This window comes from Salmo trutta, chromosome 10 (assembly GCF_901001165.1).
Source record: "Salmo trutta chromosome 10, fSalTru1.1, whole genome shotgun sequence".
Lineage (NCBI taxonomy): Eukaryota > Metazoa > Chordata > Actinopteri > Salmoniformes > Salmonidae > Salmo > Salmo trutta.
The window spans coordinates 14,835,303-14,979,481 of NC_042966.1; the positions used below are offsets into that span (position 1 = coordinate 14,835,303).

A 144,179-nucleotide genomic window follows, 5' to 3' on the forward strand; every position below is an offset into this window, starting at 1 on the left:
CTGGCCACATCCCACTTCCTCACAAGGGAGACGTACACACTCCTCTCACAAAACAAAAAAAATGTTCTGATGACACAAGACCGATATCCGCATGCAATCTCGAAAAATGTTTTGTCTCTTCGAAACTACCTCGAGCGCGACCGTACCGTTGGCTATTTGGGATACACACGCAAACAAGCCCCGTTGTTGTCTGCTTACATTTGCACGTCCCACAATGCTAAAATACAGGCTGCTAGCGGTAACATCACATCTGACACACAGGCTCCTCAACGCGAAATTGTTTCTCAATCAAAAACAAGCATGGGGAAACAATGTAATGACGGACACACTATCGATATCTTTAAATAGTTGCAATGACGTTCACATTCGAACAGTACCCAATGTGGGCGGCTATCAATATGTCATCTTGCTGGCTACCTACCTAACCTACACTTGCGACACTGCCCCTACTGTCGCAATTCTGTCTACTTCTGGCAACAGCTTCAGTGCAGTGGCTTTTCCATCACTGTCGGAAAACAAATTGCCTAAAAATTCTAATGTAGACTACGCCTACATTCTAGATGAAAAAGGTAAAACCATGATTTGATTTAATGTTTTACATTTGCATGAGGTTTATCATCACTGTGCACAAAGGAATTTAATGTAGTTGATGACTTTATAATTCTGAAACTTCAAGTTCTATTCGTCGTATGTACGGACATACGCATGATATACACTCATGGTAAACTAAATGCTTACATGCTGGTTTCTTCTCGGCAATGCAAAAACAAAATAATAAAATATATGAATACGAACATAAAGTAAAAGGAGTCATGGTACGTTATCACTAGTTTTCTTTCCAGCGCTTTGAATAACGTCACATCCTGTAACTAAGACTCAAGAACAAATCACACTGGCCCTATAGTGGTAATTATAGGCCTTATCTGTTATAAAATCTTCGTAATTGAGCCACATCTTGTAAATATGGTTGGTTTCTAAACAAGTTAATTGCATTCGAGATTTCCACTCAACAATCATAACTTTGGAGATAATTAGTATACTGTTTATAGACCCACCCATAATGCATAATAGTCATTTAATTAAATCACAATGTTTAGATTATGTAAGGATTTTAATCAAGTAGGCTGAACAATCCCATCATGGAACAACACAAAATAGACCCCCCCCCCAAAAAAAAAACCAAAACATGAAAACAACATGTAAAGAACAATGTGGTGTCTTGTCCACCAGGTGGCAGAGGAGACCAGGGCAATCTGTATCAATATGGAAGAAACGCTGCATCAATCTCCCAGCCCCCCACTTCTCTCTCCCCCTACCTCTTTGCCTTTTCTCTCTCCCGTTCCCCCTCCTTTTCTCCTCTCTCTTCCCCTCCCTGTGTCCCTCGTTTTGTGTCAACGGTGCAATTGGAATAAAGGTATTTAAAGGTGCGTGCGTGCGTGCGTGCGTGCGTCTGTCGACTTGTGCGTGTGTGTCATCACAGTTATGTGTGCCTGTCATCCTGCTCTTCTAGATCAATGGAACACAGTTGCGTAGCAACCTGGTGATGGGAGGACAAAGAGTAACATAGATTAGATAAAGACCAAGGGAGGAAGGGAGACGGAGAGACTCAGAGGTAGGGAGGGAGACCTTCACAGTGGTCTCTGGAAAAGTAGAAAAAAGGCTGTGAGAGGGGAAGTAGGCGACAAATGTGTTTGTATGCTTGTGTCAGGGTTGGGGTCAATGCCATTTAAATTCCAGTCAATTCAGAAAGTGAACCAAATTCCAATTTTACATTTTCTTCATTTAAAAGCATTTAAGAGAAATGGGATTTCAGTATACTTCCTAAAATGACTGGAATTTAAATGGAATTGAACCCAACCCTGGTGTGTATATGAGAGCAGCCCAGAACTTGGTGCGAACTCGTGATGCTCGGAGCCAAAGCGTCAGACCACTGCGCTTTGACAGTGCACAGTAAGCCGTGAGAATACTTGATGATACTTAATGGCGGGGACACACACCCCAAAAATCTGATGAGTCACAAAGTAGGTGACGGTGGCTTGGGGGTGGAGAATTTGCGTAAATTATGCTTAATTCTATGTCAAATATGTGTCAACTTTTATGCATATCCAAGCATACCTCTTGAGCTGTCTGTATCCTTCTGACTGGTGTTTCTTTTTTAAAGACACTACATATGCTTCTCTGCATTTCTGCTAAAATCTGGGTAACAGACTGAAAGGAATGTCTTATTCAGTACATTTAGTTATTGCTTGCTTTCCTAAAGTCTCCCAACCTTGCCAGCAGGCATGCCAGGTAAGATACACTATATGACCAAGTATATTGACTCCTGCTCGTCGAACATCTCATTCCAAAATGATGGGACATTAATATGGAGTTGGTCCCCCCTTTGCTGTTATAACAGCCTCCACTCTTCTAGGAAGGCTTTCCACTAGTTGTTGGAACATGGCTGCGGGGACTTGCTTCTATTCAGCCACATAAGCATCCGTGAGGTCGGCACTGATGTTGGGCGATTAGGCCTGGCTCGCAGTCGGCGTTCCAATTCATCCCAAAGGTGTTCGATGGGGTTTAGGTCAGGGCTCTGTGCAGGCCAGTCAAGTTCTTCCACAGAATGAATGCCTAAACTGTTAACCTTTGGGTTGTTTCTGTTTTAACACTGTAACCACGCAGAATTAACAATGCAACCATGCAAAATGAATGCATCAAAAATAGATGTTCATTAATAATATGTCACATTTACAGATCTTGTTGATGAGAGATAGGGTACATACTTCTGTGTGTCTTATGTTTTTGGGGTGTCCACACAGCCTTGTAGGTAGAGTGTGAGAGGAAATGATGGTTGCTATGACAACATCTATTAGTCAGAAGGTCACTAAGTGTCCATTCTCTCTCCTCCATAAAGTTTAACAGCCTCTCTGTTCCCTGGTGTTATTGTAACACTAGACACCACACACACATAAACACACACACTCATACATACTCACACACTATCTCTCCCTCACACAGAGATACAGGTGTGTGTGTGTGTGTGTGTGTGTGTGTGTGTGTGTGTGTGTGTGTGTGTGTGAGAGAGAGAGAGTATGCTTTCAGCCACTTTGCTTGGAACAGATAAAGATAATGAAATGAGCAGCTAAACAGAGTGCTGCTGGCGTCACCATGGTAGCACTTTGATCTGCTACGTCTCTGCGATAGTATCATCAACTCATCGGTGTACACACACACACACACACACACACACACACAGAAATAGGGCACTTCCTGTAGATATACTCTTCCCTTTAGCCCAGACAGCCCTTCTCCCTGAAGTGTGCACTTGTTCACTTCCCCCTCGCTGAAGTGTGCAATTATTGAACTGTTGGAAGAAATATGGTTTGAACTCCATCTATTCTACAGTCTACAACAATCCAATGCTTTTACGTTTTTATGTCCTTGAGGGGGAATGAATGAATGCACACTTCAGATAACAGGGGGGAGGTGTTGGATTTGGGCTACAGTGTTTAATTGGCACTGACCTCTAACCTCTAAGCTCTGACTTCCAACATTCATCCCCCCCACATGCACACGCACACGCACACAGTGCCTTGAGAAATAATTCATACCTCTTGACTTATTCCACATTTTGTTGTGTTACAGCCTGATTTTAAAAAAGTCTCAACCATCTACACAAAGTACCCCGTAATGACAAAGTAAAAAACATGTTTTTAGAAATCTTTGATAATTTAATATTCACACCCCTGAGTCAATACTTTGTATAAGCACCTTTTGCAGCAATTACAGCTGTGAGCCTAACTGAGTAAGTCTCTAAGAGCTTTCCACACCTGGATTGTGCAACATTTGCCCATTATCTTTTCAAAATTCTTCAAGCTCTGTCAAGTTGGTTGTTGATGATTGCTAGACAAACATTTTCAGGTCTTGCCATAGATTTTCAAGTAGATTTAAGTCAAAACTGTAACTCGGCCACTCAGGAACATTCATTGTCTTCCAGGTAAGCAACTCCAGTGTAGATTTGGCCTTGTGTTTTAGGTTATTGTCCTGCTGAAAGGTGAATTCCTCTCCCAGTGTCTGGTGGAAAGCAGACTGAACCAGGTTTTCCTCTAGGATTTTGCCTCTGCTTAGCTTCATTCCGTTTATTGTTTATCCTGAAAACTCCCCAGTCCTTAACTATTACAAACATACCCATAACATGATAAAGCCACCACTTATTTTATACATTTTTTATTTCACCATTATTTAACCAGGTAGGCAAGTTGAGAACAAGTTCTCATTTACAACTGCGACCTGGCCAAGATAAAGCATAGCAGTGCGACAAAAACAACAACACAGAGTTACACATGGGATAAACAAACGTATAGTCAATAACACAATAGAAAAATCTGTATACAGTGTGTGCAAATGAAGTAAGGAGGTAAGGCAATAAATAGGCCATAGTGGCAAAGTAATTACAATTTAGCAATTAACACTGGAGTGATAGATGTGCAGATGAGGATTTGCAAGTAGAAATAGTAGAAATACTGGTGTGCAAAAGAGCAGAAAACAAAATCAAATTTGGGGATGAGGTAGGTAGTTGGTTGGATGGGCTATTTACAGATGGGCTGTGTACAGCTGCAGCGAAGCTGATGCTTAAAGTTAGTGAGGGAGATATAAGTCTCCAACTTCAGTGATTTTTGCAATTCGTTCCAGTCATTGGCAGCAGAGAACTGCCGGCCAAAGGCGGCCAAAGTAGGTGTTGGCTTTGGGGATGACCAGTGAAATATACCTGCTGGAGTGCGTACTACGGGTGGGTGTTGCTATGGTGAACAGTGAGCTGAGATAAGGTGGAGCTTTACCTAGCAAAGACTTATAGATGACCTGGAGCCAGTGAGTTTGGCGACGAATATGTAGCGAGGACCAGCCAACGAGAGCATACAGGTCACAGTGATGGGTAGTATATGGGGCTTTGGTGACAAAACGGATGGCACTGTGATAGACTGCATCCAATTTGCTGAGTTATTTTGTAAATTACATCGCCGAAGTTAAGGATCGGTAGGATAGTCAGTTTTACGAGGGTATGTTTGGCAGCATGAGTGAAGGAGGCTTTGTTGCGAAATAGGAAGCCGATTCTAGATTTCATTTTGGATTGGAGATGCTTAATATGAGTCTGGAAGGAGAGTTTACAGTCTAGCCAGACACCTAGGTATTTGTAGTTGTCCACATATTGTAAGTCAAAACCATCCAGAGTAGTGATGCTAGTCGGGCAGGCGGGTGCGGGCGGGCAGCGATCAGTTGAAGAGCATGCATTTCGTCTTACTAGCATTTAAGAGCAGTTGGAAGCCACGGAAGGAGTGTTGTATGTTATTGAAGCTCGTTTGGAGGTTTGTTAACACAGTGTCCAAAGAAGGGCCAGATGTATACAGAATGGTGTCGTCTGCATAGAGGTGGATTAAAGAATCACCCACAGCAAGAGCGACATCATTGATATATACAGAGAAAAGAGTTGGCCCAAGAATTGAACCCTGTGGCACCCCCATAGAGACTGCCAGAGGTCCGGACAACAGGCCCCCAATTTGAGACACTGAACTCTATCTGAGAAGTAGTTGGTGAACCAGGCGAGGCAGTCATTAGAGAAACCAAGGCTGTTGAGTCTGCCGATAAGAATATGGTGATTGACAGAGTCGAAAGCCTTGGCCAGGCCGATGAAGTCGGCTGCACAGTACTGTCTTTTATCCATGGCGGTTATGATATCGTTTAGGACCTTTAGCGTGGCTGAGGTGCACCCATGACCAGCTCGGAAACCGGATTGCATAGCTGAGAAGGTACGGTGGGATTCAAAATGGTCGGTGATCTGTTTGTTCACTTGGCTTTCGAAGACTTTAGAGAGGCAGGGCAGGATGGATATATGTCTGTAACAGTTTGGGTCTAGAGTGTCTCCCCCTTTGAAGAGGGGGATGACCGCGACCGCTTTCCAATCTTTAGGAATCTCAGACGATACGAAAGAGAGGTTGAACAGACTAGTAATAGGGGTTGCAACAATGGCGGCAGATAATTTTAGGAAGAGAGGGTCCAGATTGTCTAGCCCAGCTGATTTGTAGGGATCCAGATTTTGCAGCTCTATCAGAAAATCAGCTGTCTGGATATGGGTGAAGGAGAAGAGGGGGGGCTTGGGCCAGTTGCTGCGGGGGGTACAGAGCTGTTGGCCGTGGTTGGGGTAGCCAGGTGGCCAGCCGTATATGGCCAGCCGTAGAGAAATGCTTATTGAAATTCTCGATTATCATGGATTTATCGGTGGTGACAGTGTTTCCTAGCCTCAGTGCAGTGGGCAGCTGGGAGGAGGTGTTCTTATTCTCCATGGACTTTACAGTGTCCCAAAACGTTTTGAAATTAGTACTGCAGGATGCAAATTTCTGTTTGAAAAAGCCAGCCTTTGCTTTCCTAACTGACTGTGTATGTTGGTTCCTGACTTTCTGAAAAGTTGCATATCGCGGGGACTATTCGATGCTAGTGAAGTACGCCAAAGGATGTTTTTGTGCTAGTCAAGGGCAGTCAAGTCTAGAGTGAACCAAGGGCTATATCTGTACATAGTTCTACATTTTTTGAATGGGGCATGCTTTTTTAAGATGTTGAGGAAAGCACTTTTAAAGAACAACCAGGCATCCTCTACTGACAGGATGAGGTCAATATCCTCCCAGGATACCCGGGCCAGGTCGATTAGAAAGGCCTGCTCGCAGAAATGTTTTAGGGAGTGTTTGATAGTGATGAGGGGTGGTCGTTTGACCGCGGGCCCATTACGGACGCAGGCAATGAGGCAGTGATCACTGAGATCCTGGTTGAAAACAGCAGAGGTGTATTTAGAGGGCAAGTTGGTCAGGATGATATCTATGAGGGTACCCATGTTTACGGATTTGGGGTTGTACCTGATAGGTTCCTTGATAATTTGTGTGAGATTGAGGGCATCTAGTTTAGATTGTAGGACGGCCGGGGTGTTAAGCATATCCCAGTTTTGGTCACCTAACAGATGGGGGGCAATCAATTCACATATGGTGTCCAGGGCACAGCTGGGAGCTGAGGGAGGTCTATAACAAGCGGCGACAGTGAGGGACTTATTTCTGGAGAGATGGATTTTTAAAAGTAGTAGCTCGAACTGTTTGGGCATAGACCTGGATAGTATGACAGAACTCTGCAGGCTATCTCTACAGTAGATTGCAACTCCGCCCCCTTTAGCAGTTCTATCTTGACGTAAAATGTTGTAATTGGGGATGGACATTTCTGAATTTTGGGTGGCCTTCCTAAGCCAGGATTCAGACACAGCTAGGACATCAGGGTTGGCGGAGTGTGCTAAAGCAATGAATACAGCAAACTTAAGGAGGAGGCTTCTGATGTTAACACGCATGAACCCAAGGCTTTTACGGTTACAGAAGTCAACAAATGAGAGCGCCTGGGGACACACAGGGCCTGGGTTAGCCTCTACATCACCAAAGGAATGGAGGAGGAGTAGGATGAGGGTACGTCTAAAGGCTATAAGAACTGGTCGTCTGTGCGTTGGAAACAGAGGAAAAAAAGGAGCAGAATTCTGGGCGTGGTAGGATAGATTCAGGGCATAATGTACAGACAAGGATATGGTAGGTTGCAAGTACAGTGGAGGTAAACCTAGGCATTGAGTGACGATGAGAGAGGTTGCATCTCTGGAGGCACCAGTTAAGCTAGGTGCGGTCTCAGCATGTGTGCGGGGTGGGACAGAGGAGCTATCTGAGGCATGTTGAGCGGGACTAGGGGCTCCGCAGTAAAATAAAACAATCACAGGAGTTGATTGGGAGAGCTAAGACAACAATGGCTAAAGACAACAACGGGTAAACAGCTAAGACAACAACAATGGGTAAATGGCAATGAATGGACAGAGAGGGTCAGTTAGCTACACACAGGGCCTGAGTTCGAGGCTGGGGCCGATAGATAAACAAAATGAAGTATCGTGTTAATGAACAGTCCAGCAGGCATCAGCTGTGAAGCCGAGTGATCATAGGGTCTAATGAGCAGCAATAGATGAAACAGGGAGCCGTTCGGTAGTCGTTACTACGCTAGGCGAGCGGAAGACACGGTGTTCAGGAAACTAGCGTGCCGGGGCTAGCAGAAGGGTCTTCACCGACATCCATAACACATAGGCCAATTGAGAGCACATCGGCCGAATTACGTCAGCAGACCAGTCGTGACAGATCGACGGGGCTCCATGTCGACAATGGGTCCAGGCCAATAGGCAAGATAGGTATTGTAGTTGGTGTACTTCGTTTGCTAGCCGGGAGATTGGCCTAGCTCGAGGCTAGCTGGTGCTTGCTTCTGGGCAAGGGCGTTAGCCACAATAGCCACTCGGTAGCAGCTAGCTAGCTGCGATGATCCGGTGTAATGGTCCAGAGCTTGCGGCAGGAATCCGGTGATGTAGTGGGAAAAAAGCAGTCCGATATGCTCAGGGCTAATATCGCGCTGTGCAGACTGGCAGGTATTATCCAGGCTATCCGGGCTAAAGCGGCTAGTGTCTGAGCTAAAGGTAAAGACCGCTAGCAGTGGCTAACAATGACTAAAAAGCTAGTAGCTAATTAGCTGGCTAGCCTCTGATGGCTACCTTCTGATGGAGGTTCCAGTTATAAAGTATAAAAATAGCAGATCTGTACCACATTGGGTGAGGCGGGTTGCAGGAAGGTATATTTAATTCGTAAATGGAAAAAAGAGATTGAAATATATACAAAATAAATGAAAAAACTGAATATTTACATGGGACAAAGACAAACATCTTACTGCTACGCCATCTTGGAACACTATGCTTGAAAATATGGAGAGTGGTACTCAGTAATGTGTTCTATTGGATTCGCTCCAAACATAAGACTTTATATTCAGGACAAAAAGTGAATTGCTTTGCCACATGTTTTGCAGTATTGCTTTAGTGGCTTATTGCAAACAAGATGCATGTTTTGGTATGTTTTTATTCTTCTTTTCACTCTGTCAATTAGGTTTGTATTGTAGAGTAACTACAAAATTGTTGATCCATCCACAGTTTTCTCCTATCACAGCCATTGAACTCTGTAACTGTTTTAAAGTCACCATTGACCACGGTTCCCTTTCTCTCCGGCAACGGAGTTAGGAAGGACTCGTGTATCTTTGCAGTGACTGGGTGTATTGATACACCATCAAACGTCTAATTAATAACTTCACCATGCTCATAGGGATGTTCAATGTCTGATATTCAATGTCTACCAATAGGTGCCCTTCTTTGCGAGGCATTGGAAAACCTCCTAGGTCTTTGCGGTTTAATCTATGTTGGAAATTCACTGCTCCACTGAGGGACCTTACAGTTAATTGTATATGTGGGGTTGTTATTCAAAAATCATGTTAAACACTATTATTGCACAGAGTGAGTCCATGCAACTTATTATGCACATTTTTACTCCTGGACTTATTTACGCTTGCTATAACATTTCAGCTTTTGATTTTTTATTAATTAGTAAACATTTAAAAAAACATAATTCCACTTTGAAATTATGAGATACTGTGTGTGTGAGTTATAAAAAAAACAAATTTGTATCCATTTTAAATTCAGGCTGTAACAGAACAAAATGCGGAAAAAGTCAAGGGGTGTGAATACTTTCTGAAGGCACTGTATACAGTATATATACAGTCAGGTCCAAAATGATTGGCACCCTTGATAAAGATGAGGAAAAATGACTAATTACTCAAATTACTCAAATAAAAAATTCAAATACTGAGCTATATTGTATGCAATTTACCATTAATGTGTGCTTGGGGTTATTGTTTAGTTGGAAGATCCACTTGCGGCCAAGTTTCAGCCTCCTGGTAGAGGTAACCAGGTTTTTGGCTAAAATGTCCTGGTACTTGTCACAGTATCTAACGAAGGTGGCGCCCCTCCTCGGTCGGGCGGCGCTCGCCGGTCGTCGTCGCCGGCCTATTAGCTGCCACCGATCGTTGTTTCTGTGTCTTTTGGTTTTGTCTGTCTATCCCGCACCTGTTTTGTGTTTGTCATTAGTGGGGGGTTATTTAGTGTGTATTTTCAGTTGGGGTTCTCGTGCGGGATTGTTCATTTGTTCACTCAGGACAGTTGTAATTGTATCCGATTAAGTATACATTATATTGCCTGGCTGCGCCCCGCGCGCTGTTTGTTTTCCAGTGCGCTTATTTTTTGGGGGAAAAGTGTTTTCTCCTGGCGGACTTCGCCACGCGCCCTGTGCCCAACGGCTATTGCATCTTTTATTTATTATTAAAACTCAGTTGCTCCGGCCCTCTGTCTCCTGCTCCTGATTTCACATCTCCACTGGTCCTAGACAATCGTGACAGAATCCCGCACCAAAAATGGAGTCAGCAGGAGCAGAAGCGCCGTCCATGGCTGAGCAGGTCTCTCAACACGCCAGCCGCCTCCACCGCCTAGGCTCGGCCATGGACCAGGTGTTGGCCCGGTTGGAGAACTGGGAGAGAGGTGCTTCCCCAGCTGGACCAGCTCCGGTCCCTCACCCTGCGCCCCTACACACACCCCCTGAAGCGGGCGCCGGTGGTATCCGGATTACTCCTCCCCGGGAGTTCGATGGGACGGCCGCTGGGTGCAAGGGGTTCTTGCTCCAATTGGAACTATACCTGGCGACCGTCCGCCCCCCCCCCCCCCCCCGACGATGAGAGGGTGAGCGTCCTCGTCTCCTGTCTCACGGGTCGAGCCCTAGAATGGGCCAATGCGGTCTGGGATGGCCCAGACTCGGCTCGGGGCGACTACCCTGAGTTCACCCGCCGCTTCCGGGCGGTTTTCGATCATCCCCCGGAGGGCAGGGCGGCGGGTGAGCGGTTATTCCATTTGAGACAGGAGTGGAACGAGCGGGCCTTGATAGACCACTATAGGTGTAGCCTTCGCGAGGACGTCCGCCGGGAGCTGGCCTGTAGGGACAACGCCTCCACCCTAGACCAACTGGTGGACTTGTCCATTAGACTGGACAACCTGCTGGCTTCCCGGGGACGTTCCAGTCGGGGCCTGTTCGTTCCGCCTCCCAGTCCCCCCGCTCCACAGCCCATGGAGATAGGGGGGGCTGCGTCGAGGAGGACCGGAGGGGGGGGGTCTCTCCTGCACCCGATGTGGACGCAGAGGACACACTGTGGACCGGTGCTGGAGTGGTCCCCCCGGGAGTTCGGAGGGCAGGCAGAGCACTACTTCGAACCCCCAGGTGAGTCCGCACCAGCCACACCCAGAGCCCCCTGTCGACCACATGTACACCTCGGTTTGTTTTCCAGATTTTTCCCCTCACTTCCAGTATAAGGCACTAGTCGATTCAGGTGCAGCTGAGAGTTTTATGGACCGTGGGTTAGCGAAGAGGTTAGGGATTCCCCTGGTTCAGCTGGACCACCCCTTCCCCGTGCACGCCCTAGATAGTCGACCGCTAGGGTCAGGCCAAGTAGGGGAGGTCACAGTGCCACTGGTGATGCAGACGTGGGGGGGTCATGAGGAGCGTATCAGCCTGTTCCTCATTGACTCCCCAGCGTTTCCGGTGGTACTGGGAATCCCCTGGCTAGCCACGCACAACCCTCAGATTTCGTGGAGACAGAGGGCTCTTACGGGGTGGTCGAGGGAGTGCTCAGGTAGGTGCATAGGAGTTTCCATCGGTGCGACTACGGTGGAGAGTCCAGACCAAGTCTCCACCGTGCACATTCCCTCAGAGTATGCCGATTTGGCTATCGCCTTCAGTAAGACGAAGGCGACTCTATTACCACCCCATCGACGAGGGGATTGTGCGATAAACCTCCAGGCCGACGCGGTTCTTCCTAGGAGTCACGTGTATCCTCTGTCTCAGGAGGAGACAGTGGCTATGGATACATACGTCACTGAGTCCTTGAGACAGGGATACATTCGGCCATCTAAGTCCCCCGTCTCCTCGAGTTTTTTTTTCGTGAAGAAGAAGGAGGGAGGTCTGCGCCCGTGCATTGACTATAGAGGTCTAAATGCTATCACAGTGGGTTTCAGTTACCCGCTACCTCTCATTGCTACGGCAGTGGAGTCATTTCACGGGGCGTGCTTCTTCACGAAATTAGATCTCAGGAGCGCATATAACCTGGTGCGTATCCGAGATGGAGACGAGTGGAAACCGCATTTAGTACCACATCGGGCCATTATGAGTACCTCGTCATGCCGTATGGGTTAAAGAACGCTCCCGCTGTCTTCCAATCCTTTGTGGACGAGGTCCTTCGGGACATGCTCGGGCAGGGTGTGGTGGTGTACATCGATGACATCCTGATTTGCTCCGCCACATGCGCCGAGCATGTGTCCCTGGTGCGTAAAGTGCTTGGGCGGCTGCTGGAGCATAACCTATACGTCAAGGCGGAGAAATGTGAGTTCTCCAAACGAGCCGTCTCATTTCTAGGATATCGCATTTCCACCTCGGGGGTGGAGGTGGAGTGTGACCGCGTGACGGCTGTGCGTAATTGGCCAACCCCAACCACTGTGAAGGAGGTGCAGCGGTTCTTGGGGTTCGCTAATTATTATCGGAGGTTTATCCGGGGTTTTGGTCAGGTGGCGGCTCCCATTACCTCACTGATGAAGGGGGGGCCGGTGCGGCTACGATGGTCAGCAGAGGCGAACAGAGCCTTCCTTCGTCTGAAGGTTCTGTTTACCAACGCACCTGTCCTGGCGCATCCGGACCCCTCTTTGCCATTCATAGTGGAGGTGGACGCGTCCGAGGCTGGGGTAGGAGCTGTGCTATCGCAGCGCTCGGGCGTTCCTCCGAAGCTCCGCCCACGTGCCTTCTTTTCTAAGAAGCTGAGCCCGGCGGAGCGCAACTATGATGTGGGGGACCGGGAGCTGTTAGCCGTGGTCAGGGCTTTGACGGTGTGGAGACATTGGCTTGAGGGGGCACATCTCCCTTTTCTCATCTGGACCGACCACCGTAACCTGGAGTATATCCGGGCAGCGAGGAGGCTTAATCCCCGTCAGGCAAGGTGGGCCATGTTTTTTACGAGGTTTAACTTCACTCTCTCGTACATTCCAGGTTCCCGGAACCGGAAGGCTGACGCACTGTCACGTCTCTACGACACCGAGGAGCGGACCATCGATCCTACTCCCATACTTCCCGCCCCCTGTCTGGTGGCACCGGTGGTATGGGAGGTGGATGCGGACATCGAGCGGGCGGGTCGGTCAGAACCCACTCCACCGCAGTGTCCCGTGGGCCTGAAATACGTTCCACTTGGTGTTCGCGATCGACTGATCCGATGGTCCCACACTCTACCCTCCTCGGGTCATCCTGGGGTGGAACGGACAGTGCGGGGCCTGAAGGGAAGGTACTGGTGGCCCACCTTGGCTGAGGATGTTCGGCGTTATGTCTCTTCCTGTTCGGTATGCGCTCAGTGCAAGGCTCCTAGGCACCTGCCTCGAGGGAAATTACAGCCCCTCCCTGTTCCGCAGCGGCCTTGGTCTCACCTCTCGGTGGATTTCCTCACGGATCTCCCGCCGTCCCAGGGGAATACGGCGATCCTGGTCGTTGTGGACAGGTTCTCTAAGTCCTGCCGTCTGCTCCCTTTGCCCGGGCCTTCCTACGGCCCTGCAGACCGTGGAGGCCCTGTTCACCCATGTCTTCCGGCACAATGGGGTGCCCGAGGACATCGTATCTGATCGGGGTCCCCAGTTCACGTCCAGGGTGTGGAGATCGTTTATGGAGAGGCTGGGGGTCTCGGTCAGCCTGACCTCGGGTTTCCACCCCGAGAGTAATGGGCAGGTAGAACGCATCAACCAGGATGTGGGCAGGTTTCTGCGGTCATATTGCCAGGACCGGCCAGGGGAGTGGGCGCAGTTCGTGCCATGGGCCGAGATGGCCCAGAACTCTCAGCGCCACTCCTCTACCAACCTGTCACCCTTCCAGGTGGTCTTGGGGTATCAGCCGGTCCTGGTGCCATGGCAACAGAGCCAGACGGAGGCTCCTGCGGTGGAGGCATGGGTGAAGCGCTCTCAGGAGACCTGGAATGGTGTCCAGGAGTGCCTAAGGAGGGCTGGTGAACAACACAAGGAGAGCGCTGACCGCCACCGCAGTGACGCCCCCATGTATAATCCGGGGGACAGAGTCTGGCTCTCGACGCGGAACCTGCCCCTCCGCCTGCCCTGCCGGAAGCTGGGTCCGCGGTTTGTGGGGCCGTTCAAAGTCCTGAGGAGGATAAACGAGGTGTGTTACAGGTTACAACTCCCTTCATATTACCGCATTAACCCCTCGTTTCATGTGTCTCTCCTCAGGCCGGTGGTAGCTGGTCCACTGCAGGACGATGAGGTGCTGGAGGTCCCCCCGCCCCCCCTGGACATCGGGGGGGCCCCGGCGTACACAGTCCGAACCATCCTGGACTCCCGACGTCGGGTAGGGGGCCTGCAGTACCTCGTGGACTGGGAGGGGTACGGTCCGGAGGAGAGGTGCTGGGTTCCGGCGGCGGACATTCTAGATCCACCGATGCTACAAGAATTCCACCGTCGCCGTCCGGATCGGCCGGCGCCTCGCCCTCCGGGCCGTCCCCGAGGCCGGCGTCGGCGCGCGGGTACTGTCACAGTATCTAACGAAGGTGGCGCCCCTCCTCGGTCGGGCGGCGCTCGCCGGTCGTCGTCGCCGGCCTATTAGCTGCCACCGATCGTTGTTTCTGTGTCTTTTGGTTTTGTCTGTCTATCCCGCACCTGTTTTGTGTTTGTCATTTTAGTGGGGGGTTATTTAGTGTGTATTTTCAGTTGGGGTTCTCGTGCGGGATTGTTCATTTGTTCATTCAGGACAGTTGTAATTATATCCGATTAAGTATACATTATATTGCCTGGCTGCGCCCCGCGCGCTGTTTGTTTTCCAGTGCGCTTATTTTTTGGGGAAAAGTGTTTTCTCCTGGCGGACTTCGCCACGCGCCCTGTGCCCAACGGCTATTGCATCTTTTATTTATTATTAAAACTCAGTTGCTCCGGCCCGCTGTCTCCTGCTCCTGATTTCACATCTCCACTGGTCCTAGACAATCGTGACAGTACTGGGTAAAGTTCATGATGCCGTATTAAGGAAAGCCAATGTTCTAAAAGCTTGGCCTAAAATAGTGTATGAGATCATACCAAATATTTTTCTGTGACTCTTATGTGCATGCAACCAATATTTCTTGGTCTGATGTGATTTAATAAGGAGCATCCAGATGCTGCACTTGACTTTTTCCAATTATTAATAAACATGCACCTGCTAAGAAACGGACTGTTAGAAACGGACTGTTAGAACTGTTAAGGCTCCGTGGATTGATGAGGAATTGAAAGAGATGGGGCAAAGGGAGTGGCTAATAAGTCCGGCTGCACATCTGACTGGCTGACTTACTGAAATTGAGAAATTATGTGACTAAACTCAACAAAAAGAAGAAGAAACTGTATTATAAAGCCAAGATCAATAATACATAATTATACATTCGTCGACTATGTTTGAGGCTATCAATATACACTATATATACAAAAGTATATAATTAGTGGATTCAGCTATTAATTAGTGGATTCAGCTATTACAACCACACCTGTTGCTGACGTGTATAAAATCGAGCACACCGCCATGCAATCTCCATAGACAAACATTGGCAGTAGAATAGCCTTACTGAAGAGGTCAGTTACTTTCAACATGGCACCGTCATAGGATGCCACCTTTCCAACAAGTCAGTTTGTCAAATTTCTGCCCTGGTCAACTGTAAGTGCTGTTATTGTGAAATGGAAACATCTAGGAGCAACAACGGCTCAGCCGCAAAGTGGTAGACCACACAAGGTCACAGAATGGTACCGCTCGAGTGCTGAAGCCTAAAACTCACTACCGAGTTCTAAACTGCCTCTGGAAGCAACGTCAACACAATAACTTTGTCGGGAGCTTCATGAAATGAGTTACCATGGCTGAGCAGTCGCACATATTTCACACACGTATTTCCAAGATGGCGTAGCAGTTCAGACGTCCTGTCGTGTCCCGTGTATATATATATATATTTACATATTTTTTCTTCACTTATCTTTTTACATTTTTTTTTCTTCTAAATACTCAACCTCAAAGCACTCTCCTGCAACCCGCCTCATCAATTAAAAAAAAAAAAGAAAGTATTATTTACCTCATCTGAATTCCACGACAGAAGCTAGCCAGAGGTTAGCCATTTTCACTGGCTAACGTTGAAGTTCAGCTAGCTACGGTTAGCTGTCCTCAGCTGTCCATTAGCTCGAAAAACTATCGCCAGTTTTTGTACAGCGCGACTCAGACCAGAGCATATCGGACCTATTCTCTCTCCTTTCCTCGATTTCTACCGCAGGCTCTGGACATTTACACCTGGATCTTGCAGCTAACTAGCTGCTACCTGAGTGACTATTGGCAACGTCGGTCTCGGAATTAACACACACTATTACGGAGCTAGCTAGCTAGCCAGCTGAAGAATTCCGTCAGCCACTCGTGGGCTATTCCTGAGCTAGCCAGCTGAAGTGTCTCCTGGGCTACAACTCACCTATCCTGACCCGTTTTACTGCCGATGCGGAGCCCCATTGGGTCTTCACGACTGGATCACCGACGTTATCTGCCCGAGGGAGTTGTCCAACTGGCCCCTCCGTCGCGACGTAACCTGATCGACCATCTGCGGCCAGCTAATCGTTAGCTGTCTTTTTGGCTGCGATCTGAATAGGTCTGTCGGACACTTTTCTTGGGCCACTATAACTAACTATTTTGCCAACTTGGACAGGTCACCCCTTCCACACGGAACCCCACTAACCCACAGACGGAAACGCACGCTAAAAACAAACCTCCCTCCCATCTTCCACCAGCTTGCTACCTATGGCCCGGCTAGCTGTCTGAATCTCACTGGACCCTCTGATCACTCGGCTAAGCATGCCTCTCCTTAATGTCAATATGCCTTGTCCATTGCTGTTCTGGTTAGTGTTTATTGGCTTATTTCACTGTAGAGCCTCTAGCCCTGCTCATTATACCTTATCCAACCTCTCAGTTCCTCCACCCACACATGCTATGACATCTTCTGGTTTCAATGATATTTCTAGAGACAATATCTCTCTCATAATCACTAAATGCCTAGGTTTACCTCCTCTGTACTCACATCCCACCATACCTTTGTCTGTACATTATACCTTGAAGCTATTTTATCGCCCCCAGATACCTGCTCCTTTTTCTCTCTATTCTGGACGTCACAGACGACCAATTCTTATAGCTTTTAGCCGTACCCTCATACTTATCCTTCTCTGCTCCGCTGGGGATGTAGAGGTGAATCCAGGCCCTGCAGTGCCTGGCTCCACACCTACTCCCCAGGCGCTCTCTTTTGATGACTTCTGTAACCGTAATAGCCTTGGTTTCATGCATGTTAACATTAGAAGCCTCCTCCCTAAGTTTGTTTTATTCACTGCTTTAGCACACTCTGCCAACCCGGATGTCCTAGCTGTGTCTGAATCTTGGCTTAGGAAGTCCACCAAAAACTGTGAAATCTTCATCCCTAACTACAACGTTTTCAGACAAGATAGAACGACCAAAGGGGGCGGTGTTGCAATCTACTGCAGAGATAGCTTGCAGAGTTCTGTCCTGCTATCCAGGTCTGTACCCAAACAATTTGAACTTATACTTTTAAAAATCCACCTCTCCAAAAACAAGTCTCTCACCGTTGCCGCCTGCTATAGACCCCCCTCGGCCCCTAGCTGTGCTCTGGACACCATATGTGAACTGATTGCCCCCCATCTATCTTCAGAGCTCGTGCTACTAGGCGACCTAAACTGGGACATGCTTAACACCCCAGCCATTCTACAATCCAAGCTTGATGCCCTCAATCTCACACAAATTATTAATGAACCCACCAGGTACAACCCCAAAGCCGCAAACACTGGCACCCTCATAGATATCATCCTAACCAATGTGCCCTCTAATTACACCTCTGCTGTTTTCAACCAAGATCTCAGCGATCACTGCCTCATTGCCTGCACCCGTAATGGGTCAGCGGTCAAACGACCTCCACTCATCACTGTCAAACGCTCCCTGAAACATTTCAACGAGCAAGCCTTTCTAATCGACCTGGCCCTGGTATCCTGGAAGGATATTGACCTCATCCCGTCAGTAGAGGATGCCTGGTTATTTTTTAAAAATGCCTTCCTCTCCATCTTAAATAAGCATGCCCCTTTCAAGAAATTTAGAACCAGGAACAGATATAGCCCTTGGTTCTCCCCAGACCTGACTGCCCTTAACCAACACAAAAATATCCTGTGGCGTTCTGCATTAGCATCGAACTGCCCCCGCGATATGCAACTTTTTAGGGAAGTTAGAAACCAATACACACAGGCAGTTAGAAACGCCAAGGCTAGCTTTTTCAAACAGAAATTTGCTTCGTGCAACTCCAACTCTAAAAAGTTCTGGGACATTGTAAAGTCCATGGAGAATAAGAACACCTCCTCCCAACTGCCCACTGCACTGAGGATAGGAAACTCTGTCACCACCGATAAGCCCACTATAATTGAGAATTTCAATAAGCATTTTTCTACGGCTGGCCATGCTTTCCACCTAACTACCCCTACTGCATTCAACAGCACTGCACCCCCCACAGCTACTCGCCCAAGCCTCCCCCATTTCTCCTTCTCCCAAATCCATTCAGCTGATGTTCTGAAAGAGCTGTAAAATCTGGACCCCTACAAATCAGCTGGGCTTGACAATCTGGACCCTTTCTTTCTAAAATTATCTGCCGAAATTATTGCAACCCCTATTACTAGCCTGTTCAACCTCTCTTTCGTGTCGTCTGAGATTCCCACAGATTGGAAAGCAGCTGCTGTCATCCCCCTCTTCAAAGGAGGTGACACTCTTGACCCAAATTGCTACAGACCTATATCCATCCTACCCTGCCTTTCTAAGGTCTTCGAAAGCCAAGTCAACAAACAGATTACCGACTATTTTGAATCCCACCGCACCCTCTCCGCTATGCAATCTGGTTTCAGAGCTGGTCATGGGTGCACCTCAGCCACGCTCAAGGTCCTAAACGACATCGTAACCGCCATCGATAAGAAACATTACTGTGCTGCCGTATTCATTGACCTGGCCAAAGCTTTTGACTCTGTTAATCACCACATCCTCATCGGCAGACTTAGTAGCCTTGGTTTCTCAAACGATTGCGTCGCCTGGTTCACCAACTACTTCTCTGACAGAGTTCAGTGTGTCAAATCGGAGGGCCTACTGTCTGGACCTCTGGCAGTCTCTATGGGGGTACCACAGGGTTCAATTCTTGGGCCAACTCTTTTCTCTGTATACATAAATGATGTCGCTCTTGCTGCTGGTGAATCTCTGATCCACCTCTACGCAGACGACACCATTCTGTATACTTCTGGCCCTTCTTTGGACACTGTGTTAACAACCCTCCAGACGAGCTTCAATGCCATTCAACTCTCCTTCCGTGGTCTCCAACTGCTCCTAAACACAAGTAAAACTAAATGCATGCTCTTCAACCGATCGCTGCCTGCACCTGCCCGCCCATCCAGCATAACTTCTCTGGACGGTTCTAACTTAGAATTTGTGGACAACTACAAATACCTAGGTGTCTGGTTAGACTGTAAACTCTCCTTCCAGACTCACATCAATCATGTCCAATCCAAAGTGAAATCTAGAATTGGCTTCCTATTTCGCAACAAAGCATCCTTCACTCATGCTGCCAAACATACCCTCGTAAAACTGACCAACCTACCAATCCTCGACTTCGGCGATGTCATTTACAAAATAGCCTCCGATACCCTACTCAACAAGCTGGATGCAGTCTATCACAGTGCCATCCGTTTTGTCACCAAAGCCCCATATACAACCCACCACTGCGACCTGTATGCTCTCGTTGGCTGGCCTTCACTTCATCATCGTCGCCAAACACATTGGCTCCAGGTCATCTACAAGACCCTGCTAGGTAAAGTCCCCCCTTATCTCCGCTCACTGGTCACCATAGCAGCACCCACCTGTAGCACGCGCTCCAGCAGGTATATCTCTCTGGTCACCCCTAAAGCCAACTCCTCCTTTGGTCGTCTCTCCTTCCAGTTCTCAGCTGCCAATGACTGGAACGAACTACAAAAATCTCTAAAACTGGAAACACTTATCTCCCTCACTAGCTTTAAGCACCAGCTGTCAGAGCAGCTCACAGATCTCTGCACCTGTACATAGCCCATCTTTAATTGAGCCCAAACTACTACCTTTTCCCCTACTGTATTTATTTATTTTATTTATTTTGCTCCTTTGCACCATATTATTTATATTTTAACTTTTAACTTTCTTCAAACTACAAATCTACCATTCCAGTGTTTTTTCTTGCCATACTTTATTTACTTTGCCACCATGGCATTTTTTTGCCTTTACCTCCATTATCTCACATCATTTGCTCACATTGTATATAGTCTTATTTTTTTCTACTGCATCATTGATTGTATGTTGTTTTACTCCATGTGTAACTCTGTGTTTTTGTATGTTGTCGAACTGCTTTGCTTTATCTTGGCCAGGTCGCAATTGTAAATGAGAACTTGTTCTCAACTTGCCTACCTGGTTAAATAAAGGTGAAAAAAATAAAAAAAAATAAGCCTAAGATCACCATGCGCAATGCCAAGCGTTGGCTGGAGTGGTGTAATGATCGTCGCCATTAGACTCTAGAGCAGTGGAAATGCCTTCTCTGGAGGGATGAACCACGCTTTACCATCTGGCAGTCCGACGGACAAATTTGGGTTTGGCGGATGCCAGGAGAACGCTACCTGCCCCAGTGCCTAGTGCCATCTGTAAAGTTTGGTGGATGAGGAATAAAGGTCTGGGGCTGTTTTTCATGGTTCGGGCTAGGCCCCTTAGTTCCAGTGAAGGGAAATATTAACGCAACAGAATACAATGACACTCTAGATGATACTGTGCTTCCAACTTTGTGGCAACAGTTTGGGGAAGGCCCTTTCCTGTTTCAGCATGACAAGGCCCCCGTGCACAAAGCGAGGTCCATACAGAAATGGTTTGTCAATCGGTGTGAAAGAACTTGTATGGCCTGCACAGAGCCCTGACCTCAACCCCATCGGACACCTTTGGGATGAATTGGAACGCCGACTGCGAGCCAGGCCTAATCTCCCAACATCAGTGCCCAACCTCACTAATAATCTTGTGGCTGAATGGAAGCAAGTCCCTGCATCAATGTTCCAACATCTAGTGGAAAGCCTTCCCAGAAGAGTGGAGGCTGTTATAGCAGAAAACGGGGGACCAACTCCATATTAATGCCCATGATTTTGGAATGAGACGTTCGATGAGCAGGTGTTCACAAGTGTATAAAGAATGATGGCAAAAAAACGTATTTAATTTAAATTATGGGCAGAAAGACATTCAACTCCATCTTTCATCGAATCAGATGGTCTATTCATCACAAAACCATTTCATGTTGCCAATTATTTTAATTATTACTTCATAGGCAAATTAGGTACACTTAGGCAGGAAATGCCAACAACTAACAGTTAGCCATCGTATTCATGCATAGAAAAAACGAATAATGAAAGAAAAGCATTGGAAGTTTGAATTTTGTAAAGTTAGTGTAGCAGAGGTGTAAAAATGATTATTATCGATCAATAATGACAAACCTCCTGGCATTGACAACTTAGATGGAAAGCTACTCAGGATGGTGGCTGACTCTATAGCCACTCCTATATGTGGCATATCTTTCATCTGAGCCTAGAGGAAGGTGTTTGTCCTCAGGTCTGGAGGGAAGCCAAATTCATTCCACTACCCAAGAGTGGTAAAGCGGCATTTACTGGTTCTAACAGCAGACCTATCAGCTTGCTGCCAGCTCTTAGCAGACTGTTGGAAAAAATGGTGTTTGACCAAATACAATGCTATTTCTCTGTAAACAAATAACAACAGACTTTCAGCATGCTTATAGAGAAGGGCACTCAACATGTACCACACTGACACAAATGACTGATGATTGGTTGAAAGAAATTGATAATAAGAAGATTGTGGGAGCTGTACTGTTAGATTTCATTGCAGCCTTTGATATGATTGACCATAACCTGTTGTTGAGAACTTGTGTTTTATGGCTTTTCAACCTCTGCCATATCGTGGATTCAGAGCTATCTATCTTATAGAACTCAAAGTGTTTTCTTTAATGGAAGCTTCTCTAACGTCAAACATGTAAAGTGTTGCGTGCTGCAGGGCAGCTCTCTAGCCCATCTTCTCTTTTCTATTTCTACCAATGAGCTGCCACTGGCATTAACCAAAGCATGTGTGTCCCTGTATGCTGATGATTCAACCCTATACGTGTCAGCAACCACAGCTAATGAAGCCACTGAAACCCTTAACAAAGAGTTGCAGTCGGTTTTGGAATGGGTGGACAGTAATAAACTGGGCCTGAACATTTCTAAAACTAAGAGCATTGTTTTTGGTACAAATCATTCCCTAAGTTCTAGACCTCGGCTGAATCTGGTAATGAATGGTGTGGCTGTCGAGGAGAATAAATGACTTGGGGTTACCTTAGATTGTAAACTGTCATGGTCAAAACATATAGATTCAATGGTTGTAAAGATGGGGAGAGGTCTGTCTATAATAAAGAGATGCTCTGCTTTTTTGACACCACACTTCACAAAGCAACTCCTGCAGGCTCTAGTTTTATCTTATATTGATTATTGTCCAGCCATATAGTCAAGTCCTGTAAAGAAAGACCTAGTTAAGCTGCAGCTGGCACAGAACAGAACGGCACATCTTGCTCTTTGTTGTAATCAGAGGGCTAATATGAATACTATGCATGCCAGTCTCACTTGGCTAAGAGTGGAGGAGAGACTGACTGCATCACTTATTTTTATAAGAAACATTAATGTGTTGGAAATTCTCAATTTTTGCATAATCAATTTACACACAGCACTGACACACAGTAACCCCACCAGCCATGCCACCAGGGGTCTTTTCACAGTCCCCAGGTCCAGAATTGTCACGTTGTATAAAGGATTGGAGACAGGCGCAGGAATACGTAATATGGGGTTTTAATACACCACCCAAAAATACAACATGCCATGAAAAGGCACGGGGACGAAGCCCAAAACAAACACGTAAACAAAAACACAGGGATGTAACCCAAACAAAAGAGCGAGGTTAAACCTCTAATAAATACATGGGACGAGACACGTAATAACAATACACGGGACGAGACCCGTAATAACGAGCACACAATACATGCAGCACGAAAGCCGAAACAACAAAGCACAGGTACTCACAAGACCAACGTACATGGGAACCAGGTGTACGTAATGAAACAGTTCAGTGACACCTAGAGCAGTACCGGGGGAATCCGTGACAAGAACAAATTCAAGGAAACGTACAGTATTATACAGAGCCATGAGTGAATGGAACTCCCTTCCATCTCATATAGTGCAAGTGAACAGAAAACCTGGTTTAAAAAAACGAATAAATCAACACCTCAAGGCACAACGCCTCTCCCCCATGTGACCTACTTGTTGTATGTATGTACTGACATGTATGTGTAACTGATAGATGCACACACACACACACACACTACATGTTTTTAAATGTATGTAAATAAAAAAATATTAGGTTTTGTCTGTAATGTATTTTTCGTTATGTGTCGGACCCCAGGAAGACTAGCTGTCGCCGTTGGTGTCGGCTAATGGGGATCCTAATACAGAAAGGGAAAAAAGTATTTGATCCCCTGCTGATTTTGTACGTTTGCCCACTGACAAAGAAATTATCAGTCTATAATTTTAATGGTAGGTTAATTTGAACAGTGAGAGACAGAATAACAACAAAACAATCCAGTAAAACGCATGTCAAAAATGTTATAAATTGATTTGCATTTTAATGAGGGAAATAAGTATTTGACCCCCTCTCAATCAGAAAGATTTCTGGCTCCCAGGTGTCTTTTATACAGGTAACGAGCTGAGATTAGGAGCACACTCTTAAAGGGAGTGCTCCTAACCACAGCTTGTTACCTGTAAAAAAGACACCTGTCCACAGAAGCAATCAATCAATCAGATTCCAAACTCTCCACCGTGGCCAAGACCAAAGAGCTCTCCAAGGATGTCAGGGACAAGATTGTAGACCTACACAAGGCTGGAATGGGCTACAAGACCATCGCCAAGCAGCTTGGTGAGAAGGTGACAACAGTTGGTGCGATTATTCGCAAATGAAAGAAACATAAAAGAACTGTCAATCTCCCTCGGCCTGGGGCTCCATGCAAGATCTCACCTCGTGGAGTTGCAATGATCATGAGAACGGTGAGGAATCATCCCAGAACTACACGGGAGTATCTTGTCAATGATCTCAAGGCAAGAAAACAATTGGTAACACACTACGCCGTGAAGGACTGAAATCCTGCAGCGTACGCAAGGTCCCCCTGCTCAAGAAAGCACATATACATGCCTGTCTGAAGTTTGCCAATGAACATCTGAATGATTCAGAGGACAACTGGGTGAAAGTGTTGTGGTCAGATGATACCAAAATGAAGCTCTTTGGCATCAACTCAACTCGCCGTGTTTGAAGGAGGAGGAATAATGTCTCTGACCCCAAGAACACCATCCCCACCGTCAAAGATGGAGGTGGAAAAATTATGCTTTGGGGGTGTTTTTCTGCTAAGGGGACAGGACAACTTCACCGCATCAAAGGGACGATGGACGGGGCCATGTACCGTCAAATCTTGGGTGAGAACCTCCTTCCATCAACCAGGGCATTGAAAATGGGTCGTGGATGGGTATTCCAGCATGACAATGACCCAAAAGACACGGCCAAGGGAACAAAGGAGTGGCTCAAGAAGAAGCACATTAAGGTCCTGGAGTGGCCTATCCAGTCTCCAGACCTTAATCCCATAGAAAATCTGTGGAGGGAGCTAAAGGTTCGATTTCCCAAACGTCAGCCTCGAAACCTTAATGACTTGGAGAAGATCTGCAAAGAGGAGTGGGACAAAATCCCTCCTGAGATGTGTGCAAATCTGGTGGCCAACTACAAGGAACATCTGACCTCTGTGATTGCCAACAAGGGTTTTTCCACCAAGTACTAAGTCATGTTTTGCAGAGGGGTCAAATACTTATTTCCCTCATTAAAATGCTAACCAATTTATAACATTTTTGACATGCGTTTTTCTGGATTTTTTGGTTGTTATTCTGTCTCTCACTGTTCAAATAAACCTACCATTAAAATTATAGACTGATCATTTCTTTGTCAGTGGGCAAGCGTACAAAATCAGCAGGGGATCAAATACTTTTTTCCCTCACTGTAAATCAAATCAAATTTACCTGCAGGCGGCTAAGTGGCCTGAGGAAGGTTATAATTAACTACAGATCTATAGTCTTTCCATTAGGATACACCGACACACACACACACACAGGTCTCTCTGCTCTGCTGTCAGTCTCTATCTGTTGGTCAGGTGATCAATACTAATATCTGTAGAAGGTTATAATTAACTATAGATCTATACCTAACATACTGTGTGTGTGTGTGTGTGTGTGTGTGTGTGTGTGTGTGTGTGTGTGTGTGTGTGTGTGTGTGTGTGTGTGTGTGTGTGTGTGTGTGTGTGTGTGTGTGTTGTTGAGCATGTGGGTGTACGCGTTAGAACTTGCAGTCATTCGATAATGTCGCCGATAGTATCATTATAAATGAGAGTTTGGCAGAAGAAGGGTGACCTCCACTACCACACACACAAACACACACACATACACACACACACTCAACACACACGGGTGGACACGTAGCTGTTTGCACTATTGGCAAGTGGAATGAGTGAATATATGAGCTACACAAAAACTCATTACAACACGATTAGAAGCAAACCTCAAATTTAATCTCATTTACAGAGGGCTGTTTGCCTGTCAGACACACACACACACACACACAGGGGCGGACTGGGACCAGAAATCGGCCCATTATTTTCCTTGAGGCCCCCATTATTAGCCAGATAAATGTAATTTTGCGCAAAAATCTAAGTTAGGCCCACTGAGCTAAAAATGGGCCAGCCCATCTGGCATTTGCCCAAAATGCCAGATGGCCAGTCCGCCCTTGCACACACACACACAACACACACCTCCCTCTCTGTCTCTCACTCTCTTTCTCTCTCGCTCTCTCTCCATCTCTTTGTGACCACCCATTGAGTCTCATTGAGAGTGGGAGTATCTGTCTGACCCATATAGACCTGTGCACCGCTAAACACCTGCATATGGCATTTACACACAGACACACACACACACACATACTGGCACTCACTCTGTATGCTGACAGCTGAGGTTTTATTTTTGGCTGTATTTTCTCTCTGCCGGCAATTCACATAAACACACACACGCACATACACACAGACACACACACAATAACACATACACAAACAGTGTGCCCTGACCTTCTCTCTGCTGAGTGGGCAAAGAGTCAGGGGTCACTGCTCACTGTCAGCCTGTCAGAGAGAAGGAGGGAGGGAGGGGATGGAGGGAGAGGAAGAGGGGTGGAGGAAGGGAAGGAGGGAGCGGCAGGGCCAGGGAGAGAGGGGAAGGAGAGGTAGAGAATGTTAAGCCAGTGCAAAGCCGGTGTTGATGCTGAAATGTAGGAGCTTATAAAAGGCTGTGGCCACATAGACATTTAATTACCTGTCAAAACCGCTTTTCCACTTCCTGTCCCACAAGCTTACCGGGAGTTCTCCTATCAAAATGGCCGTAGGGTGATGGCATGCATACAGCATCAATAGGAACACATAATTAGATACTTCCAAGCACAATCAGTCATCGTGTGTGTGCAGCTGTGCATGCAGCTCAAACGAGTGGGCAGCAGCTGGGGTATGGTACCCAGAGAGACCGTTCTGATGGACAACACTCAGCTGGGACTCCCTCTCTGGAACAGATAGGCCTACACAGATTAATCCGAAATACACACCTCACTGTAATAAACAAGTTGGAGATACAGTTGGAGGTGTGTGTGTGTGTGTGTATGTGTGTGTGTGTGTGTGTGTGTGTGTGTGTGTGTGTGTGTGTGTGTGTGTGTGTGTGTGTGTGTGTGTGTGTGTGTGTGTGTGTGTGTGTGTGTGTGTGTGTGTGTGTGTGTGTGTGTGTGTGGAGAAAAATAAGAGAGAGCGAGATAATTGATGGCAGGAGCAGAAGGGAGAACGCCGCTTGAGCGTGACGTGGAAAAACCACTGTTGTTTTTCTCCCGCAGTTTTCTATCTCGAGCCATGAATGTTCTCTCTGTTCAGAAGTCTCTCTTGATCAATCAGTGATTCATTCATGACTAACGATTAATCACCTTAGATTCTCCGCAAATACTTTATCACACCGACAGTCATTATCATAGCAAATTGGGTAATGACTCGGATGTTGCCGCCGTATTCCGTGAGTCCTCTCCGGTATTCAGACAGTGAGTGCGCGCTGTCCAAGGTGCTGCAGCAGAGCGGCCCCGCCCATCCTCTCCTCATCTTCTCTTCCCTTCATCGTCCACGTGATGCACGGAGCAGCAGACTGCACCTTCGCCTCCTCCGTAGAGAGAGAGAGAGAGAGAGATGCGTTTGGTTCCACTGGTCTGTTTGATCGAGAAGAGGCTGTGATTGTTTCGGTAGGCCTATCTAACAGGTATTTACCGGGAAAGGTTTGGTTGCACTCAGTATCTCCCCTCACAACGCGGTGATTGTTATCAGATGACAAGGAGAAAAATCGATGAGTAGCCACAACACCGACCAGAAGATGTGTGTAAGGTAGGCTGAGACATTTTTATCTCGTTGTGTGTGTGCCTGTGTGTGTATTGTATTAGGTCTTTGATGTAGACTATATATACCTATTTAATTAGAATAGCCTTATATGGGCGTTTTCTCGCAGCAGTGTTTTTGGTGTATGGATTCTTTCGCACAGGTGAGGTAGATGCAAACTCGGAGTAACGGGTGAGTTCGAGCTCACAGGAGGAGAGGAATAGCCTACGCACGCACGCACGCACTCACACACACACACACGGAGACTCTTAGGAGGGGGAGAGGAGAGAGGCCGTTGATCGATAATCGATATTTAAACCTGCTCTCATCTCACCGCGTCTTTCAATACTGTGATTTGGAACCCTAATCTGAACCACATCGCTAGAGAGACAGCCGCCGGAGCGGTGTGAGGCGCCTTTTTCCCCATGGTGCGAAAAAGGGGATAATTCGATAAACAAGGGCGCATTTGAGTCATCCTCCGCATCGCACGAGAAACCGTTCTTTGTGGCGCTTCCGAGTCCCTTGCGGAGGCACGAGGTGGTCACGTTGGAATGTCTTTTACCGTCAGTGAGGTAAAACGTAAAGAACGTTGTAGACATTAAGGTAATGAGTCGAGCTGAAATGATCCCGTTCTACCTGACTGACAATAAGTTCTATACAGCACATGAAATGCATCTGAATATTCTGTATCTTTCTGAAAAGACTCACTGGTGTATCACGTGGTGGTGGTGATAGGAGGACTGTCTGGAAAGACTGTGAGAGAGAGAGAGAGAGAGAGAGAGAGCGTTTCCATGCATGTATCTGACCCAGGGTGATAGTGCTGTCTTTTCCCTCTGTAGGTCACTGGAAAGAAAAGAGTGATGACGCGACAGTGAGGGACACACTCACAGTGCTCAACCGACAAGCCCCGCTGATGCTCTGATAGCCCCGCTCTGTTTACGGTGTTTGACAGTGTATGACCATATTCTCCCTCTCTCTGAGGGGAACGGGCACTACCGAAGACACCGACATGGTTCTCACACTGCACCTCTCATTTCTCTAACACACACACACACACCATTGAAGGAAGACAGTGGAGGAGGAACGAGGAGAGACGGGGACGAGAAGATAGAAGAACAAAATTGGGAACACTTGGACCTCTATAAGGAGCCAGCTCCCTCACTTGACTGGCAGACAGAGGAACGCCTATGGAGGGTGTAGGGTGCTACTAACGGGGCTAAGAAGACTGTAGGGTGCTAGTAAGGGCCCTAGGAAGACTGTAGGGTGCTACAAAGGGCCCCAAGAAGATTTAAGGGTGCTCTCAAGGATGTTTGCGCCATGCGCTGTAGAGTAGTTCGTGCCGCCCAGCTCTAGCCTTTGTGTCTGCGTGTGTGTGCGTTGTGTGTATGTGTTTGCGCGTGTGTGTGATGGCGGTGTGTGTGTGGGCCGCGGCCCCTCTGCTGTGTGTCTGGCTGTGCCTCTGTAGCCTTGGGGGATCCAGAGGGGAGGTGCTAGAGTTTGGGGGGGTTTCGGGACAGTGGGGGCGGTTCCCGGTGTGGAACGCGTGCTGCGAGAGCATCCTGTCGTTCAGTGTTCGAACTCACAGTGAGGACGGACTGCTGCTTTACTTTGACGACGAGGGATTCTGCGACTTCCTGGAACTATTGTTGCTACGCGGGAAACTCCGCCTACGATTCTCCATCTTCTGCGCCGAGCCGGCTGAGGTGAGTTCCGGGGTCGCCGTGAGCGACGGACACTGGCATGCGGTTCGTGTGAAACGGGACTGGAGGAACACAAGCCTTGAGGTGGATGGAAGGATGGAGGGATGGGCGGAGGTGAAGAGCAAACGGAGAGACATGACAGTGTTTAGCCACACCTTTATGGGTGGGGTTTCCCCAGAGCTCCACGCCTCCCCTCTCCGCCTCACTTCCCCTGGCGTCAGAGACCACGCCCCCTTTGCTGGCTGGCTCACTGAGGTGACCGTCAATGGATCGGCGGTTGTAATGGAAGGATCGGAGGGCGTTACCGTGGGGGGAGACGGGTGTGGACCGGACCACGTGTGTCAGAATGGAGGGGTGTGTTCTGTCGTTGAGCAGAAGAACGTTTGTGACTGTACCGACACCGGCTACAAAGGCAACGACTGCAGCGAAGGTAAGGCCTTACCCTAACCCTACCTTGAAACATTGTGATTTTATCTCGCACAAACATTTAAAAACACACACACAGGGCCGGCTCTAGCCTTTTGGGGGCCCTAAGCGATATTTGGTTGAGTGGTGCCCTACCAAGTGGCAAACAAAATAATTGTGTCCCCCCTCTTGATGCGAAAAATGTTGCAGTTTTAAAGCAAGTTTTCTGCAGTTCTACACATTTTGCCATGGGACGAAGAGAACATTTAGCAATTCTATAACACATTTCATGCAATTCTACTTATTTTGCCATTGGGCAGAGAGACATTTTTGCTGTTTGAAAGACAATTTTATGCAATTCTACACATTTTGCCATGACTTATGCCATGTAAATGATATCTGAATGAGAGTGACTAACAAAATCAATGGGGGCCCCCTGGAGGTCAGGGTCCCTGGGCAAGTGCCTGACGTGCCTGATCGGTATTCAGACATGATTACTACAAGTTTAGATAACTGACTAGACTAACTTACCAATGTAAAAATTGTTAGCTGACATGGCTAAAAATTGCTGATGCACAACCAAATTTCCAATCTTGTGTATTCTACTATTCTAACTCTCAATAGTAAGTTGAGACCCCGACGGAGGCCCTAAGCGACCGCTTATGTCGCTTATGCCAAGAGCCAGCCCTGTGCACACATACACACAGACCTCCCCACACACAGATTTAAACTACTGGTGTCCTCTGTTATTTGTAGTATTTAGTGTAGAACATTAAAACCCATATCTTTACTATGACTGTTACATAGTGAATCACAGCACCAGCCATTCTCCCTGTCCTATACAGTGGTGGTCAGTAGACCCTAGTGGTGGTTAGTAGATCCTAGTGGTGGTTAGTAGATCCTAGTGGTGGTTAGTAGATCCTAGTGGTGGTCAGTAGATCCTAGTGGTGGTCAGTAGATCCTAGTGGTGGTTAGTAGATCCTAGTGGTGGTCAGTAGATCCTAGTGGTGGTTAGTATATCCTAGTGGTGGTCAGTAGATCCTAGTGGTGGTTAGTAGATCCTAGTGGTGGTTAGTAGATCCTAGTGGTGGTTAGTAGATCCTAGTGGTGGTCAGTAGATCCTAGTGATGGTCAGTAGATCCTAGTGGTGGTCAGTAGATCCTAGTGGTGGTTAGTAGATCCTAGTGGTGGTTAGTAGATCCTAGTGGTGGTCAGTAGATCCTAGTGGTGGTTAGTAGATCCTAGTGGTGGTTAGTAGATCCTAGTGGTGGTTAGTAGATCCTTGTGGTGGTCAGTAGATCCTAGTGGTGGTTAGTAGACCCTAGTGGTGGTCAGTAGATCCTAGTGATGGTCAGTAGATCCTAGTGGTGGTCAGTAGATCCTAGTGGTGGTTAATAGATCCTAGTGGTGGTTAGTAGATCCTAGTGGTGGTCAGTAGATCCTAGTGGTGGTCAGTAGATCCTAGTGGTGGTTAGTAGATCCTAGTGGTGGTCAGTAGATCCTAGTGGTGGTTAGTAGATCCTAGTGGTGGTCAGTAGATCCTTGTGGTGGTCAGTAGATCCTAGTGGTGGTTAGTAGATCCTAGTGGTGGTTAGTAGATCCTAGTGGTGGTCAGTAGATCCTAGTGGTGGTTAGTAGATCCTAGTGGTGGTCAGTAGATCCTAGTGGTGGTTAGTAGATCCTAGTGGTGGTTAGTAGATCCTAGTGGTTGTCAGTAGATCCTAGTGGTGGTCAGTAGATCCTAGTGGTGGTCAGTAGATCCTAGTGGTGGCCAGTAGATCCTAGTGGTGGTTAGTAGATCCTAGTGGTGGTCAGTAGATCCTAGTGGTGGTTAGTAGATCCTAGTGGTGGTTAGTAGATCCTAGTGGTGGTCAGTAGATCCTAGTGGTGGTCAGTAGATCCTAGTGGTGGTTAGTAGATCCTAGTGGTGGTCAGTAGATCCTAGTGGTGGTCAGTAGATCCCAGTGGTGGTTAGTAGATCCTAGTGGTGGTTAGTAGATCCTAGTGGTGGTCAGTAGATCCTTGTGGTGGTCAGTAGATCCTAGTGGTGGTTAGTAGATCCTAGTGGTGGTTAGTAGATCCTAGTGGTGGTCAGTAGATCCTAGTGGTGGTTAGTAGATCCTAGTGGTGGTCAGTAGATCCTAGTGGTGGTCAGTAGATCCTAGTGGTGGTTAGTAGATCCTAGTGGTTGTCAGTAGATCCTAGTGGTGGTCAGTAGATCCTAGTGGTGGTCAGTAGATCCTAGTGGTGGCCAGTAGATCCTAGTGGTGGTTAGTAGATCCTAGTGGTGGTCAGTAGATCCTAGTGGTGGTTAGTAGATCCTAGTGGTGGTTAGTAGATCCTAGTGGTGGTCAGTAGATCCTAGTGGTGGTTAGTAGATCCTGGTGGTGGTTAGTAGATCCTAGTGGTGGTCAGTAGATCATAGTGGTGGTTAGTAGATCCTAGTGGTGGTTAGTAGATCCTAGTGGTGGTTAGTAGATCCTAGTGGTGGTCAGTAGATCCTAGTGGTGGTTAGTAGATCCTTGTGGTGGTTAGTAGATCCTAGTGGTGGTCAGTAGATCCTAGTGGTGGTTAGTAGATCCTAGTGGTGGTCAGTAGATCCTAGTGGTGGTCAGTAGATCCTAGTGGTGGTTAGTAGATCCTAGTGGTGGTCAGTAGATCCTAGTGGTGGTCAGTAGATCCCAGTGGTGGTTAGTAGATCCTAGTGGTGGTTAGTAGATCCTTGTGGTGATGGGTTGTGTTCAGAAACAAGTCTGTTTGTGTTCATCAGCTCCCTGTGTGTTTGTGTGTGTGTTTGTGTGTGTGTGTGCGTGTGCGCGCGTGCGTCTTTAGTCTGAGATCTAGGCCCCTCCTTTGTCTCCATAGCAACCCTGTCCCCTTTCTGCTGAACAAGTTACCATGGAGACAGCAGGGCTCTGAAAGAGAGACTCAGTTACATATGCTGCCCTATGCCTCCATCCCGCTACCTATTTACCTATCACACCCTCGATTTATCCCTCTTTACAGTTTCATCCTTCTCTAATAGGTTGGTCAATCGATCAAAAAATTGTTGATTCATTTGGATTAATTGGTTGGTAAATCTCTTGGAAACGTGGTATGTTGTTGTGTCATAAGAACATTAAATATGTGGCGAGTGTAGTGTGTTGATTAGTGTGTTGGGTGTTGGAAAGAAGGCAAGTGACATATGTTGGCGCGCCAATTGTTTTGACAGTGCTGCAGCACGGAGCACATTTTCGAACACCGGGACTGAAGGTGAAATTGATGTTACATTGCTTAAACCTATCCAATTAATTCAGATCAACGGGTAGGCACTGCTACCAGGCCTTTAATTAGTGAAAACCAAGCTATTAGCCTTTTCTTTTCACTAATTAAAGGCACAGCGCAGTCAAAAACGTGTTTTTTTCCTGTGTTATATACATATTTCCACAGTATGAGGTTGGAAGAATATTGTGAAAGTGTGAAAATTATGATCATTCCGTTTTAGTGTAAAAGCTGTTTGAAAAGACCGCCTGAAATGTCATCTTGTTTTGGTGGGATGGAGTTTTGACCTGCCTGGTGACATCACCAGTTAATAGTTCTAAACCTCTCTGCCAATAACAGCTAGTTTTCAGTTTTCCCCTCCCCCCACTCCCAGACAGTCCTAGCAAAATTATTGCTTGAGAAAATACTCTTTACTAAGAAGCTACTTATTTTCTTTTTGACCATATTATTTGAAAACAATCACAGTAAGGTACTTTATTGTTACCCAGAAATGATTCAATATTGAGATAAAAAAACGGCTGCATTGGACTTTTAATAAGGGACAGAGGAAAGGGATGTTTGGTTCCGAAGACACACACACACACACACACACACACACACACACACACACACACACACACACACACACACACACACTCCAGTACTGACCCCAGCATGTTTCCCCCCTGCACTGCTGTTTTCTATCATCAGTTACCCGTTATCATTGATCTATTCATTTACTGCAATGGTCAATGTGTGTGTGTGTGTCTGAGTGTAAGCGTGAGTGTGAGTATGTGTGTGTGTGTGTGTGTGTGTGTGTGTGTGTGTGTGTGTGTGTGTGTGTGTGTGTGAGAGAGAACATGTGCGTGTATTCTGTGCTCTGGTACAGGAGGCTATAAGGTAAGTTCTGGGTGAATAAATGTTCCAGATTCCAAACACACAGGTAGGAGCGTCCGCTTTCATCCACCCTGGCCACTGTGTGTGCGCTTGGTTTGGGGCAATTCAGTCGATTCCGTGTATTGAAATTCAAGTAATGTATTGAAAATCGACTATTGTGGAGGATTCTTCAATGAATTGAATTTCGATTAACTTCCTGAATTGAATAAATTGGCCGCAACCCTGACGTGTGTGTGTGTGTGTGTGTGTGTGTGTGTGTGTGTGTGTGTGTGTGTGTGTGTGTGTGTGTGTGTGTGTGTGTGTAAGAATGTAAGACTATCAGTTCCACATGGTGATGTCTAGGTGGATCTGCATGTGTGTAACCAAGGTAATGGTGTGGGTGTGCATCTGTCTACCCGTGGTAACAGACGGCTGTGCATGGCGTGTTAATGAATGTCTGTCTCTCTCTCTCCTTCGTCTGGACGCTCCCAGAACACTACAACCCAGGTGGGTCTCTCTCACTCGCTTTCTCTCATCCCCCTCTCTTCCTCTTTATACCTTTCCCATTCCTTCTTCCATGTCTGATTTGGGCACCGAAAGGTGTGTGGGTTGTGTGTGTGTGGGTTGTGTGTGTGTAGGTTGTGTGTGTGTGCTGTATGTGGGTTGCAGTCATACGGTAAGTAGACTCCCTTCATAGACAAATAAGTAGATCCATTCATGGATATATATACCGGAGGTTTCAAGTGGCTATCCACTCAAAGATAGAAACGGGCAGTGTAGTAATAAGGTTTGAGAAGAGGTTAGAGACCGACAGTGTAATAATAAGGTTTGAGAAGAGGTTAGAGACGACAGTGTAATAATAAGGTTTGAGAAGAGGTTAGAGACGACAGTGTAATAATAAGGTTTGAGAAGAGGTTAGAGACCGACAGTGTAATAATAAGGTTTGAGAAGAGGTTAGAGACCAACAGTGTAATAATAAGGTTTGAGAAGAGGTCAGAGACCGACAGTGTAATAATAAGGTTTGAGAAGAGGTTAGAGACGACAGTGTAATAATAAGGTTTGAGAAGAGGTTAGAGACCGACAGTGTAATAATAAGGTTTGAGAAGAGGTTAGAGACCGACAGTGTAATAATAAGGTTTGAGAAGAGGTTAGAGACCGACAGTGTAGTAATAAGGTTTGAGAAGAGGTTAGAGACCGACAGTGTAGTAATAAGGTTTGAGAAGAGGTTAGAGACGACAGTGTAATAATAAGGTTTGAGAAGAGGTTAGAGACCGACAGTGTAATAATAAGGTTTGAGAAGAGGTTAGAGACCGACAGTGTAATAATAAGGTTTGAGAAGAGGTTAGAGACCGACAGTGTAGTAATAAGGTTTGAGAAGAGGTTAGAGACCGACAGTGTAGTAATAAGGTTTGAGAAGAGGTTAGAGACGACAGTGTAATAATAAGGTTTGAGAAGAGGTTAGAGACCGACAGTGTAATAATAAGGTTTGAGAAGAGGTTAGAGACCGACAGTGTAATAATAAGGTTTGAGAAGAGGTCAGAGACCGACAGTGTAATAATAAGGTTTGAGAAGAGGTTAGAGACCGACAGTGTAGTAATAAGGTTTGAGAAGAGGTTAGAGACCGACAGTGTAGTAATAAGGTTTGAGAAGAGGTTAGAGACCGACAGTGTAATAATAAGGTTTGAGAAGAGGTTAGAGACGACAGTGTAATAATAAGGTTTGAGAAGAGGTTAGAGACGACAGTGTAGTAATAAGGTTTGAGAAGAGGTTAGAGACCGACAGTGTAATAATAAGGTTTGAGAAGAGGTTAGAGACCGACAGTGTAATAATAAGGTTTGAGAAGAGGTCAGAGACCGACAGTGTAATAATAAGGTTTGAGAAGAGGTTAGAGACGACAGTGTAATAATAAGGTTTGAGAAGAGGTTAGAGTCCGACAGTGTAATAATAAGGTTTGAGAAGAGGTTAGAGACCGACAGTGTAGTAATAAGGTTTGAGAAGAGGTTAGAGACCGACAGTGTAGTAATAAGGTTTGAGAAGAGGTTAGAGACGACAGTGTAATAATAAGGTTTGAGAAGAGGTTAGAGACCGACAGTGTAATAATAAGGTTTGAGAAGAGGTTAGAGACCGACAGTGTAATAATAAGGTTTGAGAAGAGGTCAGAGACCGACAGTGTAATAATAAGGTTTGAGAAGAGGTTAGAGACCGACAGTGTAGTAATAAGGTTTGAGAAGAGGTTAGAGACCGACAGTGTAGTAATAAGGTTTGAGAAGAGGTTAGAGACCGACAGTGTAATAATAAGGTTTGAGAAGAGGTTAGAGACGACAGTGTAATAATAAGGTTTGAGAAGAGGTTAGAGACGACAGTGTAGTAATAAGGTTTGAGAAGAGGTTAGAGACCGACAGTGTAATAATAAGGTTTGAGAAGAGGTTAGAGACCGACAGTGTAATAATAAGGTTTGAGAAGAGGTCAGAGACCGACAGTGTAATAATAAGGTTTGAGAAGAGGTTAGAGACGACAGTGTAATAATAAGGTTTGAGAAGAGGTTAGAGTCCGACAGTGTAATAATAAGGTTTGAGAAGAGGTTAGAGACCGACAGTGTAGTAATAAGGTTTGAGAAGAGGTTAGAGACCGACAGTGTAGTAATAAGGTTTGAGAAGAGGTTAGAGACGACAGTGTAATAATAAGGTTTGAGAAGAGGTTAGAGACGACAGTGTAATAATAAGGTTTGAGAAGAGGTCAGAGACCGACAGTGTAGTAATAAGGTTTGAGAAGAGGTCAGAGACCGACAGTGTAATAATAAGGTTTGAGAAGAGGTTAGAGACGACAGTGTAATAATAAGGTTTGAGAAGAGGTCAGAGACCGACAGTGTAATAATAAGGTTTGAGAAGAGGTTAGAGACCGACAGTGTAGTAATAAGGTTTGAGAAGAGGTTAGAGACCGACAGTGTAATAATAAGGTTTGAGAAGAGGTCAGAGCCGGACAGTGTAATAATAAGGTTTGAGAAGAGGTTAGAGACCGACAGTGTAGTAATAAGGTTTGAGAAGAGGTTAGAGACGACAGTGTAATAATAAGGTTTGAGAAGAGGTTAGAGACGACAGTGTAATAATAAGGTTTGAGAAGAGGTTAGAGACCGACAGTGTAATAATAAGGTTTGAGAAGAGGTCAGAGACCGACAGTGTAGTAATAAGGTTTGAGAAGAGGTTAGAGACCGACAGTGTAATAATAAGGTTTGAGAAGAGGTTAGAGACGACAGTGTAATAATAAGGTTTGAGAAGAGGTTAGAGACCGACAGTGTAATAATAAGGTTTGAGAAGAGGTTAGAGACCGACAGTGTAATAATAAGGTTTGAGAAGAGGTTAGAGACCGACAGTGTAATAATAAGGTTTGAGAAGAGGTCAGAGACCGACAGTGTAATAATAAGGTTTGAGAAGAGGTTAGAGACCGACAGTGTAGTAATAAGGTTTGAGAAGAGGTCAGAGACCGACAGTGTAATAATAAGGTTTGAGAAGAGGTTAGAGACCGACAGTGTAATAATAAGGTTTGAGAAGAGGTTAGAGACCGACAGTGTAATAATAAGGTTTGAGAAGAGGTCAGAGACCGACAGTGTAATAATAAGGTTTGAGAAGAGGTTAGAGACCGACAGTGTAGTAATAAGGTTTGAGAAGAGGTCAGAGACCGACAGTGTAATAATAAGGTTTGAGAAGAGGTTAGAGACCGACAGTGTAATAATAAGGTTTGAGAAGAGGTTAGAGACCGACAGTGTAATAATAAGGTTTGAGAAGAGGTTAGAGACCGACAGTGTAATAATAAGGTTTGAGAAGAGGTTAGAGACCGACAGTGTAGTAATAAGGTTTGAGAAGAGGTTAGAGACCGACAGTGTAGTAATAAGGTTTGAGAAGAGGTTAGAGACGACAGTGTAATAATAAGGTTTGAGAAGAGGTTAGAGACCGACAGTGTAGTAATAAGGTTTGAGAAGAGGTTAGAGACGACAGTGTAGTAATAAGGTTTGAGAAGAGGTTAGAGACCGACAGTGTAATAATAAGGTTTGAGAAGAGGTTAGAGACCGACAGTGTAGTAATAAGGTTTGAGAAGAGGTTAGAGACGACAGTGTAATAATAAGGTTTGAGAAGAGGTTAGAGACCAACAGTGTAATAATAAGGTTTGAGAAGAGGTTAGAGACGACAGTGTAATAATAAGGTTTGAGAAGAGGTTAGAGACCGACAGTGTAATAATAAGGTTTGAGAAGAGGTTAGAGACCGACAGTGTAATAATAAGGTTTGAGAAGAGGTTAGAGACCGACAGTGTAGTAATAAGGTTTGAGAAGAGGTTAGAGACGACAGTGTAATAATAAGGTTTGAGAAGAGGTTAGAGACCGACAGTGTAATAATAAGGTTTGAGAAGAGGTTAGAGACGACAGTGTAATAATAAGGTTTGAGAAGAGGTTAGAGACCGACAGTGTAATAATAAGGTTTGAGAAGAGGTTAGAGACCGACAGTGTAATAATAAGGTTTGAGAAGAGGTTAGAGACCGACAGTGTAATAATAAGGTTTGAGAAGAGGTTAGAGACCGACAGTGTAATAATAAGGTTTGAGAAGAGGTTAGAGACCGACAGTGTAATAATAAGGTTTGAGAAGAGGTTAGAGACGACAGTGTAATAATAAGGTTTGAGAAGTGGTTAGAGACCGACAGTGTAGTAATAAGGTTTGAGAAGAGGTTAGAGACCGACAGTGTAATAATAAGGTTTGAGAAGAGGTTAGAGACGACAGTGTAATAATAAGGTTTGAGAAGAGGTTAGAGACCGACAGTGTAATAATAAGGTTTGAGAAGAGGTTAGAGACTGACAGTGTAATAATAAGGTTTGAGAAGAGGTCAGAGACCGACAGTGTAATAATAAGGTTTGAGAAGAGGTTAGAGACCGACAGTGTAATAATAAGGTTTGAGAAGAGGTCAGAGACCGACAGTGTAATAATAAGGTTTGAGAAGAGGTTAGAGACCGACAGTGTAATAATAAGGTTTGAGAAGAGGTTAGAGACCGACAGTGTAATAATAAGGTTTGAGAAGAGGTTAGAGACCGACAGTGTAATAATAAGGTTTGAGAAGAGGTTAGAGACCGACAGTGTAATAATAAGGTTTGAGAAGAGGTTAGAGACGACAGTGTAATAATAAGGTTTGAGAAGAGGTTAGAGACCGACAGTGTAATAATAAGGTTTGAGAAGAGGTTAGAGACCGACAGTGTAATAATAAGGTTTGAGAAGAGGTTAGAGACCGACAGTGTAATAATAAGGTTTGAGAAGAGGTTAGAGACCGACAGTGTAGTAATAAGGTTTGAGAAGAGGTTAGAGACGACAGTGTAATAATAAGGTTTGAGAAGAGGTCAGAGACCGACAGTGTAGTAATAAGGTTTGAGAAGAGGTTAGAGACCGACAGTGTAATAATAAGGTTTGAGAAGAGGTTAGAGACCGACAGTGTAATAATAAGGTTTGAGAAGAGGTTAGAGACCGACAGTGTAATAATAAGGTTTCAGAAGAGGTTAGAGACCGACAGTGTAATAATAATAATACATTTGATTTGATACCCTAGGACAAATACAAGATACCCTAGGACAATTACAAAGTATAAATGTAATAAAATAGCAAATATAAACATGACATAAGTAAGGTCAAAGTGCAAAAAAGCAGCATGGCACCAAAGAATAAACAAACAATTCAGGGGATAAAAAGGTCATCGGAAGGCAGTTGAAATAACGAGGCTGACTAACTCAGCACCCCCTTCACGAATGAGAGATACAATATTTTCGTTTTTTAAACAGATAAGAGAGCAAGACCAGTGTACATAGTGTGTGTGTGTGTATGTGTGTGGGTGCGTGATTCCGCAGTTTTTTGATATATGTAGAAGCTACACACACATATACACCAACATGAGCTGACAACAAGTTTAAACATGGTGTGTGTCTTAGACGTGTGGGTGGCAGGGTTTGTTGTAGAACCCCCCCTACCAGCTGTTGGTGCTCCACACAGATCAAGGGTGCGTTCAAAAAGACTTTCATTTGCAGTGAACTGTCAGCTTGTAACAGTTACAGTTGAACGATTTGAATGAACGTTCCCACATTTTACAGGAATGCGTCACTAGGTAAGGATAACTCTGTTAGTGTCTACAATTTATTTGTCTACAATTTCCAAATTGTAATTTATGTCTACAATTTAAGTAGCTACAATTTCCAAATTGTAATTTATTTGTCTAGAACTTAAGTATCTACAATTTCCAAACTGAGAATCACTGTGCTATTCTAACTATATACAGTATTTAATAGAAAGACTACTTTTTTTATCTTATGTTCACCGCACACTAGCATCACTGTGAGCTAATGTTAGCAACGGTCGCTATCATGATTGTGTGTGAGTGTGTGTCTATGTGTGTATGTTTGAGCATGTGTGTGTGGGCACATGTGTGTGCCTGGGTGTGTATGTATGTGTGTGTGTGGACAAAATCACGTCATGCTCCTCTGCTGTGCTGACTGTGCTCTTGTCTTCCTTTAAGGTCTGGCTCACCTGATGATCGGCGACCAAGGTACGACCTATTACATCATTATGACATCACTTCCCGTTCCTGCTGCTCCCCATCACCCCCCCCCCCCCCCCCCCAACACCTCCCCACCCCCACCACACCCCTCACCCCAAACCTCATCATTGCCGGACCCTAGACGCTGATCCAAGGTCAGGTTTGATTTTTGTCTGTATTGGGTTATTTATGGTATATTAGGATATGGAGAGGCTTAACTGATCCCAGATGTGTGGTTAAGGTGAGGATATGGGTTTTGTGTTAGGATATGAACTGATCCTAGATCAAGGTCTGGTTCCATGGATGGTTTGTTGTGTGTGCGTGTGCGCATGTGTGTGTGTGTGTTAGTGATGCGTGGGTTGACTCATAACCCGCAGTCCCCCTGGTTATATCTGCGGGTTTAGGGTCATGAAATATGGCGTGGATGAAGGGCGGGTGGGTGGCGGGCAGGCGGGTTGAATAAAGAGAAAATAATACATTAAAATGTCATAAATGTATCATTCTTGTGCAATTCATATCTATAGGCTACATTGAGGTATTTATTTCATTATTTTGATTTGCCTTTAGTGCGTAACCTAAGCCTAAGCTTTAGGGCCTAACAGTACGCTCGCCAAATACACAGCAATTGCCAAATGGTTTTTGGAACTTGGGCAGAAAAGGTTAACGTTAATCCACTGAGGCAAATAGGCCAATGTCGGAGTTTAATTCAATAAGAGAAAAGCTGCGAAATGTAGAGTTGAAAATAAAGAGGAGGGCCAGAACAGTAGGTAGCCTAATGTATGGGGAAGAAGTGGTAAAAGAGGATGATTGCGGTGGGTTAAATGGAATAGTAACTGAAATCTGGACACTGACTGTAGTTCTATAACCTCTCACATAGCCTAATATAATATTAACTCCTGCAGAATTATGCATTTCTTGCAGTAAAATGATACACCAAATGTACATTTTGGCTCGGGAACAGGAGTGGAGAAATATGATTTATTTCAGCATCTTGAGAGAATGACTGCACGGTTAGGGACCGTCTGTAAAAGTGCTATCGTTATCAGCATCATAAAAGCTGATAGTATTTCAACCATAAAATATGCATCCAAGCCGAACTGAATTCTTATCAGAAACATGTCGGGTAGTTTTCACAGCTTTTAATTTCCTTAAAACCGGTCAAAGGGAAAATCGTTCAATTTTTTTATTTTTTTTGAATTTTCTCCCCGGTCTCTAAATGTCTTTGCTGCATGAGAGAAGCAGAGATGAAAGAAAACATTTTACCGATGTCAACTAGATTCAAGGCTTCCTTCTATTGATTTATGACATTATTCTGGTGAGCGAAGGTTTATTTAGTATTCTAGAGCAACAAGTAATGACAGAAGAGAAGCTGCATGTATTTAATTACAGACAAGTTGACTAACAAATAGCCACCGCAAATAAAATGTCTTAAATTAAAAGCAGGAACATAGGCTTATCTAAAAGGCCTGTCAGAAAATTACTCCGCCATCTCTGTACAGCGCATTTTCTATATTTGCGGCTTAGGGTCGGGTTCGGACCTCAGATTTTCACTCTATCACATATAGTCGGGCGGTTGCGGATGGGTTATTAGAAATTGCGGGAGGGTGCGAATGAACAAACAGCTGACCTGCGCATCACTAGTGTGCGTGTGTTGTTGCAGCTTGTATGTCTGTTGCAGGTTGTTGGTGCCTCATCCTAACCCCTCCCTGCAGCAATCCCTTCCCCTCCCATTGCCTGCCTCCTGCACATGGGAACTCCCCTCTTATTGGCCAGTTCTCTGTTCATGTAGTTTTTAACAGTGTATTAAAACGAACAAAAGTGTATAAAAGCAGTGCTGTCAAACACACCGCTGTAGCTCTGTACTGTCTGTAAAGGCACATGACATCTACACAAACACACCACTACTACTTGTATTACTTATACTACTATTACCACTGCTCACTTTAGTGGTACTGTACTGTACTACAACACACCACTTCAGACTCAGAGGTAATCAAACACAGTTTGGAATGCATCAGTGACAGAATTGAGTAGTTTGTATCTCTTACATTCTAAACCTTCATACAGCAGACTGTAGTTGGTGGTGGGAGTGCTGCTTAGCTTGCAGTGTGGTACTCATAGAGATATCTATAATACTATACGGTGTAATAGTGTATTCTGCTCCTTTGGGAGTATTTTGGTCTTGTTTGACGCCAGTGCTGCTTTTCTACCTTTTCAAAATGGTTCCCCTTTGCTTTCTTAGTTTCACACAACCAACTTACTCTCTCCCTCCTTCCCTCCTCCCTCTTTCCCTTTCTCTCTTCAATATCTGACTGTAGGAAAGCTCAGAGGTATACGATTCCTTCTTGCTTATGGCTATGTATGGCTATGTATGGCTATGTATGGCTATGAGCTCGAATGTATGGCGGTGAGCTATACTGAATGGCTACACACTGTAATAATGTAAGATGATGTACGTGTAGAATTGGAATGTTTCTTTGTCCATGTAGCTGCTGTACACGCAGGTGGTGCGTGTGCGTGTGTGTGTGTGTGTGTGTGTGTGTGTGTGTGTGTGTGTGTGTGTGTGTGTGTGTGTGTGTGTGTGTGTGTGTGTGTGTGTAATGTAATGTAATGTAAAAGGAGTCAGAGGGGGCTGAAGGGGTGGTCGGCTCAGAGTAAAGAAGCTTTCTGAAGCTGACTATCTGAAATGTGTTTCTCTGAAGAAGCGTGGGAGGGGGGATTGTCTGCGGGTGTGAGAGAGGGGAGGGCTAGATAAAGAGCGAGAGAAGAAGTGAGTGAGAGAGAGAGAGAGAGAGAGAGAGAGAGAGAGAGAGAGAGAGAGAGGGAGAGAGATGTTAAGTCCTTAGATGTCTAGGGTCTGTATCTCCAAAGTGCCAGTCAGTCAGTCCTGCTCCAGTCAAACTCACTCTGACATCAGTATGTGCGTGCATGCATTCAGGCATGTGACTGGTGTCTGTCTCATTGGTCCCAAGGAAATGAAGTGTTTTGGATGTTGTTAAGAAGACTACTCTCGTGTCATGATGCACAACTCAAGTGTGTAATTACATTCAGCTATCTAGACAGTATACACAAGCAAGACACAGACACGCATTCTAATTAGCGATCTGATGTTATTTTTTTGAATAAACATTGCAAACATTGGCTAAGCAGGAGGCAGACAGGCAGTCAAAGTAGTAGTGGCTAGTACCTACGATACGGCAACAGCTCCAACGATTAGCTAACATCATCACACGAAATGCAATGTGTAAGGGCTGCGTCCTGCTTGTGCAACTGCAATATCCGTTACAACAGACAGAGAAGGTTTATTTCAGCTTTATGAGACAGTAATACAAACCCCATCTCCCCTCAATGAATTTCATTCCTTCATTCATTCATTACGATTACAGGAACATTGACTTTTTGCAGTATATACAGCCAATCTTATGGTATTGTACTGTTTCCTTACACAGTACTTGCTTTGATACTGTGTTTAGATTACAGTTGTAACGGGTGTCGTTGGGTAGAGAGGACCAAGGCGCAGCGGGTTGCATGTTCATCATTATATTTTATTAAATAAATGTGAACACAGAACGACACAGAACGACACAGAACGACACAGAACGACACAGAACGACACAGAACGACACAGAACGACACAGAACGACACAGAACGACACAGATGCTAATACTCACAGCAGTGCGAAATACAACTACCCACAAACTACAAACAAAACACATACCTATATATAGGACTCTCAATCAGAGGCAACTAAAAACACCTGCCTCCAATTGAGAGTCCAACACCCAATTACCTAGACATAGAAATACAAAGAACTAGAATGAACCTAGAAAAACAAAACATAGAACATAAACCAAAACCCGGAAATAATAAATCAAACACCCCTCTACAATACACATAACCCCCGAACCACATGAACCAAATACCCTCTGCCACGTCCTGACCAACCTACAAATACAAATAACCCCTATACTGGTCAGGACGTGACAACAGTAGGGGTACTGCAATATGAAATAGAGTAACTTACCACTAGCTACCTGTAAGTTACTGTCAAATTCATGGCAAAGCCTTTACAGTGTGGCTGTGGTTAGCTAGTATAGGTGTGTGTGTGTGTGTGTGTGTGTGCTACAGATTGGACAAACCAAACCATATCATCACACAACAAGCGTTCTCTAAACATGACCTTTGAGACACACACACATGCTCACAGACACACACACACAAATAACCTTTATCGAGTGCCTTCTTTCTGTGTGTGTTGTGTGTAAATATGCATGAGTAAGGCTGCCTGTGTATTTTCTTCACGGTATGTGTGTGTACATGCATATGTGTGTGTGTGTGGGGGGGGGGTTATGCACTGCAGGCGCGTGAGTCGGTATGTGTTAAGAGGGAGGTGGATTGTGACTCATCATTTTTGACTCATAAAGCGTTGGCAATCAAAGGAACTCATTTTACACACACACACACACACACACACACACACTCACTCACTCACTCACTCACTCACTCACTCACTCACTCACTCACTCACTCTCACACACACACACACTACTAACCCTCACCACTACATAGACCATACACACACCAGACCGACAGAGAGAGGGGGAGGACAGAGAGAGGGGGAGGACGAGAGAGGGCAATGGAGAAAGGGGAAAAGAAAGAGGGGGATGTATAGGGAAGTGTTTCAGAGGAGCAGAAAGAAAGAATAATGCAATTGGGAGATAAGGGGGAGAGGAAATGTCAGAGATAGAAAATAGATGGGCAGAGCCCTGATGTACCTGAGAGAGACAGAACAGCCCTTCTGATACGAAGGGGAGACGGGAAGGGAGAGAGAGAGAGGGGATAGACAAGGTACAGTATTTATCTGGGCAGAGATAGTCTACACCAGTCTATACACCATAGAATAGCAGGCTTGGCTGTCCTATTTGGCTGTCCTCCCAAACACACACAGACACAAACACAAACATGTACTGTACTTATGATGCATCCACATAGGCAACTCATGGATGTCATTGTTTTCAATTAAACATCGACAGCGAATTCAACCGAGGCAGGTGGAAACAATAATACAATAAACGTGTTGCTGATGTTTTATTCTCAGGATATGTTTAGTAGAGCTTTTAGGATGATAAGAAAAAAGCTTTTCTTATCTTTTCCCAGTCAATGAATCTGTGTATGGAATTTAGAAATACTGTGTTATAACATTCATCTGTCATCTGGCTACTTACTACCTACGGGCAGCTTCATCTTCCCTGTTGTTTCCCTTACTTCCTTTGTGCTAGCTAAATAGCTAGTTACTGGGCATAAAGGGAAAGTTCTGTTTCATGGCTGACATAGCTAGCCCCCAACTAACTCACAACGTTATTGTAATTTAGAATATTAGCAAGGTTTAATTTGGGCCAAGTGCCTAACCAATAGACCTTATTCACACAGGGGATTGTATTTTTTAAAACAACAAAATTGTTGCCTATAAGGGTGCAGGATCATTCATTGCACTTGTCAGTTGTAACTAGGCCAGCTGAAGTAGCCAGACCATTAATTATAAACCCATTCTGTTATTGATGCCCATTCCGAAGCTGTTTCTGACTTTATCATCATTTCTTAATGACCTGCGTTAAGGGGTTTGTGTGTGTGTGTGTGTGTGTGTGTGTGCGTGTGCGTGTGCGTGTGCGTGTGTGTGCGTGTCCGTGTGTGTGAGTCTTGGGATAAAACTGATCTTATCCAGCTTAAGACAAAACACTGGGCTCTAACTGGAGAGATTGTCATGGCAACAGAGAGAGAGAGAGAGAGGTAGGGGGGGTTTGAGACTAGGGGTAAAAAGAAACAAGGCTATAGGTGACAGAGACCAGTCTGTAGGTGTTAAATAGTGCTAGAAGCTAGTGTGCACTATATATTTTAAGGGTTTTAGTTTCAGGGTGGCAGGTAGCCTAGCGGTTAGAGCGTTGGGCTAGTAACCGAAAGGTCGCTGGTTTGAATAACCGAGCCGACAAAGTGAAAAATCTTTTGATGTGCCCTTGAGCAAGGCATTTATCCCTAATTTGCTCCAGGGACGCCGTACTACTATGGCTGACTCTGTAAAACAACAAATTTCACTACACATATCCGGTGTATGTGACAATAATATATATACACTACCGGTCAAAAGTTTTAGAACACCTACTCATTCAAGGGTGTTTCTTTATTTTTACTATTTTCTACATTGTAGAATAATAGTGAAGACATCAAAACTATGAAATAAAACATATGGAATCATGTAGTAACCAAAAAAGTGTTAAACAAATCAAAATATATTTGAGATTCTTCAAATAGCCACCCTTTGCCTTAATGACACCTTTGCACACTCTTAGAATTCTCTCAACCAGCTTCACCTGGAATGCTTTTCCAACAGTCTTGAAGGAGTTCCCACATATGCTGAGCACTTGTTGGCTGCTTTTCCTTCACTCTGCGGTCTGACTCATCCCAAACCATCTCAATTTGGTTGAGGTCGGTGGGTTGTGGAGGCCAGGTCATCTGATGCAGCACTCCATCACTCTCCTTCTTGGTAAAATAGCCCTTACACAGCCTGGAGGTGTGTTGGGTCATTGTCCTGTTGAAAAACAAATGATAGTCCCACTAAGCCCAAACCAGATGGGATGACGTATCGCTACAGAATGCTGTGGTAGCCATGCTGTTTAAATGTGCATTGCATTCTAAATAAATCACAGACAGTGTCACCAGCAAAGTACACACACACCATAACACCTCCTCCTCCTCCATACTTTACGGTGGGAAATACACATGCAGAGATCATCTGTTCGCCCACACTGCATCTCACAAAGACACGGCGGTTGGAACCAAAAATCTCAAATTTTGGACTCCAGACCAAAGAACAGATTTCCACCGGTCTCATGTCCATTGCTCATATTTCTTGGCCCAAGCAAGTCTCTTATTCTTATTGGTGTCCTCTAGTAGTGGTTTCTTTGCAGAAATTCAACCATAAAGGCCTGATTCACACAGTCTCCTCTGAACAGTTGATGTTGATGTGTCTATTACTTGAACTCTGTGAAGCATTTATTTGGGCTGCAATTTCTGAGGCTGGTAACTCTAATGAACTTATCCTCTACAGCAGAGGTAACTCTGGGCCTTCCATTCCTGTGGCGGTCCTCATGAGAGCCAGTTTCATCATAGCGCTTGATGGTTTTTGCGACTGCACTTGAAGAAACTTTCAAAGTTCTTGATATTTTCTGTATTGACTGACCTTCATGTCTTAAAATAATGATGGACTGTCGTTTCTCTTTGCTTGTTTGAGCTGTTCTTGCCATAATATGGACTTGGTCTTTTACCAAATAGGGCTATTTTCTGTATACCACCCCTACCTTGTCACAACACAAATGATTGGCTCAAATGCATTAAGAATGAAATCAATTCCACAAATTAACTTTTAAGTAGGCACACCTGTTATTTGAAATGAATTCCAGGTGACTACCTCATGAAGCTGGTTGATAGAATGCCAAGAGTGTGCAAAGCTGTTATTAAGGCAAAGGGTGGCTATTTGAAGAATCTCAAATATAAAATATACTACATGATTCCATGTGTGTTATTTCATAGTTTTGATGTCTTCACTATTATTCTACAATGTAGAAAATAGTAAAAATAAAGGAAAATTCTTGAATGAGTAGGTGTTTTAAAACTTTTGACCGGAAATGTATATATTTTTTTTTTCAAGAGGCGATTTGCCTGGCTACCCATCCACATCGCTCCGGCTAACTGATGTATCGTCTCCACGATGAGTCTGGATTTGCCGCCCTCTCTAACGATTTCTAGAATGTGAACACAGTCTCACCATTCTGATTGGTCCCAGAAACCGATGGGTCGGGCCTGCCTTCATGATGATGCCACCAACTTTGATACTCCGATTAGTTAGATTTATTAGAGACCATCCAATCGCTGATGACTTTGTTTTACACAATGCCCCTCACTTTGAAGTCAAACAAACGACTTCTAGGATGGCCGTTTCAGACTGAATGTATGTAGCTGTCGATAGAGCAGTGGAAATAAATTCAGGGTGAATCGTCAGGCAACTAGGCCCTATGGTGTACGAGTTAAGGGGATAGGATATAAGTGTAAAGGGTTTAGGGTGTAACTTGGCTGTATGTACCAGACTGAAGGTTAATATCTGGAGTCTGCATGTATTAGCATACATTAGCATCACAGGTGGCTTGTTGCACATTAATTTGGGAGGACAGGCTCATTGTAATGGCTGGAATGAAATAAAAGGAATGGTATCAAACACATGGTTTCCTTGTGTTTGATACCATTCCATTCAGTCATTATTATGAGCCGTCCTCCCCTCACTAGCCTCCTGTGATTAGCATACATTCTAGAGCTGGACATCCATTTGTATGTGTGGGCGAGTGTCTCAACATATGCGTGTGCTAGTATGTACACATGGTGTATGTACGACGTGTAGACTTGTGTGTATATGCAGTATGTGTGCCCATTCATGTGTGTGTGCAGGCTGGAAGGAGCTGATAGAATAAGTGCATGGTTAGCTGAAATGAGATGCAGCGTGTTATCTCCACGACTACAGGACCACTACTGTGGATTTAGATACACCAGCATATGTCTCTCTCTCTTGCTCTCTCAGGTAGTGTTGTCAGCCTGCTGTTTCTCTATCCGCCATTTTGATTCAGTACAGCTGTCCCTGATAATGTACTGTTCACTCAATCACCCTCTCTCACAAACACACACGCGCGCACACACACACACACACACACACACACACACACACACACACACACACACACACAGCTGTAGCCCTATTGCACAGGGTTACCATGGAAATGGCAAATGACTATGTGAGAGGCTGAGAAGGAGAGAAAAGAGCCACTACATCAGCTGCAATGTGTGTGTGTGTGTGTGTGTGTGTGTGTGTGTGTGTGTGTGTGTGTGTGTGTGTGTGTGTGTGTGTGTACGTGTGTGATAGAATAGTGAACTGGCCCACAGATCGATGTAGAGATGTTTTATGTCCTGCTGTCTGATCTAATGACATGACTGTAAATAAGAGCCAAAATGGCAGAATGGTTGCCTGAAATCGAATGGCATGACTGTAAATTAGATCTAGAATGGTGGTGGAAGGGTCTGTGTTTTCTTCATTGTGAGAAATTGTCTCCTCTCACACTCAGCCCTGTCATTTGTGTGTGCGTACGTGTGTTTCCTGCTCGCTCTCCCTCCACGGTAAAGACTCGCTGCAGGCTCTGAGTTGGTAATAGCTTTCCTGACTCAAATACACCAATATTTACACGCACACACGCACGCACGCACGCACACACACACACACACACACACACACACACACACACACACACACACACACACACACACACACACACACACACACACACACACACACTGGGAGGGAGGTAATTATACCCAGAACACGGTCACACCCATGATGACATGCTGGCAAAGACATTTCTGTTCCCATTTATATCCTGGCACACATACTGGCATACAATTGATTCTATTATGCTAAATGATATTCCATATAAGAATGTTAAATGATATTCTATATAAGAATGTTCAATTAAATTCTTATCGCTCCATTGTATTGTATTGTATTACATGGTAGATCGTTACATTCTATTGTAGTCAGTAGTGACGTGTAGAGGATGCTGCCAGTGCCAGAGGCTCGGGGGGTTGCCTTAGATACTGCTGGAAGGAGGACAGGAGAGGAGGGAGGTGTGAGAGATAACAGAGAGAGTGATAGAGGAAGCGGGGAAGGATGACTCGGAGAGGGGAATTGGTGTGAAAGAAAGATAGATAATGTTGCCTCACTCATCTCTTCCCGGTGTGTCTGTGTGTGGTTGTGTGTGCATGTGTGTGGGATGTGTGTCTACCTGAATGTGTGTGTATGTGTGTGATATACTATGAGATAGTCCAGTGTCCTTGAGGGTCATTAAAGGTGGACATGGTAAGTAGCTATTTTGGCTTGAAGCTGTCTGAGCTGTGGTTGGCTGTTCTGGCTGTTTGCCCTACTGGGCTGGCATGGCTAGTTGCTGATAGGTGCTTAAGAACACATCACCTCAAACTACACAGCATTCCTCTGTTAACAAGATGACAGATTTAATTTTGTATTTATTTATTTTTTTTATTTAACCAAGAAAGTCTGTTAAGAACAAATTCTTATTTTCAATGACGGTCTACCCCGGCCAAACCCTCCCCTAACCCGGAAGATGCTGGGCCAATTGTGTACCGCCCTATGGGACTCCCGATCACGGCCGGTTGTGATACAGCCTGGGATCGAACCAGGGTCTGCAGTGATGCCTCTAGCACTGTGATGCAGTGCCTTAGACCACTGCGCCACTCGGGAGGCCAAATGACTGTTGAATGCATAACGACTGTTGAATTCATAATGACTGTTGAATTCATCAGAAAGTGAAGTATCACGACAGATCCATATGGTTCAATGTCAACTCACTCATGAACGATGCAGTCAACTCATTCCAGACTACTGGATGAGCAACCAAAGAGTTAGATATTGAAATGCCTCCGGTTATTAGGTTTCCGTTTGTCACTAACATTGCTGTTCACACATTCAAAATGGGGCTCTTGATAAATATTATTACACATTAAAAACAAACATGGAATGTTTTCTGTTTCTCTTTCTCCCCACTTCTCTCCAAATCCTTCCTTCCTTCCTTCCTTCCTTCCCTCCCTCCCTCCCTCCCTCCCTCCCTCCCTCCCTCGCACCCTCTCCCCTCCAGCCCGTGAGGACTACTTAGCAACATTTAAGGGATCAGAGTATTTCTGCTATGACCTGTCTCCCAGCCCCATCCAGTCCTCCAGCGATGAGATCACCCTGAGCTTTAAGACCCTGCAGAGGAACGGCCTGATGCTCCACACAGGAAAGTCGGCTGACTACGTCAACCTGGCCTTAAAGAACGGAGCCGTGTCACTGGTCATCAACCTGGGGTCCGGGGCTTTCGAGGCCCTGGTGGAGCCGGTTAACGGGAAGTTTAACGATAACGCATGGCACGATGTCAAGGTCACGCGCAACCTGAGACAGGTAACCTGGCAACAGCAGGGGAGTGGGATGTGGGAAGGAAGGGGTAGAGGGGGTTATAGAGAAAGGGAGGAAGAGGGTGAGAGGGAAAGACAGGCTGAGAGAAAAAGGGTGTGTGTGTGAGAGAGCGAGAGAGAGAGTGAAAGAGGGCATATCTTCGCTAAACTCACTGTATGTATGTATAGTATGTATACGTGTGTGTGTGTGTGTGTGTGTGTGTGTGTGTGTGTGTGCACTTGCGTGTGTCTTTAGCGTCAAGTCTGGGGGTACTATGGTGCTGCTAACTGTAGTCTTCTGCTGTTTGCCTGTGTGTGTGTACCAACTACTAACTACTAACTGTACTTACTAACCTGCTAGTAATACTAACTAACCTCCATCCATGGAATGTGTCATACTACTAACCTGTTGCCTTCTCCACTCCTCTCTAACCTCCACTGGCCTTCTACCTTTTCTTTTCTGGAAGTTGTTCTGTTCACACTTTTTGCTTTCCTTTCTCCCCGTCTCCCACAAAGCACTCAGGCATTGGACACGCTATGGTAAACAAACTCCATTGTTCGGTAGATACCATTCTAATCGTTTCTTAGTTTGGGTTTGTCTATTTTCTTTTTCTGAGCCGTAGAACAACTAAAAGTATACTAGAACAGGATGACGGCGGTTGGTACTCTACGCTTATCACTCCCCTCCTAGCCACACAATTTTTTTCTACCTTTCCTTTTACCTTTTTCCAACATTCACTTCATCTCCCTGTGGTTGATATGTAGGCGTGTCCTGATTGGCTCATCCCTCACTTGCACGCGACTGGCCGCTCCCCATGCATGGTACAACTTCATGGTGCCTCTCTGATTGGTCCATTAGACACAGAGAAAGGCCTACCCCCCCCCTTTTTTTTAAATCCTAATCTCTCTCCATTTCTCCTCTGTATGCTGTCCATCCTGCTGCTGAGCCCAGGCTCTTCTGTTGTCATTTGTTTTCTCGTTCCTGTCTTCCTCCTGCTGTTGACTGCATGCAGAGGGAGGAGGCTGCATGTGTGTGGAATGACATGACTAACCCATCTAACGCTCTGCGTGTCCGTGTGTGAGTCCGTATGTGTGTCACATCATTCAGACCTGCTGATCTGACTAACTCCCCACTCCACACACTCACATACGCACCCACAATCTAACCCATCACCCTGTAACCCCCAACACCATCACCACTACTAACATCTTGTTTATCACTAAACTCAACACAACTAACCGCAATGACACCATTTACTAACACACTACAAACTACTATTCTACTAACCTGGAACTGACTACTAACTACTAGCTAACACACTAACAGCTGCACGCTAACTAACACACTAACTGACTGTGGCTGCTGAGCCTCTGTTGAGGCCTTACTAACACTTGCCTGGTTTACCTGGTTAGCTACTGATGCTAATGCTATATAGTCAGGGTAATCCTTGTTAGCTACTGATACTAGTGCTATATAGTCAGGGTAATCCTTGTTAGCTACTGATACTAGTGCTATATAGTCAGGGAAATCCTTGTTAGTTACTGATGCTAGTGCTATATAGTCAAGGTAGTCCTGGTTAGCTACTGATGCTAATGCTACCTATAGCCACAGTAATCCTGGTTAGATACTAATGCTAATGCTAGCTATAGCCTGAGCTAGCTACAGTACACATGTTACTCTAAATTACCCAGTGGGTTAGCCGTTGTTGCTAATCAACAACAAGCTTGTTTGCGTTTTATAGAACCAATGTTCATCATTTGGTTGTACTCATGGCAGATCGATTACAATTGGTTGTTGCAAAAAGGTTAAGAGGTGTTGTGGATTCACTGACAAAGAAGACTGAGTGCTGCTTTTCTTTAGCATCAACGTTGCCATAGGAAGTTAAAACTCCACACGTATCTTATTACTGCTTGAACTGGAGCCTGAAAATGATTGAAAATAGCATTTATTGGGTGACTAGATTCCCTAATGCACAATAGGGGACATTGATTTGGGGCAAATTCCGCCATCCCGTTGAGCTCAATCCACCCCCTAGGGTTGGGTGGTATCCAGATTTTCATACCGTCATTCAGTTTCTGTATCATATCGGAGTATTTGCTATTACCGTAAGTGCACACACTATACACACTTTTTTTTTTTTTTTACAATTTAGTGCAACGGGGATGTTGATCCAGGAGGGGATTGAATGCCTCTAATCTGGGCACCAGTCTTTTTAGTTAACATTCCACTCCTTGCCACTCCATGTCATTGCCAAAGATACTGGCCTTTTGGCAATCTCAACGTTCAATATGTAGCTGGATTAACGGCGGAGTTGCTCATTGGTTGTTTGAAATAACATGAATATTTTCCATGACAACATGCCGAGCCTCAAAAATGTAAATAAAAATGATAATAAAATCAAAAACAAGCATTTAGCTGTTAGCTAGGCAAGTTGTTGTATTTTGAGGCTTAAAATCAAAGCAAATAGGTTTTGTGGTTGGAATTTCAGTAGCCTATATATTTAGTTTGAGGATTTAGACTTGAGCTAGCAACTTTTGACAGACTAGTTTCATCTGAACAAACAGAAAATGGTTGCTTAGCAACTGTATAACAACATGTTCCATGGAGAATAGAGTGACCAATATTTGGATAATCATTGTGATTGGAGGATAGCTGTGAGAGCTATCAATTAGGATTAGGATCAACTCCTCTATTCTCCTCGAGCTCATTAATGATAGAATGTTCATATTTGAAAATTGCAGAAAGGCCAGTCTCTTTGGCAATGGCAAGGAGTGGAATGTTAGCTAAAGAGACTGGTAGTCAGGCTAGAATGTCCTGCTGTAACCAAGAAGCTTGTTCTTGGCATCTAGCCACTTAGCTAGCAAGTTAGCAAACCAAATGCAAAGCTGGATACCTGAGCTGAACATAATTTATTTGACACATCTTAGTTTTCTTAAAGGTATACTTATAGTTTTAAGCACCGGTGTAGCACACACTCCCGCAGCCACCGCAAGGCTGGGGTACCCCCAACGGTATGAAAATCGTACCGTCGATATTTCAAATTACCCCGGTATTTGGTATAAAGGGTTATTGCTTAAGCCTAACACCTACTCTCTTGCCTTGTGCTCGTGGTGATATTTAGGCAGAACAGCAGAGAAGTCATGCTTTTTGCATTCTTCAGAGTGGAGATACAGAATTGAGGCAATGAATCTACAAGAAACACTTCCCCCAATTCGTCAACCTACCATTGTCTGTGGATGAAATGGGGAGTTCCACATTTCCTCCATGCAATGCTCCACGCAAGAAGTATAAATTGTCTATTAGTCAGCTAATTTTAACTAGGGGTCAAGCAATGCTAAGCTAATACCATAGCTGGCAAAATAATGAACGTAGATAGCTAGCATGTACCTAAATATTGGAACTGACTGTTAAGATGCATATTGCCATGAGGAAATAGATGTATGGGTGAAGGTCACCCGCAGGGCAGAATTTATATGCATAGCATCTTGTCCATGATGCCCTGAGGGCAAAGGACTTCAAGCACAAATTAGTCAAATGCTTTTAGGGCAGTTTTATGTAATAATCGAGTTCAGGACTCTACGATTTCCATGACTTGGAGCTTGACTCGGACTTGACCATTGTTGAATTGAACTTGGACTCGGACTCAAAGACTTGTGACTTTGTCAGGTAAGGTCCCTCCCTATCATTACATGTATATCCAGTGCAACATCTTAGCTACAACAGCAAATATTAGGTAGCTACAGTATTAGCAAAATATTTAAAATTATAAACTTATCTTGAAAGTTTTTTGGACCGCAGCCTCTAGCACTAACAAGGGAATTGTAACTCGACTACAGCTTGAGTATAAAGGACACAGACTTGGACTCAGATTTGCATTTGTTCTACCTCCATGACAGATCTGCCCTGAGAACAGAATTGGTTCCATAATACTCTAACGAGCCCAAACCACCTCATGACACAGACAGGAAACATGTCCAAACACAGCTAAACCAATGACATCACACAATAAACACAGTTAGACCAATCAAATCACACAAACCAAACACAGCTAGACCAATGAAATCACAGACCAGTCCCAAACAACTGACCAACCAATCCAATCCAACTGACCAACCAATCCACTGACCAACCAACCATAGCCAAGACCAGACCACCTCCCCAGACCCTACCAAGCCAGAAAGGGGCAGACTAATTCGGCTGGCTAGCGCGTAGCGCTGCATTTGGTGTGAGTATAGCGTGTCCTTTCCCTGTGCTTTGTTGCGTAGGTGACCATCTCTGTGGACGGCATTCTGACCACTACGGGCTACACCCAGGAAGACTACACCATGTTGGGCTCAGACGACTTCTTCTACGTGGGAGGAAGTCCCAGTACTGCCGACCTCCCTGGATCTCCTGTTAGCAACAACTTCATGGGCTGCCTCAAAGAGGTGGGGAGCACACACATACACACTAACACACTTGTACACATCATACACATGAATACACACGTCTACATACGCAAATATCATTCATATACAGAGCTAGGCCTACAGGCTTATCTACACACTCATGGTCTCATACAGTATACAGTAGTAAGGGACAGAGAGATACACACACATTTGGCTGCGACGCACAAACACACACACACATTTGGCAGAGGCACACACACCCATCCTCCCTCGTGCAGGTTGCAGCATCAGAGAGAATCAGCGATGAGTGTTGCTGAGGGAGCAGATGCAGAGCTAAGCGCTAACATGCTAATTAGCTCTGCCACCGAGACCCTCTATCCATCCGCTCTGCTCCAAAAAAGAGCCAACAGCACACACACACACGTACACACATAAACACGGACATATGCACAAAAATGCATGTGCACACACACAAATAAACAGACACATAAAAACTCACAAACAAACCGACGGATGATGTGCCAACAGAGTGATATCAGTATTATTAGCGTGTGTGTGTGTGGGGGGGGGGTAGCGTTAGGGTTCTGGTTAGAATTAGGGTTAAGGTAAGGGTAAGCGGTTAGGGTTAAGAGTTAAGGTTAGGGTTAGGGAAAATAAGATTAGAAGAAATCTTAGGTCCCCACGAGGATAGAAGAACATAACGCGTGTGTGTGGTTGATTGGAACTGATGGTGTTGTAGGCAGGCTGCTGTCAGAGAGACATTTACATATCTAATGTGATCATATGCTAATCCATGGGAAATAATTAAGATGTACGACACACTCGCATGACTGATCATCAGCCCTGTACAACATTTCATGCACACCAACACACAAACCCATGCACATACACACACATATATACACACAAACACATTCTTTCTCTCCCTCACACACACACACGCGCACACATAAAAGGGTATTTCAGTGACGCGTTTTGCTGAGTTCTGCACAGTTCACAGACAAAGGTCTGATGTATGAAAGCAGAATGTTTGTGTGTGTGAGTGACATTGCAGCCATGAAAATGCTGCTCACACACTTGGAGACAAAGATGGAGAGAGAAAGCGGTTCTATATTGAACCCTAATGAACTGAAGCCTTGCACTGCACCTCATAAGTTCTTCCTCTCCTCGGCTCCTCTCCTCGTCTCCTCTCTTTTATCTAGACTGGTATGACAACGCAAGTTTGGAGGAAGCAACATGACAGAGCTACCTGAGGTTTCGCTTCTTCTGTCCAACTAGCTCTGAACATTGTGACTGAAGGAGAAGAGACAAGGAGAGGGATATACCAGACTATTGATTGCTCTCTTCCCTTAACTTCTTATCCATGACCCTTGCCCTGACCCCTCAACCCTGACCTCTAGGTGGTGTATAAGAACAATGATGTACGGTTGGAGCTGTCTCGGCTGGCTAAGCAGGGAGATGCTAAGATGAAGGTAAGACACCATAGTTTCTTATTCACTGGTCTCAAATCACATCCTAACCCTTCAGTAGTCTATTGCTGCACAGCTCTATTCCTCGCTGTTTCACTTGATTTTCTTCCGTCTATTTGATGTAAAATGTGTTGCATTTTAAATGCACTTCCCCATCCATCAGGTGAGCGGTATGGTGGCGTTTAAGTGTGAGAGTGTGGCGACCCTCGATCCTGTGACCTTTGACACCCCAGAGTCGTTTGTGGCATTAAGCAAGTGGAGCGCCAAGAAGGCGGGGTCAATCTCCTTTGACTTCAGAACGACAGAACCCAACGGACTGATGCTCTTCAGCCATGGGAAACCACGGCAGCAGCAGCGCAAAGACCCCCGCACACCCCCCACCCTAAAGGTAAGGACACACACACATTAACCACACACTGACCCTCGCACCTAACGCCCCGTAAAGGTAATGACACACACACATTCATATCATATTGATGTTTATACTATTGTTGGTGTTGATGTTTATATTGTACTGTTTTTTTCTATTGTTGCCGTTACTGTTGCAGGTGGATTTCTTTGCCATCGAGATGCTGGATGGTCACCTGTACTTGCTGCTGGACATGGGCTCAGGAACCACCAAGACCAAGGCCATCGACAGGAAGGTCAATGATGGGGAGTGGTACCATGTCGACTTCCAGAGGGACGGGCGCTCAGGTATCTGATTCATTTATTTTATGTAACCAGGTCTAGGTGCCATCTATAATGTTTTGTGTTATATTTATTTAATCCCTATATCTACCTATACTTACACTATATATAGAAAAGTATGTGGACACCCCTTCAAAATTAGTTGTTTCGGGCTAGTTCAGCCACACCCGTGGAAACTTCTATGAGCAACAGCGGCTCAACTGCGAAGTGGTAGGCCTCACAAGCTAACAGAATGGGACCGGCAAGTGCTGAAGCGCGCAGCGCTTAAGAAAATTCTGTCCTCGGTTGCAACACTCACTACCGAGTTCCAAACTGCCTCTGGAAGCAACATCAGTACAATTACTGTTCTTCGGGAGCTTTATGAAATGGGTTTCCATGGCCTAGCAGCCGCACACAAGCCTAAGATCACCATGCGCAATGCCAAGCGTTGGCTGGAGTGGTGTAAAGCTCGCCGCCATTAGACTCTGGAGCAGTGGAAAAGCGTTCTCTGGAGTGATGAATCACGCTTCACCATCTGGCAGTCCGACGGACTAATCTGTGTTTGGCGGATGCCAGGAGAATCCTACCTGCCACAATGCATAGTGCCAACTGTAAAGTTTGGTGGAGAAGGAATAATGGTCTGGGGCTGTTTTTCATGGTTCGGGCTAGGACCCTTAGTTCCAGTGAAGGGAAATCTTAACGCTACAGCATACAATGACATTCTAGATTAATCTGTGCTTCCAACTTTGTGGCAACAGTTTAGGGAAGGCCCTTTCCTGTTTCAGCATGACAATGCCCCTGTGCACAAAGCAAGGTCCATACAGCAATGGTTTGTCGAGATCGGTGTTGAAGAACTTGACTGGCCTGCACAGAGCCCTGACCTCAACCCCATCGAACACCTTTGGGATGATTTGGAACGCCGACTGCGAGCCAGGTTTAATCGTCCGACATCAGTGCCCGACCTCACTAATGCTCTTGTGTTTGAATGGAAGCAGGTCCCCGCAGCAATGTTCCAACATCTAGTGGAAAGCCTTCCCAGAAGAGTGGAGGCTGTTATAGCAGCAAATGGGGGGACCAACTCCATTTTAATACCCATGATTTTGGAATGAGATGTTCATGTAGTGTACCTGTTTAGCACCTGATTTGTCCTCATTGATTATATTTTGCTGCCAAGTGATTGTGTGGGTGGGAATTAGTCTACCTGGGAACATAGACCATTTTTACCCGTATTGTACTCTTTTTGTTTATGACAATGACAGAAGATGAGAAGGAAAATAAATGGACTGAACTTATTCTTGGATTGTGTGTTGGAATTATCCCCAGGTCACTACCCAGCAAGCCCATTTCATGGGTGTTGTGGGAACATACGTTTTTGATGTCTGATTTGTTCTGGGAACGAATCCATACGTTTCCTGACCTGTAAATCCGTTTTTTTAAACGTTCTGAGAACAGAAGTGAAAATTTTGCCTGTTCAGGGAACATTCGTTTTAAGGTTGCAGGGAGGTTCTGAGAACGTTTTACTCTGGTTCCTTGAAAGTTTTCCTGGGAGGTTTTATTAACTCCCTGAGAATGGAAATTAAAGGCTAGTTGGAGGTTTTTGAATAACTTCCTTAAAACTTTCACTGAATGTTTCAATAAGATTTTTAATAAAACTGCTAACTCCAAGCACATATAGGACACATGGAAATTCATTTCCTTAGGCATTAATCATGCAAACACATTAATTTTTTATTTTGATACGGCATCAGTAAGATTCAAACCAATAATCTTCTGTTCTTTATAGATGGAATTTGTCCACTGCGCCACCAGGATGGAGCTAGCATGCCATGTTTTTACGCATACAAAGCTTTTCATTTTATTCTATTCAAACAGACCCCATTTCAAAAGAAACAAGCACTCTTTAAGATCAGTTGTGGACAATTCTCTGACATTTTCTTGTGGTTTTTATGGATTGTTTTCTTAACATTCTCAGAACAATTTCAGAACGTGACATTTAATAGAACCACGAGGAAGCCTGTAGGAAACATTATGCTGACGGACTGAAATTCCCACAAAAGAAAATAGTTTCTTAACGTTCTCGGAACTATTTGAGAACATTCCCAATATCAAACCAGTCCAACATTTTAAATTAAATGTATCCATGTTTGACCTTTTAGGAAACATTAAAGTGCCTAGTCACTTTAACCCTACCTATATGTACATCGCTCCCTCATTTACCCCGTACCCCTGCACATCGACTGGGATGTAATGCAATACTCATTATTGTTATTCGTTATTCCCTGTGTATTTATTCCTTGTGTCACTATTTCTATTATTTTATTTCAATTATCTTTAACTCTGCATTGTTGAAAAAGTAAGTAAGAATTTCACTGTTTGTCTACATCTGTTCCCAGAAAGTTGTGGGAAGGTTGTATGCAAAATAATCATTGGACAGCCACGCTCTCACCAAGCTCTAAGAAACATATGGTTCTCAGAACGTTATGTGCTAGCTGGGTAGTAAATGGCATCATAACCTTTTTGGTATTTGCCATTACACAAGGCAAGTAAATTAAGAACAATTCTTTATTTACAATGACGGTCTGGCAAGTGGCGAGGGGCAGAGGGGAAAGGACTCTTAACATTTACATTTGAGCCATTTACCAGACTCTCAACTTACAGTCAGTGCACCCTACTCATTGACCTCCCTTCACCCTAACCTGCGTGTGTGTGTGTGTGTAGGTACTATCTCAGTGAACTCACAGCGTACAGCGTACACGGCTCCAGGGGACAGTGAGATTCTAGACCTGGATGATACTCTGTACCTAGGAGGATTACCAGAGGATCGCCAAGGACTCATCTTCCCTACTGAGGTGTGTGTGTGTGTATGTGTGTGTGTATGTGTGTGTGTTCGCACACTTGAGTGTATCATATGTGTGTGTGTGTGTGTGTGTGTGTGTGTGTGTGTGTGTGTGTGTGTGTGTGTGTGTGTGTGTGTGTGTGTGTAATCTGTCTGTCTCTCCTCCTCTATAGGTGTGGACAGCGTTATTGAACTACGGCTATGTGGGCTGCGTGAGAGACCTGTTTGTGGATGGTCAGAGTAAGGACATCCGTCGTCTGGCTGAAGTTCAGAGGGCTGTAGGGGTTAAACCCTCTTGCTCCAGAGAGCCTCCTAAACAGTGTCTGTCCAACCCCTGCCAACACAGCGCCACCTGCAGGTACTACTGTACTACTGCACCGCCACTTACTCAAGTCAAGTCTACTGTCTACTGTACTATTTTGACATCTGCCTGACTGTTTCTAAAGGACTACCTGCACTTTTAACTGAGTTTTAGGCAGAAAGAAGACATTATCTAGACATATTTACAAAATGTATTAAAAAAAATGATAACAAAAATGTTTTATAGTCACATACACCGGATAGGTGCAGTGAAATGTGTTGTTTTACATGGTAGTATGCGCCGCTGGAGCAAATGAAGGTAATTAGGGTTAAGTGCCCTGCTCGACAGATTTTTCACCTTGTTGGCTCAAGTATTCGAACCAGCGACCTTTCGCTTACTGGCCCAACCCCTACCTGCTGCCCCGTTGTCAATAAAGCACCTTGAATTTATATATTTAATTTAGCACACGGTTTTATCCATATCGACTTACAGTCATGTGTGCATATATTTTACGTATGGGTGGCCCTGGAAATCAAAACAACCCTGGCGGTGAAAGCGCCATGCTCGACCAACTCGACCAACAGGACCCTTCGTAAAGCCCCCGCCCCAGAATTTTGGCCAACCAATCGCAGCGCTCCATTGGATAACAACTGTCGCTAACCAAGCTCGAGTACGGCGCCTAGGACAAGCTTTAGTGAAGGGGGAATTGAGGAATTCCAGTGTATGTAGTCTGTAGTCTGATCTACTCTGGCATGACCCTTGACTTGACACTTGACCTTTAACCCTAACCTCTGACCTCTGCAGGGAGGGCTGGAACAGATACGTGTGTGACTGCTCTGGGACCGGATACCTGGGACGGGCCTGTGAGAGAGGTGAGTGGGTAGGGAGAGACAGAGGGATGGAGAGAGGGGGAAGGAGGTGGTGTTATTTAGTCTCTGGTTTATTAAAGCATAGTCTACTGTATAGTTACTTCCCCTGAACAGCCATACTGAACCAATAAAACATATAAAAAGAGACAGACCGAGAGAGATGGAAGAAGGTAGATTGAGTGAGTGTTGGATGAAGTGAATCCCTTAGAGACTTATGGGAAAGATGAAGTGAGAGACAGATGGAGAAAAGAAAGATGAGTCAGAGAGGGAGGAGAGCGAGCATGTTGTCATGGTGAAGCAGCTGATTCTGTTACCATGGTAATTCATTTTCTTGCCAATGTCTAACAAACACACACACCTCAGATCTGTCCATAATAGGGAGATTAAATTGAGAGAGAGAGAGAGAGAGAGAGAGAGAGAGAGAGAGAGAGAGAGAGAAAAAGAGACTCAGTAACTGGTGGTTCAGTGGATTAAAGGATGGACAGATGGAGAAACAGATGGAGAGAGTGATTTGCCATGTTTACTCCTACCTGCGGTTCTACCTCTTTCTTTCTCTCTATCCCTCTCGCTCTCTCTCCATCTCCCTCACTCTCTCTCATCTCTCTCTCTCTTTGTTCCCAATATTCTCTCAGATCTGTTTTGTTTCTTCAGTTTTATTCCAGAGCAGTCGTCACAGGGACAGGTTCAGACATACTGCCTTCATTATCATCCCTCCTTCTCCATCTCCCTCTTTCTACCCCCCTCCTCAGTCAGGTGCTCTGCTGAAGTGACATTTTAGCGTTTCAGTTAGTCAGCTGTTTCGAAATTACTCAGGTGTGTGTGTATGTGCACTTGTATGTGTTAGTTAGTTATGTTATCGTGATGTAACAGGCTAACCTCCAGTTAATGAGGATTCATTTGCATTTTAGCCAAAAGCTTTTCTCCCGCTCTTCCAATCTCTTCCTCTCTCGCCTTCTCCCTATCTCTCCTTTGCTCGATCCTTCCTCGCTTTACTGAACACTCCTCTGTTCCCTCTGAAATTCACTCCCTTATTCACATTCATACACACACAAACACACACTGAGCTCATTAGTATTCATGAGGCCTCTCTCTTCCTGTTCTCTTGTTTTCGCCTCCAACGGTCTTCCACCGAAACAGAGATAGGAGGAGAGAGAGAGGAGTGAGAGAGAGATGAACGAAGGATCAGAGAAAGGTAGAAACAGAGAAAAAGGATAGAACCATCTCTCTCTCAGCCGTCTCACGGAAAATAAGCAGCTTTCAATTTTATTCATTTTCTGGCATTTAAATCAAACTGGAGACACTGGCTTGATTTGGTCTCATCTGGACTGGTCTGGACTTGTCTTTTCTTGTCACTGGCAGATATTCATGTCTTCTTCTGCTTCCCTCCTTTCTTCCTTCCTTTCTTCCCTCCCTCCCTCCTCCCTCCCCCTTCTCTAGATGCGACCATCCTGTCCTATGATGGTAGTAAGTTTATGAAGGTCCAGTTGCCTGTAGCGATGCACACCGAGGCGGAGGACGTGTCGCTACGGTTTCGCTCCCAGCGGGCCTACGGTGTTCTCATGGCAACAACATCACGGAACTCAGCCGACACGCTCCGACTGGAGCTGGATGGGGGCCGTGTCCGTCTCACTGTCAACCTAGGTACAAACACACATATACTGTCAACCTAGGTACACACACACATATACTGTCAACCTAGGTACACACACACATATACTGTCAACCTAGGTACAAACACACATATACTGTCAACCTAGGTACATACACACATATACTGTCAACCTAGGTACACACACACACATATATACTGTCAACCTAGGTACAAACACACATATACTGTCAACCTAGGTACAAACACACATACACTGTCAACCTAGGTACAAACACACATATACTGTCAACCTAGGTACACACACACATATACTGTCAACCTAGGTACACATACACATACACTGTCAACCTAGGTACAAACACACATATACTGTCAACCTAGGTACACACACACACATATACTGTCAACCTAGGTACACATACACATACACTGTCAACCTAGGAATATACACACATACACTGTCAACCTAGGTACATACACACATATACTGTCAACCTAGATACACATACACTGTCAACCTAGGTACATACACACATACACTGTCAACCTAGGTACATACACACATATACTGTCAACCTAGGTACACACACACACACACACATATACTGTCAACCTAGGTACACATACACATACACTGTCAACCTAGGTACACACACACACATACACTGTCAGCCTAGGTACACACACACATACACTGTCAACCTAGGTACAAACACACATACACTGTCAACCTAGGTACAAACACACATACACTGTCAACCTAGGTACACACACACATACACTGTCAACCTAGGTACACACACACATATACTGTCAACCTAGGTACACACACACATATACTGTCAACCTCCGTATACACATACACACACTTTTAATCAAAGCACACACACATACACACATATTGTTAGCCTAGATGCACACAGACACTGTAAACCTAAGTACACACACACACAATCTGAGAACAGGGTGCACATATACATTTACACCAAAATCTGATATTACACATACACAAACACTCACATCCACACTATTGTACTGTACTGCACAGTCTGTCTGTCTGTCTGTCTGTCTGTCTGTCTGTCTGTCTGTCTGTCTGTCTGTCTGTCTGTCTGTCTGTCTGTCTGTCTGTCTGTCTGTCTGTCTGTCTGTCTGTCTGTCTGTGTATTGTTGAACAGAGGGTTGGTCCTCACGGTCCGAGGCTGCATTCCCTGCTTACTCCCAGATGACCACTGCACCCCTAAGATCACACACACACACATGCAGGGGTGTGTGTTGGTCTCTGGCTGTAGCATCTGCGTCTCTGCTGTGGTTGACGACACCCGACACACTGAGGTATTATGGGAACCATGACCTCTGACCTCCCATGAGCCTCTGCTCCACCAGGGGCGGGATTTGGTACTCTGTTGCTAGGTGATGGAAATATGGGGCCACGTTGACCTCAGTGTCCTGATGTTATGGATGTCATGGTCACTGAGGCCATCACTCTGACCAGAGTAGCCAATGACACACCGGTTATACTGAAACCTCTCACTCTCCCTCCGCCAATTACAGAGCAAGCCAATTCAGAGATCAACTAATCTTATCTGCTGGATTCACTGTGCTGTTATGCCATTTGCTCAGAGCAGATTGCAGAACGCCATATCCTCTGCTCTGATTGGCCCGTAACCCCCTCCCAGCTTGCCCCCAGGAGGTGGGGAGAGTGTGTGTTCTCAGTAAGGTGTGTAGCGTGTGTTGGTGTGTTTGTCCCCAGCGCGTGGTATTCTGTGTTTGTGCAGCGTTAACCCTCTGCTCTGCTCTCCCTCCAGACTGTATCAGGATTAACTGTACCGCCAGTAAGTCACACTCCATCTCACACTACCTCTCAGTACGTGTGTGTTAGTGAGCGTGTGTGTGTTAGTGAGCGCGTGTGTTTGAATGCGTGTGTGTGCGTTCATGGATGTGGGACTGTATGCTTCTTCTAGAATCCAGGGTTACTAAGGCAGCCATTTTAGAGAAAAGGCAAGAGAGAAGAGCGAGAGAGGAAAGAGGGGGGTGGGGGTGTTAGTGAAGGAGGCAAGGGGGGAACAGGAAAAAGAGTGCGGTACAGAGGGAAGACAGAGAAGAGCCAAGGGAAAAGAGAGAGTGAGAGACAGAGATGTACAGAGGAGTATGAAGGTGTGGAGTTCCATCACGGTGATTGACTGAAAGCTTCTTAGGGCTTCTGAGTCATTATGTCTCCTTCACGCTGGAAACAAAAGACTCTATCCCTCCATCCCTTTACATCCCTCCATCCATCCCTTCCTCTCTCCCTTTGTCTGAGGGCTTGGTTTGTCTGGATGTTGTTTTCGTGACTTGAGCTCTGTGTGTGCGTGTGTGTGTCCTTTCACCACGGAAGACGACTCTATGACGGTATCCTGGTACTCTCAAAGGGAGAGGGTGTTGCCATAGGAACAATACTAGCCGACTTTCTTATCTCCATCTGCGGTATGTAACATAATGCTTTTTATAAGCATATAAACCTTCAAATGGATTATGATTTTCTAATGATCCTGAGTTATCAGCCATTTTCAGTCTAAAATACTGCCAAAGAAAGAACTTAATATTCTGAATTGATTATAAAACATAACAAGAGTTCATACCACTCAATAACTCAATGATAATGTCACCATTCAGTCTATGGGCGTGCAAAAGGACAATAAATTATATGACATACATTTGATTTGCATAAGTTCCATAGACCTTGGTTCCGCAATTAGCCTCTCTTCCATGACCATATTTCATGTCCTGTGAGTGTGTGTGAGTGAGTGTGTGTCCTGGCTGTTCTCGAGTTGACATGGATCACTGCCTCATACTCACATAAGCCCATTCACCGCATCTCTCTCACACACACACACACACACACACACACACACACACACACACACACACACACACACACACACACACACACACACACACACACACACACACTCAGGCAGTGATCCATGGTAACAGGATGAGATGCTCATGCCCAGAGCACAGCTGAGACTCCTCAGGGGAGCCCTCTGTCCTCTCCTGAAAACTAATCACACCGAACACACCTCACACACACACACACTCACACATGCGTGTACACACACAGAGAGACCTCACACATGCAGCAATATGCTATGTGTGTGCGTTTGTGTCTGTGTGTGTCATGGGGCTGACATTTCCCACAGCAGAATCTGTCGGGCTGTTTACCTCTCGCCTTATCATCACTCCTATATGTCAACCCCTCCCCCACCCCCACCCCCCCCACACACACACAGACTGACACGCTGGTCTAGCCTGGTGAGTTTTCACTATTTCAGAGAGAGAAGAAAGACTGACAGGGGGAGACAGAAAATGAGGAGAGATGTACAGAGACAGAGAATGAGAGGGGGGATGAAAGGACTGACAGAGAGAGAGAGAGACACAGAGAGAGAGATGGACAGTGAGACAAAGAGGGAGAGAAGAGGTGAGGGAAAAAGAGAGCGATGGATGGAGAATATTCCTCCTGCTGTATGCCAGCTCTACATCAAGCCCTTCTAGCTACAGGGCTGAATATCTAGTGCCACCATGTGGCAGAAACGGTAGGACTCTATGGCCTGCCTACCTGTGTGCCTGTGTGTGTGTGGGTGTGTGAAAGTATGTCTAAGGTGTTTGTCTGTGTACAGGTATGTGTGTGTATTAACTAACTGGAATGTGTGTAGGTAAGGGTCCAGAGACCATCTTTGCGGGGGTGGGGCTGAATGATAATGAGTGGCACACGGTCAGAGTGGTGCGTCGTGGGAAAAGCCTCAAACTCACCGTCGACGACCTGCAACCTGTAGAAGGTAACCATAGCATCCCCCCAACACTGTCAACCCTGACTTTTCAGCCCTAACCTTAACCACTGTCCTCAAACCCATAACCTGCAGACCTGGCTCAAATACATACAAGCACTTGAAGTGTCTTGTATTTAGCTTACCTGGTCCAATGTAACCAATGGAATATTCCCAAAAGTGCAAACTCCACTCACCCTAGACTCTGGTCAAGCTAAATCAAGCGCACCTCAAGTGTTTGAATGTATTTGACCCCGGTCTGCTAATCTCTCCCCTAACCCCTGTCCTCTAACCCCTCCAGGTCAGATGGCAGGCGACCACACCCAGCTGGAGTTCCACAACGTGGAGACAGGCATTGTGACGGAGAAGCGCTTCATGCCCGCTGTGCCCTCCAACTTCATAGGGCACCTGCAGGGCCTCACCCTCAACGGGATGCCTTACATAGACCTCTGTAAGGACAGAGTACTCACACCTACACACGCCTTACGCACACCTTACACCAGGGGTGTCAAACATACAGCCCGCAGGCCGGTGGTTTGAGTAAGAAATAGTAATAAATATATATGTGTACATATACAAAACATTAAGGACACCTGGTCTTTCCATTACATAAACTGACCAGCTGAATCCAGGTGAAAGATGAAAGCTATGATTGCTTATTGATGTCACTTGTTAAATCCATTTCAATCCATGTAGATGAAGGGAAGGAGACAGGTTAAAGAAGGATTTTTAAACCTGAAGACAATTAAGACATGGATTGTGTATGTGTGCCGTTCAGTGGGTGAATGGGCAAGACAAAAACTGTAAGTACATTTGAACAGGGTATGGTAGTAGGTGCCAGGAGCACCAGTTTGGGTCAAGAACTGCAACGCTGTTTTTCACACTCAACAGTTTCCCTTAATGGCCATGTACTCTTACAGTGGCTTGCGAAAGTATTCACCCCCTTGGCATTTTTCCTATTTTGTTCCCTTACAACCTGGAATTAACATGTATTTTGGGGGGCTTGTATAATTTGATTTACACAACATGCCTACCACTTTGAAGATGCAAAATATTTTTATTGTGAAACAAACAAGAAATAAGACAAAAAAACAGAAAACTTGAGCGTGCATAACTATTCACCCCCTTCTCCCCCCCAAAGTCAATACTTTGTAGAGCCACCTTCTACAGCAATTACAGCTGCAAGTCTCTTGGGGTATGTCTCTATAAGCTTGGCACATCTAGCCACTGGGATTTGTGCTCATTCTTCAAGGCAAAAATGCTCCAGATCCTTCAAGTTGGATGGGTTCTGCTGGTGTACAGCAATCTTTATGACGTACCACAGATTCTCAATTGGATTGAGGTCTGGGCTTTGACTAGGCCATTCGAAGACCTTTAAATGTTTCACCTTATACCACTGGAGTGTTGCTTTAGCAGTATGCTTAGGGTCATTGTCCTGCTGGAAGGTGAACCTCCATCCCAGTCTCAAATCTCTGGAAGACTGAAACAGGTTTTCCTCAAGAATTTCCCTGTATTTAGCGCCATCCATCATTCCTTCAAATCTGACCAGTTTCCCAGTCCCTGCCGATGAAAAACATCCTCACAGTATGATGCTGCCACCACCATGCTTCACTGTGTTCTCGGGGTGATGAGAGGGGTTGGGTTTGCGCCAGGCATTTTCCTTGATGGCCAAAAAGCGCAATTTTAGTGTCATCTGACCAGAGTACCTTCTTCGATATGTTTGGGGAGTCTCACACATGCCTTTTGGTGAACACCAGACATGTTTGCTTATTTCTTTCTTTAACCAATGGCTTTTTTCTGTCCGGTCTTCCATAAAGCCCAGCTCTGTGGAGTGTACAGCTTAAAGTGGTCCTATGGACAGATACTCCAATCTCTGCTGTGGAGCTTTGCAGCTCCTTCAGGGTTATCTTTGGTCTCTTTGTTGCCTCTCTGATTAATGCCCTCCTTGCCTGGTCCATGAGTTTTGGTGGGCGGCCCTCTCTTGGCAGGTTTATTGTAGTGCCATATTCTTTCCATTTTTTAATAATGGATTTAACGGTACTCCGTGGGATGTTCAAAGTTCTGGATATTTTTTTATAGCCCAACCCTGATCTGTATTTCTCCACAACTTTGTCCCTGACCTGTTTAGGGAGCTCCTTGGTGTTCATGGTGCCACTTGCTTGGTGGTGCCCCTTGCTTAGTGGTGTTGCGGTCTCTGGGGCCTTTCAGAACAGGTGTATATATACTGAGATCATGTGACAGATCATGTGACACTTAGATTGCACACAGGTGGACTGTTTAACTAATTATGTGACTTCTGGTTTAGGGGCTTCATAGCACCAGATCTTATTTAGGGGCTTCATAGCAAAGGGGTTGAATACATATGCACACACCGCTTTTCCGTATTAGATCTTAAAAAATTAAATGTAACAAGTTCTTATTTTCATTTCACTTCACCAATTTGGACTATTTTGTGTTTGTCCATTACATGAAATCCAAATAAATATCAATTTAAATTACAGGTTGTAATGCAACAAAATAGGAGAAATGCCAAGGGGGATGAATACTTTTGCAAGGCACTGTATAATCTCCACCGGCACAGCCAGAAGAGGACTGGCCACCCCTCAGAGCCTGGTTCATCGCTATGTTTCTTCCTAGGTTTCTGTCTTTCTAAGGAGTTTTTCCTAGCCACTGTGCTTCTACATCTGCATTGCTCTTTGGGGTTTTAGGCTGGGTTTCTGTATAAGCACTTTGTGACATCTGCTGATGTAAAAAGGGCTTTATAAATACATTTGATTGATTGATTGATATCCCATGTGTATCAAGAATGGTCCAACCCCAAAGGACATCCAGCCAACTTGAGTCAACATGGGCCAGCATCCCTGTGGAATGCTTTCAACACCTTGTAGAGTTCATGCCCTGACAAATTGAGGCTGTTCTGAGGGGAAAAGGGGGGTGCAACTCAATATTAGGAAGGTGTTCTTAATGTTTTATACACTCAGTGGGAGAAAACAATTCAAAATACTTTACAATGACTAAAACCAAATCGAAACTGTGTAGGAGGGATAATGGACATTTTGTATATTCATACTGTTTATTGACTGCGTCCAGCTTGCTAATAATCACCCGAATGAAAGCTAGACAGTCAGGGAGCATCGAAAATTCCCAAAACGATGGATAGAGGACTATTTTCTGAAAATGTTCACAGCGAGGAAATATGGCCAATCTTTTGTGCGGCTCTCCGGACCTTGTTGAAGGCTGAATGCGGCCCCCAGGGCAAAATTTGTTTGACACCCCTGCCTTACACACACCTCACCCTCAACGGCATGCCTAGACCTCTGTAAGAACAGAGTATTCAACTACCAACACTATTTATACCCACACACCTTAACACCTTAAACATACACAACTGCACTTACGCTGAATGACACGCCACACATAGACCGTTGTAAAACCAGAGTACAGACACCTCACGCTGGTAGGCATTCCCTATAGACCTCTGTAAGCATAGAGAACATACGTCTACACACACCTTACACACACATACAGTGCCATCGGAAAGTATTCAGACCCCTTGACTTTTTCCACATTTTGTTATGTTACAGCCTTATTCTAAACTGGATTAAACTCATTGTTTTCCTCATCAATCCACACACAATACCCCACAACGACAAAGAAAAAACAGGTTTTTAGAAATGTTAACAAATGTATTAATATTAATAAACAGAAATCCTTTATTTACATAAGTATTCAGACCCTTTGCTAGTAGACTCTAAATTGAGCTCAGGTGCATCCTGTTTCCATTGATCATCCTTGAGATGTTTCTACAACTTAAATGGAGTCTACCTGTGGTAAATTCAATTGATTCGACATGATTTGGAAAGGCACACACCTGTCTATATAAGGTCCCACAGTTGACAGTGCATGTCAGAGCAAAAACCAAGCCATGAGGTCAAAGGAATTGTCCGTAGAGATCCGAGACAAGATTGTGTCGAGGCACAGATCTGGGGAAGGCTACCAAAACATGTCTGCAGCATTGAAGGTCCCCAAGAACACAGTGGCCTGCATCATTCTTAAATGGAAGAAGTTTGGAACCACCAAGACCCTTCCTAGAGCTGGCCACCCGGCCAAACTTAGCAATCGGGCGAGATAGGACTTGTTTAGGGAGGTGACCAAGAATCTGACGGTCACTCTTACAGAGCTCCAGAGTTCCTCTGTGGAGATGGGAGAACCTTCCAGAAGGACAACCATCTCTGCAGCACTCCACCAATCAGGCCTTTATGGTAGAGTGTCCAGACGGAAGCCACTCCTCAGTAAAAGGCACATGACAGCCCGCTTGGAGTTTGCCAAAAGGCACCTAAAAGACTTTCAGACCATGAGAAACAAGATTCTCTGGACTGATGAAACCAAGATTGAGCTCTTTGACCTGAATGCCAAGCGTCACGTCTGGAGGAAACCCTCCACGATCCCTACGGTGAAGGATGGTGGTGGCAGCATCATGCGGTGTGGATGTTTTGAAGTGGCAGGGACTGGGAGACTAGTAAGGATCGAAGGAAAGATAAATGGAGCAAAGTACAGAGAGATCCTTGATGAAAACTTGCTCCAGAGAACTCAGGACCTCAGACTGGGTCGAATGTTCACCTTCCAACAGGACAATAACCCTAAGCACACAGCCAAGACAATGCAGGAGTGGCTTCAGGAGTGGCCCAGCCAGAGCCCGGACTTGAACCCTATCTAACATCTCTGGAGAGACCTAAAAATGGCTGTGCAGTGATGCTCCCCATCCAACCTGACAGAGCTTGAGGATCTGCAGAAAATAATGGGAGAAACTCCCCAAATATAGGTGCGCCAAGTTTGTAGCGTCATACCCAAGAAGACTCAAGGCTGTAATCGCTGCTAAAGGTGCTACAACAAAGTACTCAGTAAAGTTTTGCAAAAATTTCTAAAAACCTGTTTTTGCTTTGTCATTATGGGGTATTGAGGGTAGATTTATAAGGGGGGGAAATGATGTAATCAATTTTAGAATAAAGCTTTAACGTAACAAAATGTGGAAAAAGTCAAGGGGTCTGATTACTTTCTGAATGCACTGTACTTGAACCAATGTGTAGACATGCCTACACACACCTCACCCTCAACGGCATGCCCTACGTAGACCTCTGGAAGGACAGAGCACACACCTACACACACAACTTATACCCACACACAAACCTTACACATACAGTGCCTTCAGAAAGTATTCACACCCCTTGACTTTTTCCACATTTTGTTGTGTCCGGAAGTGGCATTACAATGGATTTAATTGTCAACGATTTACTCAAAATACTCTGTTATGTCAAAGTGTATAAAAAATTTGAACATTTGTAAAAAAAAAAAAAAATGAAAATGAAAATAAAACACTAAGATATCTTGATTAGATAAGAATTCAACCCCTCGACTCAATACAGAATGACCTCTTTCTGCGTAAGTCTGGATTGTGCAACATTTGCACATTATTATTTTCTAAATTCTTCAAGCTCTGTCAAATTGTTGTTGATCATTGCTAGACAACCATGTGTAGGTCTTGCCATAGATTTTCAAGGCCATTTAAGTCAAAACTGTAACTCGGCCACATTCACTGTCTTTTTGGTAAGCGACTCCAGTGTAGATTTGGCCTTATGTTTTAGGTTATTGTCCTGCTGAAAGGTGAATTAATCTCCCAGTATCTGACTGAACCAGGTTTTTCTCTAGGATTTTGCCTGGGCTTAGCTCCATTCCTTTTGTTTTATCCTGAAAAACTCCCCAGTCCTTAATGGTTACAAGTATACCCATAACATGATGCAGCCACCACTATGCTTGAAAATATGCAGAGTGGTACTCAGTACTGTGTTGTATTGGATTTGCCCCAAACATAAGACTTTTTATTCAGGACAAAAAATTAATTTCTTTGCCACATTTTTTGCAATATTACTTTAGTGCCTTGTTGCAAACAGGATGCATGTTTTGGAATATTTGTATTCTGTACAGGCTTCATTCTTTACACTCTGTCAGTTAAGTTATTATTGATCCATCCTCAGTTTTCTCCTATCACAGCCATTAAACTCTGTATCTTTATTAAACTCACCATTAGCCTCATGGTGAAATCCCTGATTGGTTTCTTTCCTATCTGGCAAATGAGGTAGGAAGGACGTCTGTAGTGAATGGGTGTAGTGATACACCATCCAAAGTGTAATTAATAACTTCACCATGCCCATAGGAATATTTAATGTCTGCTTTTTCCCCCCTATCTAACCATATGTTCCCTTCTTTGCAAGGCATTGGAAAACCTCCCTGGGGTTGAATCTGTTTGAAATGTACTGCTCGACTGAGGGACCTTACAATTATCTGTATGTGTAGGGTACAGAGATGAGGTAGTCATTCAAAAATCATGTTAAACACTATTATTGCTCATTGAGTGAGTCCATGCAACTTATTATGTGACTTGGTAAGCACATTTTTACTTTTACTTATTTATTTACTACTCACGTATTTAGGCTTACCATATCAAAGTAGTTGAATACTTCAGGTTTTCATTTTCTATTCATTTGTAAACATTTCAAAAACATAATTCTACTTTAACATTATGGGGTATTGTGTGTAGGCCAGTGATGACAAAAATTTAAATTTGAACCATTTTAAATTCAGCCTGTAACACAACAAAATATGGAAAAAGTCAAGGTGTGTGAATGCTTTCTGAATGCACTGTACACAACTGCACACACCTCATGCTGAATGACACTGTAAGACCAGAGTACACACACACACACACACATCTCATCCTTGGTCATCTTGATCCTAGGTAAAAATGGTGACATCGACTATTGCGAACTGAACGCTGTGATTGGTTATAAGAGCATCGTGGCGGACCCGGTCACGTTCAGGTCACGGTCGAGCTACGTGACCCTGCCCACTCTCCAGGCCTACTACTCCATGCACCTGTTCCTCCAGTTCAAAACCACCTCACCTGACGGACTCATACTCTACAACAGAGGAGACGGAAACGACTTTATAGTGGTGGAGCTGGTCAAAGGGTACGGCATAATTACTTACTTAACTACCTATAGCTACTATTTACATTACTGATACTGTACAACAGAGGATAACTAACTACTTAACTACCTATAGCTACTATTTACATTACAGATACTGTACAACAGAGGATAACTAACTAGCTAACTACCTACCTATAGCTACTATTTACATTACTGATACTGTACAACAGAGGATAACTAACTAGCTAACTACCTACCTATAGCTACTATTTACATTACAGATACTGTACAACAGATGATAACTAACTAGCTAACTAACTACCTATAGCTACTATTTACATTACAGATACTGTACAACAGAGGATAACTAGCTAACTAACTACCTATAGCTACTATTTACATTACTGATACTGTACAACAGAGGATAACTAACTACTTAACTACCTATAGCTACTATTTACATTACTGATACTGTACAACAGAGGATAACTAACTAGCTAACTACCTACCTATAGCTACTATTTACATTACAGATACTGTACAACAGATGATAACTAACTAACTAACTACCTATAGCTACTATTTACATTACTGATACTGTACAACAGAGGATAACTAACTAGCTAACTACCTACCTATAGCTACTATTTACATTACAGATACTGTACAACAGAGGATAACTAACTAGCTAACTAACTACCTATAGCTACTATTTACATTACTGATACTGTACAACAGAGGATAACTAACTAACTAACTACCTATAGCTACTATTTACATTACTGATACTGTACAACAGAGGATAACTAACTAACTAACTACCTATAGCTACTATTTACATTACTGATACTGTACAACAGAGGATAACTAACTAACTAACTACCTATAGCTACTATTTACATTACAGATACTGTACAACAGAGGATAACTACCTAACTAACTACCTATAGCTACTATTTACATTACTGATACTGTACAACAGAGGATAACTAACTAACTAACTACCTATAGCTACTATTTACATTACAGATACTGTACAACAGAGGATAACTAACTAGCTAACTAACTACCTATAGCTACTATTTACATTACTGATACTGTACAACAGAGGATAACTAACTAACTAACTACCTATAGCTACTATTTACATTACAGATACTGTACAACAGAGGATAACTAACTAGCTAACTAACTACCTATAGCTACTATTTACATTACTGATACTGTACAACAGAGGATAACTAACTAACTAACTACCTATAGCTACTATTTACATTACAGATACTGTACAACAGAGGATAACTAACTAACTAACTACCTACCTATAGCTACTATTTACATTACTGATACTGTACAACAGAGGATAACTAACTAGCTAACTAACTACCTATAGCTACTATTTACATTACTGATACTGTACAACAGAGGATAACTAACTAACTAACTACCTATAGCTACTATTTACATTACAGATACTGTACAACAGAGGATAACTAACTAGCTAACTACCTATAGCTACTATTTACATTACAGATACTGTATAACAGAGGATAACTAACTAGCTAACTACCTATAGCTACTATTTACATTACTGATACTGTACAACAGAGGATAACTACCTATAGCTACTATTTACATTACAGATACTGTACAACAGAGGATAACTAGCTAACTAACTACCTATAGCTACTATTTACATTACAGATACTGTACAACAGAGGATAACTAACTAGCTAACTACCTATAGCTACTATTTACATTACTGATACTGTACAACAGAGGATAACTAACTAACTAACTACCTATAGCTACTATTTACATTACAGATACTGTACAACAGAGGATAACTAACTAGCTAACTACCTATAGCTACTATTTACATTACTGATACTGTACAACAGAGGATAACTAACTAGCTAACTACCTATAGCTACTATTTACATTACAGATACTGTATAACAGAGGATAACTAACTAGCTAACTACCTATAGCTACTATTTACATTACTGATACTGTACAACAGAGGATAACTACCTATAGCTACTATTTACATTACAGATACTGTACAACAGAGGATAACTAGCTAACTAACTACCTATAGCTACTATTTACATTACAGATACTGTACAACAGAGGATAACTAACTAGCTAACTACCTATAGCTACTATTTACATTACTGATACTGTACAACAGAGGATAACTAACTAACTAGCTAACTAACTACCTATAGCTACTATTTACATTACAGATACTGTACAACAGAGGATAACTAACTAGCTAACTAACTACCTATAGCTACTATTTACATTACTGATACTGTACAACAGAGGATAACTAACTAGCTAACTACCTATAGCTACTATTTACATTACAGATACTGTACAACAGAGGATAACTAACTAGCTAACTAACTACCTATAGCTACTATTTACATTACTGATACTGTACAACAGAGGATAACTAACTAGCTAACTAACTACCTATAGCTACTATTTACATTACTGATACTGTACAACAGAGGATAACTAACTAGCTAACTACCTATAGCTACAATTTACATTACATAAACCGTACAACAGAGGATAACTAACTAGCTAACTAACTACCTATAGCTACTATTTACATTACTGATACTGTACAACAGAGGATAACTAACTAGCTAACTAACTACCTATAGCTACTATTTACATTACTGATACTGTACAACAGAGGATAACTAACTAACTAGCTAACTAACTACCTATAGCTACTATTTACATTACTGATACTGTACAACAGAGGATAACTAACTAGCTACCTATAGCTACTATTTACATTACTGATACTGTACAACAGAGGATAACTAACTAGCTAACTAAATACCTATAGCTACTATTTACATTACAGATACTGTACAACAGAGGATAACTAACTAGCTAACTAACTACCTATAGCTACTATTTACATTACTGATACTGTACAACAGAGGATAACTAACTACCTAACTACCTATAGCTACTATTTACATTACTGATACTGTACAACAGAGGATAACTAACTAGCTAACTAACTACCTATAGCTACTATTTACATTACTGATACTGTACAACAGAGGATAACTAACTAGCTAACTAACTACCTATAGCTACTATTTACATTACAGATACTGTACAGCAGAGGATAACTAACTAGCTAACTAACTACCTATAGCTACTATTTACATTACAGATACTGTACAACAGAGGATAACTAGCTAACTAACTACCTATAGCTACTATTTACATTACTGATACTGTACAACAGAGGATAACTAACTAGCTAACTAACTACCTATAGCTACTATTTACATTACTGATACTGTACAACAGAGGATAACTAACTAGCTAACTAACTACCTATAGCTACTATTTACATTACAGATACTGTACAGCAGAGGATAACTAACTAGCTAACTAACTACCTATAGCTACTATTTACATTACAGATACTGTACAACAGAGGATAACTAGCTAACTAACTACCTATAGCTACTATTTACATTACAGATACTGTACAACAGAGGATAACTAACTAGCTAACTAACTACCTATAGCTACTATTTACATTACAGATACTGTACAACAGAGGATAACTAACTAGCTAACTAACTACCTATAGCTACTATTTACATTACAGATACTGTACAACAGAGGATAACTAACTAGCTAACTAACTACCTATAGCTACTATTTACATTACAGATACTGTACAACAGAGGATAACTAGCTAACTAACTACCTATAGCTACTATTTACATTACTGATACTGTACAACAGAGGATAACTAACTAGCTAACTAACTACCTATAGCTACTATTTACATTACTGATACTGTACAACAGAGGATAACTAACTAGCTAACTAACTACCTATAGCTACTATTTACATTACAGATACTGTACAACAGAGGATAACTAACTAGCTAACTAACTACCTATAGCTACTATTTACATTACAGATACTGTACAACAGAGGATAACTAACTAGCTAACTAACTACCTATAGCTACTATTTACATTACAGATACTGTACAACAGAGGATAACTAACTAGCTAACTAACTACCTATAGCTACTATTTACATTACAGATACTGTACAACAGAGGATAACTAACTAGCTAACTAACTACCTATAGCTACTATTTACATTACAGATACTGTACAACAGAGGATAACTAGCTAACTAACTACCTATAGCTACTATTTACATTACTGATACTGTACAACAGAGGATAACTAACTAGCTAACTAACTACCTATAGCTACTATTTACATTACTGATACTGTACAACAGAGGATAACTAACTAGCTAACTAACTACCTATAGCTACTATTTACATTACTGATACTGTACAACAGAGGATAACTAACTAGCTAACTAACTACCTATAGCTACTATTTACATTACTGATACTGTACAACAGAGGATAACTAACTAGCTAACTAACTACCTATAGCTACTATTTACATTACAGATACTGTACAACAGAGGATAACTAACTAGCTAACTAACTACCTATAGCTACTATTTACATTACAGATACTGTACAACAGAGGATAACTAGCTAACTAACTACCTATAGCTACTATTTACATTACTGATACTGTACAACAGAGGATAACTAACTAGCTAACTAACTACCTATAGCTACTATTTACATTACTGATACTGTACAACAGAGGATAACTAGCTAACTAACTACCTATAGCTACTATTTACATTACAGATACTGTACAACAGAGGATAACTAACTAGCTAACTAACTACCTATAGCTACTATTTACATTACAGATACTGTACAACAGAGGATAACTAACTAGCTAACTAACTACCTATAGCTACTATTTACATTACTGATACTGTACAACAGAGGATAACTAGTTAACTAACTACCTATAGCTACTATTTACATTACTGATACTGTACAACAGTGGATAACTAACTAGCTAACTACCTATAGCTACTATTTACATTACAGATACTGTACAACAGAGGATAACTAACTAGCTAACTAACTACCTATAGCTACTATTTACATTACAGATACTGTACAACAGAGGATAACTAACTAGCTAACTAACTACCTATAGCTACTATTTACATTACAGATACTGTACAACAGAGGATAACTAACTAGCTAACTACCTATAGCTACTATTTACATTACTGATACTGTACAACAGAGGATAACTAACTAGCTAAATACCTATAGCTACTATTTACATTACTGATACTGTACAACAGAGGATAACTAACTAGCTAACTACCTATAGCTATTATTTACATTACTGATACTGTACAACAGAGGATAACTAACTAACTAACTACCTATAGCTACTACTTACATTACAGATACTGTACAACAGAGGATAACTAACTAGCTAACTAACTACCTATAGCTACTATTTACATTACAGATACTGTACAACAGAGGATAACTAACTAGCTAACTAACTACCTATAGCTACTATTTACATTACAGATACTGTACAACAGAGGATAACTAACTAGCTAACTAACTACCTATAGCTACTATTTACATTACAGATACTGTACAACAGAGGATAACTAACTAGCTAACTAACTACCTATAGCTACTATTTACATTACAGATATTGTATAACAGAGGATAACTAACTAGCTAACTAACTACCTATAGCTACTATTTACATTACTGATACTGTACAACAGAGGATAACTAACTACCTAACTACCTATAGCTACTATTTACATTACTGATACTGTACAACAGAGGATAACTAACTAGCTAACTAACTACCTATAGCTACTATTTACATTACTGATACTGTACAACAGAGGATAACTAACTACCTATAGCTACTATTTACATTACTGATACTGTACAACAGAGGAGATTGAAATCGCTTGGTGAAGGGACATGTCAGAGTGGGACAACTATCGACTACTCATGGATATACAGTTAATATTATCATATTGTAATCCTAATCATCCTCCCCAGCTACCTCCACTACGTGTCTGACCTGGGGAACGGGGCTCACCTGATCAAAGGCAACTCCAACTCTCCTCTGAATGACAACCACTGGCACAACGTGCTCATATCCAGAGACACCAACAACCTGCACACTGTTAAGATAGACACCAAGGTCACTACACAGACCACTATGGGGGCCAAGAACCTGGATCTCAAAGGTAACACACACACACACACTGTACATACCATACTACCCTTCTGCTACTATGGAATCTCTCTGCCTCAGTCCTTGTTCCCTAACAGCAGAGGGCAGTACTGTCAGCTAAGAGAGAGACAGATATTGTTGCATGGAGCTGTCACTCAAGTTATGCTGTGTTCCTATAGGTGACCTGTACGTAGGGGGAGTGGCTAAGGAGATGTACAGGGACCTTCCCAAGCTCGTCCACTCCCGGGAAGGCTTCCAGGGTTGCTTAGCAACCGTTGACCTTAACGGCCGACTACCCGACCTGCTGGCCGATGCTCTAGCTACCACCGGACAAGTGGAGAGGGGCTGTGAAGGTACACACACACACACAGGTACACACACACACACAAACCATGAGTACCTACACAAAAAAAGTATAGAGAGACACACACATACCAGGACTTTCTCCTTACCATTGCATATCATAGCATTTTTTAAAACTCATTCCTTCACTCTTGCTCCAGCTAACAGCTGTTTTTATTACGTTGGAGATTATCCCCCTTGTTTGGGCATCTGGCTTTCTCTTCCCTCTTTCTCTCTCTTTTGCTCTCTCTGTTTTTTTGTTCGTTTTTTTTTTACAGGCATTTCTATGCTTTGTTTTTACTAACCATCTAACATATTTTGCTTGTCGTTGTTTTGTTTTTGTTTTCGGCTGACGAAAGTTGCATTGATGAAAGCTGACTTGCAAGGTAGATCGCTCTGTGTGTGCGTGTATGTGCCTGTGTGCGCTTGTGATCGACTGGGTTCGAACCTGGGTCTGCTGCGCACCACACGTCTGTGTTAGCCTACTAAGCTAAAGTTTAGGCATTAGCTCAGCTAACGTATGTGCTCAGGTCTCAGACAAGGGTACTCATTACGCAAGCCACCTCGGTTACACTTGTGGGTGCATGTGTGTGGTGTGTTCTGACGTAACCTGTCCAGGTCACCGTAGTGACATCATCCCCTCAGTGACACCATTACTGTTTCATTTAGACCACACACCCTGCACCTCCTTCACTTGGAAGCATGGTTCTAACCCCACCCCCTGCTTCTAACCCCACCCTCTTCTGTTTGACCTCTCCCTACCTGTATCTAACCTAGGCCTACCTCATGGACAGCTACAGGATGTCCAGTGAATTGGAATTCCAATTCAACAATCCAAAAGTGCTATTCATTTTCAATGAGGATCAACTCTTAAAGGAATGATTCACAAACATTTTGGAATTAATATGTTTTTTCTGGTCGATTTAACCAGAGAATTTTTAAGGGCTTATTCTGATTATTTTCTTACTTTCAGCAGCCTCTGGTTGACATTAGCCTTCATCGTTTAGAAGTTAAAGGATTTGTCTTTCCAGGTCCCAGTACTACCTGTCAGGAAGACTCTTGCTCCAATCAGGGCGTGTGTTTGCAGCAGTGGGAGGGATTTAGCTGTGATTGCAGTATGACATCATTCGGAGGACCACTCTGCAATGACGGTGAGTCACTTTATTTTTCTATTCCTATGACCTATTTCCTGTTTACTACTTTCAATTTCCTGTTTACTACATCCTTTTTCTGCTCATTTGACAACAAGTCATGTAAATCTGTTGTTCACAGCGGGGACCACGTATATCTTTGGTCGTGATGGGGGTGTGATTGTGTACACCTGGCCTCCTAACGAGCGCCCCAGTACACGGGCTGACCGGCTCGCGCTGGGCTTCAGCACACAGCAGAAACACGCTACCCTGCTACGGGTCGACAGCGCCTCGGGACTGGGGGACTACCTACAGCTACAGATAGTAAGGAGTACATTGTTTAACACTGGCCTCTACAAAATCCCTGTGGAACTGCGCTCTGTCTACCTCGAATCAGCACTCTGCTACACTACCAGCTATAAATCCCTTTCTCCCTTCCTATCCTCTTTCTCTATCCCTTTCTGTCCCTCGATCTCTCTCTCTCTGTGTCTATTTTTCACTCCTCAGGATAAAGGAAATATTAGGGTAGTGTTTAACGTGGGAACAGATGACATCAACATTGAAGAGACTGCTAAATTCGTTAATGATGGGAAGTACCACATAGTTCGGTTTACCCGCAGCGGAGGCAACGCAACCCTGCAGCTGGACGACTTGCCAATCATAGAGCGTTACCCCTCAGGTAAGGACCGACCATAGCCTACACCCGCCTGTCACAGCCAATCACACTACAGGACTTCGCTTTACTTCCTGAATAAAAGGAAGTGACTATATACCGCAACTGTTTCTTTCAGTATTAATATAAGGATGTTGTAATGTTGGTGTTTCTGATGTTATTACTACATCATAGCTACGTTACTATTAAGACTTTTGTTATGACTTGCTGAAGATCAAATGTCTATGTTATGATGTAATTTTCCTGTTAAAACATTAAAAAATGAAATATGTAGTAACAGTTCCCCTGTTGCCTTGACTCCAGGGAGTCTGTACTGACATGACTGGTCATTTATGTTGCTATGTTAAATAGTGTGATACGTAAATGAGCCATGTAAACATTTAATACAGGTAATAGTTGTGTTTTATTTAAAAAATAAAATAATAGCCATTGGGGCATTTGGCCAAACAGCAACACAATAAACGTTTCATTTTCTGAGTAAACTAGACTGAAAAAAAAAAAGAGAGAAAAAATGATTGTATTAGATTTTTTTTTGCATTGGGTTTTTCAACATTTGTTGTTGTTTTTATATAAAAGTAGTAATCATATATTTTCGAGAGTTATTTAGTTAGATGTTAGCTAAACGGCTAAACACTAGACAGAGAGGTGTATAACTGTTGATCTGTTAGCTTTAACAATGATTATCGTTATTATTCTGTTGTTTTATCAAACTCTCTAAACTCCTGTCTGTCAGATGATAATTAACTGTTTAAATGTCTCCTTAAATCAAAGCCCATGAACAGAAAGTCAATGTCCGCTCGATGGTTGCTGCTCCTGATCGTAACTCTTATTGAAATGAAGACACAGCGACAATGATCGGACCGACTAACAGGACCTTGGTCAGGACTTTGACTTTCTCTTCATGGCTGTTCATTTTGTTGTCCAGCTCCTGTGCCAGGTGTTGATGTGCGTAATTACTGTGTTTTCATCTTTAAATTAAAGGCAACATTGATAACGAGCGCCTGGCCATCGCTAGACAGAGAATCCCCTATCGACTCGGTCGAGTAGTTGACGATTGGCTATTCGACAAAGGTAAAAACATCATTAAAATTACTTAAAACTTTTAGCTTAAAAGTCAACCTGAAGCAAGTTGAAACTGTGACCATCAACTAACATCTAAAATTATAAATTCATAACTAAGTTTAAACATAGTAGCTGTTAGAGTGTAATATTGTCAGACTGTGTAAACTGTAGTGTAACTGTACTGTTCTGTAATACACTACTTCACTGTAAACTGTAGCTAGAGAGAAAGCTTGATAATACCAGGTTAAAGGGACAATGGGAAGATTCATCTGAATAAATGTGAAACTAGTACAGATAAAAAGGGCTTTATTAAGATTCTGTCATAATGCTGTTTCTCCAATTGTAAACATTTAAAGGTTTCACTTTAGAATAACTCCTCGTAATAAAGCATTTATAACGGCTTAGTAAATAGTTTATTCATAATTTATGAATCATTATTCCATTCATAAGATGTTTAATATAGGTCCTTATAAACCATTCGTTAAGTCTTGTTGCGTGGCCTGATGAAAGTGTAGAATATTTGTACTTTATAAATAGTTTCTAAATGTTTTGAGTGACCAGTGTAATTTCTCACAAAAAGATGGACATGCCATTGGTAGACATTCCAACAGTACCTGATGTTCCTTAAAGGTCCAATGCAGTCAATTTTATCTCAATATAAAATCATTTCTGGTTAACAACTAAGTACCTTACTGTGATTGTTTACTATTAAAATGGTCAAAAATAAACAATAATAGCTTTTCAGCAAAGAGCAATTTCTCAAACAAGAGTGTAGCTACGACTGTCTGGGAGTGGTTTGAGTGGGGAGGGGAAAACAGAACAGTAGGGTACATTGTTACCCAGAAATGATTTTAGGCTGTATTGAGATACAAAATGCCTGCATTGGACCTTTAAATGCTTCCAGTGCTTCAGTCTTTTACCACAGACTATGTTCACACATGGCTTTGTTTGGCTGCACCTTTACTGGGCTTTTAAAGGTAGTAACTCTTTAAATGTAATTGAATAGTTCAGCACAATAATGTATTCAGATATTTGTTTCCTTACCTCGTAAGCAGTCTATGGACTGCTCTTCATCTTTCATGGAATCATTCTGCGCGTAAACCGGAATCTATTGCGACGGCATGGAACGTGTAGGATAACAAGCAGCGGTAATTCTGGTGTTTGGGTTTTCGTCACTGGTTATTTGGCCGTACCAGGATTGGGTGAAAGCGGTGCTTAAACTTTGACTGCTTCATGCATGTGGGGAAATTAGAGGGTGGGCCTTTGGCTGAGGGTTTCCTTTTGCGAGTTTGTCGATTTCTAACATGTATGGACCCACACAGCTGACCAAATTCTAAGATTACACTGCTCTAAGGAGTGACTGCAATCCACACTTTTGTTTTAGTAGAAAAATCACTGCCAAGAAATGCTTATTTGACCATTTTCTGGATTTTTTTTATTTTATTTTACTCAACATAGGGTGTGTCTGAGGTTACACATTACAATTGTGTGACTTTTGGAATAAAATGTTCAATATATTTTCTTGAACATCCTCTTTATTTAGTGCTGGTTGTTTAACCACAGATATGTCATAGGGGGCATTTTGAGACCTTTAAGGAACATCAGGCGCTGCTGGAATGTCTACCAATGGCATGTCCATCGTTTTGTGCGAAATTACACCGGTCACTCAAAATGTTTATGAAGTATCTATAAAGTATAAACAGCCCACACTTAAGACGAGGCCATGCAAAGAGTTAACTAATGATTAGTAAATGCTTCATAAGAACATATATTACACATCTTCTGAGTGATCTTATGAATCATTATTAAATACTTTAAAAGTTGTTTAGAAATGTGTGAATAACTAGGTTACTGAAATGTACAAATGTGGGAGTAATGATTAATAAATGATGAATAGACTATTTACTAATCCGTTATAAATGCTTTATTACGTGGAGTTATTCTAAAATGATACCACATATCAATGTTGAACATCATATAGTCAAAGTAAAGTTCATAATCAGATATTACTTGTAAGACTTGAGAGATGTTAAATGCACTGTTTCTTTTTATTAACCTCTTCAACTTCAGCAGAGCTCCTTTAAATACCTGAAGTCCCTTTAACAGTGACCAGAGACAGAGCTATGACCTGTGCATGCTTCATAGAGCTTCATATGGCTTTATAATGCTTCATTCAGCTTCTTAGGGCTTCATAAGGCTGTAATAACCATATTTGAGGGAAAACAATCGATATGTCCGATCAACATGATGACTTGCTCCTGATGCGTCTCCAAGAGCAACCATCTCTCAGCTATCTCATGTCCTCTCTCTTCATCCTACTCTTCCTTTCATCCACCTTCATCGTCTTCTTTTCATCCTCCTCTCTTCCTCCAGCCCGCCATTCCACAGTACATCTCAGCCTTTGGTCGTGTCCCACATCATACTTACAACAAGCTAACATTACGATTAAAGTGTATATTATCGTCACACCGACGACTCATATGTATGCGTGTGTGTGTCTGTGTGTTTGTGTGTGTGTGTGTGTGTGTGTGTGTCCAGGCCGCCAGCTGACCATCTTCAACAGCCAGACGACGGTGACGGTGGGAAGAGGAAAGGAAGCAGGTCAGTTCCAGGGTCAGATGGCCGGTCTCTACTACAACGGACTGAAGATACTCAACATGGCCGCCGAAGGACACGCCCACATCCGCCTCGAGGGCAGCACGCGATTGGTTGGGGACATGCCCTCCTCCATCACGCCCCAATCCAGCGCTGCCGCCGGGGCAAACCGATCAGACCCCGCTGCCAATGCTGGCGATATCACCACGACAACCGCCACAAACAGGAAACAAGGAGGAGGAACTACGCAGCAGGTAGGAAACTAACTATGACACTAAGGCATAAAAAGGCTAATTAAGCAATTCATAACCTCACAGATATAGATACTATAAACTGTATCTGCTATCACCAGTCAGGAGGTTATGGTGAACAGGCTCTCTTTGTTTGTGATTGAGAGGGATTCTGGGTTATGAAATAGTCTGTCGCACTCTGAAAAATAATAATTTCCAATGATGCGAGTTGCCATGGAGATAGTGAACCCTCTTAGGTATTCTCTCTCTCTCTCTCTCTCTCTCTCTCACTCTCTCGTGCTCCATAGTGTATACCTCCTTTGTGTATACCTCAGACATAAATAATGGAATGCAGAGCTGTGAGCAGAGCCTCAGGCATCAATAATAGATCTAGATGGATGGAGGGTTTGAGTGATGGAGTGAGACACAGTGTTCCTTTTTACACCTCAGACGTGTGTGTGTGTAGTTGGTGGTGTAACTGGTTTGCAGAGAGCATTGCAAATGAGTCAGTATCCCAAGATGGGAACTAGGTCAGACAGAATGTATGCTCGATATGCTGCAGTGTGTGTGTGCATGCGTGTGTGTGTGTGTGTGTGTGTTGCAGTGAGTATGTGTTTAATAAGAAACACTGATCTGCTGCTGGGGTTACCTAGCAACCAAGCTGTATTCAACAAGTGTTCATGGACACACACAAACATAGAGGTAACATGTAGGCTGTACTTAGTTACAGTCGGCTGCAGCAGAGGGAGGAGCAGTGAAACAACTTAATGGTGGATCAGATCAAGTAATCGATTTTGTGTACGTGTGACGTGTGTGTGTGTGTGCGCGTGTGTGTGAGTTTGAGTGTGTTTGATGTGTTTCTTCCTGCTGCCCTGAGTTTAGTGAGACTCTCTCCTAGGAAGTCAGAGTTATTAATAATGTAAAAGAGTGTGTGTGCTTCAGGGCTCTGTGTTTTGCTACAGTCTGCTCTGACTCACTTTGCTCAGTTTAGTTTGGATGTTATCGGTGTGTGTGTGTGTTTTTGTGTGTGTGCGTGCGTGTGTCCGTGTGTGTGTCCATGTGTGTTATATGGGTAGAAGCAACTGTAGCAATCTGTCTCCTCCCTCTATCTATCTCTCTCTCTCTCTCTCGCTCTCTCTCTCTCTCTCTCAGCAGTGATAGGTAGTTAGTGTATCAGTACATATGCAGAATAGCTCCTCTTCTCTCCTCTTCTCTCCGTGCTGACAGAGCTGTAGCCAACAGTGTGTGTGTGTGTGTGTTGAAGTAGAACAATGGCTGCACAGCGGAAGCAGTAGAGCAGTGTGTGTACACCGTGTGTGTGTGAGTGTGTGTGTGTGTTATGTGTGAGCTAGGCAGTCAGGCAGGCATGGACGCTCGCTGGCATTGTTCGGCTGCTCAGGTACTGATTTTACTCCTTCAGCATGATACCATCTTTCGCCTTCATCTCTCCATCTCTCCCTTGTCTCTCCCGCTTTCTTTCGTTATCTGTCTTTTTCCTTTTCGATTTTCTCTTCCCCTCTTTCTTTATCTCTCGCTCTCTACCTTTCTTCATCTGTGCTGGAAGGTGGCATGCATCGCTGCTAGACAAAGAGAAGGAGAGATAAGGCTGTAGAGGAGAGACGGAAGACGGAGAGAAAAAGAGATGAGGCTATAGGAAGAGGTTGGCATGCATTGTTCAGGAGTGTGTGTGCATCAGTGGAACAGACTTGGCTCACTTTTAATTGGCAACTTAAAAGGCTGTGGTTTGATTGGCAGGTCTGTAGTTTGATTGACATGTGAGTAGTGGTCAGCTGACTCCGTTTGGAGTCTAGAATGAGTTGGAGTCATTAGAATCAGCCTGGAATACAATTTGGAGGGGTTACAGTTAAAGGTGTCGAAAAGGCATTCATCTGAAGATACACATCTGCTTACAGTTGCTCTTGACCAATCACGCTCAGGCAATTGAGATCATGGGCACCCTATAAGCAGACAGCGTAATGTTTACTTTTCTCCCGGGATTTTTGATTGTCCAATTAGCAAAAGTGAAATCTATCACATCGTTGCAAGAAGTACCTGGCTGATGTAGCCATTAATGTGAGGTTAGCTTCTATAGTGCCTTTTACTAGACTTCTATAGTGCTGCATTTCTGTTATCTTGGGATGCATTACTCTAAATGTATTTGCATAGATTTTTTGTGAGGGTGTTTGTGGGTTCTAGTCCCGTTCTATGTTGGGTTCTAGACCTGTTCTAGATTTGGTTCTGCTGTTCTCTCCATTCCCCATACTGAGGTTAGTTATGACTACTGCAATGCATCACTCTCCCGTTTTAATACACCGCGGACTCTCAGTGTGGGTTTAAAACACGCACTCACACTCTCGCTCCCACACAAACACACACGCTTATGCACACACACATTTCTCAGCTGTAAAGTCGAAGCAGGCGATGTTTAACAAACTCATGAATATGCACATTCGATTAGCATGATGTTAACTTAAGCTGCAACACTTTGATGTCTCCTTTCTTCTCTCCTCGTGCTTTTCCTTGTCCTACCCTTTGTCCCTCTCTCCCTCTATGACTCTCTTCCTTCATCTCTTTCTCTTCTTCCATCTGTCTTTCTCCCAAGACAGCTCTTTCTTTTTCTCTCTCTCTCTCCCTACCTCTCTCTCTACCTACCTCTCTCTCTCCCTAACTCTCTCTCTCTCCCTACCTCTCTCTCTCCCAACCTCTCTCTCTCTCTCTCTCTCTCACTCTCTCTCTCTCTTGGAAAGAACACAGAACGCTAGTCTTCTGTCATATACGGAGTCCAGATTAACACCCTGATAATCTCTCTCTTTCTGTCTGGTGGTGAGTGCCAGTGTTTCAGGTCTCTCAGTGAAACACGCCCTTCGTTTTTAACGGCCTGAACTTAGAGTTGCCATGGCAACAGGCGGGAGAGTAGGAGAAGAGAGAGGGCGCTGCCAAAGAGAGAAAGGGTGGAGGAGGAGAGGAAGTGGAGAGGCATTGTTCGGCTGAGAGAGAGTGAGGAAGGAGGGGGGTTGGCCAAAGGAGCATCTTCCCAACTTGTGTTGCTCAGCGAGCAGGGCATGGACATGAAGGGTTCATAGTTACTGCACTGTACTATACACTGTTGGTTAGTTACTTTATTATAGTCCTCAGAGATCAGCAATCAGCACATCGGTGGACCACTATACATAGAGGGAAGAGGAAGGAGAGAGGGGAGGAAGAAAGTGGGAAGGAATGTGGGAGAAGATAGGGAAAAGGAGGAAGGGGAGAGCCAGAGAAGGAGAGAGGAGGAGGAGGATATGATTAGATCCCAGCTCGTAACCAACACCTCTCTCCTCCTCTTCTCTCTATCTCACTTCTGTTCTCTCGCTTTTTCTCCGCCTCTCTCTTCACAATTTGGCAGTTTGGAAGTTGCCAGGACTCAGGGGGAAAAAAACATATAGATTTCTGAAAATCAAAAATGTGTTTGACTTCAAGTTGAGAGTTTTGTGTTCTGTTTGCAGAATGAGAGGAGAAAATACTTCACATGTCTATAACACGTACATGAAAGGCTCAAGGGATCCATAAGTATTATAAAAAACAATAGCGTGTGTTTAATGATATATTGTCTCTCTCCAGTCGACAGACGACCTGCTGGTGGCATCAGCTGAGTGTCCCAGTGATGACGAGGACATTGACCCATGTGACCCCAGCTCTGGTAATATATACCATATACAGTACATACTACTACTATGCTACCACACTACTACCCTCACACTCTAACAGTATGGCTAGTAGACTGGAGAAACATTTACTAACCTCAAACACTAACAGTATGGCTAGTAGACTAGAGAATCATTTACTACCCTCACACACTAACAGTATGGCTAGTAGACTAGATAAACGTTTTCTACCCTCACACACTAACAGTATGGCTAGTAGACTAGATAAACGTTTTCTACCCTCACACACTAACAGCATGGCTAGTAGACTAGATAAACGTTTTCTACCCTCACACACTAACTGTATGGCTAGTACACTGGAGAAACATTTACTACCCTCACACACTAACAGTATGGCTAGTAGACAGAGAAATGTTTACTACCCTCACACACTAACAGTATGGCTAGTAGACTGGAGAAACATTTACTACCCTCACACACTAACAGTATGGCTAGTAGACTGGAGAAACATTTACTACCCTCACACACTAATAGTATGGCTACTAGACTGGAGAAACATTTACTACCCTCACACACTAACAGTATGGATAGTGGACTAGAGAATCATTTACTACCCTCTAACACTAACAGTATGGCTAGTAGACTGGAGAAACATTTATTACCCTCACACACTAATAGTATGGCTAGTAGACTGGATAAACATGTACTACCCTCACACACTAACAGTATGGCTAGTAGACTGGAGAAACATTTACTACCCTCACACACTAACAGTATGGCTAGTAGACTGGATAAACATGTACTACCCTCACACACTAACAGTATGGCTAGTAGACTGGATAAACATGTACTACCCTCACACACTAACAGTATGGCTAGTAGACTGGATAAACATGTACTACCCTCACACACTAACAGTATGGCTAGTAGACTAGAGAAACATTTACTACCCTCACACACTAACAGTATGGCTAGTAGACTAGAGAAATGTTTACTACCCTCACACACTAACAGTATGGCTAGTAGACTGGATAAACATGTACTACCCTCACACACTAACAGTATGGCTAGTAGACTGGAGAAACATTTACTACCCTCACACACTAACAGTATGGCTAGTAGACTGGATAAACATGTACTACCCTCACACACTAACAGTATGGCTAGTAGACTAGAGAAATGTTTACTACCCTCACACACTAACAGTATGGCTAGTAGACTGGAGAAACATTTACTACCCTCACACACTAATAGTATGGCTAGTAGACTGGAGAAACATTTCCTACCTTCACACACTAACAGTATGGATAGTGGACTAGAGAAACATTTTCTAACCTCACACACTAACAGTATGGCTAGTAGACTGGAGAATAATTTACTACCCTCCTACACACTACAGTATGGCTAGCAGACTGGAGAAACATTTACTACCCTCACACACTAACAGTATGGCTAGTAGGCTGGATAAACATGTACTACCCTCACACACTAACAGTATGGCTAGTAGACTGGATAAACATGTACTACCCTCACACACTAACAGTATGGCTAGTAGACTGGAGAAACATTTACTACCCTCACACACTAACAGTATGGCTAGTAGACTGGATAAACATTTACTACCCTCACACACTAACAGTATGGCTAGTAGACTGGAGAAACATGTACTACCCTCACACACTAACAGTATGGCAGGTAGACTGGAGAAACATTTACTACCCTCACACACTAACAGTATGGCTAGTAGACTGGAGAAACATTTACTACCCTAACACACTAATAGTATGGCTACTAGACTGGAGAAACATTTACTACCCACCTACACACTAACAGTATGGCTAGTAAACTGGAGAAACATGTACTACCTTCACACACTAACAGTATGGCTAGTAGACTGGATAAACATGTACTACCCTCACACACTAACAGTATGGCTAGTAGACTAGAGAAACATTTACTACCCTCACACACTAACAGTATGGCTAGTAGACTAGAGAAATGTTTACTACCCTCACACACTAACAGTATGGCTAGTAGACTGGATAAACATGTACTACCCTCACACACTAACAGTATGGCTAGTAGACTGGAGAAACATTTACTACCCTCACACACTAACAGTATGGCTAGTAGACTGGATAAACATGTACTACCCTCACACACTAACAGTATGGCTAGTAGACTAGAGAAATGTTTACTACCCTCACACACTAACAGTATGGCTAGTAGACTGGAGAAACATTTACTACCCTCACACACTAATAGTATGGCTAGTAGACTGGAGAAACATTTCCTACCTTCACACACTAACAGTATGGATAGTGGACTAGAGAAACATTTTCTAACCTCACACACTAACAGTATGGCTAGTAGACTGGAGAATCATTTACTACCCTCCTACACACTACAGTATGGCTAGCAGACTGGAGAAACATTTACTACCCTCACACACTAACAGTATGGCTAGTAGGCTGGATAAACATGTACTACCCTCACACACTAACAGTATGGCTAGTAGACTGGATAAACATGTACTACCCTCACACACTAACAGTATGGCTAGTAGACTGGAGAAACATTTACTACCCTCACACACTAACAGTATGGCTAGTAGACTGGATAAACATGTACTACCCTCACACACTAACAGTATGGCTAGTACACTGGAGAAACATTTACTACCCTCACACACTAACAGTATGGCTAGTAGACTGGAGAAACATGTACTACCCTCACACACTAACAGTATGGCAGGTAGACTGGAGAAACATTTACTACCCTCACACACTAACAGTATGGCTAGTAGACAGGAGAAACATTTACTACCCTAACACACTAATAGTATGGCTACTAGACTGGAGAAACATTTACTACCCACCTACACACTAACAGTATGGCTAGTAGACTGGAGAAACATGTACTACCTTCACACACTAACAGTATGGATAGTAGACTGGAGAATCATTTACTACCCTCCTACACACTACAGTATGGCTAGCAGACTGGAGAAACATTTACTACCCTCACACACTAACAGTATGGCTAGTAGACTGGAGAAACATTTACTACCCTCCTACACACTACAGTATGGCTAGCAGACTGGAGAAACATTTACTACCCTCACACACTAACAGTATGGCTAGTAGACTGGAGAAAAATGTACTACCCTCCTACACACTACAGTATGGCTAGCAGACTGGAGAAACATTTACTACCCTCACACACTAACAGTATGGCTAGTAGACTATAGAAACATTTACTACCCTCACACACTAACAGTATGGCTAGCAGACTATAGAAACATTTACTACCCTCACACACTAATAGTATGTCTAGTAGACTATAGAAACATTTACTACCCTCACACACTAACAGTATGGCAGGTAGACTGGATAAACATTTACTACCCTCACACACTAACAGTATGGCTAGTAGACTGGAATAACATTTACTACCCTCTCACACAGTACGGCTAATAGGCTGGAGAAACATTTACTACCCTCACAAACGAACAGAATAGTTAGTAGACTGGAGAAATATTTACTACCCTCACACACTAACATTATGGCTAGTAGACTGGAGAAACATGTACTACCTTCACACACTAACAGTATGGCTAGTAGACTGGAGAAACATGTACTACCTTCACACACTAACAGTATGGCTAGTAGACTGGAGAAACGTTTACTATCCTCATACACTAACATTATGGACAGTAGACTAGAGAAACATTTACTAACCTCAAACACTAACAGTATGGCTAGTAGACTAGAGAATAATTTACTACACTCACACACTAACAGTATGGCTAGTAGACTGGAGAATCATTTACTACCCTCCTACACACTACAGTATGGCTAGCAGACTGGAGAAACATTTACTACCCTCACACACTAACAGTATGGCTAGTAGACTGGAGAAACATTTACTACCCTCACACACTAACAGTATGGCTAGTAGACTGGATAAACATGTACTACCCTCACACACTAACAGTATGGCTAGTACACTGGAGAAACATTTACTACCCTCACACACTAACAGTATGGCTAGTAGACTAGAGAAATGTTTACTACCCTCACACACTAACAGTATGGCTAGTAGACTGGAGAAACATGTACTACCCTCACACACTAACAGTATGGCTAGTAGACTGGAGAAACATTTACTACCCTCACACACTAACAGTATGGCTAGTAGACTGGATAAACATGTACTACCCTCACACACTAACGGTATGGCTAGTACACTGGAGAAACATTTACTACCCTCACACACTAACAGTATGGCTAGTAGACTGGAGAAACATTTACTACCCTCACACACTAATAGTATGGCTACTAGACTGGAGAAACATTTACTACCCTCACACACTAACAGTATGGCTAGTAGACTATAGAAACATTTACTACCCTCACACACTAACAGTATGGATAGTGGACTAGAGAATCATTTACTACACTCACACACTACAGTATGGCTAGTAGACTGGAGAAACATTTACTACCTTCACACACTAACAGTATGGATAGTGGACTAGAGAAACATTTTCTAACCTCACACACTAACAGTATGGCTAGTAGACTGGAGAATCATTTACTACCCTCCTACACACTACAGTATGGCTAGCAGACTGGAGAAACATTTACTACCCTCACACACTAACAGTATGGCTAGTAGACTGGAGAAAGATTTACTACCCTCCTACACACTACAGTATGGCTAGCAGACTGGAGAAACATTTACTACCCTCACACACTAACAGTATGGCTAGTAGACTATAGAAACATTTACTACCCTCACACACTAATAGTATGGCAGGTAGACTGGATAAACATTTACTACCCTCACACACTAACAGTATGGCTAGTAGACTATAGAAACATTTACTACCATCACACACTAACAGAATGGCAGGTAGACTGGATAAACATTTACTACCCTCACACACTAACAGTATGGCTAGTAGACTGGAATAACATTTACTACCCTCTCACACAGTACTGCTAATAGGCTGGAGAAACATTTACTACCCTCACAAACGAACAGTATAGTTAGTAGACTGGAGAAATATTTACTACCCTCACACACTAACAGTATGGCTAGTAGACTGGAGAAACGTTTACTATCCTCATACACTAACATTATGGATAGTAGACTAGAGAAACATTTACTAACCTCAAACACTAACAGTATGGATAGTATACTGGAGAATCATTTAGTACCCTCCAAAACACTACAGTATGGCTAGCAGACTGGAGAAACATTTACTACCCTCACACACTAACAGTATGGCTAGTAGACTGGAGAAACATTTACTACCCTCCTACACACTACAGTATGGCTAGCAGACTGGAGAAACATTTACTACCCTCACACACTAACAGTGTGGCTAGTAGACTATAGAAACATTTACTACCCTCACACACTAACAGTATGGCTACTAGACTATAGAAACATTTACTACCCACACACACTAACAGTATGGCTAGTAGACTATAGAAACATTTACTACCCTCACACACTAATAGTATGTCTAGTAGACTATAGAAACATTTACTACCCTCACACACTAATAGTATGGCTAGTAGACTATAGAAACATTTACTACCCTCACACACTAACAGTATGGCAGGTAGACTGGATAAACATTTACTACCCTCACACACTAACAGTATAGTTAGTAGACTGGAGAAATATTTACTACCCTCACACACTAACAGTATGGCTAGTAGACTGGAGAAACGTTTACTATCCTCATACACTAACATTATGGATAGTAGACTAGAGAAACATTTACTAACCTCAAACACTAACAGTATGGATAGTATACTGGAGAATCATTTAGTACCCTCCAAAACACTACAGTATGGCTAGCAGACTGGAGAAACATTTACTACCCTCACACACTAACAGTATGGCTAGTAGACTGGAGAAACATTTACTACCCTCCTACACACTACAGTATGGCTAGCAGACTGGAGAAACATTTACTACCCTCACACACTAACAGTGTGGCTAGTAGACTATAGAAACATTTACTACCCTCACACACTAACAGTATGGCTACTAGACTATAGAAACATTTACTACCCACACACACTAACAGTATGGCTAGTAGACTATAGAAACATTTACTACCCTCACACACTAATAGTATGTCTAGTAGACTATAGAAACATTTACTACCCTCACACACTAATAGTATGGCTAGTAGACTATAGAAACATTTACTACCCTCACACACTAACAGTATGGCAGGTAGACTGGATAAACATTTACTACCCTCACACACTAACAGTATGGCTAGTAGACTATAGAAACATTTACTACCATCACACACTAACAGTATGGATAGTAGACTGGAGAAACTTTAACTACCCTTAAACACTAACAGTATGGATAGTAGACTGGAGAAACTTTAACTCCCCTCACACATTAACAGTATGGCTAGTTGACTACAGAAATATTTCCTACCCTCGCACAATAACAGTATGGCAGGTAGGCTGGATTAACATTTACTACACTCACTCATTAACAGTATGGCTAGTAGACTGGAGAAACATTTACTTCACTTACATACTATCATAATGGATAGTAGACTAGAGAAACATTTACTAACCTCACACACTAACAGTATGGCTAGTAGACTAGAGAATAATTTACTAGCCTCACACACTAACAGTATGGATAGTGGACTAGAGAATCATTTACTACACTCACACACTACAGTATGGCTAGTAGACTGGAGAAACATTTACTACCTTCACACACTAACAGTATGGATAGTGGACTAGAGAAACATTTTCTAACCTCACACACTAACAGTATGGCTAGTAGACTGGAGAATCATTTACAACCCTCCTACACACTACAGTATGGCTAGCAGACTGGAGAAACATTTACTACCCTCACACACTAACAGTATGGCTAGTAGACTGGAGAAAGATTTACTACCCTCCTACACACTACAGTATGGCTAGCAGACTGGAGAAACATTTACTACCCTCACACACTAACAGTATGGCTAGTAGACTATAGAAACATTTACTACCCTCACACACTAACAGTATGGCTAGTAGACTGGAGAAACATGTACTACCCTCACACACTAACAGTATGGCTAGTAGACTGGAGAAACATTTACTACCCTCACACACTAACAGTATGGCTAGTAGACTGGATAAACATGTACTACCCTCACACACTAACGGTATGGCTAGTACACTGGAGAAACATTTACTACCCTCACACACTAACAGTATGGCTAGTAGACTGGAGAAACATTTACTACCCTCACACACTAATAGTATGGCTACTAGACTGGAGAAACATTTACTACCCTCACACACTAACAGTATGGCTAGTAGACTATAGAAACATTTACTACCCTCACACACTAACAGTATGGATAGTGGACTAGAGAATCATTTACTACACTCACACACTACAGTATGGCTAGTAGACTGGAGAAACATTTACTACCTTCACACACTAACAGTATGGATAGTGGACTAGAGAAACATTTTCTAACCTCACACACTAACAGTATGGCTAGTAGACTGGAGAATCATTTACTACCCTCCTACACACTACAGTATGGCTAGCAGACTGGAGAAACATTTACTACCCTCACACACTAACAGTATGGCTAGTAGACTGGAGAAAGATTTACTACCCTCCTACACACTACAGTATGGCTAGCAGACTGGAGAAACATTTACTACCCTCACACACTAACAGTATGGCTAGTAGACTATAGAAACATTTACTACCCTCACACACTAATAGTATGGCAGGTAGACTGGATAAACATTTACTACCCTCACACACTAACAGTATGGCTAGTAGACTATAGAAACATTTACTACCATCACACACTAACAGAATGGCAGGTAGACTGGATAAACATTTACTACCCTCACACACTAACAGTATGGCTAGTAGACTGGAATAACATTTACTACCCTCTCACACAGTACTGCTAATAGGCTGGAGAAACATTTACTACCCTCACAAACGAACAGTATAGTTAGTAGACTGGAGAAATATTTACTACCCTCACACACTAACAGTATGGCTAGTAGACTGGAGAAACGTTTACTATCCTCATACACTAACATTATGGATAGTAGACTAGAGAAACATTTACTAACCTCAAACACTAACAGTATGGCTAGTAGACTAGAGAATCATTTACTACACTCACACACTAACAGTATGGATAGTGGACTAGAGAAACATTTTCTAACCTCACACACTAACAGTATGGATAGTATACTGGAGAATCATTTAGTACCCTCCAAAACACTACAGTATGGCTAGCAGACTGGAGAAACATTTACTACCCTCACACACTAACAGTATGGCTAGTAGACTGGAGAAACATTTACTACCCTCACACACTAACAGTATGGCTAGTAAACTGGAGAAACATTTACTACCCTCACACACTAACAGTATGGCTACTAGACTGGAGAAACATTTACAACCCTCACACACTAACAGTATGGCTAGTAGACTGGAGAAACATTTACAACCCTCACACACTAACAGTATGGCTACTAGACTGGAGAAACATTTACTACCCTCACACACTAACAGTATGGCTAGTAGACTATAGAAACATTTACTACCCTCACACACTAACAGTATGGCTAGTAGACTGGAGAAACATTTACTACCCTCACACACTAATAGTATGTCTAGTAGACTATAGAATCATTTACTACCCTCACACACTAATAGTATGTCTAGTAGACTATAGAAACATTTACCACCCTCACACACTAACAGTATGTGTTACAAGCGTCGAAAGGATTAGACCAAGGCGCAGCGTGTATAGTGCTCATCTTTGGATTTTAATGAATGCACTTCAACAACAAAATAATAAACGCTCAACAGTTTCGTCAGGTACAATCACTAAACGGAAAATAAACACCCACAAAACCCAAAGAAAAACAGGCTGCCTAAGTATGGCTTCCAATCAGAGACAACGAAAGACACCTGCCTCTGATTGGAAACCATAATCGGCCACACATGGAAAATGAAACATAGAAACAGAAAACTAGAACAAATTGCCCTAGAAACTAACCAACCCCAAAACACACAAAACAACCCCCCTTCCACGCCCTGACCATTCTACTATGGCGAAATGATCCTTCTCACTGGTCAGGATGTGACAGTATGGCTATTAGACTACAGAAACATCACACACGAACTGTATGGCTAGTAGACTGGAGAAACATGTACTCCCCTCACACACTAACAGTGTGGCTAGTAGACTGGAGAAACATTTACTACCCTCTCAAACTATCCGTATGGCTAGTAGGCTGGAGAAACATTTTCTACCCTCACGAACAGTATGGCTAGTGGACTGGAGACACATTTACTTCCCTCACACACTAACAGTATGGCTAGTATACTGGAGAAACATGTACTACCCTCACACACTAACAGTTTGGCTAGTAGACTGCAGAAACATTTACTACCCTCACACACTAACAGTATGGCTAGTAGACTGGAGAAACATTTACTACCTTCTCAAACTAACCGTATGGCTAGTAGACTGGAGAAACATTTACTACCCTCACACACTAACAGTGTGGCTAATAGACTGGAGAAACATGTACTACCCTCACACAGAAACAGTATGGCTAGTAGACTGGAGAAACATTCACTACCCTCACACACTAACAGTATGGCTAGTAGACTGGAGAAACATTTACTACCCTCTCAAACTATCCGTATGGCTAGTAGGCTGGAGAAACATTTTCTACCCTCACGAACAGTATGGCTAGTGGACTGGAGACACATTTACTTCACTCACACGCTAACAGTATGGCTAGTAGACTGGAGAAACATTTACTACCTTCTGAAACTAACCGTATGGCTAGTAGACTGGAGAAACATTTACTACCCTCACACACTAACAGTGTGGCTAATAGACTGGAGAAACATGTACTACCCTCACACAGAAACAGTATGGCCTGTAGACTGGAGAAACATTTACTACCCTCACACACTAACAGTATGGCTAGTAGACTGGGGAAACATTTACTACCCTCACACACTAACAGTATGGCTAGTAGACTGGAGAAACATTCACTACCCTCACGCACTAACAGTTTGGCTAGTAGACTGGAGAAACATGTACTACCCTCACACACTAACAGTATGGCTAGTAGACTGGAGAAACATTTACTACCCTCTCAAACTAACCGTATGGCCAGTAGGCTGGAGAATCATTTTCTACCCTCACGAACAGTATGGCTAGTAGACTGGCGAATTATTTACTACCCTCACACAGTAACAGTATAGCTAGTAGACTGGAGAAACATGTACCACCCTCACACACTAACAGTATTTCTAGTAGACTGGAGAAACATGTACTACCCTCACACACTAACAGTGTGGCTAGTAGACTGGAGAAACATTTGCTACCTTCTCAAACTAACCGTATGGCCTGTAGACTAGAGAAACATTTGCTACCTTCACACACTAATAGTATGTCTAGTAGACTATAGAAACATTTACTACCCTCACACACTAACAGTATGGCTAGTAGACTGGAGAAACATTTACTACCCTCACACACTAACAGTATGGCTAGTAGACTGGAGAAACATTTACTACCCTCTCAAACTAACCGTATGGCTAGTAGGCTGGAGAATCATTTTCTACCCTCATGAACAGTATGGCTAGTAGACTGGATAATTATTTACTACCCTCACACAGTAACAGTATGGCTAGTAGACTGGAGAAACATGTACTACCCTCACACACTAACAGTATGGCTAGTAGACTATAGAAACATTTACTACCCTCACACGCTGACAGTATGGCTAGTAGACTGGAGAAACATTTCCTACCCTCACACAATAACAGTATGGCTTGTAGACTGGAGAAACATTTATTATCTGCCCACACTAACATTATGGCCAGTAGACTGGGGAAACATTTACTACCCTCACACACTAACAGTATGGCTAGTAGACTGGAGAAACATTTACTACCTTCTCAAACTAACCGTATGGCTAGTAGACTGGAGAAACATTTACTACCCTCACACACTAACAGTGTGGCTAATAGACTGGAGAAACATGTACTACCCTCACACAGAAACAATATGGCCTGTAGACTGGAGAAACATTTACTACCCTCACACACTAACAGTATGGCTAGTAGACTGGAGAAACTTTTACAACCCTCAAACACTAACAGTATGGCTAGTAGACTGGAGAAACTTTTACTACCCTCATACACTAACAGTATGGCTAGTAGACTGGAGAAACATTTACTACCTTCTCAAACTAACCGTATGGCTAGTAGACTGGAGAAACATGTACTACCCTCACACAGAAACAGTATGGCCTGTAGACTGGAGAAACATTTACTACCCTCTCAAAATATCCGTATGGCTAGTAGGCTGGAGAAACATTTTCTACCCTCACGAACAGTATGGCTAGTGGACTGGAGACACATTTACTTCACTCACACGCTAACAGTATGGCTAGTATACTGGAGAAACATTTACTACCCTTACACACTAACAGTATGACTAGAAGACTGGAGAAACATGTACTACCCTCACACACTAACAGTTTGGCTAGTAGACTGCAGAAACATTTACTACCCTCACACACTAACAGTATGGCTAGTAGACTGGAGAAACATTTACTACCTTCTCAAACTAACCGTATGGCTAGTAGACTGGAGAAACATTTACTACCCTCACACACTAACAGTGTGGCTAATAGACTGGAGAAACATGTACTACCCTCACACAGAAACAGTATGGCCTGTAGACTGGAGAAACATTTACTACCCTCACACACTAACAGTATGGCTAGTAGACTGGAGAAACATGTACTACCCTCACACAATAACAGTATGGCTAGTAGACTGGAGAAACATTTACTACCCTCTCAAACTAACCGAATGGCTAGTAGACTAGAGAAACATTTCCTTCCCTCACACACTAACAGTATGGCAGGTAGACTGGATAAACATTTGCTACCCTCACACTAACAGTATGGCTAGTAGACTGGAGATACATGTACTACCCTCTCAAACTAACCGTATGGCTAGTAGGCTGGAGAATCATTTTCTACCCTCACGAACAGTATGGCTAGTAGACTGGAGAATTATTTACTACCCTCACACAGTAACAGTATGGCTAGTAGACTGGAGAAACATGTACTACCCTCACACACTAACAGTATGGCTAGTAGACTATAGAAACATTTACTACCCTCACACGCTGACAGTATGGCTAGTAGACTGGAGAAACATTTCCTACCCTCACACAATAACAGTATGGCTTGTAGACTGGAGAAACATTTATTATCTGCCCACACTAACATTATGGCCAGTAGACTGGGGAAACATTTACTACCCTCACACACTAACAGTATGGCTAGTAGACTGGAGAAACATTTACTACCTTCTCAAACTAACCGTATGGCTAGTAGACTGGAGAAACATTTACTACCCTCACACACTAACAGTGTGGCTAATAGACTGGAGAAACATGTACTACCCTCACACAGAAACAGTATGGCCTGTAGACTGGAGAAACATTTACTACCCTCACACACTAACAGTATGGCTAGTAGACTGGAGAAACATTTACTACCCTCACACACTAACAGTATGGCTAGTAGAATGGAGAAACATTTACTACCCTAACACACTAACAGTATGGCTAGTAGACTGGAGAAACATTCACTACCCTCACACACTAACAGTATGGCTAGTAGACTGGAGAAACTTTTACAACCCTCAAACACTAACAGTATGGATAGTAGACTAGAGAAACATTTACTACCCTCACACACTAACAGTATGGCTAGTAGACTAGAGAAACTTTTACTACCCTCAAACACTAACAGTATGGCTAGTAGACTGGAGAAACTTTTACTACCCTCATACACTAACAGTATGGCTAGTAGACCGGAGAAACATTTACTACCTTCTCAAACTAACCGTATGGCTAGTAGACTGGAGAAACATTTACTACCCTCACACACTAACAGTGTGGCTAATAGACTGGAGAAACATGTACTACCCTCACACAGAAACAGTATGGCTAGTAGACTGGAGAAACATTTACTACCCTCTCAAAATATCCGTATGGCTAGTAGGCTGGACAAACATTTTCTACCCTCACGAACAGTATGGCTAGTGGACTGGAGACACATTTACTTCACTCACACGCTAACAGTATGGCTAGTATACTGGAGAAACATTTACTACCCTCACACACTAACAGTATGACTAGTAGACTGGAGAAACATGTACTACCCTCACACACTAACAGTTTGGCTAGTAGACTGCAGACACATTTACTACCCTCACACACTAACAGTATGGCTAGTAGACTGGAGAAACATTTACTACCTTCTCAAACTAACCGTATGGCTAGTAGACTGGAGAAACATTTACTACCCTCACACACTAACAGTATGGCTAGTAGACTGGAGAAACATTTACTACCCTCTCAAACTAACCGAATGGCTAGTAGACTAGAGAAACATTTCCTTCCCTCACACACTAACAGTATGGCAGGTAGACTGGATAAACATTTGCTACCCTCACACACTAACATTATGGCTAGTAGACTCGAGAAACATGTACTACCCTCACACACTAACAGTATGGCTAGTGGACTATAGAAACATTTACTACCCTCACACACTAACAGTATGGCTAGTAGACTAGAGAAACTTTTACTCCCCTCAAACACTAACAGTATGGATAGTAGACTAGAGAAACATTTACTACCCTCACACACTAACAGTATGGCTAGTAGACTAGAGAAACTTTTACTACCCTCAAACACTAACAGTGTGGCTAATAGACTGGAGAAACATGTACTACCCTCACACACTAACAGTGTGGCTAATAGACTGGAGAAACATGTACTACCCTCACACAGAAACAGTATGGCCTGTAGACTGGAGAAACATTTACTACCCTCACACAGTAACAGTATCGCTAGTAGACTGGAGAAACATGTACCACCCTCACACACTAACAGTATTTCTAGTAGACTGGAGAAACATTTCCTACCCTCACACAATAACAGTATGGCTAGTAGACTGGAGAAACATTTATTATCTGCCCACACTAACAGTATGGCCAGTAGACTGGGGAAACATTTGCTACCCTCACACACTAACAGTGTGGCTAGTAGACTGGAGAAACATTTGCTACCTTCTCAAACTAACCGTATGGCCTGTAGACTAGAGAAACATTTGCTACCTTCACACACTAATAGTATGTCTAGTAGACTATAGAAACATTTACTACCCTCACACACTAACAGTATGGCTAGTAGACTGGACAAACATTTACTACCCTCACACACTAACCGTATGGCTAGTAGACTGGAGAAACATTTCCTACCCTCACACAATACCAGTATAGCTAGTAGACTGGAGAAACATTTACTACCCTCTCAAACTATCCGTATGGCTAGTAGGCTGGAGAAACATTTTCTACCCTCACGAACAGTATGGCTAGTGGACTGGAGAAACATTCACTACCCTCTCAAACTAACCGAATGGCTAGTAGACTAGAGAAACATTTACTTCCCTCACACACTAACAGTATGGCAGGTAGACTGGATAAACATTTGCTACCCTCACACACTAACAGTATGGCTAGTAGACTCGAGAAACATGTACTACCCTCACACACTAACAGTATGGCTAGTGGACTATAGAAACATTTACTACCCTCACACACTAACAGTATGGCTAGTAGACTAGAGAAACTTTTACTACCCTCAAACACTAACAGTATGGATAGTAGACTAGAGAAACATTTACTACACTCACACACTAACAGTATGGCTAGTAGACTAGAGAAACTTTTACTACCCTCAAACACTAACAGTATGGCTAGTAGACTGGAGAAACATTTACTACCCTCACACACTAACAGTGTGGCTAATAGACTGGAGAAACATGTACTACCCTCACACAGAAACAGTATGGCCTGTAGACTGGAGAAACATTTACTACCCTCACACACTAACAGTATGGCTAGTAGACTGGAGAAACATTTACTACCCTCTCAAACTATCCGTATGGCTAGTAGGCTGGAGAAACATTTTCTACCCTCACGAACAGTATGGCTGGTGGACTGGAGACACATTTACTTCACTCACACGCTAACAGTATGGCTAGTATACTGGAGAAACATTTACTACCCTCACACACTAACAGTATGACTAGTAGACTGGAGAAACATGTACTACCCTCACACACTAACAGTTTGGCTAGTAGACTGCAGAAACATTTACTACCCTCACACACTAACAGTATGGCTAGTAGACTGGAGAAACATTTACTACCTTCTCAAACTAACCGTATGGCTAGTAGACTGGAGAAACATTTACTACCCTCTCAAACTAACAGTATGGCTAGTAGGCTGGAGAATCATTTTCTACCCTCACGAACAGTATGGCTAGTAGACTGGAGAATTATTTACTACCCTCACACATTAACAGTATGGCTAGTAGACTGGAGAATCATTTACTACCCTCACACACTAACAGTATGGCTAGTAGACTATAGAAACATTTACTACCTTCACACGCTGACAGTATGGCTAGTAGACTGGAGAAACATTTCCTACCCTCACACAATAACAGTATGGCTTGTAGACTGGAGAAACATTTATTATCTGCCCACACTAACATTATGGCCAGTAGACTTGGGAAACATTTACTACCCTCACACACTAACAGTATGGCTAGTAGACTGGAGAAACATTTACTACCTTCTCAAACTAACCGTATGGCTAGTAGACTGGAGAAACATTTACTACCCTCACACACTAACAGTGTGGCTAATAGACTGGAGAAACATGTACTACCCTCACACAGAAACAGTATGGCCTGTAGACTGGAGAAACATTTACTACCCTCACACACTAACAGTATGGCTAGTAGACTGGAGAAACATTTACTACCCTCACACACTAACAGTATGGCTAGTAGACTGGAGAAACATTCACTACCCTCACACACTAACAGTATGGCTAGTAGACTGGAGAAACATGTACTACCCTCACACACTAACAGTATGGCTAGTTGACTGGAGAAACATTTACTACCCTCTCAAGCTAACCGTATGGCCAGTAGGCTGGAGAATCATTTTCTACCCTCACGAACAGTATGGCTATTAGCCTGGAGAATTATTTACTACCCTCACACAGTAACAGTATGGCTAGTAGACTATAAAAACATTTATTATCTTCCCACACTAACAGTATGGCAGGTAGACTGGATAAACATTTGCTACCCTCACACACTAACGGTATGGCTAGTAGACTGGAGAAACATTTACTACCCTCTCAAACTAACCGTATGGCTAGTAGGCTGGAGCAACATTTACTACCCTCCCACACTAACAGTATGGCTAGTAGACTGGAGAAACATTTACTACCCTCACACACTAACCTAATGGCTAGTAGACTGGAGAAACATTTACTACCCTCTCAAACTATCCGTATGGCTAGTAGGCTGGAGAAACATTTTCTACCCTCACGAACAGTATGGCTAGTGGACTGGAGAAACATTCACTACCCTCACACACTAACAGTAGGGCTAATAGACTGGAGAAACATTTACTACCCTCTCAAACTAACCGAATGGCTAGTAGACTAGAGAAACATTTACTTCCCTCACACACTAACAGTATGGCAGGTAGACTGGATAAACATTTGCTACCCTCACACACTAACAGTATGGCTAGTAGACTCGAGAAACATGTACTACCCTCACACACTAACAGTTTGGCTAGTAGACTGCAGAAACATTTACTACCCTCACACACTAACAGTATGGCTAGTAGACTGGAGAAACATTTACTACCCTCACACACTAACAGTATGGCTAGTAGACTGGAGAAACATTTACTACCTTCTCAAACTAACAGTATGGCTAGTAGGCTGGAGAATCATTTTCTACCCTCACGAACAGTATGGCTAGTAGACTGGATAATTATTTACTACCCTCACACAGTAACAGTATGGCTAGTTGACTGGAGAAACATTTTCTACCCTCACGAACAGTATGGCTAGTGGACTGGAGACACATTTACTTCACTCACACGCTAACAGTATGGCTAGTATACTGGAGAAACATTTACTACCCTCACACACTAACAGTATGACTAGTAGACTGGAGAAACATGTACTACCCTCACACACTAACAGTTTGGCTAGTAGACTGCAGAAACATTTACTACCCTCACACACTAACAGTATGGCTAGTAGACTGGAGAAACATTTACTACCTTCTCAAACTAACCGTATGGCTAGTAGACTGGAGAAACATTTACTACCCTCTCAAACTAACAGTATGGCTAGTAGGCTGGAGAATCATTTTCTACCCTCACGAACAGTATGGCTAGTAGCCTGGAGAATTATTTACTACCCTCACACAGTAACAGAATGGCTAGTAGACTATAAAAACATTTATTATCTTCCCACACTAACAGTAGGGCCAGTAGACTGGGGAAACATTTACTACCCTCACACACTAACAGTATGGCAGGTAGACTGGATAAACATTTGCTACCCTCACACACTAACGGTATGGCTAGTAGACTGGAGAAACATTTACTACCCTCTCAAACTAACCGTATGGCTAGTAGGCTGGAGCAACATTTACTACCCTCCCACACTAACAGTATGGCTAGTAGACTGGAGAAACATTTACTACCCTCACACACTAACCTAATGGCTAGTAGACTGGAGAAACATTTACTACCCTCTCAAACTATCCGTATGGCTAGTAGGCTGGAGAAACATTTTCTACCCTCACGAACAGTATGGCTAGTGGACTGGAGAAACATTCACTACCCTCACACACTAACATTAGGGCTAGTAGACTGGAGAAACATTTACTACCCTCTCAAACTAACCGAATGGCTAGTAGACTAGAGAAACATTTACTTCCCTCACACACTAACAGTATGGCAGGTAGACTGGATAAACATTTGCTACCCTCACACACTAACAGTATGGCTAGTAGACTCGAGAAACATGTACTACCCTCACACACTAACAGTTTGGCTAGTAGACTGCAGAAACATTTACTACCCTCACACACTAACAGTATGGCTAGTAGACTGGAGAAACATTTACTACCCTCACACACTAACAGTATGGCTAGTAGACTGGAGAAACATTTACTACCTTCTCAAACTAACCGTATGGCTAGTAGACTGGAGAAACATTTACTACCCTCTCAAACTAACAGTATGGCTAGTAGGCTGGAGAATCATTTTCTACCCTCACGAACAGTATGGCTAGTAGACTGGAGAATGATTTACTACCCTCACACAGTAACAGTATGGCTAGTAGACTGGAGAATCATTTACTACCCTCACACACTAACAGTATGGCTAGTAGACTATAGAAACATTTACTACCTTCACACGCTGACAGTATGGCTAGTAGACTGGAGAAACATTTCCTACCCTCACACAATAACAGTATGGCTTGTAGACTGGAGAAACATTTATTATCTGCCCACACTAACATTATGGCCAGTAGACTTGGGAAACATTTACTACCCTCACACACTAACAGTATGGCTAGTAGACTGGAGAAACATTTACTACCTTCTCAAACTAACCGTATGGCTAGTAGACTGGAGAAACATTTACTACCCTCACACACTAACAGTGTGGCTAATAGACTGGAGAAACATGTACTACCCTCACACAGAAACAGTATGGCCTGTAGACTGGAGAAACATTTACTACCCTCACACACTAACAGTATGGCTAGTAGACTGGAGAAACATTTACTACCCTCACACACTAACAGTATGGCTAGTAGACTGGAGAAACATTCACTACCCTCACACACTAACAGTATGGCTAGTAGACTGGAGAAACATGTACTACCCTCACACACTAACAGTATGGCTAGTTGACTGGAGAAACATTTACTACCCTCTCAAGCTAACCGTATGGCCAGTAGGCTGGAGAATCATTTTCTACCCTCACGAACAGTATGGCTATTAGCCTGGAGAATTATTTACTACCCTCACACAGTAACAGTATGGCTAGTAGACTATAAAAACATTTATTATCTTCCCACACTAACAGTATGGCAGGTAGACTGGATAAACATTTGCTACCCTCACACACTAACGGTATGGCTAGTAGACTGGAGAAACATTTACTACCCTCTCAAACTAACCGTATGGCTAGTAGGCTGGAGCAACATTTACTACCCTCCCACACTAACAGTATGGCTAGTAGACTGGAGAAACATTTACTACCCTCACACACTAACCTAATGGCTAGTAGACTGGAGAAACATTTACTACCCTCTCAAACTATCCGTATGGCTAGTAGGCTGGAGAAACATTTTCTACCCTCACGAACAGTATGGCTAGTGGACTGGAGAAACATTCACTACCCTCACACACTAACAGTAGGGCTAATAGACTGGAGAAACATTTACTACCCTCTCAAACTAACCGAATGGCTAGTAGACTAGAGAAACATTTACTTCCCTCACACACTAACAGTATGGCAGGTAGACTGGATAAACATTTGCTACCCTCACACACTAACAGTATGGCTAGTAGACTCGAGAAACATGTACTACCCTCACACACTAACAGTTTGGCTAGTAGACTGCAGAAACATTTACTACCCTCACACACTAACAGTATGGCTAGTAGACTGGAGAAACATTTACTACCCTCACACACTAACAGTATGGCTAGTAGACTGGAGAAACATTTACTACCTTCTCAAACTAACAGTATGGCTAGTAGGCTGGAGAATCATTTTCTACCCTCACGAACAGTATGGCTAGTAGACTGGATAATTATTTACTACCCTCACACAGTAACAGTATGGCTAGTTGACTGGAGAAACATTTTCTACCCTCACGAACAGTATGGCTAGTGGACTGGAGACACATTTACTTCACTCACACGCTAACAGTATGGCTAGTATACTGGAGAAACATTTACTACCCTCACACACTAACAGTATGACTAGTAGACTGGAGAAACATGTACTACCCTCACACACTAACAGTTTGGCTAGTAGACTGCAGAAACATTTACTACCCTCACACACTAACAGTATGGCTAGTAGACTGGAGAAACATTTACTACCTTCTCAAACTAACCGTATGGCTAGTAGACTGGAGAAACATTTACTACCCTCTCAAACTAACAGTATGGCTAGTAGGCTGGAGAATCATTTTCTACCCTCACGAACAGTATGGCTAGTAGCCTGGAGAATTATTTACTACCCTCACACAGTAACAGAATGGCTAGTAGACTATAAAAACATTTATTATCTTCCCACACTAACAGTAGGGCCAGTAGACTGGGGAAACATTTACTACCCTCACACACTAACAGTATGGCAGGTAGACTGGATAAACATTTGCTACCCTCACACACTAACGGTATGGCTAGTAGACTGGAGAAACATTTACTACCCTCTCAAACTAACCGTATGGCTAGTAGGCTGGAGCAACATTTACTACCCTCCCACACTAACAGTATGGCTAGTAGACTGGAGAAACATTTACTACCCTCACACACTAACCTAATGGCTAGTAGACTGGAGAAACATTTACTACCCTCTCAAACTATCCGTATGGCTAGTAGGCTGGAGAAACATTTTCTACCCTCACGAACAGTATGGCTAGTGGACTGGAGAAACATTCACTACCCTCACACACTAACATTAGGGCTAGTAGACTGGAGAAACATTTACTACCCTCTCAAACTAACCGAATGGCTAGTAGACTAGAGAAACATTTACTTCCCTCACACACTAACAGTATGGCAGGTAGACTGGATAAACATTTGCTACCCTCACACACTAACAGTATGGCTAGTAGACTCGAGAAACATGTACTACCCTCACACACTAACAGTTTGGCTAGTAGACTGCAGAAACATTTACTACCCTCACACACTAACAGTATGGCTAGTAGACTGGAGAAACATTTACTACCCTCACACACTAACAGTATGGCTAGTAGACTGGAGAAACATTTACTACCTTCTCAAACTAACCGTATGGCTAGTAGACTGGAGAAACATTTACTACCCTCTCAAACTAACAGTATGGCTAGTAGGCTGGAGAATCATTTTCTACCCTCACGAACAGTATGGCTAGTAGACTGGATAATTATTTACTACCCTCACACAGTAACAGTATGGCTAGTTGACTGGAGAAACATTTTCTACCCTCACGAACAGTATGGCTAGTGGACTGGAGACACATTTACTTCACTCACACGCTAACAGTATGGCTAGTATACTGGAGAAACATTTACTACCCTCACACACTAACAGTATGACTAGTAGACTGGAGAAACATGTACTACCCTCACACACTAACAGTTTGGCTAGTAGACTGCAGAAACATTTACTACCCTCACACACTAACAGTATGGCTAGTAGACTGGAGAAACATTTACTACCTTCTCAAACTAACCGTATGGCTAGTAGACTGGAGAAACATTTACTACCCTCTCAAACTAACAGTATGGCTAGTAGGCTGGAGAATCATTTTCTACCCTCACGAACAGTATGGCTAGTAGACTGGAGAATTATTTACTACCCTCACACAGTAACAGTATGGCTAGTAGACTGGAGAATCATTTACTACCCTCACACACTAACAGTATGGCTAGTAGACTATAGAAACATTTACTACCTTCAAACGCTTACAGTATGGCTAGTAGACTGGAGAAACATTTCCTACCCTCACACAATAACAGTATGGCTTGTAGACTGGAGAAACATTTATTATCTGCCCACACTAACATTATGGCCAGTAGACTTGGGAAACATTTACTACCCTCACACACTAACAGTATGGCTAGTAGACTGGAGAAACATTTACTACCTTCTCAAACTAACCGTATGGCTAGTAGACTGGAGAAACATTTACTACCCTCACACACTAACAGTGTGGCTAATAGACTGGAGAAACATGTACTACCCTCACACAGAAACAGTATGGCCTGTAGACTGGAGAAACATTTACTACCCTCACACACTAACAGTATGGCTAGTAGACTGGAGAAACATTTACTACCCTCACACACTAACAGTATGGCTAGTAGACTGGAGAAACATTCACTACCCTCACACACTAACAGTATGGCTAGTAGACTGGAGAATCATTTTCTACCCTCACACACTAACAGTATGGCTAGTTGACTGGAGAAACATTTACTACCCTCTCAAGCTAACCGTATGGCCAGTAGGCTGGAGAATCATTTTCTACCCTCACGAACAGTATGGCTAGTAGCCTGGAGAATTATTTACTACCCTCACACAGTAACAGTATGGCTAGTAGACTATAAAAACATTTATTATCTTCCCACACTAACAGTAGGGCCAGTAGACTGGGGAAACATTTACTACCCTCACACACTAACAGTATGGCAGGTAGACTGGATAAACATTTGCTACCCTCACACACTAACGGTATGGCTAGTAGACTGGAGAAACATTTACTACCCTCTCAAACTAACCGTATGGCTAGTAGGCTGGAGCAACATTTACTACCCTCCCACACTAACAGAATGGCTAGTAGACTGGAGAAACATTTACTACCCTCACACACTAACCTAATGGCTAGTAGACTGGAGAAACATTTACTACCCTCTCAAACTATCCGTATGGCTAGTAGGCTGGAGAAACATTTTCTACCCTCACGAACAGTATGGCTAGTGGACTGGAGAAACATTCACTACCCTCACACACTAACAGTAGGGCTAGTAGACTGGAGAAACATTTACTACCCTCTCAAACTAACCGAATGGCTAGTAGACTAGAGAAACATTTACTTCCCTCACACACTAACAGTATGGCAGGTAGACTGGATAAACATTTGCTACCCTCACACACTAACAGTATGGCTAGTAGACTCGAGAAACATGTACTACCCTCACACACTAACAGTTTGGCTAGTAGACTGCAGAAACATTTACTACCCTCACACACTAACAGTATGGCTAGTAGACTGGAGAAACATTTACTACCCTCACACACTAACAGTATGGCTAGTAGACTGGAGAAACATTTACTACCTTCTCAAACTAACCGTATGGCTAGTAGACTGGAGAAACATTTACTACCCTCTCAAACTAACAGTATGGCTAGTAGGCTGGAGAATCATTTTCTACCCTCACGAACAGTATGGCTAGTAGACTGGATAATTATTTACTACCCTCACACAGTAACAGTATGGCTAGTTGACTGGAGAAACATTTTCTACCCTCACGAACAGTATGGCTAGTGGACTGGAGACACATTTACTTCACTCACACGCTAACAGTATGGCTAGTATACTGGAGAAACATTTACTACCCTCACACACTAACAGTATGACTAGTAGACTGGAGAAACATGTACTACCCTCACACACTAACAGTATGGCTAGTAGACTGGAGAAACATTTACTACCTTCTCAAACTAACCGTATGGCTAGTAGACTGGAGAAACATTTACTACCCTCTCAAACTAACAGTATGGCTAGTAGGCTGGAGAATCATTTTCTACCCTCACGAACAGTATGGCTAGTAGACTGGAGAATTATTTACTACCCTCACACAGTAACAGTATGGCTAGTAGACTGGAGAATAATTTACTACCCTCACACACTAACAGTATGGCTAGTAGACTATAGAAACATTTACTACCTTCACACGCTGACAGTATGGCTAGTAGACTGGAGAAACATTTCCTACCCTCACACAATAACAGTATGGCTTGTAGACTGGAGAAACATTTATTATCTGCCCACACTAACATTATGGCCAGTAGACTTGGGAAACATTTACTACCCTCACACACTAACAGTATGGCTAGTAGACTGGAGAAACATTTACTACCTTCTCAAACTAACCGTATGGCTAGTAGACTGGAGAAACATTTACTACCCTCACACACTAACAGTGTGGCTAATAGACTGGAGAAACATGTACTACCCTCACACAGAAACAGTATGGCCTGTAGACTGGAGAAACATTTACTACCCTCACACACTAACAGTATGGCTAGTAGACTGGAGAAACATGTACTACCCTCACACACTAACAGTATGGCTAGTTGACTGGAGAAACATTTACTACCCTCTCAAGCTAACCGTATGGCCAGTAGGCTGGAGAATCATTTTCTACCCTCACGAACAGTATGGCTAGTAGCCTGGAGAATTATTTACTACCCTCACACAGTAACAGTATGGCTAGTAGACTATAAAAACATTTATTATCTTCCCACACTAACAGTAGGGCCAGTAGACTGGGGAAACATTTACTACCCTCACACACTAACAGTATGGCAGGTAGACTGGATAAACATTTGCTACCCTCACACACTAACGGTATGGCTAGTAGACTGGAGAAACATTTACTACCCTCTCAAACTAACCGTATGGCTAGTAGGCTGGAGCAACATTTACTACCCTCACACACTAACAGTATGGCTAGTAGACTGGAGAAACATTTACTACCCTCACACACTAACCTAATGGCTAGTAGACTGGAGAAACATTTCCTACCCTCACACAATACCAGTATGGCTAGTAGACTGGAGAAACATTTACTACCCTCTCAAACTATCCGTATGGCTAGTAGGCTGGAGAAACATTTTCTACCCTCACGAACAGTATGGCTAGTGGACTGGAGAAACATTCACTACCCTCACACACTAACAGTAGGGCTAGTAGACTAGATAAACATTTACTACCCTCTCAAACTAACCGAATGGCTAGTAGACTAGAGAAACATTTACTTCCCTCACACACTAACAGTATGGCAGGTAGACTGGATAAACATTTGCTACCCTCACACACTAACAGTATGGCTAGTAGACTCGAGAAACATGTACTACCCTCACACACTAACAGTTTGGCTAGTAGACTGCAGAAACATTTACTACCCTCACACACTAACAGTATGGCTAGTAGACTGGAGAAACATTTACTACCCTCACACACTAACAGTGTGGCTAGTAGACTAGAGAAACTTTTACTACCCTCAAACACTAACAGTATGGCTAGTAGACTGGAGAAACTTTTACTACCCTCAAACACTAACAGTATGGCTAGCGGACTGGAGAAACTTTTACTGCCCTCACACACTAACAGTATGGCTAATAGACTGGAGAAACATTTACTACCCTCTCAAACTAACCGTATGGCTAGTAGGCTGGAGAAACATTTTCTACCCTCACGAACAGTATGGCTAGTAGACTGGAGAAACATTTACTACCCTCACACACTAACAGTATGGCTAGTAGACTGGAGAAACATTTACTACCCTCACACACTAACAGTATGGCTAGTAGACTGGATAAACTTTTACTACCCTCACACACTAACAGTATGGCTAGTAGACTGGATAAACATTTACTACCCTCACACACTAACAGTATGGCTAGTAGACTATAGAAACATTTACTACCCTCACACACTAACAGTATGGCTAGTAGACTGGATAAACATTTACTACCCTCACACACAAACAGTATGGCTAGTAGACTGGATAAACATTTACTACTCTCACACACTAACAGTATGGCTAGTAGACTATAGAAACATTTACTACCCTCTCACACTAACAGTATGGCTAGTAGACTGGAGAAACATTTTCTACCCTCACACACTAACAGTATGGCTAATAGACTGGAGAAACATTTTCAACCCTCACACACTAACAGTATGGCTAGTAGACTGGAGAAACATTTTCTACCCTCACACACTAACAGTATGGCTAGCAGACTGGAGAAACATTTTCTACCCTCACAGACTAACAGTATGGCTAGTAGACTGGAGAGACATATAGGTTTAATGTGCAGCAGGTTTATCCTAAGATCACACACTTTCATAATTGCTGCAAGTGAAACTGTAGAGCACTGTTCTATATCATTTTCCATGAATAATACTAATAATATGTAGAATTTATATAGCACTTTTCTAGAATCCAAAGACACTTTACAGTTTCAAACCAAACAAAAACCAAAGCAAAAACAACTTCAGACTAAACAGAAAGATGGACAATGATGGCAACTAACATGGAGAAAAATGTTGGACTCTATAGACAACTCTCACTGTCCCCCTCTCCCTTCCCCTCTCCCGTCATCCACCCTCCAGCAGCCCACCCCCCTCTCCCGGAGGTCAAGCCGTTCCCGGGGACATCAGAGGTAGTGAGGGAGTCCAGCAGCACCACAGGCATGGTGGTGGGCATCGTGGCGGCCGCTGCCCTCTGCATCCTCATCCTGCTCTACGCCATGTACAAGTACCGCAACCGCGACGAGGGCTCCTACCACGTGGACGAGAGCCGCAACTACATCAGTAACTCTGCCACCCAGCCTAACGGCAGCACCAAGGACAAGCCGCTGGGCATCGCCAAGATCTCCAAGAACAAGAAGAACAAAGACAAGGAGTACTACGTGTGAGGAGGGGAGGGACACCCTTATGACATTTACATATACACATCTACACTTATACAGACATATGCACACATACAGGAGGACATGCCCTGAGACACACACACACACACACACACAAACACACACACACACACACACACACACACACACACACACACAGAAAAGAAACACACAGAGACAAAGAGACTGCCATGAGGGCAGAGACCCATACTGTACAGTAATAGTAACCACTAACCACAGCCTCTCTGTGTGAGGCCTGTGTTCGACCAGAATAACCATAATGACAAGCAGAGTAATCACCAGGTAGACTCCTAGTACAGGACCAGCCCCCTGTCTCTCCCTGCTATAAACTGTCCTGTAGACTCAGAGAGAGGGGGGGCAGGGGGGGGGCAGACTGGGAAAGAACACACAAAAAAAACGCTAGTGTTCTGTCGTACGGAGTCAAAATCAGTATATCCAGATTAACACCCTGATAAACTCCCAGTTTCAATTTTGTGTAAGGCTGGTGTTGTCCAATGGGGGAACACCAGATTACCTGAACCCTGCCCCTAACCCTAGCCCAGCAGTCAGCAGGATGGACGTTACCACGCCAATAAGACCGGAAGAGTCACACCCACCAGGTTTGCCCGACTCGCTGGGGAGGGACGGAGTAGGGCGTGTACGTGGAAAAAGGAGCTGTATGTGTTTGAAATGTTGCTGGGACATTTATTTTCCAACGTTATACAACATACGTTACAACGTTGTATCAACCCATCCAGACTATGAAAACGAGAGACTTTGACTCTGGAGAGGAGACCAGAGACCAGAACTACCTACCTACCTACCTACCTACACAAAACACACAACACACACACACACCTCCTACAACACCACAAGAGCTTCATTACCAGAGCTTCATCCCTGACCGGTGGCAACAATATCTGCGATAATGATGATGTTATTATGATAATGCTGAAGTCGATGATGAAGAAAAAGAAGAATGATGATGAACATGTGGGCAGTTTAGACTCTTTGGGGAAATTGTTGCACGTTGAATTATCTTACTCCATGTGTTTCTAACAGAGCAGAGACTAAAGGGGTTACTCCTAAACCCAGCACAGCCATAACCTACCACCTGGCTCACCAAAGCCTACCACATGATCCACCACCCGAGGGCCAATTATTACGGGGCTTAATAGTGACAGACAGACAACACATAACAGGATAAGCTAACTTCAGAACTAACATCATATAACGATCACCAATAAGAAGACAGGACAAATGCTGTACACACAACACCGTTCCATCGCCTCCAACACACAGCAGATACAACTGACTAAAAGAGTGTGACCAGGCTCCAGGGCCTCTGAGAGCCAGGATGGTGTGTTTGTTTTGGGTTGTGGTTTAGTGAGTAACCCTGGTGTAAAGGCTGGGTATGTCCTCCTGCCACAGGCCCAGCCCTGTTTTAAAGCCTGTCCTATAGACAACTATACGTGCTCTGATGAACGTTTTATATTACAAAAAAAAATGTCTGTAAAATAATCAAAAACAGAATACTAAGTGTTATCATGTGTTTCTATAATGATAGAGCTGTTCATGATGCCATTGGCTAATAGAATTTGCGTTGCTTTACTTTCATTGGCCCTCCCTCTCCGAGCATCCTGTGTGTTCACATTGGTTGATTGTCCCTCTCGTTGTCCATGTGATCAATTCCAGCCAGGCGGGAGTGGGTGGGGGGGGGGGCTCTGTGGAGAAGGTTAAAGGTGTGATTATGATGTCATTCAGTGCATATAAGACTGTATGTCTCAAATGGCAGATGTTTAAAGTAGTGCACTGTTAGTGCTAACCCTAAACCTACATGGCTCTGATCAAAAGTAGTGCACAGGTAATAGGGTGCCATTTGAGACACATGCCTACTGTAAGAACAGAGTAGATAGAAATTCACTGTCCAGAACAGGCAGTAGTCTCCATTGTGACTAATCTGGACATTGTATTTCTAGCTTTTGTCGGCAAGCACGCTCCCCCAGGTCATCCAAGCAATATTGCCAACCAATCACATGCATGGGAATCAGACTGGGGGCGGGACATAAAGCATTAAAGACATAGTAGTTATAAAACCTAAAAATTAGACAGAAAAATGTAACTAATTGAGTCCTTCTCTTTATCTATCCCTTTATCCATATTTCTCTCTGTTCCTCTCTCCCTCTAGTCGACGCCTCTCTCCCTCTCTCTCTTTCTCCCTTTCTCCTCTCTCTGTTTCTATCTGAAGTGAAGGAGGAGCATTGAACTGTGGTGTTCTTCATCTAAGTGTTCATTTAGCCTTTTGATTTTATATATATACAATTTTTCTACAGTATTTTACTTTTATTTTTATTGTTACAGTTCTTTGAAGAACATAAAGTGGAACTTTATTATGAAAAATAGTTTTGAAGATCAAACGAGTCAATAAAATATTACCCAAGTGAAGTTATCTTGACTTTTATTCTATTCTCTTCTATTCAAAAATATGACATAGGTGAGGTTATTTAGCAAATTTCCTACACAACAATATTCCTTTATCCCTCCCTCTATCCCATTCTGTCTCTCCCTCTTTTTGTTTCCAGGTAGAACCCTTTTGGGTTCCATGTAAAAACCCTTTACACAGAGGGTTCTACATGGATCCCAAAATAGTACTACCTGGAACCAAAAAGGGTTACTACCGAATAACCATTTTGGAATAACCATTTTAAGAGTGTTGTGTTAGAGAACGTTATGTCCACATTGTTTTCCTCAGACACACACATACAAACAAACAGGCTAAACACACTCCCTGGTCGCAGTAGATATCCACAAGATCCTCTGGAGTTAGGGGAACGGGGCAAAGGGAAGGGATCCAGGGGATTGGTGGATAAGTGAACAGTTTATCAACCCCATCTCCGAAGGTCTATGTCACACTGTGACCACCATCACACACACACACACACACACCACTACAGGAAGAAACAGCAGCCTCTTTCAATCTCGGTCTCTCTTTAACACACTCTCTCTTGCACACTGTCTCTCTCGCTCTCAAACTCATGCACACACACTGCTGACCAGAGAGAGACGGAGAAAGGAAAGGACGGATGAGTTTCTGGGAAGAGGAGTGTGGGCACTGCTGACCAGAGAGAGACGGAGAAAGGAAAGGACGGATGAGTTTCTGGGAAGAGAGGAGTGAGGCCACTGCTGAAGCACCTGTGTGCATGTAAACATTGGTGGAGGAGATGTGTTGCTGATTGAACATGGAGATCAGGGCAGGAACATGACGTTGTTCAAAGTTACCACACTGTAGTGACTGTTGGTTAGTTACTGTGTTATAGTTTATAATATTTTCCACATTTGTTACGCTACAGCCTTATTCCAAAATGGATTACATTTATCTGTTTCCTCATCAATCTACACACAATAGCCCATAATGACAAATCAAAAACAAGTTCAGAAATGTTACATCTGCATTGCTCTTTGGGGTTTTAGGCTGGGTTTCTGTATAAACACTTTGTGACATCTGCTGATGTAAAAAGGGCTTTATAAATACATTTGATTGATTGATTGATTGATTGATTTCCCGTGTGTATCAAGAATGGTCCTACCCCAAACGACATCCAGCCAACTTGAGTCAACATGGGCCAGCATCCCTGTGGAATGCTTTCAACATCTTGTAGGTTTCTGACGAATTGAGGCTGTTCTAAGGGCAGGGGGTGTAACCGAATATTAGGAAGGTGTTCCTAGTGTTTTAAACACTCAGTGGGGGGAAAACAAACTCAATATACTTTACAATGACCAAAACCAAATCGAAACTGTGTAGGAAGGATAATGGACCTATTGTATATTCATACTGTTTATTGACTGTGTCCAGCTTGCTAATAATCACCAAAATGAAAGCTAGACAGTCAGGGAGCATCGAAAATTCCCAAAACGATGGACAGAGGACTATTTTCTGAAAATGTTCACAGCGAGGAAATATAGGCAATTTTTTGTGCGGCCCTCCGGACTTTGTTGTCACGTTGGTATAAAGGGATCGGGAGACAGGCACAGGAATGCGTAATAGGGGTTTTTATTGACCCAAATTACAGCATGCCATGTAAAGGCACGGGGACGAAGACCAAACAAACACGTATAGAACGAGGAGTACCTCTAATAAATTCACGGGACAAGACCCGAACACACACAAGCACACAATGATTATCACACGGGACGAGACCCGTAATCATCTGCGCAATACAAGTGGCACGAAAGGCAAAACAACACAGCACAGGTACTCACACGACCAACGGACATAGGAACAATAATCGACAGGACAATGGTAAACAAAGGGCACACTTATACAATTACTAATCAAATGGGAATAGGGACCAGGTGTGCGGAATGACAGTTCCGGAGGGATCCGTGACACTTGTTGAAGGGCGAATGCGGCCCCCGGGGGAAAATTTGTCTGACACCCCTGCTTTACACACACCTCACCCTCAACGGCATGCCCTAGACCTCTGTACGAACATTATATTCAACTACCAACACTACTTATACCCACACACCTTAAACACACACAACTGCACTTACGCTGAATGAAACGCCACACATAGGCCGCTGTAAAACCAGAGTTAGACACACCTTACATGCACCTCACGCTGGTAGTGTCACAACATCGACGGAAGGTGGCGCCCCTCCTCGCCCGGGCGGCGCTCGGCGGTCGTCGTCGCCGGCCTACTAGCTGCCACCAATCCTCTTTTATTTTCTGTTGGTCAGGTCCAGTTTAGTTGGCACCTGTTTAGTATTAGTTTATTAGTGGGGGAGGGTATTTAGTCGTTCTGTGTTAGGTTGTTCTTTGTGCGTGATTATTTTTCGTCAGGTGTTTGTTCTGAGGGTGCAGGTGTTTTTCCTTCTGCCTGTGGGTTTTGTGGCGGCGTGTTTTGGGCTGCGTCCCTACGCTGCGTGCAGGCTGTTATTTTGGGCATTTGTGTTGCTCTGTCCTGCCTTACCTGTTTCTTGGCAACGTGTGGATTATTTATTAAAATGACGTGTGTTCACGGACTTGTGTTTCCTGCGCCTGACTTCGACCCTCCTGCTTCCTTGAGCACACTGACAGGTAGACATTCCCTATATACCTCTTTAAGGATAGAGAACACACACCTACACACACCTTACACATACATACAGTGGGGGGAAAAAGTATTTGATCCCCTGCTGATTTTGTACATTTGCCCCCTGACAAAGAAATGATCAGTCTATAATTTTAATGGTAGGTTTATTTGAACAGTGAGAGACAGAATAACAACAACAAAAAATCCAGAAAAACGCATGTAAAAAATGTCATAAATTGATTTGCATTTTAATGAGGGAAATAAGTATTTGACCCCTCTGCAAAACATGACTTAGTACTTGGTGGCAAAACCCTTGTTGGCAATCACAGAGGTCAGACGTTTCTTGTAGTTGGCCACCAGGTTTGCACACATCTCAGGAGGGATTTTGTCCCACTCCTCTTTGCAGATCTTCTCCAAGTCATTAAGGTTTCGAGGCTGACGTTTGGGAAATCGAACCTTTAGCTCCCTCCACAGATTTTCTATGGGATTAAGGTCTGGAGACTGGCTAGGCCACTCCAGGACCTTAATGTGCTTCTTCTTGAGCCACTCCTTTGTTGCCTTGGCCTTGTGTTTTGGGTCATTGTCATGCTGGAATACTCATCCACGACCCATTTTCAATGCCCTGGCTGAGAGAAGGAGGTTCTCACCCAAGATTTGACGGTACATGGCCCCGTCCATCGTCCCTTTGATGGGGTGAAGTTGTCCTGTCCCCTTAGCAGAAAAACACCCCCAAAGCATAATGTTTCCACTTCCATGTTTGACGGTGGGGATGGTGTTGTTGGGGTTATAGCCAGCATTCCTCCTCCTCCAAACACGGCGAGTTGATGCCAAAGAGCTCCATTTTGGTCTCATCTGACCACAACACTTTCACCCAGTTGTGCTCTGAATCATTCAGCTGTTCATTGGCAAACTTCAGACGGGCATGTATATGTGCTTTCTTGAGCAGGGGGACCTTGTGGGCACTGCAGGATTTCAGTCCTTCACGACGTAGTGTGTTACCAATTGTTTTCTTGGTGACTATGGTCCCAGCTGCCTTGAGATCATTGACAAGATCCTCCCGTGTAGTTCTGGGCTGATTCCTTACCGTTCTCATGATCATTGCAACGCCACGAGGTGAGATCTTGCATGGAGCCCCAGGCCGAGGGAGATTGACAGTTCTTTTGTGTTTCTTCCATTTGCGAATAATCGCACTAACTGTTGTCACCTTCTCACCAAGCTGCTTGGCGATGGTCTTGTAGCCCATTCCAGCCTTGTGTAGGTCTACAATCTTGTCCCTGACATCCTTGGAGAGCTCTTTGGTCTTGGCCATGGTGGAGAGTTTGGAATCTGATTGATTGATTGCTTCTGTGGACAGGTGTCTTTTATACAGGTAACAAACTGAGATTAGGAGCACTCCCTTAAGAAGTGTGCTCCTAATCTCAGCTCGTTACCTGTATAAAAGACACCTGGGAGCCAGAAATCTTTCTGATTGAGAGGGGGTCAAATACTTATTTCCCTCATTAAAATGCAAATCAATTTATAACATTTTTGACATGCATTTTTCTGGATTGTTTTGTTGTTATTCTGTCTCTCACTGTTCAAACAAACCTACCATTAAAATTATAGACTGATCATTTCTTTGTCAGTGGGCAAACGTACAAAATCAGCAGGGGATCAAATACTTTTTTCCCTCACTGTACAGTGCCATCGGAAAGTATTCAGACCCCTTGACTTTTTCCACATTTTGTTATGTTACAGCCTTATTCTAAAATTGATTATCTCCATTGTTTTCCTCATCAATCTACACACAATACCCCACAATGACAAAGCAAAAAGAGGTCTTTAGAAATGTTAACAAATGTCATAATAATAAAAAACAGAAATCCCTTATTTACATAAGTTTTCAGACCTTTTGCTATGAGACTTGAAATTGAGCTCAGGTGCATCCTGTTCCATTGATCATCCTTGAGATGTTTCTACAACTTGATTGGAGTCCACCTGTGGTAAATTCATTTGATTGGACATGATTTGGAAAGGAACACACATCTATACAAGGTCCCACAGTTGACAGCGCATGTAAAAAATGTTAAAAAAAACAAGCCATGGGGTTGAAGGAATTGTCCGTAGAGATCCGAGACAGGATTGTGTCGAGGCACAGATCTGGGGAAGGCTACCTAAACATGTCTACAGCATTGAAGGTCCCAAGAACACAGTGGCATCCATCATTCTTAAATGGAAGAAGTTTAGAACCACCAAGACTCTTCCTAGAGCTGACCGCCAGGCCAAACTGAGCAACCAGGGGAGAAGGGCCTCGGTCAGGGAAATGAACAAGAACCAAATTGTCACTCTGACAGAGCTCCAGAGTTCCTCTGTGGAGATGCGATAACCTTCCAGAAGGACAACCATCTCTGCAGCACTCCACCAATCAGGTCTTTATGGTAGTAGCCAGATGGAAGACACTTCTCAGTAAAAGCCACATGACAGCACGCTTGGAGTTTGCCAAAAGGCACCTAAAGGACTCTCAGACCTAGAGAAACAAAATTCTTTGGTCTGATGAAACGAAGATTGAACTCTTTGGCCTGAATGCCAAGCGTCACATCTGGAGGAAACCTGGCACCATCTCTACGGTGAAGGATGGTGGTGGCAGATGTTTTTCAGCAGCAGAGACTGGGAGACTAGTCAGGATCGAGGGAAAGATGGAGCAAAGTACAGAGAGATCCTTGATGAAAATCTGCTCCAGAGCAATCAGGACCTCAGACTGGAGCGAAGGTTCACCTTCCAACAGGACAATAACCCTAAGCACACAGCCAAGATAATGCAGGAGTGGCTTCGGGACAAGTCTCTGAATATCCTTGAGTGGCCCAGCCAGAGCCCGGACTTGAACCTGATCGAACATCTCTGGAGAAACCTGAAAATAGCTGTGCAGCAACGCTCCCCATCCAACCTGACAGAGCTTGAGAGGATCTGCAGAGAAGAATTGGAGAAACTCCTCAAATACAGGTGTGCCAAGTTTGTAGCGTCATACCCAAGAAGACTGAGGCTGTAATCGCTGCCAAAGGTGCTTCAACAAAGTACTAAGTAAAAGGTCTGAATACTTAAGTATATATTTCAGTATTTTATTTTGAATAAATTTGCACGCATTTCTAAAAACCTGTTTTTGCTTAGTCATTATGGGTTATTGTGTGTAGATTGTTTTTTCAATCAATTTAATCCATTTTAGAATAAGGCTGTAACGTAACAAAATGTAGAAAAAGTCAAGGGGTCTGAATACTTTCCGAATGCACTGTATGTACACAGTTGTCAGACATCCGCACATAGGTGGACCACAATACAAAGAAGAAAGTAGGAGGGTAAGAGAAAGGAGAGATGGGGAGGAAGGAATGAGGGAGAAGATAGGAAAAAGGAGAGAGGAGATGGATAAGTGTATTTGTCCCTTGTGATTAGATCACAGCTCGTAACTAACACCTCCTCCTCTCTCTCACTTTCTTTCTCACTTCCTTTCTCTAGCTCTCTCGCCTATGTCTTCACAATTTGGCAGTTTTCCAAGACTCGGGGCAGTAACAGTGTGTGTGTGTGTGTCATGTTCATGCATGTGGAAAATCTGAAAATCAATATAAGTTTGCCTTCAAGTTGAGAGTTTTATTGTGTTTGCAGAATGAGAGGAGCTTCTGAAAATACATAACATTTACATTAAATTATGAAACCCATAACTAGCCTACGGATATTGCTGTACTCACTTTGTCTAGGGGTCCTAGGCCTAGTTACATGGTCTGTAACCTGAATGAATTTGTGCATTTATGTGAGAAATCAGCATTAGAGGACCGTGTTAGATGCACAGGAGACAACACTTTACCAGGTTCTTGATCGCCCAGTCAAGGTGGATTATAATCCCATGTAGCTCAGGTGGTAGAGCATGGTGCTTGTAAAGCCAGTGTTGTGGGTTCAATTCCCACACAGGACCAGTATGAGAAAAAAAAGTATGAAAATGTATGCAGTCACTACTGTAACTCACTCTGGATAAGAGTATTTGCTAAATGACCAAAATGTAAATTATTAGTTGTTCAGATGGTGTTGAAAATAAACATCAAAACCAAACAAAAGGCCTCATGGCCCCCAAACAAAACCCCCAACCTCATAACCTCATGGCTTGCAAGCTGGAACACTGACTGACAATCCCCTAATTCAGGCCTGGGCAAAGGCTGGCCCGGGGGCTGTATGAGGCCCGTGACCTGATTCAATATGGCCCATGGAATCATGCTCAGATCACATAAAGAATTTGCCATTAGTGAAGTTTTGAAAAACGTATTTGTTAAAGATTTCAAAGAAAAGGAAAGTAGACAATGAATGTAGGGTGTTCCAGCAAGAGCGGACATCGAAAAATGTATTTATTGAGGTATCGGGGAAAGCTGTGTGCTTATTGTGCAAAGAGAGCATGTCTTGAAGACTACAACTTGTCCCAACACTTCCAGACGAAGCATGCAGAGAAATATAGGTATACGTCTTCTGAGCAGAGGGTAAGTGCATCGAAAGAGTTGCTTTCTCAGTTGCAAAAGCAGCAAAGACTTTTCACAAAACTGCACTCAGCGAACAACGGAATTGCGATAGCTAGCTATGTACCGTCCGACAACATTTCTAAACATAGCAAGCCATTCGCTGAGAGTGAATTCATTAACTCATGTTTAATTGACTCTGCAGCAATACGGCTGTTTGAAAATGTTTCCCTGTCAAGATGAACAGTGACACGGTGTGTTGAGGACATCGCTGAGAATATGGAACAACAGTTGAAAGACAAGGTAAAGGATTTCACCTGTTTCTCCTTGGCCTTGGATGAGAGCAGTGGTGCACATGACACTGCGCAGTTGTTGATATTCTTACGAGGCAAAACCCCAGACTTTGAAACTACAGAGGAGCTTGCTTCAGTGCAGCCAATGAAGAGCACAACCACAAGGAAATATTTATTGGAGGAGGTTAATAAGTGTGGGGCAAAGCTGTGACTGCGTTTTGAAAAGTTATCCTGTGTGACCGCTGATGGGTCCCCAAACTTGACAGGGAAAAACGTTGGCCTTTTGAAAAGGATACAAGATCAAGTAGCTGAGCTGAACCCAGATCAGAAAATTATTTTCCTGCATTGCATTATTCATCAGGAGGTGCTCTGTAAATGTGTTCTGAAAATGAGCCATGTTGTGGATTAGAGGTCGACAGACTATGCCGGTTCCGGACTGTGGGCCATCTCTGTCGGTTCCGGAATGTGGGCTGTCGCCGGAAGCACTGGACGGGGAACTGTTGCCGGAAGCTCTAGACGGGGCACTGTCGCCGGAAGCTCTAGACGGGGCACTGTCGCCGGAAGCTCTAGACAGGGCACTGTCGCCGGAAGCTCTAGACAGGGCACTGTCGCCGGAAGCTCTAGACGGGGACTGCGCACTGAAGGCCTGATGCGTGGGACTGGCTTTGGAGGCGCCAGACTAGTGACACGCACCACAGGGCTAGTGCGAGGAGCAGGAACAGGACGTACTGGACTGGGCAGGCGCACTAAAGGCCTGTTGCGTGGGGCTGGCTTTGGAGGCGCCAGAACCGTAACGCGCACCACATGGCTAGTGCGAGGAGCAGCAACAGGACGTACTGGACTGGGCAGGTGCACTAAAGGCCTGGTGCGTGGGGCTGGCTTAGGAGGCGCCAGCCTAATAACATGCACCTCAGGGCTAGTGCGAGGAGCAGGAACAGGACGTACTGGACTGTGGAGGCTTACCGGAGAGAGAGTGCAAGAAGCAGGCACATGCTCGCCACAATAAGCGCGGGGAGTTTGCTCAGGGCTCACCCCTGGCCCAGCCAAACTACCCGTGTGCCTCCCCAAAATAAAATGTGGGGCTGCCTTTCATTCTTCCCTGGTAGGCTCCGATAACGTTCAATAACTTGCCCCCAAGTCCAGTTTCTTCTCTCCATCCACTCCAATACCGACCGGGTGTCCATCTCTGCCCGGGCACGCCACTTGATCCAGTCATGGTGGGTGGTTCTGTAACGCGGGTCGTCTAATGGGGACTAAGATGCGGCGGGTGACGTGCTCATATTTAAATCAAACAAAAAACAAAACGACCGTAAACAGTCCCATCAGGTGCAACATACACAAAACAGGAAACAACCACCCACAAAACACAGGAAAAAACACCCCTACTAAATAGGAACTTCAATTAGAGGCAACGAGGAACAGCTGCCTCCAATTGAAGGTCAACCCAAGAAACTTAAACATAGAAATAGACACACTAGAACAAACATAGAAATATACTAACATAGAACATAAACCAAAAACATAAAACAAACACCCCCTGCCACGCCCTAACCAAACTACAATAACAAATAACCCCGTTTACTGGTCAGGATGTGACACATAGACTTAATTATAATATAATAAACACAGAAATACAAGCCTTTGATCATTAATATGGTCAAATCCGGAAACTATCATTTCGAAAACAAAACGTTAATTCTTTCAGTGAAATACGGAGCTGTTCCATATTTTATCAAACGGGTGGCAACCCTAAGTCTAAATATTGCTGTTACATTGGACAACCTTCAATGTTATGTCATAATTATGTAAAATTCTGGCAAATTAATTACGGTCTTTGTTAGGAAGAAATGGTCTAAACACACAGTTCACAACGAGCCAGGAGGCCCAAACTGCTGCATATACCCCTGACTCTGCCTGCACTGAACGCAAGAGAAGTGACACAATTTCCCTAGGTATTATTGCCTGCTAACAGGAATTTCTTTAAACTAAATATGCAGGTTATATACTTCCGTGTATTGATTTTAAGAAAGGCATTGATGTTTATGGTTAGGTACATTTCTGAAACGATTGTGCTTTTTTCGCGAATAAGCTTTTGTTAAATCATTACCCGTTTGGCGAAGTTGAAGTAGGCTGTGATTTCGATGATAAATTAACAGGCACCGCATTGATTATATGCAACGCAGGACAAGCTAGCTAACCTCGTAATATCATCAACCATGTGTAGTTAACTAGTGATTATGTGAAGATTGTTTTTTATAAGATAAGTTTAATGCTAGCTAGCTAGCAACTTAACTTGGCTCCTTGCAGCAACAAGGTCCTTTTGACGCTGCACGCGCGTAACAAGTGGTCAGCCTGCCACACCATTTCCTCATGGATTGCAATGTAATTGGCCATAATCGGCATCCAAAAAGGCTGATTAACGATTGTTATGAAAACTTGAAATCGGGCCAAATTAATCGGCCATGCCAATTAATCTGTCGACCTCTATTGTTGATACAGTCACTAAAGTGGTAAACTTCATGAGAGCAAAATCTTTAAACCACAGGCAGTTTGTCTCACTGTTGGAAGAGACGGAGTCGGATCATGCAGATCTTCCCTACCTGAGTTTGGGGAAGGTGCTCAAAAGGGTGTGGGACCTCAAGTCAGAGATTGCTGAGTTGTTCCAAATGAAAGGAAAATATGTTGATTTCCCTCAACTGCAAGATAAAGTATGGTTGGCTGATTTTGTCTTCACCGTGGACAACATGGCCCTCATGAATGAACTGAATTCCAAACTACAAGGGAAGGGCCTTTTTGCACATCAGATGTACAGCATTGTCAAAGTCTTCAAGGGAAAATGACTCCTCCTGACCCGCCAAATAGAAGCCAACAATCTCACCCGCCTTCCGACACTACTAGTCTGTTCACTATCAGATGACCAGCGGGAGAAGTAGACGTCGCTGCCGCGTGCTTTGAACGGTGAGTTTTCTCATCGTTTTGAGGATTTCAAAGTGTTGGAAAATGACATGTTGTTGGTTTCCTCTCTTTCACCTTCAATGTGGATAGCGCTCCCACTGACCTGCAACTTGAGCTTATCGATCTTAAGTCTGATACAGTGATTGGTGAACAATTCAAAACAATGTCACTGCATCTCTCGATGAACAAAACTTTCCAAAGATTAGGAGTCATGCTCAGAAGTTTGTACTGTTTGGGTCAACCTACAGTGGGGGGAAAAAGTATTTGATCCCCTGCTGATTTTGTATGTTTGCCCACTGACAAAGAAAGGATCAGTCTATATTTTTAATGGTAGGTTTATTTGAACAGTGAGAGACAGAATAACAACAAAAATATCCAGAAAAACGCATGTCAAAAATGTTATAAATTGATTTGCATTTTAATGAGGGAAATAAGTATTTGACCCCCTCTCAATCAGAAAGATTTCTGGCTCCCAGGTGTCTTTTTATACAGGTAACGAGCTGAGATTAGGAGCACACTCTTAAAGGGAGTGCTCCTAACCGCAGCTTGTTACCTGTAAAAAAGACACATGTCCACAGAAGCAATCAATCAATCAGATTCCAAACTCTCCACCATGGCCAAGACCAAAGAGCTCTCCAAGGATGTCAGGGACAAGATTGTAGACCTACACAAGGCTGGAATGGGCTACAAGACCATCGCCAAGCAGCTTGGTGAGAAGGTGACAACATTTGGTGCGATTATTCGCAAATGGAAGAAACACAAAAGAACTGTCAATCTCCCTCGGCCTGGGGCTCCATGCAAGATCTCACCTCGTAGGGTTGCAATGATCATGAGAACGGTGAGGAATCAGCCCAGAACTACACGGGAGGATCTTGTCAATGATCTCAAGGCAGCTGGGACCATTGTCACCAAGAAACAATTGGTAACACACTACGCCGTGAAGGACTGAAATCATACATGAATACATATACATGCCCGTTTGAAGTTTGCCAATGAACATCTGAATGATTTAGATGAGACCAAAATGGAGCTCTTTGGCATCAACTCAACTCGCCGTGTTTGGAGGAGGAGGAATGCTGCCTATGACCCCAAGAACACCATCTCCACCGTCAAACAGGGCATTGAAAATGGGTCGTGGATGGGTATTCCAGCATGACAATGACCCAAAACACACGGCCAAGGCAACAAAGGGGTGGCTCAAGAAGAAGCAAATTAAGGTCCTGGAGTGGCCTAGCCAGTCTCCAGACCTTAATCCCATAGAAAATCTGTGGAGGGAGCTGAAGGTTCGAGTTGCCAAACGTCAGCCTCGAAACCTTAATGACTTGGAGAAGATCTGCAAAGAGGAGTGGGACAAAATTCCTCCTGAGATGTGTGCAAACCTGGTGGCCAACTACAAGAAATGTCTGACCTCTGTGATTGCCAATAAGGGTTTTGCCACCAAGTACTAAGTCATGTTTTGCAGAGGGGTCAAATACTTATTTCCCTCATTAAAATGGAAATCATTTTATAACATTTTTGACATGCGTTTTTCTGGATTTTTTTTTTGTTATTCTGTCTCTCACTGTTCATATAAACCTACCATTAAAACTGATCATTTCTTTGTAAGTTGGCAAACATACAAAATCAGCAGGGGATCAAATACTTTTTTCCCCCACTGTATGTATGTGAACAGACATTTTCAGTGATGAAATATAACAAGTCAAGGCACAGATCATCTCTTACTGACTCTCACCTATAAGCAATCCTGCGCATAGTGACGTCAGAAACTATACCTGACTTCACCTCTCTAGTCAATGCCCAACAGAGACTTCACTCCTTACACTGATTGAATAGTTTAAATGTAATGTTGAGCTCTCTCTCCTTCTTGTGTTTTTGTGCATACCCATTAAGAGTTCTGTCCGTGGTGCTGAATGCACAGTGTACTTTTCCCTCCGTGAAGTTCATTGCATGTTTAGTAATGAATATACCTACCAAAAGGAGAACATGGATGTGGTTTATTTCTGTTCATGTTAAAAAAGTCAAATAAGTAGCATATCTGGACATGATTTACAGTAGATATATCTGTCAACACAGCCATACACATGATGTATAATCCTGTAGTATGATTCTGGCCCACGATGTCAAAAATATATTCTAACGTGGCCCTACATGAAAAATAATTGCCCAGGCCTGCCCTAATTGGTAGCAACTAATGTGCTTATCAACCAGGCTCATCATCTGGACAAGGTTGCTGCTGCCCCCTGGGGGATGAAGTGTAGAAGTGTTTCCTGGATAGTGCGTTTGTCTATGTCTTAACACTAACCCTTCCCCCCATATCATAACAATAACGTCTACATGAAAGGCAGCAATGATCCATAAATATGACAAAAAACAATAGCGTGTGTATATTGATATTTTGTCACTCTCCAGTCGACAGACGACCTGCTAGTGGTGTCAGCTGTGTCCCAGTGATGACGAGGACATTGACCCATGTGACCCCAGCTCTGGTAATATATACCATATACAGTACATACTACTACTATGCTACCACACTACTACCCTCACACACTAACAGTATGGCTAGTAGACTGGATAAACATGTACTACCCTCACACACTAACAGTATGGCTAGTAGACTATAGAAACATTTACTACCCTCACACACTAACAGTATGGCTACTAGACTGGAGAAACATTTACTACCCTCACACACTAACAGTATGGCTAGCAGACTGGAGAAACATTTACTTCCCTCACACACTAACAGTATGGCTAGTAGACTATAGAAACATTTACTACCCTCACACACTAACAGTATGGCTAGTAGACTGGAGAAACATTTACTTCCCTCACACACTAACAGTATGGCTAGTAGACTATAGAAACATTTACTTCCCTCACACACTAACAGTATGGCTAGTAGACTGGAGAAACATTTACTACCCTCACACACTAACAGTATGGCTAGTAAACTACATATTTTTTTTAAGGTTAAGTCTGCAGCAGAAAGTCTAACCTGGGGCTCCCAAGTGGTGCAGCGGTCTAAGGCACTGTATCTCAGTGCTAGAGGTGTCACTACAGACCCTGGTTTGATTCCAGGCTGTATCACAACCGGCCGTGATATGAAGTCCCATAGGGCGGCGCACAATTGGCCCAGCGTCGTCCGGGTTAGGGTTTGGCCAGGGTCATTGTAAATAAGAATTTGTTTTTAACTGACTTGCCTAGTTAAAAAATATTTTTTAAATAAAAACAAAAAATACCTGCGAGATCACACACTTGCAGAATTGCAAGTGAAACTATAGAGAAACTATAGAGCTCTGTTCTATATAATTTTTCCATTAATAATAATAAGAACATTTTTATATCGTTTTTCAAGAATCCAAAGATGATTTACAGAAACAAAAATAAAAACAAAAACAATGCCGGACAAGAACGTTCCCAGAACACATTTTGTCTGTTCTTTGAAGGTCCCAGAATGTTTAATTAGGTTGTGGGAACAGTCTGGTTGGAACTGTGCGGGTTCATCACATAAGATATGTTCCCTAAACACAAAAACTTCTACAATGTTTCTTTTAGGGTGCGGAAAACATTCACCTGATGTTACAAAAACATTCCTAGAACAAATGTTTTATGTTCTTTAAAAGTTCCTAAAACATTTCTTTAGGTTATGGTAACATTGAGGGGATATGACAAAAGATACTGTAGGTTCCGAAAACACTAAACTGTCCAGTTGTGCTGACATTCAGATAATGTTTGTGTCAGGTTGTATCAGAACATTCCCACAATGTTACACAATTTCCAAATATGTCAGGTTTTATGACTTTCATAGCATATTTGTTTTAGATTTAGCATAATGTTATATTTGATGTTCACACAATATACATTTGACCTTGTCTTGGAGGTCCTCATAACATTTCAGGAACGTTTAGAAAATGTTATATTTAAGTTTTACCTACTATTACCACAACATTCTCAGCATGCAAATGTGTTGCTACTTAAAGCACAAGAAAGCAGATTGGAAAACATCCCCATTATGTTTCTCTCCATATTTATTTACAATTTGCATTTGAGGACTGTATTGTGGGCCCACTACAAGGTGATATACACTGAGTGTACAAAACATTAGGAACAGACTGACCAGGTAGATCCAGGTGAAAGCTATGACCTCTTATTGATGTCACTTGTTAAATCCACTTCAATCAGTGTAGATGAAGAGGATGAGACCGGTTAAAGAAGGATTTTTAAGCTTTGAGACAATTGAGACATGGATTGTGTATGTGTGCCATTCTGAGGGTGAATGGGCAAAACACAAGATTTAAAGTTGCAATATGTAACTTCTTGTATTTTTTTAATGTTCAAAATCTCCAATAAGTCGCTAGTGGTCATCCAATGTGATGTAACAGTAACAATAGTGCGCCCCTAGCCTGCCTGAGAACCGCTGTATTCATTGGTATTACATTTTCCCAGTTGGGTCGGATTTTCCCACCGGATTTTGTGACCAGATTTTGTGGCGCACACAATGAGTGAGGTGTTTTCCGTCAGTGAGGAGGCAGTTTGAGAGCTAGCTAGCTGGGCCCATGGCCAACACTTGGCTAATGGCTAGCATAGATAGCTAGCTTACAGACATTGCAGATGCGAGGAGCAAACAAACGACCTGACCCAGCAGCAAATACACCATCTAAGCCAAAGAAACAGAGACATTTTGAGAGCAGACAGTCATAACGGGAAAGCGATAGAGCCCAGGCCAAGACGAGACTAAACCTTAGATTTATGTTCACACAGTGGAGAGAACTAAGGGAGTTGAAGGGATTCAAAACTGATCCAGAATTTGTGTTTTTTCTGATAAAAATGTAAGACATAGCTAGCTAGATAATACACTGCTCAAAAAAATAAAGGGAACACTAAAATAACACATCCTAGATCTGAATGAATGAAATAATCTTATTAAATACTTTTTTCTTTACATAGTTGAATGTGCTGACAACAAAATCACACAAAAATAATCAATGGAAATCCAATTTATCAACCCATGGAGGTCTGGATTTGGAGTCACACTCAAAAATAAAGTGGAAAACCACACTACAGGCGGATCCAACTTTGATGTAATGTCCTTAAAACAAGTCAAAATGAGGCTCAGTAGTGTGTGTGTGGCCTCCACGTGCCTGTATGACCTCCCTACAATGCCTGGGCATGCTCCTAATGAGGTGGCGGATGGTCTCCTGAGGGATCTCCTCCCAGACCTGGACTAAAGCATCCGCCAACTCCTGGACAGTCTGTGGTGCAACGTGGCGTTGGTAGATGGAGCGAGACATGATGTCCCAGATGTGCTCAATTGGATTCAGGTCTGGGGAACGGGCGGGCCAGTCCGTAGCATCAATGCCTTCCTCTTGCAGGAACTGCTGACACACTCCAGCCACATGAGGTCTAGCATTATCTTGCATTAGGAGGAACCCAGGGCCAACCGCACCAGCATATGGTCTCACAAGTGGTCTGAGGATCTCATCTCGGTACCGAATGGCAGTCAGGCTACCTCTGGCGAGCACATGGAGGGCTGTGCGGCCCCCCAAAGAAATGCCACCCCACACCATGACTGACCCACCACCAAACCGGTCATGCTGGAGGATGTTGCAGGCAGCAGAACGTTCTCCACGGCGTCACCAGACTCTGTCACGTCTGTCACATGTGCTCAGTGTGAACCTGCTTTCATCTGTGAAGAGCACAGGGCGCCAGTGGCGAATTTGCCAATCTTGGTGTTCTCTGGCAAATGCCAAACGTCCTGCACGGTGTTGGGCTGTAAGCACAACCCCCACCTGGGGACGTCGGGCCCTCATACCACCCTCATGGAGTCTGTTTCTGACCGTTTGAGCAGACACATGCACATTTGTGGCCTGCTGGAGGTCATTTTGCAGGGCTCTGGCAGTGCTCCTCCTGCTCCTCCTTGCACAAAGGCGGATGTAGCGGTCCTGCTGCTGGGTTGTTGCCCTCCTACGGCCTCCTCCACGTCTCCTGATGTACTGGCCTGTCTCCTGGTAGCGCCTCCATGCTCTGGACACTACGCTGACACCTTCTTGCCACAGCTCGCATTGATGTGCCATCCTGGATGAGCTGCACTACCTGAGCCACTTGTGTGGGTTGTAGACTCCGTCTCATGCTACCACTAGAGTGAAAGCACCGCCAGCATTCAAAAGTGACCAAAACATCAGCCAGGAAGCATAGGAACTGAGAAGTGGTCTGTGGTCACCACCTGCAGAACCACTCCTTTATTGGGGGTGTCTTGCTAATTGCCTATAATTTCCACCTGTTGTCTATTCCATTTGCACAACAGCATGTGAAATGTATTGTCAATCAGTGTTGCTTCCTAAGTGGACAGTTTGATTTCACAGAAGTGTGATTGACTTGGAGTTACATTGTGTTGTTTAAGTGTTCCCTTTATTTTTTGAGACGTGTATATTGTATCTTGCTAGATATAAAGTTAAATGTTTCTATTTAGTTGTAAATATGTATGCAAGTAATATTTTGGATTACTTGTTTTGATTGTTTTCAAGCCATGCGTCCAATAGTGCGTATTAGCTATCTAGCTAACGTTACCTAGTAGCTTGTTAACAGACTGACATTGGTTTGTTTCACTTGAATATTAAATGTCGCTTCTCTAGTTATTCATAATTAGCTAACTTATCTGTTTGACGTTACTTGACCTTGTTACATTTCTGATGTCTTTGGTCTGAAACATAATGTTAAATTCGAAAACATAATGTTAAATTTCACTGCTATGCAGACGACACACAGCTGTACATTTCAATGAAACATGGTGAAGCCCCAAAATTGCCCTCGCTAGAAGCCTGTGTTTCAGACATAAGGAAGTGGATGGCTGCAAACTTTCTACTTTTAAACTCGGACAAAACAGAGATGCTTGTTCTAGGTCCCAAGAAACAAAGAGATCTTCTATTCAATCTGACAATCTGGATGGTTGTACAGTCGTCTCAAATAAAACTGTGAAGGACCTCGGTGTTACTCTGGACCCTGATCTCTCTTTTGAAGAACATATCAAGACTGTTTCAAGGACAGCTTTTTTCCATCTACGTAACATTGCAAAAATCAGAAACTTTCTGTCCAAAAATGACGGAGAAAATTTAATCCATGCTTTTGTTGCTTCTAGGCTGGACTACTGCAATGCTCTACTTTCCGGCTACCCGGATAAAGCACTAAACAAACTTCAGTTAGTGCTAAATACGGCTGCTAGAATCCTGACTAGAACCAACATTTTTTATCATATGCTAGCCTCCCTACACTGGCTTCCTGTTAAGGCAAGGGCTGATTTCAAGGTTTTACTGCTAACCTACAAAGCATTACATGGGCTTGCTCCTACCTATATTTCCGATTTGGTCCTGCCGTACATACCTACACGTACACTACGGTCACAAGACGCAGGCCTCCTAATTGTCCCTAGAATTTCTAAGCAAACGGCTGGAGGTAGGGCTTTCTCCTATAGAGCTCCATTTTTATGGAATGGTCTGCCTACCCATGTGAGAGACGCAGACTCAGTCTCAACCTTTAAGTCTTTATTGAAGACTTATCTCTTCAGTAGGTCCTATGATTAAGTATAGTCTGGCCCAGGAGTGTGAAGGTGAACGGAAAGGCTGGAGCAACGAACCGCCCTTGCTGTCTCTGCCTTGCCGGTTCCCCTCTTTCCACTGGGATTCTCTGCCTCTGAGTCACTGACTTACTGGTGTTCTTCCATGCCGTCCATGGGAGGGGTGCGTCATTTGAGTGGGTTGAGTCACTGACGTGGTTTTCCTGTCTGGGTTGGCGCCCCCCCCCCCCCCCCCCCCCCTTGGGTTGTGCCATGGCGGAGATTTTGTGGGCTATACTCGGCCTTGTCTTCGGACGGTAAGTTGGTGGTTGTAGACATCCCTCTAGTGGTGTGGGGGCTGTGCTTTGGCAAAGTGGGTGGGGTTATATCCTGCCTGTTTGGCCCTGTCCGGGGGTATCATCGGATGGGGCCACAGTGTCTTCTGATCCCTCCTGTCTCAGCCTCCAGTATTTATGCTGCAGTAGTTTATGTGTCGGGGGGCTAGGGTCAGTCTGTTACATCTGGAGTATTCTCTTGTCTTATCCGGTGTCCTGTGTGAATTTAAATATGCTCTCTCTAATTCTCTCTTTCTCTCTTTCTTTCTTTCTCTCGGAGGACCTGAGCCCTAGGACCATGCCTAGGGAACTACCTGGGACTACCTGGCATGATGACTCCTTGCTGTTCCCAGTCCACCTGGCCATGCTGCTGCTCCAGTTTCAACTGTTCTGCCTGCGGCTACGGAACCCTGACCTGTTCACCGGACGTGCTTGTTGCACCCTCGACAACTACTATGATTATTATTATTTGACCATGCTGGTCATTTATGAACATTTTAACATCGTGACCATGTTCTGTTATAATATCCACCCGGCACAGCCAGAAGAGGACTGGCCACCCCTCATAGTCTGGTTCCTCTCTAGGTTTCTTCCTAGGTTTTTGGCCTTTCTAGGGAGTTTTTCCTAGGGAGTTTTTCCTAGCCACCGTGCTTCTTTCACATGCATTGCTTGCTGTTTGGGGTTTTAGGCTGGGTTTCTGTACAGCACTTTGAGATTTCAGCTGATATACGAAGGGCTATATAAATTAAATTTGATTTGATTTGATTTGAAAAACACGCTGATATTGGCTAGCTAGCTACTTCCGTTCACACAAGCATGGTGGCATGGAATATCCACAAAGCCCAGTTCAAATACATAAAATAAAACTCAACGCAACGATTTGTTTGATCTTAACGGTCCAGTTTTAGAACGTCTCATGTTGTTGGCTGGTGTATTCAAGATTCAACATGTCAACTTTAGCCAGTTTTGCAAAGAGACAGATCCATTTAGCAATTAAAAGAACTGTGCACTAACATTTTATGTTCAGCTAAGCAGCTAGCTAGTGTCATGACGTTGGCCTGTGGGTAAGGTTTATGACCCCCCCCCCCCATAAATACCTTTCTCCCTTCCCCTCTCTGACCCTACTGAAGGACTTGAATAGCCTGTGTTAAATATAGAGAGTCTGGGAACATCAAACAAATGGGGAAAGGAACCATATTTTAGTAATAAACCCAGTTGGAAATATGCTTTGGAACGTAATGAGTATGGATGTCAGTTCGTTGTTATCTGAGACATTATGACTGATGACAGGACGACATAAACTGTACCTGGGAAAGTATACACCCTCTAGTTATCAGAGTCACATGGAATTGTTATGCAATTGAAATGTTTGATATTGAAATTGTTTGTTAGGAGATTAAATGTAATTTTAGCTTCCAAATGAGAGAATTGGGTTTTCATAAGGAAAGTGCCCTGCTTGATCAGTGGCCCAACCCTGTGAAGAGACAGGGGTTATAAACAATGAAACACCTCCTTCCCCCTCTCCACTATATAAGCCTTTGACGAAAAGATAACCACGTTGTTCCAGTACGTGAGGTCTGCAGCCTCTATGTTAGAAGGACACACATGTCAACTAAGCCAACCTCGGCGTGAGCTTTGATGGCGAATGGTATGAACTTTGAGCTTATTCACTACAGAAGTGATACTTCCTAGCCGTTGAGTTAGCAGTGGCCGCTGTAGACGTGGGCTAGGAAAGGACGGACGACGGATCCAGTCTAACAAACAGACGAAGATACCACCACGTATCCAATTTACCACCAGAGACATTGTTCCGAGTACAGGAAGATCTGTTGGCCAACCCGGCCAGCATCTACGACCAATCTACCAAAGCGCAGCTCAGAGTAAATATTTATTGCATTTTCCTTTTCCAAATGGGCGGTAATTTAGAATGCATAAGATAATGTATTTACGATAGCATAGCTGCTGTTTCTTCGTTCCTAAATCTTCCCGCTATTTCATTCAAGCCCAACCCCCTTTCCTTTGTGTAACCAGCTTTCATACAGGTTCCGTCCACCAGGACGTTTTCTGTATGACATCATTTGTATTCGGTGTATTTGTAATTCTGTGTGATTAGTTTAGGTATTTAGTAAATAAATAATTAAACCCAATTTTGTATTGCTGATTCAACTTGTTAGCCAGGGTTCGTGAAGATAGCCAAGAATGTACAACTTTCATTATGAGATTGAAAATAAGATAAGGGTTAATATTGACTGCCATCGATGTAAAATATTACTAAGTATTTTAAGAGTTTATTCGGAAGATAACGGCTCTATAAACGTTCTTCCGTGGTGCCCCGACTTTCTAGTTAATTACATTTACATGGTTAGCTTAATCAGGTAATATTAATTACAGAGAAATCATTTTATAAGTTAGCATGTCATATCAATTAATCCGGCATAGCCAAAGACACGACACTAGCTAGCCAAGCAGAGAGCTAGCTAGCTATTTTGCTGTACATACTGTAAATAGGCTGGCTTGCTGACAATTCGAACAAGTCAAAAACTGTACCGTTTCTGGTGCATGTATTTCATAAAGCTCGTTTGTTACAACAAGTGGCAACTTTGTTTCAAAGTTTCATCGCGGAAATGTAAAGTGGCACCGTTACCGTGGAAACGTTCTCAACTGCACATCTTGTGTTCTTGATCTGAATGTCCCATCTTTAGTCAACTGTTGTACAACACAACATTGTAAAATTAGCTCGTTTTATCTCTGATCTAGGTCAGGGATGGTCAACTCCCGTCCTCGGGGGCTTGATTGCGGACACACTTTTGCCCCAGCCCTAGCTAACACACTCTAATAATCAACAAATCATGGTCTTCAGTTTAGAATGCAATTAGTTTAATCAGTTGTGATAATCAGGTGTGATAGTTAATTCTATAGTCAAACTCTTTCAGCTAAAGGAAGCTCTACAATAACAAGTCTCGAAGGTGTCTACACTGACATCCTACACCGACATCCCAGAACTTCAGAGAGCAGTGTTGAGAAGACTGGGCTCTCAATTGGGGCTACCAAGGAGAATGATCCTGAGATCAGATGACCCAAGACTCCCTAATGTGCTACCACCAACAACGGCTGAGCTGCTACAACTTCGAGGAGACGTCGTCACACAATACAGGGTGCAGTAAGCACACCTTTGAGCTGGGAAGGATCAGATATTTCCCTGTTGTCAGACTTGGTGGTTCCTACAGAGTACTCAGAATTGTTGTTGAAAAAGGTGGGCCTACAAGCAAACATATAAATCATGTAAATAAGGGTAGTTTGTGTAGGTAACAATAAACTTGTGTGAGAAACAATACTTGTGCATTTTGTATCTAGCATAGTCATCACTTTTGGAATGGTTTAAGAATGATTTACAAAACTGTTCTCTTTTCCTGGATATCTATGATCTTGACAGTTTACACTTAAAATTAGCAGACCCCTGGTGTAAATATAGTACAAAACAAGTCGGTCCAATTACACAGATCAGGTCAAAAAGTTTTATTAAGGAGATGAAAAAAGAATACAAGGTAGTCTCTGTAACCTTCCTCAAAATAACAAAAGCACAGTATAAGGGAAACATTCTGATAAAGTACTGAACTGATATCACCCATACCAGGGAAAATTTCACACAAAAAAACTACTTACAAAGATATCACCAAATGGAGTATTCTTCCTAATTGGGATCCAAATGAAGAATAAAGTACAGTGTAGTCGCAACATCTTCATAGCCATAGCTCTCGAGAATCAGGGGGCAATTCCAGCAATGCTAGCTAGTATAGTTAGGAGTCAGAAGGGCAAAGGATTGAATGCATGCCAAACCCAAGGTTATTTTCCATGTATGCAGAGCTATGATTTTCAAAATTACACTTCTTCAATCAATACACATCTTAAAAGCCATAGCTCTCGAGTAAAGGGGCCATCCCAGCATAGCCGTGGAAAGTAGGCGTGCTAAGGTGGCTGCAGCAGCCCCTGATAGATCACAATAAAAAATAAATAAAAAAATAAATATATATATATATATATATATATATATATACACAGTATATGAAATAAATTGTGCACTAGGCTTTTATTACTCCTCTATGTTAGCGGAGAAAAAAAAGTATTTAAATAACGGAGCATTTTCTAAATCTAAACTGATCCCCAGCAACTGGACATTGACATTTTATGAGACTCCTTTTCCCACAAATCGAGGATGAAGTCAACATCGCCAAGCTAAGGTTGGTCGAAAATTGTCTGTGCTACACCAAACAGTAGCTATCCTGTAACTCCCAATAATGGATAACAAAAACCTTTGGTTAAATGACATTATCTGGTGTAACAATCTGTAGCTAAGAGAACTGGTGATCAGCAGATTATGGGAGAGGTGGTCATGAGGAAATTGCCATTTACAAAGAAACATACAGTATGATCTGTGTAGTAAAGTTCAGGAAAAACTTTTTCAGCTGTGGAAGGAGTGTTGTCATGATCAAACTGCCATTCAGCTTCCCCTCTGCTTGAAATCCAGCATAATGTCCAATCCATCGAGAGGGATGCAGTTCACTGGATACAGTTCTGCTATGATGACACACGCAGGCAAAGGAATTCTGTTTTTCTCCATCTAGAATCCACTCCAGGAAGAAGCCCAGGCACCACATAGTATTGTATGTAAGACAAAAAAATATAAACTGTACTCTATTGTACAATTTGAATGACAGTTGAACTGTGCCAGTGTAACAGCTATTCAGCAAAGACAAGAAGACTGGTCTCTTCACCAGGGTAACAGATGTGATTGTACTTCATAACTCTCTTGTGTTGTGTTTATTCTGACGATAGATACAAGGAAGCTTATTAGATGTGCAGAACAACGGTATATTGATGGCGGTAGATTAGGGATTTGCCGATAGCATGTCAATATCAGACTGGGTATTTTGTAATCAAACATTATAACAACGACAAAAATAGTACAAAATAACTGTGAATTAGCAGGGAGCTAATATGACCATTACAATTAGAGCATGCTAGCTAACTCACTCTTACAGCAATAACATACAAAAGTACATCCCAGGAAGCCCCCAATATCTAACAGGTACCGTACACATACAGTGCATTCAGAAAGTATTCAGACCCCTCCCCTTTTTCCACATTTTGTTATGTTACAGCCTTTTTCTAAAATTGATAAAATAAGACATTTCCTCATCAATCTACACACAACACCCCATAATGACAAAGTGAAAACAGGTTTTTCGAAATTGATGCTAATTTTATATTTCAAAAATTATAAAAATACCTTATTTACATAAGTATTCAGACCCTTTGCTATGAGACTCAAAATTGAGCTCAGGTGCATCCTGTTCCATTGATCATCCTGGAGATGTTTCTACAACTTTGTTGGAATCCACCTGTGGTAAATTCAATTGATTGGACAGGATTTGGAAAGGCACACAACTGTCTATATAAGGTCCCACAGTTGACAGTGCATGTTAGAGCAAAAACCAAGCCATGAGCTCCAAGGAATTGTCTGTAGAGCTCCAAGACAGGATTGTGTCTGCAGCACTGAAGATCCCAAAGAACACAGTGGCCTCCATTCTTAAATGAAATAAGTTTGGAACCACCAAGACTATTTCTAGAGCTGGCCGCCCGGCCAAACTGAGCAACCGGGAGAGAACGGCCTTTAATCATTTTTAGAACAAGGCAGTAAAGTAGCAAAAATCAAGGGGTCTGAATAAATTCCGAATGCACTGTATATATACTGAGTATACCAAACATTAGGAACACCTTCCTAATATTAATAGCTGTGTGTGGGTAAAATGATAGGGGAAGCCAATCCCTGAAAAAAAGCCATATTACAACCTATGTGTTGTGATAATTGCGTTGTTTGCTCTAAAATTAGTTCATATGCCTTGACGCCGTTATATACAATGCATTTGGAAAGTATTCAGACCCCTTGATTTTTTCCACATTTTGTTACGTTACAGCCTTATTCTATAATGGATTAAATCATTTTTTCCCATCATCAATCTACACACAATACCCCATAATGACAAAGCAAAAACAGTTTTTTAGAGATTTTTGCACATTTATAAAAAATAAAAACCGGATGTCACATTTACATAAGTATTCACACCCTTTGGCAGCGATTACAGCCTCGAGTCTTCTTGGGTATGATGCTACAAGCTTGGCACACCTGTATCTATGGAGTTTCTCCAATTTTTCTCTGTAGATCCTCTCAAGCTATGTCAGGTTGGATGGGGAGCATTGCTGCACAGCTATTTTCAGGTCTCTCCAGAGATGTTCGATCGGGTTCAAGTCTGGGCTCTGGCTGGGCCACTCATGGACATTCAAGACAATGCAGGCCACTCCTGCATTGTCTTGGCTGTGTGCTTAGGGTCGTTGTCCTGTTGGAAGGTGAACCTTCGCCCAGTCAGAGGTCCTGAGCTCTCTGGAACAAGTTTTCATCAAGGATCTCTCTGTACTTTGCTCAGTTCATCTTTCTGTCGATCCTGACTAGTCTCCCAGTCCCGCTGAAAAGAAATTGAAACTGTTGAGCATGAAAAACCCAACACCATTGCAGTTCTTGACACAAACGGGTGTACCTGGCTAGGGCTGTTGTGGTGACCTTCTTAACTCCACACTGGCATCAGTCATGGGTCATGACCACAGTAAAATTACACGTGACCATTTGTGCATCCTGAACATACTTTGATAGTACCCATTTTGCTAACAACCATCATGTCCTAATGACCTGGTTTTAGGGCTCTATTGTCCCTCTAACCACTCTGACATCGGGTGCG

At 43.3% G+C, this 144,179-nt stretch overlaps 2 protein-coding genes across 36 annotated transcripts in view; one reads left to right on the forward strand and one right to left on the reverse strand.

Moving 5' to 3' along the window:
• ipmkb (inositol polyphosphate multikinase b) overlaps positions 1-381 on the reverse strand; it is a 20,228-nt gene extending 19,847 nt beyond the window's left edge. The window contains exon 1 of the mRNA XM_029764581.1: positions 1-381. This exon is cut by the window's left edge and continues 453 nt beyond it. The gene's annotated coding sequence lies outside the window, so the exon portion shown is untranslated.
• Positions 382-27,145: 26,764 nt separating this feature from the next.
• On the forward strand, positions 27,146-119,161 carry LOC115201175 (neurexin-1a). 35 transcript variants are annotated; one of them, XM_029764547.1, is made up of 28 exons: positions 27,147-27,645; positions 28,476-29,766; positions 34,350-34,364; positions 40,395-40,424; positions 42,734-42,745; positions 51,159-51,460; positions 51,970-51,993; positions 55,720-55,881; positions 57,243-57,314; positions 57,475-57,699; positions 57,842-58,007; positions 60,699-60,829; positions 60,990-61,174; positions 61,922-61,989; positions 63,424-63,627; positions 65,404-65,430; positions 67,291-67,413; positions 67,703-67,852; positions 74,195-74,426; positions 80,386-80,576; positions 80,743-80,934; positions 81,937-82,056; positions 82,178-82,359; positions 82,543-82,714; positions 83,690-83,779; positions 86,309-86,619; positions 90,196-90,274; positions 116,417-119,161. In XM_029764547.1, the coding sequence occupies exons 2-28, from the start codon at positions 29,022-29,024 to the stop codon at positions 116,716-116,718; spliced, it is 4,512 nt and encodes a 1,503-aa protein (XP_029620407.1). In that variant the 5' UTR covers positions 27,147-27,645; positions 28,476-29,021; the 3' UTR covers positions 116,719-119,161. The 35 variants fall into 35 exon arrangements, with proteins under 35 accessions (XP_029620425.1, XP_029620440.1, XP_029620407.1 ...); XM_029764544.1 differs by having other exon boundaries at positions 27,149-27,645; positions 116,414-119,161; XM_029764546.1 differs by having other exon boundaries at positions 27,149-27,645; positions 57,845-58,007; positions 116,414-119,161.
• The last annotated feature ends 25,018 nt before the right edge of the window (positions 119,162-144,179 follow it).

Bases quoted from the DNA above. Each gene is read 5' to 3' on its own strand.
- LOC115201175 (XM_029764544.1), top strand. From the start codon at position 29,022: ATGTGTTTGCGCGTGTGTGTGATGGCGGTGTGTGTGTGGGCCGCGGCC. The intron at 61,175-61,921 runs GTACTACTGTAC...TGACCTCTGCAG, and splicing joins CAACACAGCGCCACCTGCAG to GGAGGGCTGGAACAGATACG. The intron at 67,414-67,702 runs GTAACCATAGCA...TAACCCCTCCAG, and splicing joins CGACCTGCAACCTGTAGAAG to GTCAGATGGCAGGCGACCAC.